This window comes from Hyperoodon ampullatus (assembly GCF_949752795.1).
Source record: "Hyperoodon ampullatus genome assembly, chromosome: 8".
In the NCBI taxonomy this organism is placed as follows: domain Eukaryota; kingdom Metazoa; phylum Chordata; class Mammalia; order Artiodactyla; family Ziphiidae; genus Hyperoodon; species Hyperoodon ampullatus.
In genome coordinates this window covers 111,760,232-111,904,410 of record NC_136921.1, presented here as the reverse complement: position 1 = coordinate 111,904,410, position 144,179 = coordinate 111,760,232, and the positions used below count along the sequence as shown (strand labels likewise).

Sequence of the window (144,179 nt, the reverse complement as noted above, 5' to 3'; positions counted from 1 at the left end):
TCAACTATACTCCAACAAAAATTAAGAAAAAAGAAAAAAAAGAAGAAAAAAAAATGATACATCAATTAACAAGCACCTGCCATGGATGGATTCTGTTCCCAGCCCACTTCTGGGTGCTAGGAGTCATGCAGCTGGACAAGCCATGGCACTGGCTCAAAAGGATGGTACAGTGCATTTTGGAGAGGCACAACTAAGCAGTAGCAAGGAAGAGCATGTGTAATGAGAGGGTTAGTTCCTTCAGAAGGGAAAATCAGCGTGGTGGGATTGGAGGCAGCTGGGGGAAGCTTCACGGAAGACATGGGACTTGAGTGGTATCTATCGCCAGACACGTAAAGGCAGGAGTAGGAAGCCCTCACCTACCCTCAGCTTCTCCAGATTCCATCATCTCCACGTCTACACATACTCACCTGTGTTCATGATTTTCCAGACCAGCTCTGGTTTCACCTAAATTTCATTTCATAATTATGTAATTTATTATCAACCCAAATGTGCCTCAGTTTTCAATATGATTTAAGACATTCAGAAGAAGAAGATGTTTTGGTAGAACAAATGGGACATTTTCTCTGGTTTAGAGAATATGGTTGCAGTCCTCCTCATCTGCATTTACTATCTTTAAAGTCTAGCATCTTACATTTTTACATTTGATAATTTGCAGTGTGATTTCTCAAACATTATTTGGTCATAAAAGCAGACTGTAAGGAAGGTAGACTATGGTTAATATTCCTGGTTTAGAGGTGAGGCGACTGAGATTCAGTGAGGTAAAATGTTAACGTGAACACAGACTCTCTGAGTTCTACCTAGGACTCTTTTTCTCAAATTACTTAGTCATTTTAATTGGTATTTTATCCTACGGTTCTTATTCTCTATTTCCCTGAAGAATACTGTCTAGGTAAAACCAGTCAATAGTACTATTCAAAGTAAGTTTTCTGAAGTCTAGAGGTGTCAATGAAATTTTAGAGTGAAAATAGTTATATTATTAGTTCCAGAGTTGATTTCTGGTCGGCTTTAGTCTATCATGAACTGATCCTTTTTTGTAAATTTCCTTTCAGTTATACTGAATCCTAGTATATATTCCAACTCTAAATTTTCTGATTGTTTCCCATTTCATTGTTTTTACTGAGGCTCCTAAGAAATTGAAAAATCACACATCTCTTTATATATTCATGGCATATGGTGGAATATTTTTATGTTTTTCAAAAAAATTACCAATGCTACTTTCTGCAATGGTCGACATTACAAAAATGTGATGTCTGAAACTTCAAAAAATTAACATTCAGAAAAATGTGCATTTTTAATGTTCCCTATCATGTATGATCTCTGAAGGCATTTTTTTTTCTCTTGTGACAGAGTCATGAAATAGATTTCTTGCTTATTGTTCAAGAGCAGTTGAGGGCCATAATTCACTTCTTTCATATAGAGTCCTAAACTAGGCACTTGTTTGTGTGTGGAGTGAAAGCTAGAGGAAAAATTGAAGACATAGTCAATATTCTTGAAGAATGCACAGTCTAGTTGGGGAGATGGAATGCACCCTTTTGCAAGCGGCATAAGAATCGATAGTCACTACTCTTTTTACTTAGGTAGAACTCATTCAGTCTTTCACATATAATGAGTCAGGTTCTTCCGTGTGACAAAAAGGCATATATAATGTTTTCTTTGACTTCTTGGAGCCTACACTGACTGGGGAGATGTCTCATTCAGTTTACAAATAATTATAAGACAGTGTAAAATGAGTGGCTTAAGAAGAAAAAAGTGCTCAAATGAGGAAGAGAATATTTCTGACATCTCATCATGAAGGTCTTCTTGGAAAACTCAGATTTGGAAAGTATCTTGAAGAATGGATAGGATTTTTGATAAGTGGATTTGGAAATAAGAGTGCTGGCGTATAGAAAACTCTGAGTGAGTGAATGGGCACATGGTAGTTGATCCAGGTAAGCTCTGGGGCCACTGTGGCTGGGACACAAGATGTTTGTGGAGGAGTGGAGGGAAGGAATTACGGATATCAGAACTTCTGCTCCTCAGAGCTTTCTATTACCATTCACGATTTTGCTGCAGTCAAAAAGCCATGACTACATCTGTTGTATGATATATTTTTAAAGGAGATTATTGCCCAGGTAAGCTGACTAGTTTGAAGCTGGGTTGTGAGGGCTTGCTGAGATGACTGGCACGTATTCTTTGTGCTTATTCTAGACTCAAATGATTCTATTCGTTTATCCATCTATTTGAAAAAGCTTTCAATAACCCAGAAACACCTTCCTTTGTGGCCAAATTCAGAAACAAGTTTTACTGTTTACTTTCAGAAGGGTTCCATTGTGATGAAAAACAGGGTGCTGATTACACATTGGGTTTCAAAGACATGTATATAAAGTTTGATGATCTGCATGTGAAGTCTAACTGTTGATACAGCCTTTTAATGCTGGGCAGCATCTGGCTGGTAAGCTCCAGAACAGTTGTTCTGGATGCTTGTAGACATTTGTTCTGTCTGGTCACTGCCCATGCCTGTCAGTTTTTAAATACATGTAATACCTTCCTCAAATACATACACAAGTGAAATACTTTTTACTACTCTGGACCAAAACCATTCATTTAAAAAAATGCTGTGTTGGTGATATGTCATGGTCAGTAATATATCATATTATACTAAATGGGAATAATTTATGTTAAAGTCCTGGTTGCTCTATGGGTAAATGCATTAGAAATTCATCACAGTGAAATCATGCCTGGTACTTGAACAGTGTAAACAGATTTTAAGTTGCTATTAGGATAATGTGACTGAGATAAGGTAACAAATCGAAGTAGCCTGTCCCACATCTATGACCTGTTACATGATGTCTGAGACCCTGGAGCCAGATGGTCTTAGTTCAAATCCTGATTCTGCCATTTGTTAGCCGTGTGACCTTGGGCAAGTTCCTCAACTGCTCTGAAATATGAGTATAACAATGACACATACTTTTTAAAATTGTTCAGATGATTAAATAATTTAATATATGAAGCCCTTAGAGCAGCTTCTGGTACATAGTACGTGCTCAATAAATGTTAGTAAGTATCATATCCTCATGATTTCATTTATTTGGAATACAACGAGGAGTACATTGCCCTAAAATACACCTGCATATAGATGAGGAACAGTGACTGTTTGATTTCCTATGATACTTTTTATAATTACACCATCAATTTTGTTAAACATTTTTATTGGAGTATAATTGCTTTACAGTGGTGTGTTAGTTTCTGCTTTATAACAAAGTAAATCAGTTGTACATATACATACATCCCCATAACTCTTCCTTCTTGTGCCTCCCTCCCTCCCACACTCCCTATCCCACCCTTCTAGCTGGTCACAAAGCACCGAGCTGATCTCCCTGTGCTATGCGACTGCTTCCCATTAGCTATCTACTTTACATTTGGTAGTGTATATATGTCCATATATACACTACCACTCTCTCACTTTGTCCCAGCTTCCCCTTCCCCCTCCCCATGTCCTCAAGTCCGTTCTCTAGTAGGTCTGCATCGTTATTCCTGTCTTGCCCCTGAGTTCTTCATGGCCATTTTTTTTTTAAGATTCCATATGTATGTGTTAGCATACGGTATTTGTTTTTCTCTTTCTGACTTACTTCACTCTGTATGACAGACTCTGGGTCCATCCACCTCACTCCAAATAACTCAATTTCGTTTCTTTTTATGGCTAATATTCCATTGTATATATGTGCCACATCTTCTTTATCCATTCACCTGTCGATGGACACTTAGGTTGCTTCCATGTCCTGGCTATTGTAAATAGAACTGCCATGAACATTGTGGTACATGACTCTTTTTGAATTATGGTTTTCTCAGGGTATATGCCCAGTAGTGGGATCGCTGGGTCATATGGTAGTTCTATTTTTAGTTTTTTAAGGAGCCTCCATACTGTTCTCCATAGTGGCTGTATCAATTTACATTCTCACCAACAGTGTAGGAGGGTTCCCTTTTCTCCACACTCTCTCCAGCATTTATTGTTTGTAGATTTTTTTTTTTTTTTTTCAGTACACGGGCCTCTCACTGTTGTGGCCTCTCCCGTTGTGGAGCACAGGCTCCGGATGCACAGGCTCAGCGGCCATGGCTCACGGGCCCAGCCGCTCCGTGGCATGTGGGATCTTCCTGGACTGGGACACGAAGCCGCGTCCGCTGCATCGGCAGGCAGACCCTCAACCACTGCGCCACCAGGGAAGCCCTGTTTGTAGATTTTTTGATGATGACCATTCTGACCAGTGTGAGATGATATTGCATTGTAGTTTTGATTTGCATTTCTCTAACGATTAATGATATCGAGCATTATTTCACGTGTTTGTTGGCAATCTGTATATCTTTTTTGGAGAAATGTCTGTCTAGGTCTTCTGCCCATTTGTGGATTGGGTTGTTTGTTTTTTTGATATTGAGCTGCATGAGCTGCTTGTAACTTTTGGAGATTAATCCTTTGTCAGTTGCTTCATTTGCAAATATTTTCTCCCATTCTGAGGGTTGTCTTTTCGTCTTATTTATGGTTTCCTTTGCTGTGCAAAAGCTTTGAAGTTTCATTAGGTCCTGTTTGTTTATTTTTGTTTTTATTTCCATTACTCTAGGAGCTGGGTCCAAAAGGATCTTGCTGTGATTTATGTCATAGAGTGTCCTGCCTATGTTTTCCTCTAAGGGTTTGATAGTGTCTGGCCTTACATTTAGGTCTTTAATCCATTTTGAGTTTATTTCTGTGTATGATGTTAGGGAGTGTTCTAATTTCATTCTTTTGCATGTTGCTGTCCAGTTTTCCCAGCACCACTTATTGAAGAGGCTGTCTTTTCTCCATTGCATATTCTTGCCTACTTTATCAAAGATAAGGTGACCATATGTGCGTGGGTTTATCTCTGGGCTTTCTATCCTGTTCCATTGATCTGTATTTCTGTTTTTGTGCCAGTACCATACTGTCTTGATTACTGTAGCTTTGTAGTATAGTCTGAAGTCTGGGAGCCTGATTCCTCCAGCTCTGTTTTTCTTTCTCAAGATTGCTTTGGCTATTCGGGGTCTTTTGTGTTTCTATACAAATTGTGAAATTTTTTGTTCTAGTTCTGTGAAAAATGCCTGTGGTAGTTTGATAGGGGTTGCATTGAATCTGTAGATTACTTTGGGTAGCATAGTCATTTTCACAATGTTCATTCTTCCAATCCAAGAACATGGTATATCTCTCCATCTATTTGTATCATCTTTAATTTCTTTCATCAGTGTCTTAAGAATTTTCTGCATACAGGTCTTTTGTCTCCTTAGGTAGGTTTATTCATAGGTATTTTATTCTTTTTGTTGCAATTGGTAAATGAGAGTGTTTTCTTAATTTCAGTTTCAGATTTTTCATCATTAGTGTATAGGAATGCAAGAGATTTCTGTGCATTAATTTTGTATCCTGCTACTTTGCCAAATTCATTGATTAGCTCTACTAGTTTTCTGGTAGCATCTTTAGGATTCTCTTTGTATAGTATAATGTCATCTGCAAACAGTGACAGCTTTACTTCTTCTTTTCCAATTTGGATTCCTTTTATTTCCTTTTCTTCTCTGATTGCTGTGCCTAAAACTTCCAGAACTATGTTGAATAATAGTGGTGAGAGTGGGCAACCTTGTCTTGTTCCTGATCTTAGTGGAAATGGTTTCAGTTTTTCACCATTGAGGACGATGTGGGTTTGTCATATATGGCCTTTATTATGTTGAGGTAAGTTCCCTCTATGCCTACTTTCTGGATGGGTTTTATCATAAATGGGTGTCGAATTTTGTTGAAAGCTTTCTCTGCATCTATTGAGATGATCATATGGTTTTTCTCCTTCAATTTGTTAATATGGTGTATCATCACATTGATTGATTTGTGTATATTGAAGAATCCTTGCATTCCTGAGATAAACCCCACTTGATCATGGTATATGATCATTTTAATGTATTTAATTTAATCGGATCCTTTAGATCCTATTTCCTAGGTTGCTTTAGATCCGATTCTGTTTGCTAGTATTTTGCTGAGGATTTTTGCATCTATGTTCATCAGTGATATTGGCCCGTAGTTTTCTTTCTTTGTGACATCCTTGTCTGGTTTTGGTATCAGGGTGATGGTGGCCTCGTAGAATGAGTTTGAGAGTGTTCCTCCCTCTACTATATTTTGGAAGAGTTTGAGAAGGATAGGTGTTAGCTCTTTTCTAAATGTTTGTTAGAATTTGCCTGTGAAGGCATCTGGTCCTGGGCTTTTGTTTGTTGGAAGATTTTTAATCACAGTTTCAATTACAGTGTTTGTGATTGGTCTGTTCATATTTTCTTTTTCTTCCTGGTTCAGTCTCAGAACGTTGTGCATTTCTAAGAATTTGTCCATTTCTTCCAGGTTGTCCATTTTATTGGCATAGAGTTGCTTGTAGTAATCTCTCATGATCCTTTGTATTTCTGCAGTGTCAGTTGTTAGTTTTCCTTTTTCATTTCTAATCTGTAAAGGTTTTATTTCTGTCTGTAAAGGTTTTAATTTCTCCATCAAATCTGAATGAGATCCTTGCTGGGTAGAGTAATCTTGGTTGTAGGTTTTTCTCCTTCATCACTTTAATTATGTCCTGCCACTCCCTTCTGGCTTGTAGAGTTTCTGCTGAGAGATCAGCTGTTAACCTTATGGGGATTCCCTTGTATGTTATTTGTTGGTTTTCCCTTGCTGCTTTTAATATTTTTTCTTTGTATTTAATTTTTTATAGTTGGATTAATATGTGTCTTGGTGCATTTCTCCTTGAATTTATCCTGTATGGGACTCTCTGTGCTTCCTGGACTTGATTAACTATTTATTTTCCCATATTAGAGAAGTTTTCAACTGTAATCTCTTTCAATATTTTCTCAGTCCCTTGCTTTTTCTCTTCTTCTTCTGGGACCCCTATAATTCGAATGTTGGTGTGTTTAATATTGTCCCAGTGTTCTCTGAGACTGTCCTCAATTCTTTTCATTCTTTTTTCTTTATTCTGCTTTGCGGTAGTTATTTGCACTATTTTATTTTCCAGGTCACTTATCCGTTTTTCTGCCTCAGTTATTCTGCTATTGATCCCTTCTAGAGGATTTTTAATTTCATTTATTGTGTTGCTCATGATTGTTTTTGCTTTAGTTCTTCCAGGTCCTTTTTAAACGTTTCTTGTATTTTATCCATTCTATTTCCAAAATTTCGGATCATCTTTACTGTCATTTTTCTGATTTCTTTTTCAGGTAGTCTGCCTTTTTCCTCTTCATTTGTTAGGTCTGGTGGGTTTTTATCTTGCTCCTTCATCTGCTGTTTGTTTTTCTGTCTTCTCATTTTGCTTAAGTTACTGTGTTTGGGGTCTCCTTTTTGCAGGCTGCAGGTTCGTAGTTCCCGTTGTTTTTGGTGTCTGTCCCCAGTGGCTAAGGTTGGTTCAGTGGGTTGTGTAGGCTTCCTGGCGGAGGGGACTGGTGCCTGTGTTCTGGTGGATGAGGCTGGATCTTGTCTTTCTGTTGGGCAGGTCCCCATCTGGTGGTGTTTTTTTGGGGTGTCTGTGGACTCATTATGATTCTAGGCAGCCTCTCTGCTAATGGGTGGCGTTGTGTTCCTGTCTTGCTAGTCGTTTGGCATAGGGTGTCCAGCACTGTAGCTTGCTGGTCGTTGAGTGAAGCTGGGTGCTGGTGTTGAGATGGAGATCTCTGGAAGATTTTTGCCATTTGATATTACGTGGAGCTGGGAGGTCTCTTGTGGACCCGTGTCCTGAAGTTGGCTCTCCCACCTCAGAGGCACAGCACTGACTCCTGGCTGGAGCACCAAGAGCCTTTTGGGAGGTCTGAGGTCTTCTGCCAGCGTTCAGTAGGTGTTCTGTAGGAGTTGTTCCACATGTAGATGTATTTCTGATGTATTTGTGGGGAGGAGGGTGATCTCCACGTCTTACTCTTCTGCCATCTTGAAGCTCCTCCTCTGTACTCACTCTTTTTTTCCTTTGTGCTTTGTCTAATTTCACTTGCTCCTAGGGTTCTGCATGCAGAGGCCTCACCCCCTGCACTTTAGATCCGATTTCCTAGTGCAGAATGGCTGTGCCAACACCTCAGCTCGCGGGGCCCGGTGCAGACTCTACATCATCAATTGTATTATTCACAAAGATCTTGATGAGCAGTGTTTGTTTTAGAAGTTATTCTGTGGCAACAGGTGAAGGAGGAGGTTAGCTTTTCCTGAATGTATTAGAGCAAAGCCAACTCTTCTTGGCAGCCAGGTGATAAAAATTCAGTCTTCAGATTACCTTTTGGTACGCTCACAGAATTTAAGCTTTCTCCTGGAAGGATGAGATTCTAGGCAGAGGGAGCTGAATGTGCAAAGATGCTCAAGTGTGGCTGTTGCGGGACGAAGGACTTGCTGTGTAGTTGGAGCATAGACTAAAAGATCCAGAGGAAGGCAGGAGATGGTTTAAAAAGTAAGCAGGGGGCTTCCCTGGTGGCACAGTGGTTGAGAGTCTGCCTCCTGATGCGGGGGACGCGGGTTTGTGCCCCGGTCCGGGAAGACCCCACATGCTGTGGAGCGGCTGGGCCCGTGAGCCATGGCCGCTGAGCCTGCACGTCTGGAGCCTGTGCTCCGCAATGGGAGAGGCCACAACAGTGAGAGGCCCGCGTACCGCAAAAAAAAAAAAAAAAAAAAAAAAAAAAAAGTACGCAGGGTCAGGTTCAAGTGTACCAACATTGCCTATTAATTGAATCCCAACTACGTGCCATGGACTGCATCAGTCAATAAGGTGGTCACAGCCTCTTGTTTTCAAGGAGATTTTGGAACCTGAAGGGCCTTGACTAGCAGGCTGAGCAGTTTGGATTTTATTTTGCAGATTATGGGGAATGGTGAAAGCATGTGAAGTGATGGAATGACATCCTTAGAAAAGTATTTTGAAAGATCACCCTATGGAGGGGCAGGCAAGAGGAGGCTTATTGGCTCGAAGGCCACTGCAAATGTCCACACAAGAGATGGCAAAGGCCTAAACAGCAGTGATGCAAGGATATTTAGAAAGCAGAATTGATGGGATTTGATGATCAATTTTAAGTGGGTGCTAAGTTAGGAGAGGAATGAGATAACTCTCAGGGTTCTACCTTGAACAACTGGTTATACATTGAGCAAACATGAGAAATCAGTGACACATAAATTTTCTAGAAGCCCAGCACAGAGCCTGTTGAAGACTATGTACTCAGTAACACTGGCTCTGGTTAAAAAACCTGCCCAGTGCTTGACTCAGAGTCGATGCTTAATACCTATTTGTTGAGGGAAAATTAGAATTCCATGTTTATTAAATTTCACCAGTTCTAGTTCAACCAGTACAAAACCTAAGCACCATATTCCAATACTTAAGAATGAAACAATGCAGCAGGAAGAGAAATTTAAGACATGATCATTATTCTTGAAAAGTGGACAATCCAGTAGGAGAAACACGATATACCCTTTGGCAAGTGGTATAAGAATCGATGGTCACTACTTGATTCATCTGGGTAGAATTCAATCGGTCTTGCAAAATATAATGAGTAAGGTTCTTCGTGTGACAAAAAGCCATAAATATGCCAAGCACTTATAGGAGTTCAACCTATATTAATTGGATCTCAAATGAAATCTGCTCAATATTGCAACCATTTCATTTTAGACTTTGCTCTGAAGAACAGCGTTTCAGTCTCCTCTTCTTGCTGGACTTGCTAGTTCCCACTACTTTCCTTGCTTGGACCCTAACCGTAATCCTAACACAATTCCTCTACCTGGAATGCTAGCCAATATTTCTGTTTTGCTTTAGAGTTCACAGGATCCTTTCAGCATTGACTAGTTACCTTGCCATTCATTCAATAATTTTCCACCACCAGGTAATATGTCTTCCATTATTCCCTAGATTTTATTCTTCAAATTTTCTTGTTATTGGCTTTTCACATGTTATCTTCTATTCACAAGCAGACAAACCAACCTTCCTTGAAGTCAAGGTCATTCATTATATAAAAGGAACTGATCTGGGGTGTCCAACTCAGGTGAAGTTTTTCTAGAACTTTTTGAATTTTTCTGCAGTGCTACAGTTTGTATTATAAACCTCTATTCTACTAGGTGGCAGAGACTTACTCTCAGTCAACTTGGGGATGCCCATGCGTCTAGAGGAAATCAGGTCTAGAGGAAATCACTGGGTCCTTTTTGGAATTTTCCCACACTAGCATATTCCGAGATGTCCACTGTCCTATTTGGTCCTGAGTCTGTCAAGTCATAAAGGTTGTCGCTGCCTCTTATTTTACACCCTTTAAAACCCCTCAAATCTGGCAGTTGTCCTTGAATGGGACATGAAATTCAAGCTGCTTTCTCTCATCATGCTGGGTCCTAAAAAACTTGGTGAAGCTCTCTAAGCCACACCTGCCCAGATGCAACACCCAGTCACTATGCTCTGGCATCTTGCCCACCTCCTTGAAGTTTAACACAGAGAAGGGGTCACAGACCCTCTCTATCAGGGATCCTCTAAACCTATGTAGGGTTTCTATTAAAACTCCAGCCCTGCACAAGGGTGGTGATCAAGGCAGAACATGGAACTTCCTTTCTCAAGGACCCATAATTGGGTAAAATACATGTTGCTTTGTTTTCACCTCTTTTCTTTCTCTCCTGAAAGAGCCTTTCTGTGGTCTTTGGGGCTCTAAGTCCTTCTCTGATTCATCATGTATCTTGATTTGGGAATCTAATATTTATGTTCTGAGTTCTGTTTGTTTGCATTTAAGGACTTGGCTTTTGAAATTCTAAGGAATCAGCTCCCTTTTCCTTTCTCCATATTCTGTGGCCTTGTCCATTTTCTTAGTTCACAGTGACTCCCTTGGGCAAAGGGAGTCAAATGTACTTGGAAGTAAAGAGTTTTTAAAAAGTTTTGGTTTAATGTATCAAAATAGTATCTTTGCCCAATTATCTTCCTCCTCTTTCTTTCAGGAAACATTGGTCTGGAGTTAGGAGGGATGTAGACAGGATGATGGTTTGGTTGTCACATTCTAAGATCTTTAGCAGGCTGATCTCTTCTGTAAGACCCTCAGCAGTGATTTTCAAATGCAGATGATTTTCAGAGACTCCTTAGGAGATGCTGACTCAGTTTCATGGAATGGAGTTGGAGATTGAGGAATTTTATGTTTTTAAACATCTTCCTAGGTCTAGATCAGTGATTCTCAATCTTTGGCATGTGTCAGAATCGTCTGAAGGGTTTGTGGAAGCAGATTGCTGAGCCCCACTGCCAGGGTTTCTGGTCTAGTACGTGTGGGGTAAAACCTGGGATTTTGCTTTTCCAGTAAGTTCCAAGGGGATGTTGAAGCTGTTGCTGGTTTGGGGACCCCGCTTCCAGAACGGCTGCCCTAAGCGAGTGGTTCTCACACTTTGCTGCATTTTGGAATCATCTGGTTAGCTTTAACAAATCTTAGTGTTGAGACCACACCCCATACCAAATCTGCCAACACCTCTGGCAGTGGGAAAGGTACCAGTAATATTTAAAGCTCCCCAGGCAATTCCAGTGTGCCTCCGGATGACTAGAGAACAGTTCTCTAATCCTTTGATTCTCAAGCTTCAGTGAGTGCTCAGATCACCTGGGTGTTTAGTTAAAACGCAGCTTCTGATTCAGTAGATCTGAGATGGAGCAAAGACTGGGAATTTCTTGAGGTATAATTTACATACAAGAAAATGCACTAATTTTAAGTGAACAGTTTGATGGGTTTTGACAAATGTGTGTGCCTGTGTCGGCACTACTGCCATCAAGGTATAGGATGTTTTCAGCACTCTGACGTGTTTCCCCAGGCCCCTCACAGGCAGCTCCCCGGTCCTGACTCTCAGCCCCAGTACTCACTAAGCTGCTTTCTGTCACTACAGATTAATCTTGCCTGTTCTAGAGTTTCACATAAACGGAATTATACAGCATGTATTCTTTTATGTCTAGCTTCTTTTGCTTGCTCATTAGAGATTCTTCACTTTTAATAAGATCTCAGTTACATAGACCACATTTACTTCTCCAAAGCAAGGCACTTAAGGACTTCGGCAGGAATTTTTGACTCATGGTATTTAGCCCAGAGACTTCAGCATGCTTGGTATTTATTAAGTGGGATGTATTAGCAGTTAACACCAAAACCCTGCACCTCAACATGGCACACGTCGCCCTCGTTTTCACTTTATGCCTCTATATTCGAGTGATAAGATGTTTCTTTTCTCGGCTTTGACAATTTGGGGAATTGCAAAGCTCAGGAGGAGGTCAGATAAGATGCCTGCAACTGCATTTTAGAAAAATGATGTGTAATATCCACGTTATGACATCTACATGAGGTCTTCTTTTAGCTGTGTCCCTGGGTTGTGCCCACTGCTAACTTTAATAAACCCACATGCTTGTACCCATCTTTCATCATGTCACCAAATTTAAAGAATACGGTGTTTGTTTTTATCTGTCTTGTGTCCCTTGTTAGATGAGAGTATATTTTATATTTCTTATTAAATGGCAACAGTTATTTCTGAAGTTTGATAGTTTATAGCTTCACTGCTGTGAGGAAACTGAAGGGGGTTGGTGGGAGAAAAAAGCTTTTTGTTTGATTATGCTCTGGGAACTGATTATGGGCATAAAAAAATAAAACAGTTCATACATTCTCCAGAGCTTATTGTATTATCAGGTAATACACCTGCCTCTCTGATAAATAGGGCTCCATAGAACAGTTAATAAAAGCCCGAGAGTTATTTGGTGCAGAAATACAACAGTATAAAGCTGCTCAAATGCAGTCCATAGCAATCTTTTTCATCTTAAGGAAGGTCTTGAAATTCTAACAGTAATTGAAGGAGTTGCTTTGCTCGCCATCAGAATGGGGGTGGGGGGCAGTCTCCCATTTCACATGAAATCTGTCAGGAAATCTAGTCTCGGGAGTTGGATACTTTTGCAAACAAACAATAACAATGCACCGCAAATTCCACTCATGCATGGCTTTGCGTTTTTACAGAGCTCTTCCATACACATTATCTCTGGATTCTCACAATAACCATGTGTGTTAGGCTGTACAGACACCATCTCTCTTTGGCCCATGGAGATATGCAGCTCAGAGACATCAAAGGACTTACCCAAGCCGCACAGGCCACTGGGAGAAGTTGGCTCTGGGACTCTGTGGCCAGTCACCGTCCCCATAATGTCTGAGAAAAACAAGTTTGTGATAAACCCAAAGATACTATGGTGTTGTGTTTTATAAAATGGTAGCTCACAGAGTGTTTTTTTTTTTAATTTACTTTTTTAATTGAAGTATAGTTGATTTACAATGTTGTGTTAATTTCTGCTGTCAGCAAAGTGATTCAGTTATACATATATAAACATTCTTTTTAAAATATCAGTATTTTCAATCTTCTTTTATTGTCATTTTCCTTTTTTTCTTAAATGGAAGACAGTAAAGCCTGGATAATGATGAACTCTGATTATTGGATTACTAGATTACTGGAATCTTAGTAGCTTAGGCTTACAAGTGGATGACCAAAAAATTTATTGTTCAAACTGGGATACTCCTGAAAGTGAAAGGTGGCACTGTTAATCATTACATTGGGCTGAGACATAAACCAGAACTGTGTACAGCAAACGAGACTGTATGGTTACCCTACCTGGGACTGCCTGTGGAAATTCTGTTGTCTTCACCCACATGAGAGAAAAGTTCTCTTTAATCAAACAAGAAGTATGATTTCTCCAAGAAATACAGAAGAGCGAGCTCCTGAAGGAAGCTTCTTGTTTTTTCCCCACCACTCCCAGAATTGTCAGCTCTCATGCCTATCATGGGTCCTGTGCCTAGACTACTTCTGTTAGCTTCCTGGAGCGCTTGTAACAACGTACCACAAACTAGGTGGCTTAAAGCAACAGAAGGGTACTGTCTCACAGATCTGGAGGCTTGAAGTCCAAAAGTAAGTGGTTGTCTGGGTTCTACTCCATTGGAAGCTTCTAGGGAAGGATCTTATCTTCCCTTGCCTCTTTTCAGTTCCTGGTGGCCCCAGGCACGCCTTGGCTCGTAGGGACAAAACTTCAGTCTCTGCCTCTGTCTTTGTATGATCGTTGCTCTGTGTGTCTCTCTCTTTACATTGTATTCTCCTCTTATTAGGACACCAGTCCATATGGAAGCAGGGCCCACCCTATTAATTGCATCTGCAAAGACCCTATTTCCAAATAGGGTCCCATTCACAGGTACTGGGGGTTTAGGACTTCAACATATCTTTTAGGGGGACACAGTTCAACCTATAACATTATCCTGCTTGAGCAAAAACTTATTTCTCTTTTGCTCTTTTTAGCATAGCTTAGACAGGATAGTATTTCAAAAGGAACTTCTGTGAAATTTAATTGGGAAAATAGCAGCACTATTTCCAAAGAACTGTTTTCAGTAAAAGCAACAAAGAGTTCTTTATGTCAGGATAATCAAATTATCAGGGGTAATGTCAGAGATGCTTGCCACGCTTTTCCCACCTGAGCTTCTGTCTGTTTCGTAGATGAGACCTGTGGGAACAAGCTTGTTTTTCTAAGACTGGAAGCTCTTGTTCTTTGATATATCACCGTGTTCACAGTTAAATCCCAGCTTCCCCAAACTAATCCTTTTTATCTCTTTCAAATAGTCTTTTCCAACCAAGGGTATCCCACTCAGTGCTGTGGGAAGAATCTGTCTAGGTTACCATTCATTGACACACATACGTCCAAAGTGAATGATTTTGCTTTTCCTTACCCAGGTTATAAGCGTGGTTCTTTCTGGAAAATTCTGAGAGGGTATACTCTGGTTTTTTCCTCTTCTTTCCTCTCCAGTCTCCACACAGAAAAGTCTGCATCATAATATTACAGAGCAGTAGGTTCCCTCTTTTCTGATGCAGTTGGGGCTGGTAGTTGTAGTTCAAAAGAGAGAGGTTATAAATATATACATACACACACACAATTTTAAGATAATTATATAAGCAGATGGTAACAATAAAATATAGAATTTTACATTGCTTAGAATAACATAATTTTTATAGTATGCTCCAATATTTTTTTTAAAAATTATGATAACATCATCTCAGGGTGTTCAATGTAAATACTAATTCCTGTGTATCTTTATTTACTGTAGTAATATTTTTTGGCAGTAATATTGATTCCATATCTCTTATTCTTCTCCATCTTCCTCATCTTTAGATTCATTTGTTTCTGTCATGGATAATACAATTTCTGTTATCTGTAATTTCACTTTCCAACATATAATCTCCATTAATTATTTGTTGTCTGTTATTTTTCTTCAGTATGTTACACATCAGGGGACTACTGTAAAATGTCTCCCTGTTAGTGCTGAATAGATGGATATCAGGCCTTTTTTTTTAAGATAAAAGTTGAAACCCATCACTTGCTGTAAAACTTTTAGTTCTGACAATTTTTTGGACACATGGATAATCTTTTGATTATATGGCCATGGATTTCTTGGTTGGAGTTCCATCTCATCATTTTTGGATTTACCATACCCACAATGCATCCTTAATTATTTACAGTTTGGATTATAAAGTGGGTCTGGAGTTAATAGTATTGTACCAACATCAGTTCCTGATTTTGATAATATACTACAGTTATGTGTTATTGTCACCGGGGAGCTGGGTGAAGGATACATGGGAATGCTTTGTACTATTTTTACAACTTATTATGAATCAAATATTTCAATTAAAATTAAGAAAGTGGAATTGGAACTTGAAGGCCTACGTTAAGATATTTGAGCGAATTCTTTTGAATTTGTATATGTTTTACACCAAAACTTTTATAGTTGTCTTACTTACAGCTATTTCAACAATAGTTTTTTGAATCTCACCTTTATTTTATTGAAGAAACTAAGCATTTAACTTAATTTCTGAGGAACAACTATTTTTCCACTTACTAGTGCAAAGTGAAAATTAAAAACTGTAATTATAGTCATAATCAAACAGGCATAAATAAGTTTATAAACAGGTGGAACTCAGTATACAGCCCAATGTGGGGCTGAGTACTTGGATGTTCTTGGTGTGCTATAGCTGGCTGTAGCAATTGAACCACACTTTTTCTAGAGTTAATGTAGAGAAAATTTATACCACAAGCTGATTACATGCAAGACGGTTAATAATGCTTCTACCGTATAACAAGTGCATAATCATTCGATAGCAGCTCTCTCACACCCGTCTCACAGACGAGGAAATTAAGGCCTCAGAAGTTATAGGGGCTGCCTGAAGACATATTGACTTAGAGGCAGCACTGAGCTTAGAACGGATTTTTCCCAGTCTCCGAGTTCATGAATATTCCCATATTGGTATCCTTTTGTGAAGGTCCTGAGTGAACAGTCTGTGGGACTCTAATTGACTAAACTTGATTTGTAGGCTGGGTGACAACAGTGATTTTAGCTTGAGGAAATTTGTAAAATTTTAATTTTTTTGGGCTGAAAGGCATGCTCCTTCTTGTTCTTAAAAACCATATTCAGGTTTGAAAATTTAGACGCTCTCGAAAACTCTTCTCATCCCACTGAAAAAGAATGTTAAGCAGTTTGGAAGTCCTTGGGTCTCCAAATCAGTTATTCTGGTCTCCTTCCACTGAACACGAAAGTTCAGCAGAGATGAATTGCTTCTTGGGAGGTTTTGCTCCCATTTTGTTTTAGTAAGATTTACACTGCTGTCTTCTCCAGGCTGTCAATACTGAGAATTCCCAGGAAGAAAAAAGATGGAGCAGGGAATGGGTGAAATCTTGGGGAAGTGCATGAAAACACAGTAGGACATACTTGTGTTTGAAAAACAAGATTGTGTTTTTCTCTTCTAAAGGAATTTTATAAAAAAACAATAGTTTTATCAAAGAACAAGATATAGAACATCTACCAACAATAGCAGGTATAGATCTTCCTGTGTATTTTTAACATTGCCTTGACCTGTTTGCACAAGAGTAAATGTCATCAAAAAGTGAAACATCCAGCTCGTTATCCAGATGTTCAGAGAATCTAGGTGGAGAACAGAACACTTTTCCAAGTTTTAAACCCTCCTTCTTTCATAAACTACCATGCTACCTTGTAAAATAATTCTAGGGAACTGTAGTTAAAGAAAAATTCAAAGGGCCTCTACAGCAGGACTTGTAAACCTGCTGAGTTTCATTGGGAATCTCTAAGAGGAGACTGCACTATAAAGATTCCCCAATTATATTTGGTCAGAGAACCTTTGGAAATCACTGAATATCTTTGAGGATTGATATCACAGAGAGATTAGTTTAGGACATGTTGATTTTCAAGCAACTTCAAGGGAAATGACTTTCCCCCTTTTGACCTGATTCTTTAAGCCAATGCCTCAAACATACTTGGAGGGACAAATACGTTGGAAATTATTTTCACTATTATTCCTTCAACTTTATTCCCAGGAAAAGTAAGCCGTTATTTCTCACAAGCCCAAAAGCAACTACTATGTTGTAATTTAATTTTTTAAAAATTTATTTATTTTTATTTATTTATTTTTGGCTGTGTTGGGTCTTTGTTGCTGCCTGCGGGCTTTCTCTAGTTACGGTGAGCGGGGGCTACTCTTCGTTGCGGTGCACGGGCTTCTCATTGCAGTGGCTTCTCTTGTTGCAGAGCACGAGCTCTAGGCATGCGGGCTTCAGTAGTTGCAGCACGCGGGCTCAGTAGTTGTGACTCCCGGGCTCTAGAGCGCAGGCTCAGTAGTTGTAGCGCATGGGCTTAGTTGCTCTGCGGCATGTGGGATCTTCCCGGATCAGGGCTCGAACCCGTCTCCCCTGCATTGGCAGGTGGATTCTTAACCACCATGCCACCAGGGAGGCCCACAACCACTACTTTTAGGACTACTTTTTGCATGACTTCTGGTTAATTAGATACTACACTTCATTTGATATGATGATTCATCAGTCTAATATTTCCTTTTTAAAAAGTTACCTCTTAAATGATAATATTTTCTTACTCAGAAACTCACTCCCACCTTGTAACTTATTTTAGAGCTGTGAGTGCACACATATTTGCCAGAGTCTTTTATGAAAATATAACAAAAGTGTGCTCTAGTAGAATTGGGCTGGAATCTGAAAAACCAAAGCCCTTTATAAGGCTGCTGTTGGAGGGTAGTCATGAGATGGAGGGTCTGGTAGGTGTTATTTTATAAAGCTGTGTTGTGGCAGAGTGTGGGTAGAGCTGGAAGTTATGGCTTCACAAGTTCTATAACAGCACCATAGAAAAAGATCATGCCACACTGGCTTTGCACTTGTCTGTTCCTATCATTTTTAAGACTTACCTAATGTAATGTATAGTTGTTGGCATTTCCATTTTTTTACAGTACAGGTGGAAAAATGGGAATAGTGAAATGAGTAAAGAGTTTGGTATATAGCCAACACTCAACAAAGTGTTTAGTACCTGAAAAAAATGAAAATGGTATCAAGAACCAATAGTACACTCTTATAGTCCAGAGGGCCCTTTCTTAAATTGGGGAAGCACATTTTACAAACTGCTGGTTTCACAAGGACAATCTTGACACGCGCTGAGAAAGGTGGTTTTAATTAAAGCTATGCTGCTTCATCATCTGAAATTTGTTTATTGCTTCATGGATCTGATTTTTGAAGAGCAGGGGATGAATAAATTCTTAAATGTGAAACTTGGGTCAGAAGAATTAGAAGGCAAATTAATTTTAAAGTGTAACCAAGAGCATAAACATATTTGCTTCTGTCTGGAACCAACTATAAACTTGGTTTCTGCTTATGAAGAAACAAAGCCTGTTGCTACATAATGCCAACATATCTGCTTGTCTGTCAGCGTGAAACTAGAACGTCTGGATGTCTGGATAAGGATAAAACATTTCTAGCTGACTTAGCCCATACATATGATATGAAGACCGCTGGAACCAAAAGCAGCACTCATTCAATATCACAGGTTGTCTGAATAGCTTTGCAGCAAAGCTTGTCCGATTTGATTCTCTGAGATGTTTAAAACGTCAGAAGTTACTGGGATTTATTAAAGGTGACTGCCTGCTTGTTGTCTATATCTAGACAGTATCTGAGTCCCAAGCAAAATGGTTATACACATAAGTTATATAAAGGAAAACTAAACCTATAGGTTATAACCCTAGAAAATAATGTGCGTGTGTAAAGTAAATGAAGGATAAAGCTCAAGAGGCAGGATCCTTTCTACTAGCAGAGACTGGGTGCAGGCTTTTTACATTGTTCTACCTTGATTTTAGTATCTCTAGTGTTAGAAGAAATATCTCCGAAGTGTCATCTATAATGTGTTGTGCTCTGAAGAGCAGAATTTTTCCTCAGTTTCCAAAGTGCTTAAAAATTCATCGTCAAGACAAGAGATAACAAGTGTGAGGATGTGGAGAAAAGGGAACCCTTGTGCACTGTTGGTGGGAATGTATGTTGGTGCAGATACTGTGAAATTAAAAACAGATCTACCATATGATCCAGCAATCCTACTTATGGATATATATCCAAAGGAAATGAAAACAGGATATTGAAGATATATCTGCACCCCCATGGTCATTGTTCACACTCGCCAAGGTATGAAATAACCTAAGTGTCAACAATGAATGGATAAAGAAGATGTGGTATATATTATTCAGTAATGAGAAGGAAGGAGATCTTGCCACTTACAGCAACATGAGTGGAACTTGAGGGCATTATACTAAGTGAAATAAGCCAGACAGAGAGAGACAAATACTGCAAGGTACCACTTATGTGAGGAATCTAAAAAAAAAAAAAAAAGTCAAACTCATAGAAACAGAGACTAAAAAAGTGGTAAAGTGGTTGCCAGAGGCTGGTGGGTGGGGGAGATAGGGAGGGCTTGGTAAAGGGATACAGACTTTCAGCTATAAGATGAATAAGGTCTGAGGATCTAGTGTATAACATGGTGACTATAGTTGATCACATTGTATTACATAACTGAAATTTGCTAAGAGAATAGAACTTAATATTCTCACCAAAAAAGATAAATATGTGAGGTAATGGATGTGTTAATTGACTAGAATGAGGAGAATCCTTTCACCATCATCACGATGTACACTTTAAATATCTTACCGTTTTATTTGTCAACTATACCTCAATAAAACTGGAAAAAAATAATCCCAAGGGAGATTCTGTTAATGTGTTTTCTTTCCAGCTGTATTGTTAAGTCTCCAAGGGCAAGACTGCTGTCTTAATCAGCTTTGTGTATTCAGTGATAAGCACGCTGTAAGCGCCCAACAAAGATTTGTTGCCTGAATGAATGAATGAATCAATGAATGGCTTGCTGGGTGGGTGGGAGAATGGTCAATCCAGTCTCTGTGATGGCAACTGCTTTCCCCAGTGACCCTGTAGCCTGGTGTTACACCAGGTGGAAGTATGTTCCATGGGACACCTGCATCTGAATCCTTAGGGGACTTTCTAAAAATGCACATTCCACCTGAGACAGAATCTCTGAAGTTGGACCTCAGAATCCTGCATGTGTAGCTTTAGCAGGTTCCCAGGTGATCCTCACACACACTGAGATGGACAACCGTCGGTAGTCATGCAGCTCTGCTTCCCATCTCTGTAAAAATAACATCTTAAGGTCACATAGCTTTCATCAGTGAAACAGCTTGCAGAATCAGCTTTCTGAACGTTGAGTTTGCTGCATTTGCTTGCACCAGATGAGGAGAGAGAGCGATCACACAGCTGCTCTATCCTTTAGCTGGGAGTCACAAGCATGTGAGATCTGTGATTAAATTCTATGGACAAAAATTCCGCCTTCTATTTTAATTTAAAACATTACCATTTTAAAATGAAATAATTGAAAAGCCCCATGTTTTTTAAAAAATTATGTAGTTAACATAACAAATAGATGATCTCTGATACATATCTGTCCCTAATTAGTCTGCTTTTAATCAAAGCAATAAAAATACATGATTTAAAAATTGTTCAGAAGGCCTAAATAAAAAACCCTGTCTTTTCTGTCTCTACACAATGCCATTTTCCAGAGAACATCCCTTTTAGCCATTTCCTCTTTTAGGTCTGATGTTACCTCTATCTGTTGGTTAGGATGTGTTTATCTAGAAGTAATTGAAAACCTGAATAAAGTGGCCTCAACATTTTAGATATTTATTATCTCACATCAAAAAAAGACTGAACATAGATTGTTCTAGATCTCACTCAGCAGTAAAATAATTTAAAAAAACTATTCTGTCTCTCTCTAGTTCCATGGGGTTATATTTAATTCATTATTGTTTCATCATTTTCTTGTTACCTCACGGTCACAAGATGGCTGCTCCTACTCCATTATCATGGATATGTTCCAGGCAGGAGGAAGGACAAAGAATTGTTATGTTGCATCTGAGACTTTTATTAAGAAGCCCATTATTTATTAGGAGCACCCCATTAGACTTCCTCTTCTATGTCACTAGCTAGAACTGAGCCAAATGGTCTCCCCTAGGTGGGACATTCGTTACTTCAAGAGGAGCTTTGTAAAATCTCTTATGCTAGGGGCCCTCATGTGCAGAAAAGGGAGGGTTTTTCTCAGGGTGGTGAAATCTACCCTAGTTACCTAATTTTCCTTTGGCAGTTCATTCACTTTCTTTAGAGAGGAGTTCTCTTGTTCTTTTAATGGTGGTAGGTGTTTCTCATGGGAATATCATGTCAGGTAGGAGGCACAGATAGAGCATTGTGTGTGTGTGTGCGCGCGTGTGCGCGCGCCTGCACCAACAAGGGGATAGATAACGTGCATTGCTGACTAATACAGTGGCCGGTTGGTAGAGTTTGTTAGTGTCTCCTCTTGGGAACTCTTTCTCACTCCTTTTCTCCACTGTCCTTGCAATGGGTTCAAGGACAAATTCAAGACACATTCAGTGTCTGGCGTTTCCATGAGTCTCCCTGGGGCAGATGGGCTCTTTCTCTTGGTTCCAGCCTCTTCCTGCATACTTGGGGCTTCCTAGTTACATTCTCCCCATCCCAAGTTTTTGTTTAGAAATGTGTTAACTTTCCTTGCATGCTGATGGTCTTCCACCCATTGCCTTGGTGTTGGCTTTTCTATCACTTTCATTATACTGCAGTCTAAGAGTAAGGCGATAATGAAAGCTTTTGTACTAGTTTCATTTTGAACCCCGTATTATTTCTGAACTCTTTCTGTGTCTACTTGACCTTCCTTTCTCTCACAGTGACTTATGGTTTTAGGCTTAGAAAAATGTTTTCTGTTCTTTTCTGTAGTCTTGGTTGCCTTGACTTTGTTTTCACCCCAGATAACTTTTTTTTGTTTTCATCTCACCAGAAGCAATGTGCTTACATCACTCCTTCACTAGAAATCCCCTCAGCGATCCTTGTGGCCAACCAGATAAAGTCCATACCACGCAGCTGACCCATGCCCACCACTCCAGTCTCATCTCTGGTATTTCTTAACGCCCACTCCACTCTCAAGACCAACTCACTTACTTGTCTTCCCCCCAAAATGCCTCTGAGCACGTTGAAGGCAGAGGCGAAGTCTTCTCTCTCTGTTAGTCTTCCTGGCTTGAGCCTTGCCATACAGTGTGTGCTTCATAAATGTTCATAGAATACGTTCATGGCTACATTCAAATTTCTTTCCCAACCGGTTACGTCCCTGCTCAAACTCCAGATGCTTCACTCAGTTAAGAGGGTATGCCTCAGTATTTTCTTAACTCTGCCTCTGAGTTCTCTGAAAATACCACCAGTAGAAGCACACAGCAACCTTGCCGTTTGCCTTTATTGCCTCCTGGTGACGTCTCTCCACCACTGCTGTCGTTTTACTGGACTTAACCTTTAAAAAATTTTTTTATTTACTTATTTTTGGCTGCGTTGGGTCTTCTTTGCTGTGCGCAGGCTTTCTCTAGTTGTGGCGAGCGGGGGCTACTCTTCATTGCGGTGCATGGGCTTCTCATTGCGTTGGCTTCTCTTGGCTGCGGAGCACGGGCTCTAGGCGCACGGGCTTCAGTAGTTGTGGCTCTCAGGCTCTAGAGTGCAGGCTCAGTAGTTGTGGCCCACGGGCTTAGTTACTCTGCGGCATGTGGGATCTTCCCAGACCAGGGCTCGAACCCATGTCCCCTGTACTGGCAGGTGGATTCTTAACCACTGCGCCACCAGGGAAGCCCCTGGACTTAACCGTTACAGGAAAAACACAGGGTGACCCCCATCCATCTTTACCTCCTTTATTTAATATACCTACACTGGTCAGATTTGCTCCTTAAAGTACAGAAAGAATAATGAGGTTTTCATGGGTCTCAAAGTCATGGAAATGCTGAGCTCTATGGTACCTTAGAAATTAACCAGAACAAACGTTTCCTCCAGGGATCAGGAGGCTCTGTGTGACCCGAGAGAGGGAAAGTGCTTTTCAGGGGCACATGGTGGGGTCAGTGGTAAAATTAAAATGAACGCCTGGTTCTCCAGGTGCACAATTCAGTGAGTGTTTTTTCTAGTTTGTCTAAGTGCATTCATATGCACACACGCACACATGCACATGAATATAGTATTTTCCAGTTAATGAAATAGAAAATTGAACAAAAGTTTAACTACTTAGTGCTAACATATTGAATTTATAAAGCTCTTTGAAGTTTTGTGTCTTGAGGTGCTCCAACAGGGATTTTTAGTGGGTGCAATATCAGCAATGTTTATGGAGAAAGTCTTCATTATGTGGGACTATCCCAAGCACTGCAGTCCACTAGAATGTCAGTAATGCTCCCTAGATGTTGTGACAGCCTGCAAAGTCCCTGCCTGCATTTCCAAATTCCCTGTATGGAGGCAGTATTGCCCAGCTGAGAACCACTTTGTGGTTTTCAGAGCAAAGGAGGTAGAATGGGGCTGGTTATGCTGATTTGCCATATTTATTTCCAGTCTAGCCCACACTGTGGCCTACTCAGGGATGTTCATGCTTGACCAGGAATCGTCAGTGTGAGGGAGAGGTGAGAGAGGAAATCGAGGAACTGAGGCCCAGGAGGAAGGACAGGGGGAGGGAGAGCTTGTGAGGCCCCCCCAAAATCCTACAATCAAAAAAAAACACTACCTGCAGGAACCTCTCCTGTTACTAAAATTCCCCAAGATCTGAGAAGGCAGGAACATGCCAAACTTGAGTAAGAAACATCTTTAAAAGTGCAAATTGAGTGAACCTTGTTAATGCTAAGTGATAGGAAAGGCAGGGTTATGGCTTCTACGGTGCATGGCTCTGTTCAAGTTTTCCTAATGATTTGTCTCTCCTGTTGGGTTGCTGGGTTAGAAATGCCAATCATTTCCATAGAGGTGGAAACCAAGGCATCCCTCTGGGCAGAAGTGAGGCCATAACTCTCTAAACAGGAGCTGGGTGAGGAGCTGGCGTAAGGCCTGAAAAGTTGTTCTTGCTCAAAGAACCTGGAAACCACAGAAGAAAGTCTGGATTTTGGCCAGGTATAAGATGTCAGCGCGTTTTGGTCCTGTCTGACTTAACTTGAAAGGGAGGGGGAGGCACAGGTGACGGCTTGGTGAGGGTGCCAGGTAGCAGGGGTCACCAGGGTGGGGTCGGGTGGGAGGACATTTTTAGGAAACGTTTTTTTGGCTGTGGCCCGCGGCATGGAACCCGAGCCCCCTGCAGTGGAAGCACGGAGTCCTAACCACTGGACCGCCAGGGAAGTTCCAGGAAACTCTTTTTTTAAAAAACTCCTTCCTTTACTTGACGTACTTCACATTCCTGCAACTTTGTGTCCCTGTCTACCCCATTCCTTTCCTAGGAAAAACATCAAACTCTTTCAAGGTCCGTCTGTTAGACGGAGGTATGTGTGAGTATGTGTTTCTGAAAACACATACTTAAGGGGTTGCTGTGAGAATGAAATAAATAAACATTTGACGTGTTTTTCTCTGTTACTACATAGGCTCTGGACCAGAGAGACAGATTGCTTGGGTTTGAATCCCAGCTCTGCTGTGCCCCTTATTAGTTCTTTTACCCTGGGAAAGTTATTTAAAGTTTTTGTTTGTTTTTCAGTTTTTTCACCTGTAAAATGTGAATAATAATAGTACCATAGGAATGAAGTGAAGGTTAAATAAATATTTATGAGGTATTAACAATATTTATAAGGTCTTAAATTAGATGAATTACTATTTAAAATGTACCTAATAAGCATTATTATTAGTATTTGTTAAATACATACAGTAAGATGAATTAAAGACACCTGCTCTCCATCCACTTTCTTACCTTTCCTTCTTGTTGCAGTTCTTTGAAACCAATATTCCATGTTGGGTTGGGTTTGGTTTGGATGAGACCTGTGGCTGAATATTAGAAGGGTGCTGAAGGGATAGAAAAAACAACAAAATGAAAAACGTTGGGACAGGAGGAAAAGATTGGCCAGTTGTGGCCTTAATTATGCCATATGTCTTGAGTCACCTGAGATGCTAGAAATAAAGTCCTGACACGTGAAGCGTCGAGCTACAGACTTTTAGGTCAGGATGGAAAAGCAGGAGGGAGCATGCATGGCCAGAGGCGAGAGTAGGGCCTGAAGGATGTTGGGTTAGGGGAGAACACTTAGCTGTTTTCTGGAGGTTTGGGGGAGCATGGCCCTCTACTTGTAAGAAATCCTTTACCCAAAGTGCAGGACTCTATCCAGAAGAATCCAGTAGGCATTGGTTCTGATGTTCTTTGCCTCACTGTTGTTAGACTTCCACACATAGAGGAGCCACCCATCCTGTCTGTGAGTTCTGGAGAGGGGCTGACTGGAAATGAACCAGATGGGTCTGGCCTTTAAACTCCCCACCAGGTGCTTTGTAATTGTTTTCTTGTACAGGGAGGGGAGAGAAAGGGCATGCCCTGGGGGTCATCTACGTGGAGACCATTTACTTATGCCATAAGGTAGAGTGGATGTGATTATTTTTGTACTTATATTGTGGAAACAGGTTCAGAGGTGGTGAGTATCTTACCTAAGATAAATGTGAGAGTACGCCCAACTCTATCTGACTCGAAAGTCACATGATTTTTTTAGAGTCAAACTTTTTAACTTTAGAGTAGTTCTAGAATTCCTGAAAAATTGTGAAGACAGTGCAGAGAGTTCCCATATATTCCACACCCAGTTTCCTCTATTTTTAACACTTAGTTTAGTACATTCGTCACAATTAATGAACCAGTATTGATACATTATTATAAAGCCCATATTTATTCAAATATCTTTAGTTTTACTGAATGTGCTTTTTCTGTTCCAGGATCCCATCCAGGATACCACATTTACATTTAGTTGTCACGTCTCCTTAGGTTCTTCTTGGCTGTGACAGTTTCTCAGAATTTCCTTACTTTTGATGATCTTGACAGTTTTGAGGAGTACTGGTCAGGTATTTTGTAAAATGTCCCTCAATTGGGGTTTTTTTGGGATGGTTTCCTCATAATTAGATTGAGATTTTGGGGTTTGGGGGGTCGACCACAGCGGTCAGGTGCCATTCTCATCACCTCGTACCAAGAGGACACGTTGTCAACATGGCTTATGGCTGTCAATGTTAAGCTTGGTCACCTGGCTGAAATAGTGTTTGTCAGGTTTCTTCACTGAACCTTTTTTTGGACACTAACATTAGAAACCAAGAGCTGGACGTTGGACGTGCTCATTGCTGCCGAGGTTGTGTTGTTTCTAGGTCATCACAGAGCAAAGAAATATATGCGTATTTACTAACCTGTTTATAGACACAAATCTATAAATGTTTTTGTGTGTAACTATCTGTATGTGTGTTAAGCTAAATGTGAATTCGTACTAATGTCTCCCACTAATCTATTACCTCGTGGATCATTCTAGCCTTCTTCCCTCGTTTATCTGTAACCTCCTCCACTTTAGCAGGGAGAAACCCGGCCCCCACCAGCCTCCATTCATTCCCTTAATGGTTCACTTCCAGCATACGTGTGGTTTCAGAATTGTTAACCTGCACTTCTGCGGGAAATACATTTATCAACTACAGTATGGTGCTCATGCACAGTTCCTTTTGCCTTCAGTCTTACAGATTCCACTCATTCCCAAAGTTACTTAGGTCAGCACCTTTCCCTCTATCTCTTTCAGTAAAATTGTTTCATACATTTGTAATACAGCTGTATTTTTTTTATCACATCTGCATTCTATCCACAGATTCCCCCAATTCCCTAAATTATTATTTTTTCACTTGAATATACTAAGGTTGGCTCTTTGTACCTTAAAGTTCTATGGGTGTTGATAAGTGTACCGTCATATATCCACAATTACAATATACTGAATAGTTTCAACGCCCTGAGAAACACCCTGTGCTTCACTCACCCAATCCTATCCTCCCCCTCACCTGATACGCCGAATCTCTGGCAACCACTGATCTGTTGATCATTTCTATAGTTTTGCCTTTTTCTAGAATGTCATGTAAGTGAAATCATAGGTAGCCTTTCAGGCTGGCTTTTCCACTTGGCAGTACGCATTTACAATGTGTCCATGTATTTGTGTAGCTTGAGAGCTCAATCTTTCTTATTGCTAAATAGCATTCTTTTGATGGAGGAACCATACATTCATGCATGTTTATCTGTTCACCAACGGAAGGACATCTTGGTTGCTTCCAGTTTTAGGAAGTTTAAAATAAAGCTGCTATAAACATTGATGTGCTGTTTTTTGTGTGGATCCAAGTTTTCAAATCAGTTGGGTAAATACCAAGTAGTGCAAAGGCTGGATTGTATGGTAAGGCTATGTTAGCTTTATAAGAAACTGAGAAACTAGCTTCCAAATTGGCTGTGCCATTTTGCATTTCCACCAGCAGTGAAAGAGCATTCCTGTTGCTCAGCATCCTTGCCAGCCACTGGTATTGCCAGGTGTTGGATTTTAGCCATTCTAGTAACTGTAGGGTGGTATCTCCCTGTTGTTTAAATTTACATTTCCCTAATGACAATTGATATTAAGCATTTTTTCATACGCCGTCTCATGCTTATTTACACACTTGGAGATGGAAAACAGACTCTGTGGCCAGCTGATTGACCTAGATCTAGGATGATTGGTATCTGGACATTAAATTAGCTTCCAAAGATTGCAGCTGGTGATGAGGATATGTTTGAGAAGCTGGCAGCAGGAAGGCATCCGGGCAGGTGAACAGTGATTGGAGCAGTTGCACCATGCTGAGTCCATAGTCAAGAATCAGGTAGGTAAGCAGCAGGTATCCTTTTAGGGCTCTGTTCTGTCTCTTCCTCTCGTACCAGATCCACATTCCACCACCTCCTCCTCCTTTTCCTCTTAACACCTTTATGGAGGTATAATTGCCAGACAGTAAGCGGAAGAAATATGAAATGTGCAATTTGGCAAATATTTATAATATAAATGCATATAAACCAGTGAAACCATTACCATGATCACATAATGAATATATCCACCACTTCTAAAAATTTCCTCATGCTTTTCTATAACATCTTCTTCTTCCCTTTATCTATTCCTCCTCACAGGCAACTACCTATTTACTTTCTGTCTCTATAGATTAGTTTGTATTTGCTAGAGCCTTATACAAATGGAATTATGCAGTGTGTATTCTTTTTTTTTTTTCCTGGCTTCTTTTACTCAGCATCATTATTTTGAGAAAATCAGCCGTGTTTTGCATGTATCAGCAGTTCGTTCCTTTTATTGCTGAATAGTATTCCACTGTATGGGTCATGCCACAATTTGTTTATCCATTTACTTGCTGATGGCTATTTGGGCTGTCTCCAGTTGGGACTCTTCCATATAAAGCTTCATAGAAATGTTCATTTCTATGTAAGTTCATTTGTATGTAAGAAATGTTCATTTGTATGTAAGTCTTTATATGAATATATGCTTTCACTTCTCTCATGTAAATACCTAGAATTGGAATGGCTGAATGATATGTAGGTATGTGTTTAAATTTATAAGAAACTGCCAAATTGTTTTCCGCAGTGCTAGTAACATTTTCATCCCCGCTAGCAGTGTATGAGACTTCCTCATCCTCCACATCCTTGCAAAAGCTTAGAATAATTATCCGCTTTAAATGTTAGTCATTATGATAGATGTACAGTGATATCTCATTGTGGTTTTAATGTTACACATCTTTTCATGTGTTTATTTGCCATCTGTGTATCTTTTTTAAGTGAAATGTCTGTTAAGCAAACCTTTTGCCTAATTTTTAAAATTGGGTTGTTTGCTTTCTTACTAGTGAACTTTGAGAGTTCTTTACACATTCTAAATACAAGTTCTTTATCACAGATGAGGTTTTTTGCTTTTTAAAGTATTTTCTCCCAGTATGTGGCTTTTTTTTTCATTATCTTAACAGTCTTTTGAAGAGAGAAATTTGAACTTCTGATGAAGTCAGATTTAGCCGTTTGTTCTTTTATGGATCATGCTTTGGGTTATGTATTTAAGAACTCTTTGCCTAATGCACAGCCACAGTATTTTCTCCTGTATTTTCTTCTAGAAGTATTATGGTTTTACGTTTTACACTTAGGTACACAACTCATTTCAAGTTAATTTTTGTATATGATGTTAGATATGAAGTGAATTTTTTTATATATAGATATTCAGTTGTTCTAGCGTCATTTGCTGAATAGACTATCTCTTCTCCACTGAATTGCCTTTGTCAAAAATCAGTTGTCCATATTTGTGCAGATCTAATTCTAGACTATTCTGAGCCATTTATCTATCTTTATGCCAGTACAACACTGTTTTCATTTCTAAAGCTTTATAATAAGTCTTGAAATCAGGTAGCCTTAACCCTTCAACTGTGCCCTTTTCTATGCCTCTCTTTCAGCATGGAACTCACTATGTTGCCATCAGTAATTGACACAACTATTTCACCTAGTGAACCAGCAGCCCCTTATAAGCAGGATGCATGACTTACTTGTTTTTTTAAAAATTAATTAATTAATTTTTGGCTGCATTGGGTCTTCGTTGCTGTGCGCGGGCTTTCTCTAGTTACGGTGAGTGGGGGCTACACTTCATTGCGGTGCGCGGGCTTATCACTGAGGTGGCTTCTCTTGTTGCGGAGCACGGGGTCTAGGCGCGCAGGCTTCAGTAGTTGTGGCTCGCGGGCTCTAGAGCACAGGCTCAGTCAGTAGTTGTGGCGCACGGGATTAGTTGCTCCGCAGCATGTGGGATCTTCCCGGACCAAGGCTCGAACCTGTGTCCCCTGCGTTGGCAGGTGGATTCTTAAACCACTGCACCACCAGGGAAGTCCCCTTACTCTTTTTTTAAAACATAAATTAGACCATGTCACTCCCTCACTCAACTTCCCCTTGGCGTCCAGTCACGCTTGCATGGAGGCAGATCAAGGAGAGACTTACTGGCCAAAGAAAGGACTTTACATATTTTACTTTCGATATTTTTCTGTCTCTTTAATTTCCGTCACTACCGCTCCCCAGTCATCCTGGTCTCTTGGCTTCTACTCCACGTGCACGGAGCACATTTTCATCTTGTGGACTTTGCACTCCCCTCCCCGCTGCCTGGAAAGCTCTTCCCCTGAGAGTCACATGACTTGCCCCTTCTTTTCACTGAGGTCTCTGCTCAAATGTACTCGCAGAGCCTGCCAAGGCCTTTGCTGACGACTTTGTCTGGAGTGCCTTTTCCGTCATCTCTATGCATCCACCCTGAGTTGGTTTTCTTCAGTGTGCTCTCCTCAGTCTGACATGATACGTTTTAGTATATATTTATTAGTTTCTTTGAAGTTTATTTCCTTCACTAGAGAGTGAGACCTCTGTGAGAGAAAGACTTTGGTCTGCTTTTTTCCCGGTTGTTTTCTTTTTTCCGTGTTCAGCATTGGGGATGGTGACTGGCACACTGTGGATACTTAAAAAATAAATCTTTGTAACTCATTTCTATCTAAAGTAGCTGGTGGATAGGAAAGTGTGTAGAGGAGAGTGAACATAGCAGGTCAGACTGCTGTTCTTAGAAGGGTTTGCTGCAGCGTTGGCCCTTGGCTGGCATCTGGGAACTTGGATTTCAGGAGAGCTCCCACCACTCCTAGAACGGACCAGAGTGACTCAGGCTGTCTGAACTGTTTGTACAAACAACGTGGTTTATGCTGAACACCTGCCTTCCTTTGGGGAAGGAAAATCGAAATGGTATTGCTAAGAGAGCTTTCTAAAGTGGAGCGAGGGGGCAGTTGAGGAAGGGTGACTTATGCATGTCTCCGCCTGGCTGCAATCTGATCTTTTGACCACTTACTGTCCTAACAAAGGCACTTACTGTCCAGAACGTCTGCCAGAAACTCAAGATACTTATCGAATCCCTACCCTAAAATAACTTGTGACAGCCTATCTAGTTATTTGGACCCTTATCTTAAAATAACTCATGATTCCTTAAGGACAGATATTTCCTGACTCATGTCAGGGTCACTCACAGTTCTTGCCAGGCAACTTTAACAACCTGGTGACTTCTGTCTTTGAAGGCCCCTGACTCCTTCTCTTTCCTGAAACACTCTTTTGGTTTTATCAGAATCTTGTGTCTCCCAAATTGTAATTCTTAAGACCCCAGATAAACTCTTTTCTTATTTGCAGCCTTCTGTTTCATTTTTTTTTTTTTTTTGGTTGACACTGTCTGGGATTTTGATACAAGCTAGTCAGAGAGTGCCTATGTGACCAGCCCCCAGTAAAAGCCCTGGACACTGAGGCTCAAATAATTTTCCTGGTAGAGGACATTTCACATGTGCTGTTGTAATTTGATGCTGAAAGAATTAAGCACATCCTGTATGACTCCACAGGGGGAAGACTCTTGGGAACTTGTGTCTGGTTTCCTCTGGACTTCACCTCATGCACCTTTTCCCTTTGCTGATTTACTTTGTATCCTTTTGCTGTTGTAAATCATAGTCATGAATATGACTATATGCTGAGTACTGTGAGAAGTTCTCCTAGTGAATCGCTGAACCTGGGGAGCCTTAGGGAGTCCCAATGCAGAAAGGTTTTTCTTTTGTTTTTTTTTCTGGTATGCGGGACTCTCACTGTTGTGGCCTCTCCCATTGTGGAGCACAGGCTCCAGATGCACAGGCTCAGAGGCCATGGCTCACGGGCCCAGCCGCTCCGCGGCATGTGGGATCTTCCCGGACCGGGGCACGAACCCGTGTCCCCTGCATCGGCAGGTGGACTCCCAACCACTGCGCCACCAGGGAAGCCCAGAAAGGGTTTTTTTTTAAAATGGAAATTGAACAAATGGTCAACATGAAGGAGGCTTTTCAGCAAGAGACAAGTACCCAGTCCAGTCACGGAGACTAGGGCTCAGGAGCAGCTCTGCCGTCACTGGAAGTTCTCAGGGATGCAGGTGAGACACCAATCTGAGATGATCTAAGACCCTGGAGGAGGCTGGGCGTTTTTAGCAGTAGTCTAGTGAGCTTGGTTGCTGGTTCCAGATCCTATGTTGTTAAGAGGATTAAGAGTTCGTTCATGTAAAATGAGGGGTTCACCTTTCAGGAGCCGTATGTGCTAGCTCTGTGCTAAGCACTAACAAGGGAACTGCAGAGTTGGCTTGGCCAAGCTGCTGAGCCCTGCACTGTGGATTTTGGGTCTCCACGCTCCTTCACAGAGAGGCCACGTTTGCACTGGAGCCTGAAGTGGCTGAGTATCATGTAGGGACTAAGGGTGCCAGCTCTGAGGCCTGGCTAGAGGGGAAGAAGCAGATGTGAGGGCAGCCACTCTTGCGGGGAGCACTCCAGATGAACAGAAGTCTGGGTCTTTCAGGGATCCCATCCATTCTAGGAATCAGTCTAGTGATTCCAGTCTCCTCCACTGGTTCCCAGTTTCAGTTGCCCCTTCCTCACACTGGGCTTCATGACTGGGCTCTTTTTCCTTCTATTGAAATTCAGATGCCACATATGAAATCTTCATATAGACTGATTAGATTTTTAGCATTGCAGGAGGAGTTAGGACTGCAAGATCCTATGTGGTGATGGAACTCAATCTGGGAGGGAACAGCTTCACAGTTAAGTGGCTTGGGGGCAGGGCGTCTTGGTCTCTCCAGAGTTGCTCTGTGTGGTACTCAGTAATGGCTGGTTCTCTGCTTTCTCTTTTTCTGCCCTGAGGACTGAGGAGCCCTTATGTTGAGATGGCAGAGCCATCAGATTCAAGGATTCAGGATCACAAAGTGGCTACACGGAGGCCAGATGCCCTGGAAAAGCTTTCAGTCCTGAAACAGACTTTTGTAGGAGAAAAAACTAAAAAACAAAATTTTGCTGTGAGATTTTGGAGTTTGTTAACCAACAGAGCTTACCCTAGCCTGACTAGAACACCTGTTGGCTCAATCTGTTTTGCTCCCCATTCTGGCACCCCCAATTCACCCCCCCCGCAAGCCATGCTAACTATCCTGTTACCATTCAATTGCCAAATTTTAGCCGTTTTAACCAAGCCTTCCATTAACCCCTTTGTCATAAGGACCTAAAGAAGTGATTTTGTTATGGGGGAAGGTGAGGAGGCCACCTTTTGTTTAATTAGCATGAAAAACTTTCTAAAATCACAAATTATACTCTTCTGGTCCTATGAATGACTGAGTACTTAATTAATTCACAAAGCAGTTGTATTCCTGTGAGTCAGGCAGTCCCCAGGAATGTCAGTGCGCTACAGAAGACAGCTTTCTCTCTCTGTCATTTGCCCACATTATTGAGTCATCATCTCAATAATGAGTTGATGAATTCACATTCTCTGTCCATCATCCATCCAAAGCGGGGTGGTGGGGTGGTGGTGGGGAAGCACCATCACCTCTCTTTTAATGGTTCCTCTCTTTTGATGTCTTCTTTTTTAGCCCACTTTTCAGGCAGCTCCTTTTCATATGCTAACAAGCATAGATTAGCTTTAATAGCCTCTCTCGTTAACTGTCTGACCAGAGTAAAAATATGTCTTGAGACATAGATTCTCCTTCCACACGCCTCTGATAACCTCAAGACACTATGCAGGATCTCTAGGTCTGCGACCAAACCCGAATACAAATTGCTCTTTTTGAGGTTTGTGGCTCTGCTCTTAGAGTAACTATAATCTCAGCATGTCAATTTTGACATTCAGTTAGTAGGCATTGCACATGTTTTATAAGGTAGGGGATTATTAATGGTATGGGAGGGGAGACACAGAAATATCACCCAGTGTCGTTTACATCTCTTCCATCAAAAGGATGGGCAACAATCCATCATAGGAGGTTTAAGTGCCCTCCTGCCAGGGGTGAAAACAGAGACAACAGGAACAGTATTAAACTAGATGACCCCTTAAGGCCCTCTTCACTTTTAGGAGCTGTAAGTGATTTCAGATAATCTCCTTATGTACGAGGAAACCAAGACCCACTGGGGTGATAACAACCCTTGTGGTGAGGTGCGTCCAGATTCTCTGTTTCCTTTAACATTTAGTGACTTGATCACCTACCATGTGCCAGGCTGGGTCTACCATGGTAGCAGACATAGTGTTCCTGACCACATAGGGCTCATGCCTAGGTTTTCATTTATATCTCTCCTTACATCTCCTTACATTTGAAATAGTTTCAAATTTAGAAGTACTTTCATTTCTAGACCATTCTTAACTCTGAGATGCAAGGATGGCCTAATATTTTCTATACCTTGGTATTTTTCCCTTAAAAATAATCACTCCTTTAGTTTAAGCATTTCCTCTCTACCCGGTGTTAGTTATCAATGCAGAATCTCTTGGGAGGGAATATATATAAAATACTTAACCTTTTATTGTTAATTGTTTTTCATATCTTTTTTTTTTTTTTTTTTTTTTGTGGTACGCGGGCCTCTCACTGTTGTGGCCTCTCCCGTTGCGGAGCACAGGCTCCGGACGCGCAGGCTCAGCGGCCATGGCTCACGGGCCCAGCCGCTCTGCGGCATGTGGGATCTTCCTGGACCGGGGCACGAACCCGCGTCCCCTGCATCGGCAGGCAGACTCTCAACCACTGCGCCACCAGGGAGGCCCTCATATCATTTTTATGGATGAGAAAACTGAAGCTCCGAGAGCTTAAGTGACACGTCCATTTTCCAGTAAATAGTGAATTGAAATCCATTGCACATCTGGCTGATTCTAAAGCCCTCACCATCTTCTCTATAAACTGCTGTAATAGTCTAACTCTGCACGTTCTTGGGGAATACTTTCTGGAACATCATACTAAATAGAGAATCTGCTTGTTCCCTTAATTTTTTTTCCAGGGCATTTTCTTTTTTTTTTAGTTAACTTTGGGGAATAGGTGCAGTGAAATGGTAGGGGTATTAACTTCTCTCAAGGTAGAAAAGAATGGTTTCAAGGTGAAAGGTACAGGAGAGTTGGAAGCCTAGGATTCTAAATCTGTAAGAAGGGTGACCAAAGAGGTGAGACTGTTTGTTTGAGAACTACCCACAGTGAGTGAATTCTGAATGGCATGATGTAGGTTGTTGCTATGACACCAAAAAAAATCCATATTCAGTGCAATGGGATCCCCATTTGTGTTCTTAAAAAATTAAAGCAGTTTTATGGATATTAAATGTTTAAGTGACTCCAGCAGCTAGAAAGAAAAATCGTCTTATGAATTAAACAGGCCAGCGCCTGATTGCTTGCATGAAAAGTATTTGAAAAATGTGTTTGCAGAGTTCGGGGCTTGGCAGCTTTTGTTTTGTGGTGTGCAGTGATAGGAGGCAATGGATGAATGAATATATAAATGATTGTAGGCAAACTACAGAATGTAAAAATTGTGAGAGAGAAGGAAATTTCTTCAGTACATTTTTCCTGAGCACTTATCATGAGCTCAGCTCAGGCAGGTCTTCCCGGAGCATGCAGAAGTAGCCTCTGGTATGGGGTCTGGCTTCATCCTTTTTTCATTTATTAGCTAGGATGGCATTTACATATTTGGCTGTGTATCGAATCAACCATGAGATTCTAATGTCTTAACACAGTAGATTTTTAAAAAATCAGGTTTATTGAGAAATAATTTATATGTGGTGAAATTCACCCTTTTTAAGTGTACAGATCAACGGGCTTTGACAAATATTTATAGTTATATAGTCACCATTACAATTAAGATATAGAAAGTTTCTATCACCCTAAAAAGTTCCTTGTGAGCCTTTGGAGTTAGTCCCCTCCCCCGCCCAGAAACTGACAACTACTACTCTGATTTTTGTTCCTATGATTTTGCCTTCTCCAGATTATATCAATATTATATTAATGTTACTATTATATTAATTAATATTATGCTGACAGAATCATACAGCATATAGCTTTTTGTGTCTGCCTTTTTTAACTTAGCATAATGCTTTTTGAGATTCATCCACCTTTGCACGTGTCACTGATACGTTTCTTTTTATAGCCGAGTAGTATTGCATTGTATGGCTATGCCACAATGTATTTGTCCATTTACTAAAGAACATTTGGATTGCTCCTGTTCTTAGCCACTATGAATAAAACTTCTATAAACAATCATGTGCAGATCTTTATGTGGATAATGAAATAAATGTTTATTTATCATTTATGTAAGTGTTCAGTATGGGTTTTCACAATGGACAAACAGCTTTTCTCTCCCCCTGTTTGCTAACCTGGGAATCTAGGCATCTTTCATCTTGTGGCTCCCTAACCACCTAGGGCCTTGAACCTTTTTGTTTCCAGCCATTGGAAAGGAAGGGGACCTGTGTCTACTATTCACGCCCAGAAAGGACGCACCTTAGTCTTGTTTGTATTTTACTGGTAAAAAGTGGACATGTGGCCACCCCAGGACGCAAGGAGCTGGGAATTTAGCCCCATGAACCACTTTATATTATGGACAGGGGTACGTGGATTTTTGGTGGACCCATATCTGTTGGTAACATAATTTATTTGTGCAGCAAATATTTATTGAGAGCCCAAGCACTGAGCTAGGTGTTGGAGATAAAGCAATGACAAAACAAACGAGGAAACAAACCAAAAGCTCAAAACAAAAAAAATTCAGCCCTAGTATCTTGACTTTACAGTCTGGTAAATTTCAGGGGATTATCATGTTTTTATATCCTGAAAACAGTCAGTAGGAATGAAAGTGCCTAATCAGAAAGAGTGGGGTATGGAATAGATATGGGAATTATAAAATGACAGATGAAAGAAAAATCATGGCAAGTGGGTCAGGGAAATCTCCCTGGAGGAGGTAAGATTTCATCTGAGTTCTTAAGGACGTTAGCAATGTAGGTAGGTGGCTGGGGGTAGAGTGGGAATTTCAAAGGAGATAAATGATCCGAGAAAGGGAATAGAAGTAGCCACATGCCTTGGGTATACCTTGCTGGAGGCGGGTAAAGACATTTACCTGAATTCTCTTTGTTAAGATGTCCGTATACTGATCTTTATGCTCCGCTACAAAGATCATTTAAGTTGCTTTCTAAGGAAGTTATGTTTTTTTTTAACATCTTTTTTATTTATTTATTTTTACATCTTTATTGGAGTATAATTGCTTTACAATGGTGTGTTAGTTTCTGCTTTATAACAAAGTGAATCAGTTATACATCTACATATGTTCCCATATCTCTTCCCTCTTGCATCTCCCTCCCTCCCACCCTCCCTATCCCACCCCTCTAGGTGGTCACAAAGCACCGAGCTGATCTCCCTGTGCTATGCGGCTGCTTCCCACTAGCTATCTACCTTACGTTTGGTAATGTATATATGTCCATGCCACTCTCTCACTTTGTCACAGCTTACCCTTCCCCCTCCCCATATCCTCAAGTCCATTCTCTAGTAGGTCTGTGTCTTTATTCCCATCTTACCCCTAGGTTCTTCATGACATTGTTTTTTTCTTAAATTCCATATATATGTGTTGGCATACGGTATTTGTCTTTCTCTTTCTGACTTACTTCACTCTGTATGACAGACTCTAGGTCCATCCACCTCATTACAAATAGCTCAATTTCATTTCTTTTTATGGCTGAGTAATATTCCATTTTTTTTTACATCTTTACTGGAGTATGATTGCTTTACAATGGTGTGTTAGTTTCTGCTTTACAACAAGGTGCATCAGTTATACATACACACATGTTCCCATATCTCCTCCCTCCCACGTCTCCTTCCCTCCCACCCTCCCCACCCTCCCACCCCACCCCTCTAGGTGGTCACAGGGCACTGAGCGATCTCCCTGCGCCATGCAGCTGCCTCCCGCCAGCCGTCCACGTTGCGCTTGGTGGTGTGTACATGCCCATGCCACCCCCTCCCCACATCACAGCCCACCCGTCCCCCTCCCCACATCCCCAAGTCCATTCTCTAGGAGGTCTGTGTCCTTATTCCTGGAAGTTATGTTCAATTTGACTGTCTTAATGGCTGCTGCCCTGTTTTATTGATAGTGTTTGAATGTTTTAAAATGACTGTTTTAAAGTTATTGAATACCCCATGGTGGTAAAATTTTCCATAAATTGAATAAGTAGTTCTATCACTTAGTGGGTGCTTCCTAAATATTAATAGCATTTTTCTAAACAAATTAAGCTAGCAAGAAGAAGGTTGCTTTCTTTCCTTTAACAGAGCAGCTTAGAGAGAACTATTCTGACTACAAATTAAACCAATGACTGTGTAAATCTGGAGATGTATTAGTATGGTTTATCTCATATGTCATTGTGTTATTTAGATGTAGTGCGGGAAATAGAAAGCTCTGATAGGTATTTCAGACAGGACGAGATTTAACACAGGAAATTAGGTGCTTATAAAATTATTCAGATGGTGGTAGCAGCAGCAATGTGGGGTCCACTGCTGTAGCTGTGATCTGGAAGTCAGGAAACTGTTGCTTCTCTTGCAGCCAAAGCTGCCACCCCCATGACACAGCAGGTGACAAAAAGTGGTCCCTAGGGGCTTCCGTGGTGGCGCAGTGGTTGAGAGTCCGCCTGCCGATGCAGGGGACACGGGTTCGTGCCCCGGTCCGGGAAGATCCCACATGCCGCGGAGCAGCTGGGCCCGTGAGCCATGGCCGCTGAGCCTGCGCGTCCGGAGCCTGTGCTCCGCAATGGGAGAGGCCACAACAGTGAGAGGCCCGTGTACCGCAAAAAAAAAAAAAAAAAGTGGTCCCTAGAGTTGAGACAGTACTTGCAGCCTCTGAAGAATGCCTCCACCTTGTTTGCAGGAGTTTATCTTGCTCCTAGAGCATACATTTCGTCCACATTCTTAGATCTAAGGGAGTCTAGAAAATGTAGATTTTAGTCTACTTGTGATTTAGAGTGAACGTAGAAGGGGCTGGGGTAACATTACTAAGCACCAACTGACAAGGCTTAGTCCAATTTTATTTATTTTTCTGGTTCCCTCACTTCTCTGTCTTTCTTTATGTCAGCTAAAGAGAAAATCTTATACGAAAGACCACAGAAAAAGAGATACTGAAGTCATTATTATTATTGTTATTATTATTAATTTTAAATATGACAACTCATATTCCTATCTGATTACATTCCTATAAAAGCCACTATTAAAAGTAATAACGATTCTCAATTTCTCGTGGGACTGTTACATAGCATCAGATATTCTGCTTCCTGGACCCACTGGACTTGTCATGCATTGCCTTGGCTGTGCTACTCACACACATTTGTTGCATCTTCCCCAAGTAGTTTAAAATCAACAATTAATGAGATATAGACATTTTACTGAAGATGTAGTTGTAAGATGGGAAGGAGGATTCATATTACATCCTATTTAATAAGACTGCTTGGTAGATCACTGTGTCTTCCCATCAAAGTTCCTCTTCCCAGCCTGCCTCCCTCCTTCCCTGGGAACCTAGGAATACTCTCTGTTGTGTCAAGAAATGTAGCCAACACCCTCCGCTTACCTATCTCTACCACTCAGCAAAACAAAAGCTGGACAGTTAGCAGAAATGTCACTATCAATTGTTCCTCAAGCATGGTCTTTTGCCAGGAAGGTGGGCAAATAATAGAGGTTTCTTTTTATTGGGTTGCCCAAAAAGTTCGTTTGGTTTTTCCATATCTTACAGAAAAACCCAAACAAACTTTTTGGCCAACCTAATACCTTATACCCTAAGTGGCTTTTCAAAGCACTCATCCAACAAAATAGTATATTATAGCAAAATGCCATCCTAAGAAAATGTGTTTTGTTTCTTTTATTGTAGTTATTATAAGACTTTTTTTCCCCTAGAACAAGGGTCCAATAGTCAACATTTTAGAGAAATTATCATACACTATAATTAATAGTATACTAGAAGTAATAATTTTATGGCATAAGTCTTTTTAAAGTGTACAGTAATTAAACAAAACAATATAAAGCTAATTAAAATATGATTTAACTTATATACTGTGACATATTTGTATTTAAAACTTTTCTGGTTTAAAACACTTTTATGTCTCTGATCCTATTTCAACGCTACAATAATGTTATAAATACACAAGTATTATTATTATTTTTTATTGAGAGGTGTACAACATAATGATTCCATATTTGTATATATTGCAGAATGATCACCATACAGAGTTAAAGATGTTTTTTCCTGCGATGAGAACTTGTAATATTTATTCTCTTAGCAACTTTCGAATATACAATACAGTACTATTAACTATAGTTGCCATGCTGCACAGGTCTTATTTCTTACTAAAATTCTGTGCCTTGGAATAATGAATTCTGAAGCTATAAAAATTGTGGCCGACTTATTTCCTTTGTTCACTATGGGGTATTATGAAGCACATTGCCTCTGTGTATTTCTTCTTTATATATCATATCTGATAGTCCCAACCCTATCCAGTTCCATAAAAATAGTGGAAATAATAAGAATACCCAACTTTGACTGCCTATTTTGTGCCTTTGCTTTATAGATACTACTGGAATCCTCAAAACATTACAAGATACATAATATAGTATATGTACATACGTATGGAGGATTATTCAACTTGTCCCAGAATAGAATTTGTAGATACTGGAAATACCATTCAAACCCAGAGTTTTTGTTCTTTCTTCTCTATCTTATTTCCTATGTCCTATAAGCAGACACACAATGGTTCAATTTAATTTAACAAATAGTTATTGGATATTAATAACGTCTATCTAATTTGTGGGACCCAATTCAAAATGAAAATGCAGGGCCCTTTGTTAAATTGTGAAGAATTTCAAGATCGCTACAGCAGAGCATTAAATCGAGCACAGGGTCCTCCTAAGCACAGGGCACAGCTCAGGTGCCCAAGCTGGCCCCGGGTGCTGGTTTATGTGACAGCCACCGTGCCAGGCTCTGTAGATACAAATAGGAGTAACATACCATTTTCCTGCTTGGGGAGCTATCAGTTGTGAGTGATTTGGGGGGAGTTTCTTCTTTGGAATCACTTATACAGTCTGCATTATATTCTCTTGACTATCCTCAGGGGTGACAGATCTTTTCTTTCTGAGGGATAAGATTTCTCGAAATAGCCAAATTCACATGGCTACGAGCTTTGTCCGTAACTTGAGAGAACAGCCTCAGTAATTAGTAATAAAGCCTTTGGTTCAAAACAAAATGTGATTCTATAAGAAGGAAGCTTGATTTTCTTGAGAGACCCTTGACCTAATAAAAAGGCTCCGAAAATACTGGCCTTGAGGATCTGTGAACCAGGAAGCATTCTTAGATAGGCAGACTGTATTGACAGCAGTGCTGATTTGATCTCTGCTAGTCGGCAATAGAAGTTAAAAATATGATCAGTTTCAACACCTTCAAGTCACGCTTTGTATGCTTCGGAAATTGTTACCCTGGTATTTTCCTTTAAAAAAAAATATCCCCCTTAGCCATATGAGTTGTGATAAACCTAGCTTCACTAGAGACTGGTAATGTTGCAAAGAGACTAGTTCAGGAATGAAGATGAATGCACAGATCTTGTGAAATGATGAAACAGTAGAGTTGGATAGCATCCTTCGAAGTTATCCAGGCTTTGGAAACTGTCTCTCACTAACGACGTCAGGGATCAAATGTGGCACGTTTGGTAACATGCCTTGCAAAGAGGAGCACTAGAGAAATATAAGGAACGATGTAGCCTCTTCTCATTTTATGAAGGACAAAAACGCATCTCTCCAGAGCTGATCATCTGTCTTCTGACTCTTTGCTTCTCAAGGTCAAACTTTTATGGGCTGGGTCCTGCTGGACCACTGCTGGGGTGCTTAGTTATAACCCAGCTGCTGTCTTCTCACCACTCCAGGAGAGGAGCCAGGCCTTTTTATTTTCTGGGTGATGAATGGGACCTGCCTAATCCCTTGGCTTCTCCACTTTCTTCCTCTGAGTTAGAGGCTGGATGACTTACATTATAGATCGGGTTAGCTCTGAACAAGGGGTGTGCTGGGAGAATGAAGTGAAGAATGGCCTCAGTTGTTCTAAGGTTTATTTTCCCAACCAGGCAAGGGAGAACAGTTTCTCTAAATAGGTAGGGACATCATCAGTAACTTGGGCAGCTGTCAGTTTTAGTCAACCGGTGATGCAGGGTCTGTCTTTAAACGATTAGAACCTGAGCCTCCGGTCAGCCAGGGAATCCCAAAATAATCACCATCATTCCAGTTATGAGGTTCTCTCTCTTTCTCTCAATCTCTTTCACGGTTTATACAAGCACTTTGGTTGAAACAGGTTGTGAACCAACAGACCAAGAGCATTCCTCTGTTTACTTTGTGGATGTGTGTGTGTGTGTGTGTGTGTGGCTATGATATTCATAGTCTGGAGGAATGTGCTATTGCTCAATCAGTTAAAAGGAAAGAAAAATATCTCCCTCACCATCTTTTTATTTGTTTCATCATCAATTTTAGTTTTATTCGTTATTGTAAGCTATCAGGAATTCTTGAGGTGAAAATGCAGTGTCAACTAGTTCAACCTTTAATAATTTGAGAATTTTTATTTTTTTTTAAACAGTAAAATCTGGTCTTCAGTAAGTCTTGCCATCAGTTTACAAGTTTCTCCCCAATCTCATATTTGTAAAATTACTCTTCTATAGCTTGAATCAATGCTTCAGACTTTTTTTTTATAAAGCATTTAGTTAAGTACCCCTGGTTTTTAAATTTTTTATCTTTGTCATGAAAGATTCAAATAACACCAACCTGGAAATCTTGGCTTTGAGGATTTGATTTTTAATAGGAAGCAACTGGCTGAATGATCCTCTCCTTTTCCCAAATAAACAGATTTCTTAGGCTATCTAGAGAGTTTTATTTCTCTTTGATTTCCCTTACCAGTTTCTATCTTATCTCACTGGATAATGAAATCCCCATAAATGTAAACGCCTTCTCTCTTGAAGTTGCTGCCATTGAAACCCTGACAGCCTTCTTATCTCTGCCCTGAGCTGCTTCCTCAGCCTATGCCGCCCCATTGAAATGTATCTTTTCTTTCTTTCTGTTATGACCCAACACTGAAGTTACATTGTATAATATTCGGGGATATGATGGTTGTATATATGTATACTAAAATTTTTTTAAATTATTTATTTTTTGGCTGTGTTTGATCTTTGTTGCTGCGTGTAGGCTTTCTCTAGTTGCAGTGAGTGGGCGCTACTCTTCATTGTGGTGCGCGGGCCTCTCATTGTGGCTTCTCTTGTTGCGGAGCATGGGCTCTAAGGCGCGTGGGCTTCAGTATTTGCGGCACGTGGGCTCAGTAGTCGTGGCTCGCGGGCTCTGGAGCACGGGCTCAGTAGTTGTGGCACACGGGCTTAGTTGCTCCATGGCATGTGGGATCTTCCTGGACCAGGGCTCGAACCCATGTCCCCTGCATTGGCAGGTGGATTCTTAACCACTGCACCACCAGGGAAGTCCAGTGGTTGTATAAGTTTAATTTAAACTTGCACATTTTGATAGACTGAGTTAACAGCCTCACTGATAAGGATTTTATATCAATCAACCAATCAATCAAAATATTTACTTAGCTGCTGCTAAGACTGGAGGCTAAGTCACATATTAGGAGCCATGAGGCATGGTCCTTAGTTGCTTTTGAGAAAGGTTTGCATTCTAGTACATGCACCCCTAGAGGCTTGAATTGCCTCCCCAGAATTCCAGGGAGAGGGGACTGTTGGCTTCTTTGCATCACTGTGCTTTGCTTCTGCTGTAGCATCTTCACACAGTGTGACATTTGTGGTTGTTGGTTCCTCTCCCTATACTGTCAACTCCCATTTATCTTTGGATGTTCAGCAACTAGCACAGTGTATAGCACCTTCAGTACTTCCATCTGGATGATTGATGGAGAGAATGCATGTCTGCAAGTTCGCTTTTACCCAGTTCTGAGCTAATACTCACCATGTAGAGTCCTGTTAAATTCTAGTCCAGCATAATCCCTGGCAGAAATTAAATTCATGATTTTGTCTCTTTTTTTTAGATAGAGGTGCCAGAGATTTTCCTGGGCTGCCTTTAGGTGGAATTACTCTATCACACCCATCCTTGCCTCTTTCCCAGCCCAAGGCAAACAAGCTTATGTTTGATGCTTTATTCTCTTTTGGAGAAACTGGGTTTTACTCTTCATAAAAGGGGATGGCCTGCACTATTTTGGATTTCAGGGCCAAAGGGAGTAGTATACGTATCCTGAGAAGGATGGCAAAGGGAAGGCGATTGGAGCTGTGTTCCTTATGATAGCAGATTCCTGAGGCTATCTGGTTTCTAAGTCTGGTTTGAAACCCAGGGTGTTGACGAGGGGACTGTACTGCAGTAACAACATCACACCCCTGCCCATTCTTCAGATGAAGTAGGGGCCTCTGTCTCCCGGTGTTCTGGGGCACAGCTCCCCTGGCCTGTGGTTTGATCCTTCCTAGTGTCTATGCTTTGAAGAAGATGCCTGCTAATCTGGCCACTTCTTCCATGTCTGAGGTTTGGTGCAGACAGGCGTACATCTCCCCAGTTACTAAGCTGTGGGTTCTGCTTTATCAACGGCCTCTTCATTTATTTGAAGGTACTTCTCACCAATTTCGTGATCCATATATAACTTTGGGACTGGCGTTTATACTTCCTATTCTGTGGGTGGGGTGAGGAACAATGGTGAAGTTTGAGCTAGAGTGATGAGTAAGTGGAAACGCCTATTAAAATTGATCACGGGGCTTCCCTGGTGGCGCAGTGGTTGAGAGTCCACCTGCCGATGCGGGGGACACGGGTTCGTGCCCCGGTCCGGGAGGATCCCACATGCCGCGGAGCGGCTGGGCCCGTGAGCCATGGCCGCTGAGCCTGTGCATCCGGAGCCTGTGCTCCGCAATGGGAGAGGCCATAACAGTGAGAGGCCCGTGTACCGCAAAAAAAAAAAAAAAAAAAAAAATTGATCACGTCATTTCAATAGAATTAAAAGAAAGACTTTTTTCTTGCAGCAGAATAAACATTTATGAGCACATAAGCTGCACCAGCTGCCGCATGCTTCTAACAAAGGGAGTTTCTGCCTTTAGCATCCAATACCTTCAGTGTCCATTCTGCAAATGTTTGCTACCCTGTATTTACTCTCCGGCATCTCAGTATTTTCTTCATTTCTTATTCTTTTTATGGTCACATCTACTCATAAGAGTAGGTGTGAAGTTTGTTTCTGTCTGTTGGTTGATGAAACTTTAAACTGAGGAATCTTTTCTAGGAGTGCCTGTATTTTAGCAAGCACAGACCTGTAAACCAAACAATTAGAGCTCAACACATGAACTTTTAAGTGCTGGCTAGTGAAATCTAAGATATTTTGGAGTCATTAGATATTTTGGTGCTCAATTTCCTGAAATGTGGTGAATCATCCACCCCAGCAGAATGATTTGGGATATCACTGGTCAGTGATATTGTTTAAAGCTTTCATTGATGTCAAAGTATATTTTACAGGAGTTGATGTTAAGTATCTCCCATGACACCAACCTTTGTAGTAAAGAATGAGCCTTGAAATGGGTCTTTTGTGAAATGGCAGCCCTAAATCTCACATCGTCTTGAGCACTGAGCCCAGTGGCTGGAACTGAAGCCTGGAGAGGTCCGCAACCTTTCAACCTGGTGTTTACGTTTGAATCCAACTTGACTTCATGAAGTCCATGCTGGTTATGGGGAGGGGGTACTAGGTGGCCCTCCTTCTGGCTAATATTTGGATCTCTCAGGTTAGGGACATTAAAATGTCATGAAGGAAGGCAGGAAGTGTTAGGAGGAGAAATCCTTAGTTTGATGTGTTAATCAACCCCCTTCTGTCTACTGGACCCACCAACAAAGGTCTGCTCCTTGTTACTTTATGGGATGTCTCAAGGAGGAGAGACATTATGGGAGAGACATCCCATTACTGTATGGGCTGTCTCTAGGAGGTTTCAACTGAGCCTGTTGAAGCTTTTCACTGCATTGGTTTAGTCTTTTTCATAGACTCTTGCTGGGGGTTCGGTCTATCCCAGTTGGACCTGAAGTTTCCAGGTGCCCCTTCATGCATGAAAACTTCAATTCCCCACAGCAAACCAGCCCAAGTGCCTGGGCGCTCAGCCCCGAGAGAAACCGGGAGCACTACTTAGCCAAATGAAGACGTCAAACCAGAGGCAGGAAACAGAGGAAGGTAATTGTATTACTTTTCTATTGCTGAGTAGCAGCTTAAATCTATACAACATTATGATCTCAGGTTCCATGTGTCAGGGGTCGAGCATGAGTTAGCTGGGTCCTCTGCTCAGGGTCTCACCAGACTTAAATCAAAGTGCTGGCTGGGGCTGTAATCTGATTTAGCCTCAGGATCAACTTCCAGGGTCACTAGCTGTTAGCAGAATTCAGTCCCTTGTGGCTGCAGGACTCAAGGCTGTTTGCTCCTTCAAGGCCAACAGGCAAATCTCCCTGACTTCAAGGAGGGAAAGGGCTCACTTAATTGGGTTATGCCCACCCAGGATAATCTCCCCCACTTAAAAAAGTCTCCCTTTTTATTAACGCAAAAAATCAAAACTTAATTACATCTGCCCAGTTCCTTTGCTTTATAATGTAATAATCACAGGAGTGATTCCGTCATATTCACGGGTCCTGCCCATACTCAAGGGCAGGGCCTTATGGAGGGCTCGCATGCCAGGAAATAGTGGCTCTCTTGGGGGCCGTCTTAACATTCTGCTTATGAAAATGATGAAAAGGGCATGATCCTGGGAGTCAGACGGTCCTGGGTTCAACTCCTGCCCTTGGTCTTTCCTATCTGCTCAGTAACACTGGTTTTCTGATACCTGACCTATCACATGAGGATAGTCACGCCTACCATGCAGTCTTGTTGTAGAGATCTGAGGCAGTGTGTATAATGATCTAGCACAGCAAGTCCCCCATCAGCAATGTTACTGTGATTTAACTGTTGCAGAAAAGTTTTTGAAAGGCTTTGGAATGTTGAGCAACGTTTGCAAGTCCATGTAAAGACTGAGGATTTACCAAGTAATAACCGGGTAATTTCACATTTATTTTTATGTTTTCGGTTAGTTCAGCCTAAACCACAAAATTCGAACAAAGAAGATGTGAAAAATCTGGCCCAGACATTGCAAACTTTAAGCCTCTGATGATAAGGATAGATAGAAGGAAAATGATTTTCTTATTTTCGTAATAGAGTAATTTTTCTATTTATAGAAATAAAATATGCAAATTATATAATTTGGGAACTACATATAATATAAATACAAAGAAGACAACCAATATTAACAGTTCGTTTGTTTCCTTCCAGTTTTTTCTCCTTGCAAAGTTTATATTATTAGTATCTTTCTATGCATACAATTACAGATCCTTCTTATTCAAAGTACCATTAGATCATAAGCAGGTTTCTTCTCTTTTGACAACTTTTAAATTAAAACCATCATTTAAAATGGCTACACCCTTCAGAAGTTGTATAGATTTAACCTGCAATTTTATATTAGTTTGTGTGGTTATTTGATTAATGTCTCTCCTCCCCAACTGGAATATAAATTCCATAAGAATAGGAACCAAGTGTCTTGTGCATCATTGTTGTATCCCTAGCACCTAACAGTACCTGGCATGTGACAGATAAACAATAAATATTTGTTGAAAGGCTGAAAGAATGAGTAAACGACTATACCTTGTGGATGTGCTATAATTTACTTTGCACTCCATTGTTGTTAAACACTTTTGTTATTATTATAAATGAGTTGCAGTGAGCACTGCACATACATCATTTTCCATGGGTAAAGTGGTTGCTTCTTTCCACAGTTTGGAGTGCAAACTACATGTTCCATTTTCCAAAATGCGATGTACTAGTACCCACCCAGGAATACTATACCATTTCTATAAGTGTCAAAAAATAGGCAAGCATCTATAATATCTTTTTGGTCTAATTTGGGATTTATCTTAAACTTTATTTTTTTATGTTTAAAATTTTAAATTAATATTTAAAATATGTTTCTGATCACATAACAAGACACACTGGACAAAGTTATTTTATGAAAATAATATTCTAAGTAAATAAGAGAAAATAAGAAAAACATTATATAAAAAGATCTTAGAAATAGCATCATTTATAAACAGGAAAATCCATAAACAAAATAAATGTTCAGCAATATGGCAGTAAATTATGGCAAAGTAGAGTAATTATTATGAACACTTCTAATTTACAGTGTCAATATAAAAAACAGGATACAAATTATATGTATAGAATAGTCTTATTTGTGAAATAATACACATAGAAAGTAATAGTTATCTATGGTTGGATTGTATGCTTTTAATTTCCTTTAAAAACTCTTTCTGTAAATCTTAAACTTTGTTCAGTGCATCTGTAATATTTTTGATGAGAGGATCTGATCTCGTTGTGCTCTCTTGGTTTGCTGATTATAACATGGGGCACACTGGCTATTGATTAATAATTGTATTTGACAGGTAAGGCCCAAAGTGGGTATTTTGTGAAGGTGTTCTGTGTTTCCCTGATTACCCCCAAGTGTTTGGATGGCATCTGGGTATAGTTAAAGAGATGTTCTTGCAGTAGACAGAATTCTAAAAATGGGTCCCAAGATTCCATGACTTAATCTCTAGGACCTGTGAACATCATGAGCTATGACTACCATAATTATGTCATGTTTTATGGCACAGCTGACTTTAAGATAGAGAGATTATCTAGATGGACCTGATTTAATCACATGAACCCCTTTAAAAGCGAACGTTTTCTCTAGTTGGTGGCAGAAGGAAACAAGAAGATGCTATCCGTGTCCTCCCTGGTACCCAGAATCTTGTGTAAAGATTCAGCTGTGAGGGTGAGTCTAGAATTATCTCACAGTTGTCTTCCTCTTGTTCCTTTCTTATTTGAGTATTTTAGAAGGACTGATGGGTGAATGTAATTACTGTCAGAATATTAGAATTGTTCTGGCAAATTTGTCCTCAAAATGTGATTCTGACTGGCTGGCTGATGACCTACGGTGTCCACAGAATGACACTCATCCAGGAGACTTCACCAGTGCTCGGAATCTAACTTCCAGCCCCCAACAGGCTTGGAAAGCAGCTTTTGTCTCCATACTAGGAGTGGGAGGGAAGACCAATAACCAGCCTGGTGGAAAATGATGGATGAACTGCATATATAAAGTGTTCATGGGTACAAGGGAAACTTAATTAAAAATGAAAGTGTTGAATTTCAAAGGTAAAGAAAAAATTCTAAACACATCATGGCATCTAAACAATAATAACAATCAACTAACCAACAACTAAGACAGGTATTTATTTAAAAAAAGAAAAGAAAAAGCTGAACGGCCCTCAGAATTTTTTGTAACGTTAGATGCTAGAGGAAAATAAAGCAATGATTACTGAAGTTTTATGGAACAGGTTATGCCCCCAGGTTCTCTCCTTAGCCAGTTGTCATTCATTTGAAAGCAACAAAATATGATACATAGGCATGCAAGAATTTAGGACTATAGTGCTTTGCACATTTTAAAAAAACTAAAAATTTCTTAAGAAGGAAAATAAATGAACTAACAAAATAAATGGAAAAGAACAGCGAAAAAAAAAAGAAGAAAAAAGAAAGTTTAAAAGACAATTTTATAAGTTAGAAAACAGAGTACAGTTTATATTAAATTCCAAAAACTTATTTTGTAAAAAACAATAATATAGACAAAAGATTATATAATCTAATTAGATTTAAAAATATACACAGAATTAGCAATGACAGTATCGGCAAATTAAATCAATTATACAAAAATAATTTGTAAAATTCTAGGCTATTAATTTTCAAAGTTTCATTAAAATACATAATTTTTGACAAATATCCAAAAATTGGTAAATAAGAAGATAGAAGTTATCAATATATCAATATCTCTAAAATAAATCCAAAGATTGTCTGAAGAACTAGCGCTAGGAAAGGTGTCAGGCCTGGATGGTTTCACTAGTGTTTTATGATCCTTCAAGAGATACAGGGTGCTGATATTATTTAAACTTTGTAGAGCACAGGGGAAAAAAAAGACCTTTGCAATAACTTTATTTATTTTTACATGGATAGTATAAGCCTTGTGGCCAAAACTTGAAAGAGATGGTACAGGATAAAAACAAACAAAAAACCCTGAGTAATTTCTCATTTATCCATGAAACAAATATCTTAAATAACATATTAGAAATACAAATCCAGCAGTATATTCACCACGACTAAGTAGAATTTATTCTAGGAAAGTGAGTATGACACAACATTAGGAAATCTGTTAATAGGATTCATGATATTAGTCGGTTAAAAGGGAAACACTATTTTCATAGTTTCCAAATACACATTTTATAAAATTTAATGTTATGATTTAAAAAACAGAATCTTAGTCTTTAGGAATAGATGTGTCCTTCCTTGACATGCAGGGGCTGGGGCTTCGATCTCAAGTGAACAACAGACACACCAAAGACAGTGGATTAGGTGAGGCCGGATGAAATAAAACAATACTTCCTAATGTCATCCTTACTATTTAGCACAGTTTTGGAAATGCTAGTTTATGCACATAGAAGTAAAAATAACAGCAAATGAAAGAAGGATGAAAACTGGAGAGGATGAAGTTATGATTTATAGGAAATATAAAGAGAGAAATGGCTGTCTGAAAAACCTAATACAATCAACTAATACTAGCTTTTGGACATAATAAAAGTTCAAAAGATTTCAATTCTTGTTTTATTATATAACAATCATTAATTAGAAAACAAATTAGAAAGCAAAGCTGATTTATAGGAACATCAAACAAAAAGAACAAATTGTCTGGGGCAAAGCTTAATATGTCCTAAAGGCAAAGTGGAATTCCACAGTGTGGGTGTATCCAACTTTGGGAAAAGAAAGATCAGTTTCACCTCCATTTCTTCCCCTTACTAGTGATGTGACCAGTTACCCAACCTTAATTTCATCATCTTTAAAAATAAGAGAATAATATCTTGTGGGGTTTTTATGAGGGTCAAATGAGACAGTGTATCTGAAAATGTTCAGTAAAATACTGGCATATAGATTATTACTGAGAAAATTCCAAAACTACTGGCACATGATAATAATCCATCCTGGGAAAAGTTAATCATGTGGACAAATATGTATGCATAAAGAGTATGCATAAGTATGTTCTTTGTAGTTTTGTTTTCATAGAGAAATGACTGTATGTCAAAAATAGAGGATCAATGAAATACACTATTATACATCTAAGTTATTAAATATTTACATTCATTTAAAAATATGACATGGTAGTACATTCACCGATAATGGGAAGATTGTCATAATACATGTGGTGAAAGGATGAGCAAATATAGAATTTATGGTCCTATTTTGGCAAAAATTCTATATGTGATCATATGTATTTAACTGCAAAATGAAGACTACAAAGATATACACTAAAATAAAAGTAATTATTCTCTGGATTTTCAGATTTCAAGCCATTGATTTTTTTGTTTTTATTATCTGGGTTTTGCAATAATTCTATAACAAACATTAATTCCTTGTATTAGTAAAAAAAAGTAAGAAACAGATTGTTTGTGGGCCTCTCTTGCACACTGAAATCACTTGTCAAATCCTACAAGCTGACTCTTTCTCTCCTGACAGAGCTTAGGTGAAAACTTATCTCTCAGTCTTTTTTCTGATCTACATTCTTTGGAAAATTAAAACCCACCCCTGTATGATTGATGCATTTCTGTACATATGTCAGTATCTTCAGTCAAGAATTACTCTGACTTGGGAACCATTGTCTCTTTGATGTGATTTGTGCATCTCAGCTCTCATTATTCATTCAATAAATATTGACTGTGCATCTAGATATTCTGCTAGATGCTTGGTATGAGTTGTCAGTTGGGGGTCCTTGAGGAATCCAAGAAATAACCCTGCTTTTTCTTGACTAGGTTTCTGAACCAACTGAGAAATAAGACAAAAGAGAGAGCAGATGGAGAAACAAAAGGTGTTTGCTAACTGATCAGTGGACAGCTCAGCTGAGGGTAGCTGGAGTCTGAAGAACAGACTCCACATCTCACATGGGCAGGAGTGTGGATAGACTTGTTCCCCCCAGTTGAGCTCCATCCATAAAAGGCTCTCTCCAGGTGACTTTTTCTGCCTCTCCTGAAGAAGAGTGAGGAAGGGGGTAGAGAGAAACCAGGTGTATGATGCTACCTTGGTTTTTTTCCTGTGGAAGGAAAAGGCCAGGGGTAGGGACACCCTCCCCAGGAAGGCGGTGGTTGTCTAAAAGAAAGTTGGCTTCTAGCTTCAAAGTCATTCCCCCACTCCTAACCACTGTTCTTTTGGGTATCTTCCTGGGACCGCTGGTGAGCAGTATAGATTTTTTCTCCTGGAAGACTCTGAAAGGAGGCAGAGAGTATATTAATTAAATGAACTTTGAGACCACACTATGCTTAAGGCTAAACATTCATTCCCAGTTCTATTTCCCTTTCCAAATTAAGTCTAGCCATATTTTCCAATATAACCTACCAGAGATACTACAATAAAATTAAATGACAACATTAAGATACTCCCAATAATAAAATGTCAAGAACATAGAAATGCCCCAAATTGAATATAAACACCCTCCCATTATCAAATTCCTGGAGAGAAATTGGTCCAAAAATTAAATTGCTTTGCAAGTTCAAGTGCAAAGGAATTAACGTCAGAAATCAAATTTGCTTGCCCTTGTAAATGAAAAGTCTAATGAAATCAAAGTTCTTCCCCATTTCTTATTTTGCTCATTTTTAGCCAAAGGTCGTCTTTTGGGTAGAACTGAGTTTCATTCAGCAGTTTCACTGGAATGATTATGATTGCTTCAGGAGCTCTGAAGATGAATTAGTCCAATGACAAATCTCTGATGAGCCTCACTTTTAAAAGATTCCAAGTTGCTTGGACACTGATGATTATTAGTACGGGTCTCACCTACACCACATTTACAAAGAAGGCCAATGCCCAGCCCTGACGGTAGTGATTCCAGGCAAAGCTTTGTTTTCAGAACACAGTACTTGATGCTACCCCGTCCATGGCAGAGACTCAGTGGTTACTGAGACGGGCAACTGTAAGTCTCAGTTTCCCTGGGACAGTCCCAGTGTATGTCTCTCTTACCCCAAAGTTATGATCAAGTTGCAGCACTTTCACTCTCAAAATCACTTTGTATAGAAAATAAATTATATGACCATCCTATTCATGAAGGTAAACTAGATTTTAGTTTTATTGGAAAGTCACTCAATTTATGACAGTTTTCTTGAGTCTACCACCTGTAAAAATAATCTCGACTGGGAAAAAATCTTTAAACAGGGTGTAATTTGGGGTAATATGCTCCTGTCATATCCAAGGGGAAGAAATCCACTTACTTATCCTGTATCCTCTCCCATTTTGTTTAGTTAAGAAATTTGCCATGGTGGCGTAGCCAATCACTGGGCCTTACTTGAGGTTCCTTTCTTTCCTTTGAATTTTTCTTTTCACTTTTTTTTAAAGATTTTTTTAAGCCAGATTCATATTTATCACAAAATTGAGAAGAAAGTACATTTCTCTAATGTTTATAAATAATAAATATCTTTTCATGTGCTTTTTTATTATCCATATCTCTTCTTTGGCAAAATATTTGTTCAAATTATTTGACTATTTTTATTGGATTGTTTGTCCCCTTATTATTATTATTATTTTAAACTTATTTATTTGATTTATTTTGGGCTGTGTTGGGTCTTCGTTGCTGTGCACGGGCTTTCTCTAGTTGTGGCGAGCGGGGGCTACTCTTTGTTGCAGTATGTGGGCTTCTCATTGCAGTGGCTTCTCTTGTTGTGGAGCACAGGCTCTAGGCGCATGGGCTCAGTAGTTGTGGTGCATGGGTTCTAGAGTGCAGGCTCAGTAGTTGTGGCCTACGGGCTTAGTGCTCCGCCGCATGTGGGATCTTCCCGGACCAGGAGTTGAACCCATGTTCCCTGCATTGGCAGACGGATTCTTAACCACTGTGCCACGAGGGAAGTCCCTGTCCTCTTATTATTGAATTTTGAGAGTTCTTTATATGTTTTGGATGCAAGTTCTTTTCAGGTATGTACTTTGCAACTATTTTATCCTGGTCTAGAGCTTGGTTTTTTTTTGTTGTTTATTTGTGTTCAGTTTTTTTTTCCATTTTCCTAAGAGAATTATTTGAAGAGGAGGCATTATCAATTTTGGTAAATGTATTTTTTTGTAAGTGTGTGTACTTCATGCTTTTTGTGGCCTAATAAGCCTTTGCCTAACTCAAGGTAACAAATACTTCTATATTTTCTCCTTTTCTTCTCTTTTCTTTTCCTTTCATTTCTCTTTTCTTTTTTGCTTTTGAATGTTCAGTTATTTCAGCACCATTTGTTGATAAACTATTTTTCCTCCATTGATTTACTTTTCACTTTGTCAAAATCAATATATGCGTGAGTCTACTTCTGGGCATAATATTTTGTTACATTGATCTATATGTCTATTCTTATGCCAACACCACACCCTTGTGACTACTGTTGCTTTACAGTAAATATTGAAATCAAATATGTGAATTTTCTAAATGTGTTCATCTCTTTCAAAATAGTTTAGACTCTTCCAGGTCCCTTGTTTTCCTACATAATTTTAGAACCTGCTTGTCATTGTGCCTTTTTGTTCATTTCCCTGCTCCTGTTAGTTGACTCCCTGCTCAATGTTCCAGAAGCTGGAGTTTGAATTCATCTCCTCCAGCAGTGCCAGACAAGGCCTGGTCTTGTGATTTATTGCCTGGAGGAGTGTAACGTGAGCACATGCTGTCCCTAGGTAGGCAGCCCCTCAAGAAGGAGAGAGAGGAGAAGGACTGGTGTGTAAGTCAAATGGAGTCCTAAAGCCAAACCCTAGAATTAGGCGGACGAGGCAGGCCTCCTTCTACAACCAGAGCAGAGAGGAATGCATCTTGTTCCAAAGAGACAGGAGAGAGAAAGGACTCTCAACCACTGCGCCACCAGGGAAGCCCGCCTCAGTCCCTTTTGATGTTAGGTTTTGGCTTCAACTTCTTCCTGAAACATGAGAGGTTTGGTAGAACTCAGATACGGGATAGGAAAAAGATGATAACATTTTGGGAGGTGTTTATTATAGACTGAGAAGTGACAGCCTGTATTTGGTGCTTATTAAGTGCTAGGCACTGAGCTAAAGTTTATTCATTCATTTTGTTTGCTCTCAGTCTTCCGCTGCTAGAGTATAAGCTCCATGAGGGCAGGGATTGTTATCTTTTAAATTTCCTGCTCTATCCCTAGTTCCTAGATCATGGAGTCATTGAAAAGATAGTTGTTGCCTTAGTAAATCTCTCATCTGGTGCAGTGGGTACTTTGATTATTTGGATGTTACACATGAATAAACAGAGGCTTAGACAGGTCATGTAACTTGTCCAAGGCCATAAACTTAGTAAGTAGTACAGCCAAGAATCAAAGTCAGGTCTGACTCCTGAGTCCATGGTTGAAACACTTGTCTACACTGTGTCTCATCTCTCTCAATCCTGTCAATAATAACTCTGTGAAAGAGATACTACCCTTACTTTATAGATGAGGAAAGTGAAGCCCAGAGAGGTCAACTAATATGACTGAGGTCACACAGCGGGGTACCTAGGGAAGGCAGGTCTTGAACTCAGATAATTTTGACTCTAAAGTCCATGCACTTTTCCCTGTACTATGGTGTACTGGTGAGAGGCTTTAAAAATTAGTATAATTATACATTTCAGACTCAAGTTGTGATGATCTTGAGAATAATAAAAACTCACCAGTGGCAGAAAACAGAAGCTAAACACAGTTCAAATCAAAGAAACAGGATCCTCATGATTTATGACTCAGGATCCAGGTTTCCCGGGGGTTCACCTCTTGCCACGTGGTGTCTCAGGTAATAAGGAGGCTGTAAACCCTGCTTGTGTGCTCACCACCCCTCATGGCAGAAATAGACCTTTCCCTTTTCAGTTAGTGCCACTAAAGACAGATTTGTTTGCTGTCCATTTACCATGATGATAAGTCACTGATCCGGGTCCAGCTAAGAAGGCTGTATGTTAACCAGCCAGAGTTGTGAAGGGTGCCATAAAAATGATGAGGGGACTTAGGCAGGCCCTCTCTGTTCCCTGAAGGTACTAAGGAATAATGCTCTGTATTCTGTTTTTGTGCTCTTGTAGGCATGGGAAGATAAATACCAGGTGCTACTCAAATCCACCTGTCCAGATTCCAGCAGACACAGGCTCTTTAGGGAATATGGTGCTTAAGAAGTTAATAATGTTTAGAAATCTCTGGGTCTGTCAGAATAATGAATGTAGCTAATAAACATTCTAATTAGTTAACCTAGAGAAAAATCTTTGCAACTCTAGAGCAGACATTTTCATATTATCCTGAATGTAAACATTGCCTTATCACAGACTGCTGTTTAAATGTTACTCTGTATATTTTCTTGGGTTCAGACACTGTTACTGACTATGCAAAAAGCTGCAGAAAAAGACTTAATAAAAAGTGACGGCAGGCAGCTTTCCCTGCCGGCAGAGATTAAGCGCTTAGCTCTTGGCATTTCAATTACCTGAAACTAATGAAATAAATATTTTACAATATTATTGCCTTTTGGGGGGTAAAGCACTCAAAGAAGGACTATACTTGAAATGGAATTTTGTTCTTTTCTTAATGAAATAATTGAAAATGGATTTACTATCAGAATCTGATCATTAAAAAAAATAAAGATAACCAGAACTAGCATCAGCGTGAAGAGATCAAGACATAATTTCTTATATGCATGGCCTTCGTCACTGTCATTTTGCCTCCAGCATAACTTTAAAATAATGCCCTCTAACGATATCCATAAAACCCTTTTAGCTGAGCTCAGATGGTTTTATGATGGCATAAATTTATTAGGGTAATTTTTTTTAAGCATGAGGCTAGTCAAGAATTTCCAGCTTCAGAGAATATTACATTTTGGGTGTCATGGGTTTGAGGTGCGATTAAGTTTACTCTTTGACTTCGCTCTCAGTGATCCTGGTTTTGTCTTTTGTCTTCCTTGTCCCCTGGCTTATTGAAGGCATGAAACACAAAAAAGCAACAGCTGCCTGGAAAATGTGCTTTCTTAATGAAATGATACTTCTTTATTACCTAGTGCAGAGTCTTCCATGCAAAGATAATAATGGATTTTCCCCACTAATGTGAAAGATAGGGCCCAAAGATAAATCACATACTGCTAATTTCAGTGTTTGATGTCTTTGGAGATGGGGAAATGGTCTATTTTCCCTTTAGGTATGTCATCATTTTTACTAAAGTCAATAAAAATAATGTCAAATCTGAATCTGCAGATGGCTGGCATATTCCATAATGTCATCATATCCCATGAGGCCCATTAGTTTATAACTGTTGTTTATAGAATTTTTATCATAGTGTGTGTGTGTCTAGGAAAATTTTATGATGGAACTAAAAATTCAAAAATACCTATCATCTTTTAACAGATCTCTTTCCCTATTCTATTGACTTGCCTTATGCACATGACATTCTCAAGGGACATCTAGACAGTCATGGATTTTGTATATTTTTATAGTTGTTATATTAGTGATAACAGTAAATGATTTGTTTATTTACATTGTGTCTATATGTGGCAAAATAAGGCTCTTGATATTTTATCCATTTTTTAAATTGAGGATTTACATATACTGGCCAGTATGCATGGAATGAGAATTATCTTTGAAACTAATTATCTAAAAAAGATTATTTGAGCACTTAGGAAAAAATACTTGAAGAAAGAACTCACTGGAAAATCTGAGCAAAAAATTCTTGCCAGAGGATTGATTAAATTTTACCAAATATTATATAGTAAAATTATTATGCAATTTTTGTTCTACAGATTGAAAACAAATGATCCAAATGCAGCCCAGGTAGATTAGGGAATCTCCTAAAGTCAGTACCAGAATCCAGAATTTAATAACCCAGAAATATAATCCCTTCAACATGTCTGTTGAATTTGCTTCCTAAATCTGTCCTCTTCTCTGCAACTCAACGTCTGTCAATCTAACCCCACCTGCCATTTTCTGTCTTCTAAGTCACTGCCAGAAATGATCTCAGTTGTTGCTCTTCTAGAATCATTTCTCAACTCAACAGCCAGAGTGATCAATTAAAGATGTAAACCGAATCCTTTAATTCCCCTGCTCGGACTCTCCAGTGGCCTCCCACCCCTTAGCATCCTACAAGGTCCCCTGGTCTGGCTCCTGCGATCCTACCACCTCATCCCATAGCACTCTCCACCTCATTGTCTCCAACCATTCTGGCCACCTTGTTCCCTTTACCTGGAATGTTCCTCCTGCAGCCCTTGGAAGATCGTGCTCTCTCACTTCTCTGTGTCCTCAGTTCGAGTCCCATCTTCTGTCAGGGGTCTTCCCTAACATACACTGTCTTAGCACATTTCTTTGTAGAACTTTTCAACATCCAATATTTTATTTACGAATTTATTTATTGTCATACTTCTCCTACTACAGGTCACCTTGCAAAAACAAGTACCTTACCTGTCTTATTCACTATTCTATCCCCAGTTCCTAGAACAGCGCCTGGCCCCCTGTTGGTTCTCAATGCATATTTATTGAATGAATGAAGGAAGGAAGGAAGGAAGGAAGGACCCTAAAGTTTCTCCTAGAAACTGGGAAAATTTTTTCCTCTACCTGAGTACAGTGCAAACCCATTCCTAACTCGTATCAATTGAGTATACTCTCCTTCCCTAACATGTTGATCTGAATGCTTAACTGGGAAACATTTTTATCCACTTTGGAGTGGCTAACTACAAAATTAAAAAGAATGAAGTGAAAACGTTTGTGATATTTAGGATGGATAACATTTGTTTGTTTTTAGTGGCATGATGAAATAAGAATCCTTCTAAATGTTCTAGATATCCCCTGGTAGCAATTATCCTGTGAACAGGGTACCCCTGATGTGTTTTGATTTCAAAGCTTCACACTGAACTTCATGATCACTCATTTGATTCAGGATTTATTATCCCACATTATTTGGCAGATTGATAGGATCAAAATTGTGTCCAAGATTCAGTCCCAGCACCACATAAGAGGTAGCCCCACCTCGGGTGCAGCTTTATCCTAGGTGTAGATATACCTCTCCTAATTTATTACATTTTTCTTGTTCATATTTATAACCTAGGAATTTAGGCAGTGGGATATCCATTTGTTCTTCCTTTCATTTTTCAAGATCAAGACCATCTTCCTAGGACCTCTTTCCTACTCTTTGCTTAAGGCTCAAGATAACCCCATTCCTCCATTTATTGCCAAAAACACCCCTCATATGTGTTTCCAAAATTGGGGAAGTTGGGAGCTTTTACAACTGATGCTTCTTATTCATTACTGAGCATGTGAGTCAGAGTGTCCTAGAAATTGAGTGTCTGCATTCTTAGAAGTTCTAGGAGCTCTGTATATAAGGCAGAAGCACAGATTCTCTGTGAAGAATGTAAATGACCTTACACAAGAAGTTCTAGGAAAGAACTTCCTAGAACTATATTGATGAGGCATCTGAGAAAAAAGATGATGTTCTCCAAATAAGATTTTATTTTACGCCTATGGAAAATTTCAAGGTAGTGTTAAAATTATGGAAGAGTTTTGGTGAGAATTGCCTGATGGGTCTCATTGCGTAGATGGGCTTACACCAATTGTGTTTATTGACATCTACACATATTCTCTGACTCCTTCCCAAATTCAATGAATAAGAAATTCTCTATTTCTGGATGGCTTTGTTTACGTGAACATCTGGACCTGTGATTTCACTTGGGTGTTCTCTATATCAATTCATGTCAACAGTCTTCTACTTTCCTAGGTTCATATCATACCTCTGAGTCTCATAGGACTTGTTAAAATTTCTTGAATATTTACAAAGGATTCATTGATATTAAAATATATTTAAACTATCAGTAATCAAATTATGTGCTTGTGGAAGAGTAATGAACTGACAGATACGTGAAACAAAATATAGATTCCATAAAATGTTCCAAGTATATTTGGGAATTTAGCATTTTAAGTGAGAGGAGAAAAAATGGACTATTCAAAAATTAATAATTCAATAAATGTTGTTAAAATAAGTGGCTAAACATCAAAAAAGCTGAGGCCTTAAAATAATTCTAGATGAATAAGTAGCTTAAATGTAAAAATTACATCATACGCATACTGGATTAAAATATAGATGTTTTGGTTATTTTGAGGCTGAAGAAGAACTTTTAAAGTATAAAACATCCCAGCTAGAAACCATAAAAGAGAAGGGTGATAGATTTGATCCCTTATTTCACATGGAAAAAATGTCATGAAACAAAGTTTAAAGAATGAAAAAGTGGGGAAACTATTTCCGATGTAGACCATGATCAATATTGCTACAATATTTTTTTAAATTCCTATAAAATATTGAGAAAAAAATTTCTGTCCCCATAGAAATAATTTGCAAACGACATAAACATAATAGGATAAAGAAAAATGGCTAAGAAACAAGGAAATTATGTTCAACATTTCAGATACTCTAATAAAACGACATCTCCCCCCTCCCCACTTATTAGATTTGCATACAAAAAAGATTGGTAACACAACATGTAATAGAGCATAGGAAGATGGACACTCTCATACACTGTTGGTAGAGTACAAATTAGTACAAGATTTCTTAAGGGCTATTTGGCAGAAGACACCGAAGAGAGAAAATTTTGATCCTTTTTGATCCAGCAACTCCACTTCTAGGAAATTGTTTTAAAGAAATAATAAGACAAAAAAGAAAGAAAAGAAAATAATAAGCTAAATGTCAGAAGGTAGATGTTTAATAATGATTATTATTGAATGATCATTAATGAGTGAATGCTGCTTGTAACATTGACGAAGTAAGATTCAAGTTCAGTGTCCTTTAATGAGGAAACAGTTACATAAAGTATGGCTCATATATTTATTTTACAACAGTACGCAGCCATTATTAAGGGTGTCAGTCTACATTAATTAACACAGCATGACAGTCACAACATAAAATTGAATGAAAACGTTGGCTGTTCAGTGGCCTGTACAATATGCTACCATTTATTTAAAAGTGTGCACATAACATATATGCGATGGATATGACCCATTTTATGAGCTTGTGGTTCAAAATAAGGTGTTATATCTCCTATTAAATTCTCAAATTAAAAAGCCCAAGTCTCCAGTTTGCCCCTAAACTAAAATGCCCTTTTCTCTTCTTAGGGCTCCCTCTCCCATGATGGTCTTAGCAAGCTACCAAGTTTCTTTTTCACACTCACAGGGTCAATTCAGACTACTTTCAGCTCACAGTAGGAGCCGGATCTCAGCTGTGTTTCCTTGAAGCTGGAGAGCGCCTCAGATACCACTAAACACTGGTTCCTTTCGTCAGGGTCATCTGTTACCAAGCCAAAACTGGAGGTTGCAGCTTTTTTTTTTTTTTTTTTTTCCTGAGTGGCTGACACTTTCAGATCCAGCTGGAGCACATTATAATTCCCATCAAGTCTGACACGACCAAGTCTGACCCTCTAGTTCTGGTCACTGCTCTTGGCCCCAGACCAGACTCCTTCAAGAAAGCAAATGTATCTTGCTGATGAGTGAGGGAAGAATGTTCCCACTGTCTCAACTCTGAACACCTCCTCAACCTGGACCTTCTCAGCCACTCAGGAGCAAGCCAGGTTTGGTGGGTTTCTTTTTTTAATTAATTAATTGATCGATTGATTAATTAATTTATTTTTGGCTGCTTTGATTCTTTGTTGCTGCGGGCTTCCTCTAATTGCAGGGGCTACTCTTCGTTGCGGTGCACGGGCTTCTCATTGCGGTGGCTTCTCATTGTGGAGCACGGGCTCTAGGTGCGCAGGCTCAGTAGTTGTGGCTCCTGGGTTCTAGAGCGCAGGCTCAGTAGTTGTGGCACACGGGCTTAGTTGCTCCGTGGCATGTGGGATCTTCCCGGACCAGGGCTCGAACCCGTGTCCCCTGCATTGGCAGGTGGATCCTTAACCACTGCCAGGAAAGCCCTGGTGAGTTTCAGTGTCCACCAATCACAAGCCCTATTTCCTTAGTGCCTGGAAATTCCCACTGAGGGTTTGTTTTTTCTATCCATATAAGGATTTCTTTATAGTGGTCTTGTTGGTCTTACTGGATCAAACCAATAGGTTTCCACATTTTTCAATCTTAATGAAAAGGGTTGAGCTTTGAAACTTCCCCTCCAGAAAGTTCCATTTATAGCATTTTTTTTTCACACATCTCAGCAATATTCAGACTCTGGCTACCATTAGTACATTTGGCAAAGAAAAAAATTTAATTAAATATTTTCTTGATACCTATTCCCTTCAATGGGAAACGGGATTGCTGGAGACAGTGAGAGAGAAAAGGAATTATTTATGGATGCATTTTCCCCCAAATTTCTACTGTATTATTTCTAGATGATAAGATTTCAGGTGATTTGTTTGTAGTATTTTTTTTTCTACATTTTAGTTTTAAAAATGAGCATGTGTAACATTTAAAAAATATAAAGAAACTTTATTTATTTTTGGAAAGTATGCAGTTTCTCAGAGCTCTTTATGCAATTTTTTGCTACAAGAGCACAGACAGTAATTCAATGTTTCTAGGCCACAGGTAATCCATGTGTAAAATGGAAGGGTATGATTACTTATCTGTAGCTCAAAAAATATTTTCCTCTTTCCCTAAGGGAAATAATTCACAACAGTATCAATATGGCAGGGATATATTTTGAAACGCTCACTTTACAGAGGAAGTGGCCGAGTTCTAGAGAAGGTAAGCAGATTCCTAAAGGTAACACAGGTCATCAGGGGAGAGCTTAACCACACTCCAAGTCTTTTGACTCTTCTCTTGAGTGATACTGCATTCCACCCCTCTCTGTGCCTGTGTTTGTTTTTCACTTTAAAAATAAGAAGTTTGTAAGATAGTCTTTAAGGTCTATCTCTGCTTTAAAATTCAATGACCTTTGAAAAAATTCATGACTCAGCATACACATGAGACAACTTGGAATATGTTGGCATCACTAACTGTATTGAGTTAAATCATCACATTTAACCTGAGCTACTTCAGAATAAGTTCTTTTATTTACCAGTTGTGGAGACTTATTTCCTTTTTTTGTCTAGTTAAAAGGCACTGGAAAAAATGAGGCCAGTCCTCACTGTTCAAGGGAGCTCTTGTCTCCCTGCGCTGTTTGTAAGACTGAGGATGGTTGTAGGTTTTCTCATTGCTGTCACTTAGGATGCACTTGTACAGCATATTTTACCTAGATGGCTTCAACAAACTCTTGAACCCTCTCAGCAGTCATTAGCTCATTCTGCTCTTTTGCTTACCTTGTCCTTTTCCACCCTCATTACCTGAGACCACGTTCATCTGAGATGGCTTGATTTGTCTGGTGTGAAACAACTGAGATGTGTCTGGAACACTCTTTCTCTGTTTCACTCATATGCTCTCCAGGACCTTCCTTTCATGATGCTTTGTTGAGGGCATTCTTTTGGTCTGTAAATTTCATCAAAAATCATTCAAACTCTGTTTTGGCTCCATAGTAGATTTCTCATGCATATCATTATATCATAATATTAAAACATATCATCCAAACTTTTCCCCCCCAAAAAAAAAGCTCTTAAAAATCATCCCAGTAGCATTAGGATTGGAACCCAGAAGGCAGGCCTCAGGAGGAACCACGTGGCCTGGATGGGGTTGGTGGCCCTAACGGATTTCAGATGTAGTGAAATCTGGATCCGAATCCTGTGTCCTCCCTTCCTCCAGCACTCTCTCCACCCTTTCTCCCTTAAATGATTTATTAACTTAAAAATGTTTACATTATATGAGAGTAATTAGAATAAATGTGACATCCCCCTACAAATGTCCTCCACATTTCCCCTCCTCTCTTTAGTTGTAGCCACAAACATTTTTGATGCCTCTTATTAAATATTTTTCTATTTATCTCATATATATATATACATATATAGATAGATATAGAGAGATGGATGTAAACTCATAGTGTTTCCTTTTTGCATTAAAGTGGGTTGTGATATCTGTATAATTCTGTGACTTGTTTTTTTCATTTAATAAGTCCTGGATATATTTTTGGGTGAGTAGGTCTGGATTTACTTATTCTTTTGAATCTATCCATTATATGAGTGTACCATAATATATCTAACTATTATCCTAATAATGGATATTATTATTATTAATTATTAAAATGGATCTTCAGTCTTTCAATTTTCTTTATAAAAATAATACTACAATAATGTCCTTTAAGCACACATGCAAGTATTTCCTTATAACTGTGCTGGTTCAGGTTTATATACTTCATCATATTGGCTTAGCCGTGGTTTCTGTTGGATGCTGCTGGGTGACCTTCCAGTTAGCTTGGTGTTGACTGTATTCTTATAGGCCCCAGAGGGAAGCCTTGATCAATGCCAAACGGAAGATATTATGGAGCTGGTGGATAAATTATGTTCCTTCCTTCCCCTGATGGGCTGTTGCCAGATGTAGTGTTTAAATGAACCCTCTCAGGGGATATGCTATGTGACTGAACGACCAGGTGTGCTTTCTGCTAGGCCGTGCAGTGGCCAGATTCGTAATTCACCATTTTGTATTTGCTTTCCCTCCTTCTTCATCTCATTTTCTTTTTTCTCTATTGTAGCTTCCTTGGGATTGTATCCCTAATGAAACATTAAAAGTATATTTTGCCTCAGACTTTGTTTTCTAGAAAATTTGGGCTTAGAAAAAGGTATATTCTGAAAAAAAATAATTATTAGGTCAAAGGATATGTGGGCTTGTGCTCATTTCATTATACCATCCTACTTTTTAATCAGACATATAGTTATAAATATATGGTATTTTTGTTCTCATTACTTATTAATTGCTAATATTTACGTCATAAGAAGAGCTATGTTGTTCTATATGAATTTATACTATATATTGTAAAGTAATTTAATGTTCCTTTCTGAGCATTCAATGGTGGTAAAGAACCTCTCTGAGTGTATTCAGTATATTCAGGTATAACGTTACATGAAATCCTTTAAGTGATGAGTTCCAGTGCTTTAATTTTGTAGCTAACTAAAACAAAGCCTGAATTAGTTCTTTATTTTTCTCTGAATTACACTATAAAACAGTTACTGCTCTCCACAGAAGCCATCTTTCTGAAGATATGAAGTAGCTCAAAAGAGCATCATTAGGACACCCTATATTACAATTTTTTTTATGTTGGCAAGGTAGTTGGTAGCATAAACTTTCATAACTTCATGATGCAGAGAGAACTTGATTAGCCTTTTGTCCAAGTTTTAACACACTGTGCAGAGGGTAGAAGGAACTAAAGGACATTTTCATCTTATTCAGTGTTCCAGGGTGAAGTGGGAGTCGGCAAGGGGAGAAATGGTTAGACTCTGAGATAAATAAAATCTGTCAAAACCTGGGCAACCGAAGCTAATCTCTGGCTTGTCAGCTCTCCATCGCGTTCTTAGTGCCATTACCAGCAGTCATAATCCTAACCCACATTTGTAGCTTCTGGTCTAGCAGTCCCTCTATGAATATTTTCTCAAATGTGTATATATTATGCAGAACACTTCATTTTCTGTGAGAATGTTGGGAAGAGCAGATAACCTTAACTTATGGATCTGGATCTAGAGTGTGATGTACTGGGTCAGGCATACACTCATACACTCATCCCCTCCTGTTTGCCATCCATACGGAGATAGATTCATACAGAGAATGTTTATTGCACTGCTAATGCAGGCCCATTTTATGTTTTTTCATCCATTACTCTGTGGATGTTTTTCTGAGTTGGCCTCACTTTCAGAACCCTGAAACGTAGCTGGACAGAGGGCAGAAGGAAGAGCCTGGATTCTCGGGAAAGTCTCCAAGGGAGATTTATTTAGATCAGGAGAGTAGGTATTAAATTAGGTGGATATATGGGAATTATGTTGGCTTTGCATATTTGCTTAATCCAGAAAATGGGTGTGGTGCTTTAGTGAACCCCTGAAAAGCATACACGCAGTCAACCGTGAGTGCGGGGTCTCAACACAGATGTAGGAGGAAGGGGAATTTTTAATGGAGTCGAAATATGTCAGCAATGCTTATAGCTGCCGGCAAGCCACATACACCTGTGTTGGCTTAGAAGGAGGTCTGCATGGATTTGTAAAATGGAAACCTCATTTGAATTCTAACTAGATTAAAGACATTGATGAGCCCAGCCCAGTCTATCCTATAATTGGGAAAACTGGGGCTCTCTTCAGTAGTTATCTACCGAAGAACACTTCTTTGCAGTGCTTTATTGATGAAAAAGCAACATTTATCTAACTGCTGTCATCCTGGAAACCATGTCTTGAATTCAGAGACTTGCCACTCCTCAAATTGCAGCTTCCTGCTGGTGACTTAGCAAGCCAGGTCAGAGAGGAAAAAAGAGAAAACTAAAAGTGCAAACTGCACCCTTTCCACGATTCAGCCTTTTTTCTGACCACTTCTTGTTTCAGAAATAAAGACTTTATAGTAAAATCTTCAGAAAATGTCTTCATTTTTCTCAAAATAATTCATACACATGGTTACAGAAAATAGAATGAAAGGTCTTATAATGGTGAAAATAACAATGGTGTCCGTGAATTATTCTGGAATAATTATATATGATGCATAACTTGAATGTATGTATTTTCAGCATCCAGGTTTAGGAAATGTGATAAATTAAAGATGACTGCTAATTGTTCGACACTTATGTAGTGGTCTATGTCTGTATGTCTTTCCTTTAAATCTGGGTGGACTCTTTTACTACTGTGAACAATTGAATCTTGTAGAAATGATTCTGTGCCACTTGTAGGGCCCAGGTCTTAAGAGACTATCAACTTCTATTATACTTCCTGTCTTTTAGAATACTTACTCTTGGAACCCAGTACCCATGCTGTGAAAAAACTCAATTACCCCAGTGCAGAAGTCCATGTAGAAAAGAACTAAGACCCTCAACTGGTGGTCTGAGCTTCCAGGCAACAGCCAGCACTAACTTGCAGTCGTGTGAGTGAGCCATCTCTGAAGTGGAGGCTTCACCTCCACATGAACTGCCCCAGCTAATGCCATGTGAAGGAAAAGCATTGCCCAGCCAAACCTTGGCCAAATTCCTGATCCACAGAATTGTGAGATATAATAAAAGAGTGGCTGATTAAAGCCACTGCATTTGGGGGTAATTTGTTTTGCAGCAAAAGATAGCCAGAACAGAAATTTTGGCATAGGGAAAGAATAGAGATCTTGATTAAGAGATCTGGTTTCTAATTTGGCTCCAACATTTAATAGCTACGTGACTTTGGGGACAGCTATTAGCCCTTCTCAGCCTTAGTTTCCTTATCTGTAAAATTGCAATAATAGGGCTTCCCTGGTGGTGCAGTGGTTGAGAGTCCGCCTGCCGATGCAGGGGACGCGGGTTCGTGCCCCGGTCCGGGAAGATCCCACATGCCGCAGAGTGGCTGGGCCCGTGAGCCATGGCCGCTGAGCCTGCGTGTCCGGAGCCTGTGCTCCGCAACAGGAGAGGCCACAACGGTGAGAGGCCCGCGTACCGCAAAAAAAAAAAAAAAAAAAAAAAAAAAAAAGTTTATATATCTTTCATCAAGTAATTCCATTTTATGACTCTATTCTAAGGAAATATTCCTAAATACTGGCCATAATATATCTATTCATGAAATAAAATGCTTGTATAGTACTCTGATCTCTGCACAGTACTTAAAGAATCTAAGTCTTTTGAAGTTCATCACTGTGTTATATAGACACATCAACCGACTGCAACATCAGCAGTGGTTGAAACTCTCCTCAAGGTAACACCATCCCCAAAATATTAATTTAGAAAACATCAGCAACTATTACGATAAATACATGTAGTATGATTCAGTATGGAAGTGGAACTTTTAAGAAGTGCCTTTCATTCAACAAATATTTATTGAATACCAACAAAATGGTAGACTCTGGGTAAGGTCCTAGGAGAACAGAGATGAAACCACAGCCTGTACTCTTTCCTAGAGAGTCTCGTGAGGGTTCATCTTGGCCGGAGTCAGCCCTGCTTCTCACACATTCCATACATGTCTTTACCTCGATGGCTTCATTGTCACAGTCTTTCTGCTCACAACAGTCTCCTCTTGTTACCAGGCAAAGCATTTTGCATGACTCGATTTGAGTTCTGCCTCCTGCAAGCAGTCTTCCCTGGATCTGTGCTACACACTTTCTAGCTCCACTGTATCCCCCTGGTGCTAGCTTCTTGCAGCGTTCACGGTCTACTCATCTCTGGCTGTTCTGTATAGTTAGTTTTCCTTTTAAGTGGCTAGGTACTATTTCACAACTTGGTTAAAAATTCTTTATTAATCTCAAACATAACATTTCTTCTGTATACCTAATATATAGAATATGAGATACCTGGGTATCTTGTTAAAATACATATTCTGATTCAGTAGGTTTGGCGTGAAATCCTGGATTCTTCATAGATTCCAAGAGGTACGGAGAAAAAAAAAATCATTCCAAGTGAAAATGTGCCAGTTGGGTTAAACATGTTGCTTCTAGTTGCTCACAATATAAAGCTGCCTAGAAGACAATGCGTCATAGATGCCAGGCTCTCAGGTGATGTCCTTGCTGCTTGGACCTCAGACCACACTTGGAGTAGCAATAGCAAGGTTGTTGAGGACAGGTACCACCGTATTCCTCTGTTTCTCCAGCACCTTGGACAGTGCCTTGGACCCAGCAAAGGTGTTCAATAAATGTTTACGATGGTGAGAAACAAAGAAAGAATACAGACCTTGGGACAATACTGATCTTAGGTTACAGTATCACTTCCACCACTTAATGCTCTGAACGATCATGGGCATTTAGTTATTTATAAAACAACCTTGCAGGGTTTCTATGATGTCAGAATTGAATTAGGTATTTTAAAGCACTTGGCATAGTAGTAGTATAGAGCAAGAGACTGACAAATAAATGATATTTCCTCTTAATGATGATGAAGGACAATTTTACTTTTCTTCAGTGGTATTGTTCTTGGTTTTTGTTTTTGTTTTTTTTTTTTTAGAAGATGTTGGGGTAGGAGTTTATTAATTAATTAATTTATTTTTTGCTGTGTTGGGTCTTTGATTCTGTGCGAGGGCTTTCTCTAGTTGTGGCAAGCGGGGTCCACTCTTCATCGCGGTGCGCGGGCCTCTCACTGTCGCGGCTTCTCTTGTTACAGAGCACAGGCTCCAGACGCGCAGGCTCAGTAGTTGTGGCTCACGGGCCTAGTTGCTCCGCAGCATGTGGGATCCTCCCAGACCAGGGCTCGAACCCGTGTCCCCTGCACTGGCAGGCAGATTCTCAACCACTGCACCACCAGGGAAGCCCTGTTCTTGGTTTTATACAGAAGGAAGTAAAGGGAAAGAAGGTACAGATAAAAATTTTGGCTTGATTTTTAAAGATTATTGCATCTCTATTTTATTAGTTTTAACATATGTTCCAAGAGGTACAGAGAAAAAAATCATGACAAGTGAAAATGTGCCAGGTGGGTTACCATATGTTGCTTCTAGTTGCTCACAATATAAAGTTGCCTAGAAGACAATCAAAGCTAATCAGTAGTACTAAAGGAGAAAACAACGTTACTGTCATCTTCCTACTACCCTGGTTCATACCCAGCCTGTTTGGCAGAGATAGTGTCTAGGTGTTCTCCAGATGAAGCCCTGGCAAAGGCCCTCAGTAGGATGACTCAGAGGGTGGATGTGAAGAGGGTTGGCATGAAGCGTTCGGTGCTCACCTAATTGTATTGGAAAAGGAATTGCATGTTGAAGAAAGCCCCATGCTGTACTGCCTGAATCACCTCCCCTCATCCAGTGGCAGAAAAAGTAGTTAAAATATCCCCCAGATTCAGACAGTTTGTATTTCAATTGAGACAGTAAGTAGTCTTTCTTGCATGAATTGTATTTCAGGGCAGGAAAATAATTAGTGAGGGGAAGTTTTTTTTGTTGTTGTTTGTTTTTTTTAAATCATAGCTTAAAAATGAGAAGAAGTGATAGAAATAGAAAACCACATTTACAACCTTAATGGATCTAGATGATGGTCATCAGTAGTTGCTGAAACGGTTAGATAACAAACATTATATGTGAAACTTAATAATAGATGGATCAGGCTGACATGACCTGAATCCACTAATTAATCTTTCCATCACTAAAGGAGGGGCAAACAGGACCTATTTTTCTTTTGATGCAAGGTAATGGGAAGTGTACGGCAATGTTATAAAGTATTGTTGACAAAAGAAATAACCTATAACGGATCAGGCCTCTAGATCTAACTCCCAGTTTACAGAAAAATACAGGGGATGGAGGTCATTTAATCAGCCAAATCCAGTTATTCTGTAAGACAAATAATTTAGTTCTTTCAAATAATAAATAGCACAAAAAGGAAAATTGTTGTATATTAAGAGAGACTTATAATACACATAATCTGAATGCAATGTGTGGATCTTGTTTGGATTCTTATTCAGACAAATCAACTTTAAAAGTATTTTTAAATATTCAGGGAACATTGAACTTGAAGTAGATATTAAAGTATTATAAGGAATTATTGTTAATCATATGATAATGCTATTGCAGTCATGTTTTAAAAAGTTCTTACCTGTTGAAATGCCTACTTCAGTATCTCTTGATAAAAGAAGTCCATCTTTACCAGAAGGAGGAAACAGTGACATTCAAATTTAGAGAAGTAAAATATTTCACTGGTTAAATTAGCAAAAAATTCAAAGTATTTATGTTGTCAAATGTAGCAAAAGTGAGAGTAAATAAAAACTCTTATGCATTTAGTAGAAGTTTAAAGAGTAGAACATTTTGTGCAGCGTCTTGGCAATATTTACCAAAGTTCATGTTGCATGTCCTCTATTTTACGAATTTGGGGAATTTCCAGAATTCCTCTTGTAGCTCTGTGAATCAGGAGAGCTGGATGGAAGCTCTACCTCCTGCTATGGATCTGGCTGGGCTTGGTTCCTCATTTAGATTCAGGCTCAGGTCTGTCCCATGTTTTAAATTTTTGTTATCAATAAACAATTTTTAATTTTTTAGAAATAGTACTGAGAGTTCCCATATAGCACTGTCCTCACGGTTCCTCCTATTTTTAATAACATATTAGTAGAGTATATTTGTTATAATTAATGAACCAATACTGACACACTGTTATTAGCTGAAGTCTATAATTTATTCAGATTTCCTTAGTTTTTACCTAGTGTCCGTTCTCTGTTCCAGGATCCTGCCTGGGGTACTATATTATATTTAGTTGTCATGTCTCTTTAGGCTCCTCTTGGCTGTGACAGTTACTTAGACCTTGTTTGCAATGACCTTGACAGTTTTGAGGAGTGCTGATCAGGTATAATATAGGGTGCCTTTGTATTGAAAATTTTCTGGTGTGTTTCTTATGGTTAGCTTGAGGTTATGGCTTTTGGGGAAGAAGTTCAGAGGAATAAAGTACCACTTTCATTGTTGCTTAAATTGTTTCAGCTTTGGCTGTTGTGCCCCGTTAATGTACTCCCGTGTGTGTGTGTGTGTGTGTGTGTGTGTGTGTGTGTGTGTGGTTTTCTTTGATCACTTTCTTACTTTCTGGGCTGCAAGATGCTCCAGGAGTCATCTTGTATATTCCCTGCCCTAGTCCTAGGACCAGCCATTTCTCCAATAAGCCCTGGTTCCTTATTGGAAAATGATTTTAGAAACCAAGATTTGGGTGGTAAGTGTTGCTCATTTCTACTGTGGTGTTATTTCTTCTAGGCCTTCTTAGCTGACAGAGCAAAAATATATGTGTGCATACTAACCTATATTTATCCATATATCTGTAAATATTTCTTTATGTAATAAACTATACCTGTATTAAGTTAAACATGAGTTCTTACTGAGGTCTCCAACTCTAATCCATTACCACATGGATCATTCTAGCTAGTTACCCTTGCTGGTGTGTAACCTCCCATTCCAACAGTAAGAAACAGTAAGAAACCAGGGTCTCATCATCCACCATCTATTTACTTAGTTTTTCATTTTTAGTAGACATGTATATCAGTGTTAGAATTATTAATCCCTATCTCACGGGAAAGAGTTTTATCAACTTATAAAACTGTATAGTGCCTATATACAGTTCCTGTTGCCATTCTTACAGATTCTACTCATTTCCAAAGTCACTTAGGTTAGTACACTTCCCCTAACCCTCTTCACTGAAGTTGTTTCATATTCTTTTATTTATTTATTTATTTATTTATTTTTGTGGTACATGGGCCTCTCACTGCTGTGACCTCTTCTCTTGTGGAGCACAGGCTCCGGACACGCAGGCTCAGTGGCCATGGCTCACGGGTCCAGCTGCTCCGTGGCATGTGGGATCCTCCCGGACCGGGGCACGAACCCGTGTCCCCTGCATCAGCAGGTGGACTCTCAACCACTGCGCCACCAGGGAAGCCCTCATATATTTTTAATACAATTAGATTCCCTTACCATAGTCTGCATTGTTCTTGGCATCTCCTAAGGTCCTATATGATTTTTTAAAATTTGCATATATTAAGGTTCATTCTTTGTGCTGTAAAGTTCTTTGGGTTTTGATAAATGCATAATGTAATGTACCACCATTACAGTACTATACAAAATAATTTTACCACAGGTAAAATACCCTGTGCTTCACCTATTCATCCCTGCTTTCCTCTCTGTAGCATCAATTGAACTTTTTACTCTCTCTCTAGTTTTGCCCTTTCCAGAATGTCATATGATTGGAACGCTATAGTATATAACCTTTTTTGGACTGGCTTCCTTTACTTAGCAATATGCATTTAAGTTTCCTCTATGTCTTTGTAGCCTGAAATGTTGTTTCTTTATATCACTGAATAGTATTTCATTGTATGATATACTACAGTTTATTTATACATTCACCTATTAAAGAACGTCTTGGTTATTTCCAGTTTTTGGTGAAAGAATAAAACCACTATAAAATTTTGTATTCAGGGTTTTGTGTAGACATGTATTCAGCTCATCTGAATAAACAACTAGGAGCACAATTGCTGGATTGTATGGTAAAGCTGGGTTTATAAGAAACTGCCAAACTTCCATCCAAAGTGGCTTTAGCATTTTGTATTTCTACCTGCAATTAATTATATTCCTAATGCTCTGTATCCTTGCCAACATTTGGTATTGTTTGTTTTTTGAATCATAGCTATTTTAATAGGTGTATAGAGGTATCAATTGTTATTTTAATTTTCAGTTTCCTAATGACGAATGATATTAAAATTTTTTTTTGGTGTTTATTTGCCATCTGTGTATCTCTCTGAGGTATTTGTTCAGTTCTTTTGCTCCTTTTAAAATTGGTTTATTTTCTTATTATTGAGTGTTAAGAGTTCTTTGTGTATTCTGAATACAAGCCCTTTATCAGATAAGTGTTTTGAATTTTTTGTCATCCAGTCTGTGACTTATCTTTTCAGTCTCTAAGCACCCATTTTATTTTTACTTCTGGGGCTACAGAATAGGGATGATTAGCTGTTATTCTTCTAATAGCAGTGGCAGAGCCTAGAGGAAAGACACTCAACCTCACGATCTTATTAGAATACCCTAATTATGTCAAGTTTGGTAACATTGCATTGAGCAAAGAAAGTCACATGGTCAAATCCTGCATTAATGAAATAAGGTAGAATATATGGTTGGGGGATGGGGAAGAATGAATAATCTTAATAATATAATCAGTCCCATCATCCATGAAACTACAGTGGCTTTCTACTACTTTATTCTGTGTCTTATTTAATGTTGAACATTTCTTCAATCTTTCTGAAAGATCCTAATGTGAGAAAGCAACCAATTCTGTATTTCTTTCTTTTGCATAATTTTAATTCCCAGACATTGTTCACGTTGATCAGTGTTACATAAATAAGAGCTCACCTAACAAATATCTCTTTGAGTGCAATTCTGTGAAAATAGCTGGTTTCTCTCCATTACCTTGTCAAAGTTTACATGTAGTTCTGTTCTATAATAACTTTCACAGTCGTCTAACAATTTTATAATGGATTGATTGCTTATTACCAGTTTTTTTAAAAAGTCATGGCTTCTCCAGTCATTCTGTATATCAAAATTATTTCATAAAGTGTCTTAGTTCTTCTATGTTTGAAAATGATATCTGCTTTTTCCTACTTGAGAAACAACTTAGTTGGATGTATCTTTTTGGGTCATATTGTCTTGCCCTGATAATTGTAGCAGTTGCTTCACCATTGTTATTATTGTTGTGGTTATTGTTTATATTATTTTTACGTTGTACTTTAAAAATTAAAACGTCACAGAAAATCAAAGTTTTTGACTATTTTCCCAATCTCAGTACATTATTCGAAGGCAACAATGCTATCAGCTTTGTGTGTTATCATTCAAGACCACTTTATATGTCTTTAGTTACAGATATATAAATATATATTCCATTTCTTTTAGCACTGAACATCACTATGGAAAACTCAGAAAAATTTAACTCCTGAGCAGAACTGATTTTTTGCCTAGATTCACCCCGACCCCATCCCTCCCTTAGAAATCCTTATTTAATCTTTGAAGTTTGGTAATGTCTTTAAAAGTATATATCTCACTGTTATTTATTCTATGTCATTTTCCTGGAACATATTGCGCACACATGTGCACACACACGTGCACACACACGGTGGAGGAAAATTGTTCCAAGACATAGAAGAAGAAAAAATTTCTGAAAGAAAATATAAATTCAAATTCATTTCTAGTTTGGAAAAAATGTCTCTTTTACTGTATTTATTTTTCTTTTTGGTATAATGTATTTATTCATTGTTGGAGTATAATTGCTTTACAATGTTGTGTTAGTTTCTGCTTACAATGAAGTAAATCAGCTATATGTATACCTATATCCCCTCCCTCTTGGACCTCTTTTACTGTACTTTTTACTGTACCTCTTTTACTGTATCTTTGAATGTTTTTTCTTCCTCTGTTCTGATTTTACTTCAAGAAGACCTATTATATGTAGATTGGATCTCCTTGTGTTCTGCATATATCACTCTCCCCCTAATTATTATAAATTATTTTTCCAATTTTATTTTTCTCACTTCAGATGTCTAAAGCTTGTCCCTGATATCCCTGGATGTTTTGAGCAGAGTCTGATCTACTTTTTACTGTGTATAACTTGTTTTCATTTCCCTGATAGTTTTATTATATTTTCCATTTCTGAGATGTCAGTTTAGTATTAATTTTATATTTCTTTTTATATTTTAATTTCTTTTTATATTATTATAATTCACATATATTTCTTTTTAAATTTGTTTATCTTTTATATACAGTCTGATTTCAAAGAAGTTATGCTTTCTAAAATTTATTTATTTATTTTAAAAAGTGGTTACTTTTTAAAAAAATATTAATTAATTAATTTATTTTGCTGTGTTGCATCTTCGTTTCTGTGCGAGGGCTTTCTCTAGTTGTGGCAAGCGGGGGCCACTCTTCATCGCGGTGCACGGGCCTCTGACTATCGCGGCCTCTCTTGTTGCGGAGCACAGGCTCCAGATGCGCAGGCTCAGTAGTTGTGGCTCACAGGCCTAGTTGCTCCGCGGCATGTGGGATCCTTCCAGACCAGGGCTCGAACCCGTGTCCCCTGAATTAGCAGGCAGATTCTCAACCACTGTGCCACCAGGGAAGCCCTCTAAAATTTATTTGATATCATAGTTTTTTAAGTGTTCTCCTTCCTTCCTCCTGGTATAATCCTGAAGAGTAGTCTTTATCTGCTTGTTGTTTGTTGTACTATATTCCTTCTTTTTATGTTTTTGTCTATACTGTATCCTAATTGATTGTAAATTATATTTGTGTAGGCTTTTGGGACTAGCTGTTTTCTACACTATATATGACAAGGGGCTAGGGGAGTGAATCAGCAGAGAGGGCAGGTTAAATTCACGTATAGTTTTTCCAAATACCGTCTCATCGACTCTGTTACTTATTTTGCCGCAAGAGTATATCTGCTCTTCACTCTCAGAGTGTCGCTGGCACCCCTCTGAGGAAGGAGGCAATCTCTGTGCCAAGCAGCTTAGTCCTGTATGCCACAAGTCCCTCTCTCCTTATTGTCTTAAGTGTTTAATTTTCTCCAGCTGACTGTTAGAGGCAGCTGCAAAGCAGAAAACCTAGCCAGTCACACCAGAAGGTGACTTTGAGAAGATAGCGTGCGGACTGGTTTCCTCATTGACCCCTACTCCCAACCCGCAGAGGAGCAAGAATTCAGTGTTGTATCAATAGCCTCTCAAACCCTTGAGCTTGCTGTCCTAAACTTTGGGGTCTTTAAGACCTTGCTACATAATACAGAAAACTTTCTGTCTTGTTAGAACATGAAGGTACATGTTATGTCTCTGTGTATTTCATTCATTTGATAAAAATAACATATTATGGGTTGTGAATATTTTATAACTTCAGTGAAGATGGGATTCAGTCCCCACTCCCCCTTCTCTCTCTCATTGTGTTGTTTTTGCTTAATGGTAGACATATCTTTATTTCACTATTTTTAACCAGATGTCTCCCTATTTAAGTTTTATTAAACATGCGGTTTTCTAACTTTTAGGAGTTAAAAAAATTCTACATAAGAAAGTTGGAAAAAATGTTAAACCGCAGAAATAAGTAAATAAATAAAGTAACCCATTACCCACTACCTAGAAATATAATAGTGCTTATCGGATAACTTTTAATATTTTAGAGGCCCCATAAGCTATAAAAAAGCCCTGTAGATGGGAAGAATGTTTAATTTGGTTTAACCAAATATCTCAGTGTTCACCTGATACAACAAAAACACAAAATACAGTTTTGAAAGTGATTAGTTCATTAATAAATCAAGAAATATTGGTCTAAGTCTATTAGTGATGTGAAAATTGCTAACAACAACAGAAAAACCAAGCAGCTAACAAAGATAAAAGTGGTTGTCTCAGGTATAAGGATAGGAGGAATGGGGAGAGGTCAGGCAGGAGATTTGTTTTTTATCCTAAGCTTTTCTGTATTATTTGATTTTTGTGACCATGTAAGTCAATTACTTGGATGAGATAAAAATCATTCATTAAAAATAAAGATTCAAAATAAATTAGATGTTAGTGAAAATAGGTATTTTTTTTACATTCTGCTAAATGCTTCTCTTATCACAGACTTTAGTTTTAAATATTAAATTAAGGTATATAGTAGAGATTAAATATGGAATAATGCTCAGATCTCTATTTTGATTATGCATTTTTTTTTTAAGATTTTGTTTTGTTTTGTTTTGTTTTGTTTTTGCGGCACACGGGCCTCTCACTGTTGTGGCCTCTCCCGTTGCGGAGCACAGGCTCCGGATGCGCAGGCTCAGCGACCATGGTTCACGGGCCCAGCCGCTCCGCGGCATGTGGGATCTTCCTGGACCTGGGCACGAACCCGCGTCCCCTGCATAGGCAGGCGGACTCTCAACCACTGCACCACCAGGGAAGCCCTAAAGATTTTTTTTTGATGTGGACCATTTGTAAAGTCTTTATTGAATTTGTTACCATATTGCATCTGTTTTATGTTTTGGTTTTTTGGCCACAAGGCATGTGGGATCTTAGCTCCCCGACCAGGGGTCAGGCCTGCAGCCCCTGCATTGGAAGGTGAAGTCTTAACCACTGGACCATCAGGGAAATCCCGGTTATGCATTTTAACATCTGAATTTCTTGGCACCTGTTGATGCACTGTCCCTTATTTCCCTAATTCTTTCTGATTCCCTATGTTCTAGATCACATGCCTTAGATCTTATGTCTTTGGTTATAGTAGCTTAATTATATACATCTATTATTAAGGTCATATACATTTCATTTCTGTTTCTCATAGAGTCTGTTTGGGGAGCATGAAAAGCATCCTTTATACCTGGCCTGTGTCCCTGTCTCTGGATTTCTAACAGTAGGTTTTTCTGGGTCTTCGACCACTTCTCCCAACAGCCCATAGTCAAGCCCTTCCCTTGCCATATTCTTTGTCACCCAGGTGGAGGACTCCTGACTTTTTTTTTTTTTTTTTTTGCCACACTGAGCGGCATGCTGGATCTTAGTTCTCCGACCAGGGATCGAACCTGCGCCCCCTGCAGTGCAAGTGCGTAGCCTTAACCACTGAACCGCCAGAGAAGTCCTGAGGACTCCTGACTGTGTAAAGAAAATAAAGCAGAGACAAATGATACACTTTCCAGGTCCAAGTTTTGAGCCTCCTGGGACCAAATTTTCTCTATCTACACATACAGGATGTCAAATTGGGTAATTAGTGAGGTTCATGAGGAATGCAAAATGCTCAGAGTCTATGAAAAGGTGGAAACAATGTCATTGATGTCATCCGCTCTGAATTACCCAAACTGTGATGTCAGATTATTTAAGGCCTCCCGTTCCACCTCTCATTGACTAATACGTGTGGGGAGTCACATGGATTTACTCCTACGGAATGCTTGAGATGAGAGGGAAAAGTGGACGTGGGTGTTATTTTATTTTATTTTTTTTTTGCGGTACGCGGGCCTCTCTCACTGTTGTGGTCTCTCCCATTGCGGAGCACAGGCTCCGGACGCGCAGGCTCAACGGCCATGGCTCACGGGCCCAGCTACTCCGCAGCATGTGGGATCTTCCCGGACTGGGGCACGAACCCATGTCCCCTGCATTGGCAGGCGGACTCTCAACCACTGCGCCACCGGGGAAGCCCTACATGGGTGTTATTGAAGAGGAAAAATGCAGAAGTAAGATAGTGTGACTACTATCGATTTCAGAAATCTAAAGATGTGAGAGTACTTGGATATTGCTGGAGTTTGAGAAATAAATGAGAGGTTTATCCCACAAGTCCAATTGCTTTAAACATCCGGAGAGACTCCAAGATTCCTCAGGGGTGGGGGGCGTGGAATAACAAAGCCACTTGCTTGACTTCCCCTTCATTTCAGGAATATCATAAGTAGAGCAAGGCGTGAATAATAAGGAGCTGTGCAAGGTCATATCCATCATCAGAGCAGGAGAAATGTAATCTCCCAGCCCCTGCAAAAACCTGTAGCAGTAGGCTGAGGCATCACAGGATAGCTTTAGATGACTCTTTTACTCCTTTGATCAGTACACTCAGTTCAAAGGGTTCCAAAAGCAAAATAAAACAAAACAGTAAAGAAAACTCTTGGCATTTGTGTTACATTTGCTTTGCACTCTTCACTATCCTGTCTGATCTTCTTACACATCAGCTGAGGTGAGCACAGAAAGGATGATTACCCCCATTTAGTAGATGGGGGTAACTGAGGCACAGATGGCTTGCATGGCTTGCCTAAAGCCAGGCAGCAGTCTTTCACAGGGGTCGGATTAGAGCCCGAGTTTCCTGATACTTTGGCATTTTCTCCTGCCTGCTTACATTGCTGCTTTGCCAATTCATTCACACAGGTGGCTCAAAGGAGGAGGTATATATCAAGTACCTGGAGTGGAGCTTAGTGGAGAATAGGTGCTGTGTAAATGGTGGCTCCTCCTTTAGTTTGAGCCACTCCTTTCCAGGCACCACCCCCTGGAATGCAGGCCCTTATAGGATGTGATTTTTTTTAATGATCCCTGCGGCGAGACAGAATTTTTTAGAATGGACTTACTACGTACTCTGTTTGGGAAAATGAAGGCTATGGAGTCGGCAAAATTTTGCAGCTGAAGCTAGCAAAACTACCCCATTCTTATTTTTCTAGCCTTTTCCTCTTATGTTTCCTGTCTTCCTACTTCACTAATGTTCTCCTCAAATATATTCAAACAAGTTATGACTATTAGCATTAACATTAGCAAAATGTAAGTTTTGTCTTCCTAAGTAAATGAGAGAACTCCAGCCAGCATTTGCATTACTTGAACCTTGTTGTTTATTATTTTTCAGTCACCTTCCAGTCATGCATTCTCTCCATGTATGCCAGAGATTTGTTTTATTTTCATTTTTTTCCTCAGTTATTTTATGTTGGCTTTGAGGCTCCAGAGCTGTAAGACTATTGCATGATCAGTTTTGTTCCTCTGTTGCAATGGAATTTTCATGAAATTAATTATGCTGTTTCCTTCTCAGTAATGTCCTCTGATGAATATTTTATTTTGCCCAATTGCTGTGTGGTCGGCCTTGCTTGATATTTTGTGGGACCTTTTCAAATAAGAAGATGCTCCTGAGACTTTTCACAGCCTCTGCTGCAGCAGAGCAGAGCTCCGTGCCTTAATAGGAAATCCAGAGATCAGCCAAAGGAGCTCTTCCCTCTAAGAGCACAGAAAATGCCTAATAGCGGGGCCCACAGGGTGAGAACAAGATTCACCTGAACTCCCAACGTCCGCATGTTAGAAATCATCATGGCATCAGCAGAGAGAAGGGAAATAAATGCATCCCATCATGGAGTGTGTTACTAGACCAATCCAGTTCCATGACCTTGACTACTCAGAACTGCAAGGGCTTCCTATTTATTTTGCTATGAGCACAGAGTTGGCTCTATATATAGTGAATATTATTCACTATAAAACCTCCTTAAGGGGGCTTCCCTGGTGGCGCAGTGGTTAAGAAGCCACCTGCCAATGCAGGGGACATGGGTTCGAGCCCTGGTCCGGGAAGATCCCACATGCTGCGGAACAACTTGGCCCGTGAGCCACAACTACTGAGCCTGCGCGTCTGGAGCCCGTGCTCCGCAACAAGAGAGGCCACGATAGTGAGAGGCCTGTGCACCGCGATGAAGAGTGGCCCCCGCTCGCCGCAACTAGAAGAATCCCTCACGCAGAAACGAAGACCCAACACAGCCCAAAAAAAGAAAAAAAAGAAAAAACAACCTTCCTCTGGCAACTCCAAGGGCTGTGTAGTTGAGTGTTTTTCTGAGGTGGGCATAAATTCAGCAACAAGAAAGACCCTATCGGAAGAGTGACTGGAGCAGGTGCCATGCAGAAGAAAGGAAAAAACATAAATGGAGCAGCTGCTCATTGCCAGACACTGCGTGGTGTTTTAAAAGTATCTCATTTAGGGCTTCCCTGGTGGCGCAGTGGTTGAGAATCCGCCTGCCGATGCAGGGGACACGGGTTCGTTCGTGGCCCGGTCCGGGAAGATCCCACATGCTGTGGAGCGGCTGGGCCCGTGAGCCATGGCCGCTGAGCCTGTGCGTCCGGAGCCTGTGCTCCGCAACGGGAGAGGCCACAGCAGTGAGAGGCCCGCGTACCGCGGGAAAAAAAAAAAAAAGGTATCTCATTTAATTGTCAAAATTACCTCGCTATCAGGTTATGAACCCCGTTATAAATATGCGACCTCTGGTGCTCGGAGAGGTTAAGTAACTTGTCTAAGGAGCCCAGTGGCTGGCATTTAAATATTTGCTGATTCAATAATGAATGAATGAATGTTATGCCTCCAGTGCAGGGAATTGATAAAGGGAGCGCCTCTTATCTCTATTTTATAGGAATAAATATTCCCTGTGGCAGAAGGAAGACTTAGCAAATGACATGGGAGCTTATTAAATGAAGTTTTTGGCATGAAATGCTGGCAGGAAGAGAAGGGGGCTGTGTCCCTGTTGTCCCAGTTGTGGGCTCTGTCATCTCATCTACAAAATTGGGACTGCACGGCTCTGCCTGCCTTCCTTCCCACCCCTACCCTGCTTTACCAATGAGCCTTTGGGAGGCTCTCAACTGAGATACTTAAGGTGATGTAATTATACATAATTCTGTATCTGGCCAAGAACTGGGGACAGGAGTCAAGGTCCTAAATGTTTTCTGCCTTTTGGGGCACCTGGAGGTAAGGGAAGTTAAAGAATTGGGAACTTCATAGTTGGACGATAAACGTGGGTTTCATAGTTAAATGGCATGGGTTGTGCCTGGCCATCCTGTTTGGAAGCCCTCATTTCCTTTTCAGGCCCTGTTTCTACTGAACCTTGTGGTTTTCCGAATTGTGCTGAGAGCAAATCCCACACCCCCTTTGAAATGATTTGATTTCTGTACTCAAAGCGGGTCTGGAGGGCAAACTGCTGAAAAAGCTTCTTTCCCCTTGAATTAAATGCTCCTGGGCAGGGGAAAACAGACTGTGAGATTGTTGTGCCTGGTTGAAAGCAGGTTATCTCCAGTATCCACATCAAAGCCTTCAGTGCCCATGGTGACATTAATAATAAATCTTGAGTTTCTTTCAGATTTTCAACTAAGCAATGTTGCTTTTCCTGTGATTAGGTCAGTTCCAATGTGTTTGGTGCTAGCATTTCAGACATCTTCTGCCAAAATGAATGAGAAATAATTAGCAGCATGCGATGCTTTTGCTTTGCTCACCAGAAGCAGTCTTTTAGCCTAACAGAATAGTTTTCAAGTGAATCTTGGTTATGAAAACCTTTCCTTTCTGAGGATTACTAACCAATCCAGGTAAGTGCTAGGGTGGTCTTGAGTTCTTTTCTTTGATATTGATGGACCCATATTAGGTGGAACTGGGTGACAGCAGGGGCAGCAGTAATAACTTTGGAGACAGGTGTTTACTAGACTTATCGTGGTGATCATTTCACAATGTATGTAAATGTCAAATCACTATTTAGTACACCTGAAACTCACATAATATTGTGTGTCAACTATATATCAATGAAAAAAATTATAGTTTTTCTTGTATTTTCCTTTCGTAGCACTTAAGACTAAGGCTGGGGCTTCCCTGGTGGCGCAGTGGTTAAGAGTCCGCCTGCCGATGCAGGGGACACGGGTTCGGGCCCCGGTCCAGGAAGATCCCACATGCTGCGGAGCAGCTGGCCGCTGAGCCTGCGCTTCCGGAGCCTGTGCTCCGCAATGGGAGAGGCCACAGCAGTGAGAGGCTCGCGTACCGCAAAAAAAAAAAAAAGACTAAGGCTGTTTGTTAGTGTGTATTTTATATATGTCATAATTTAAAAAATATATATCTTCCTTCCCACTGATTTATCAACTCAGTTAAGTAGGGACCAAGTCTGTTTTATCCACCAGTATATCCTTAGCACCTAACAGAGTACCTGACACATAAGAGGTACTCTGAATATTTAGAGAATGAATAAAAACCTGGCTTCTTGTGCCATCTGTCAAGTTGACTTACTCCTGTTTTTAAACCACTGTATAGGATGCCTGGTTTCAGGCCTCACATCAGTGGGCACAGCCTTGTCTGGTCCTTGTAATTGACTAGCTTCACCATGTTGGCCTTGGTAGGCATGCTGCCTGTACCAGCCCTGTTTTTTCTTTTTGTATAATGCAAAACAGATTTATTTGTGAGGTGAAAAGGAAAGCACACTTCTGTCAAATGGAGAAGATCAAGATTCTTAAGTAGCTGGCTTTGGGACCTGCTGGGTGGGAAGACTTGCTGTGTTGCCTTCAGATGTTCTCTCTTTACCTGATGTTTTAGATGCTTCCGCAGCCTTTTCAGGCTCTCCTTCGCTCTTGGCCGCCTTTTCTAAGTCCTTCTGATAGTTAAGCTGGTATTCCAGATAGCTTATGTTCCTGGTCTGTTCATCCAGGAACTTTTTCATGAAGCGTAGGAGATTGGTTTCTTTATTCTTAGAAGCCGAGGTCTTCAGTTCTCGCAGCAGCGTGTTCAACACTTTCTCCAACTGCAGATCCAAGCCAAATCCTTGGAACGTGACCTCATACCACTTGCTCAGAATCTGATTCCTGGTTGTTCCCACCCTTCTGGCAGTGTTTTGAGCCCTTGCTCAAAGCCTGTTTAAATGGAACGCTTCAAAATCCTTATATTTTTAAAGGTGTAGCATCTTTTTTTCTTCTAAACTATTTATTTATTTATTTATTTATTTATTTAGGGCTGCGTTTGGTCTTCGCTGCTGCACGCAGGCTTTCTCTAGTTGCGGTGAGGGGGAGCTACTCTTCATTGTGGTGCTGGGGCTTCTCATTGCGGTGGCCTCTCTTGTTGTGGTGCATGGGCTCTAGGGCATGTGGGCTCAGTAGTTGTGGCTCGTGGGCTCTAGAGCGCAGGCTCAGTAGTTGTGGCACACGGGCTTAGTTGCTCTGCGGCGTGTGGGATCTTCCCAGACCAGGGCTCTAACCTGTGTCCCCTGCATTGGCAGGTGGATTCTCAACCACTGTGTCAGGGAAGCCCAAGCTGTAGCATCTTGATAGACCCCTCTGAGGAAGACTAGTAACTCTATAGCACCATGAAAGTCAGCCCAAGCCTCACTGAACTTCTTGTCTGGGCTTATATGAAGAGGAAGTCCGAGTAGAAATATTTATAAATTAATCTGCATTGAAAATATAATGGTTGTTGCAAGTTAGAGGGAGTCAGGCTTTTCGGATTCCCCAGTCATAAAACTTAAGAATATAAATGATACACCTTGGGAATAAAAGTATTGATAGAAGTGTGATGCGTATGCCAATTATGCGTGCATTTAACATCCCTCTTACACCTGCTCCTGCGAGGAGTCAAAGAAATCCTTTTTTCATAGAGCTCTCATTCCAAATTTTGTGAAAATTTGAATTGTCTTACCCTTGACTCTCCACACTTCTCACTTGATTCTGACCCTCTACAAGAGCCTGACTCCATTTATTCCTGAAGTATCTTGCAAATACCACAGTATGTTTAGTACCGACAACACCAAGTTTACCGATTTTGTTGCAAAGATTCATCATTATCTTAACTCATCATGAGGTAAAGGGCAATGACACAGAACATTCAAGAATTCTACTTCAATACCCTTTTCATTTTTTTAAACAAAACGATCCTCAACCTCTCATTAATAAATGTTATGTGCCTGTTAGAAAAAAGCTTCCTGGCCCTAATTTATCTGATGGCATTTTCTATCACAGTAAACAAAATACTAGCGAAAGGTTGAGCCTGCTTCTGTCTTTCCCTTTGCCAATTTACAAAATAAACATTTACTGATTTGGTCATTAGAGTTTAAACTATTGAACTGAAGACAGATGTTCCTTGAACAAAGATTGAAAAGAGGAGACAGATCAGAAATTCTCACAAGGCCAGAACTTAAAACATTGATGATTACAGCTTCTCTTATCTGTCACCAGAGCCTTTAGGGTGAAAATATGGCTCTGGATTTTCTGGAGATGCGTATAGTGTACACCAGCCTATGGACGTTGGAAAGCCTTTTTCCTCTGTGTTCTTCCAGTGAATTGAAAAGAAAATAATTTCTGAATTTAGCCTTATAAACTGAACTTTGCCCAACAAGTATATTGAACTGATGCATAATTGAATGCCCAAGTCCCTGTTCATTTTTGGGATTTAGCAAGCATTGCTTTGAAAACAAACCAAGTCAGTCAATGTCAGCACCACCCCAAAAAATATTACAATGAAACTAAATTCTTCTTTTTTAAAAAATTTGCGTGGAGGGACTTCCCTGGTGGTGCAGTGGTTAAGAATCCACCTGCCAATGCAAGGGACACGGGTTCAATCCCTGGTCTGAGAAGATCCCACATGCTGTGGAGCAACTAAGCCCATGTGCTGCAACTACTGAGCCTGCGCTCTAGGGCCCGCGTGCTGCAGCTACTGAGCTCGTGTGCTGCAACTACTGAAGCCCGCACACCCAGAACCCGTGCTCTGCAACGAGAAGCCCATGCACTGCAACGAAGAGTAGCCCCCGCTCGCCACAGCTAGAGGAAGCCCTCGTGCAGCAACGAAGACCCAACGCAGGCAAAAAAAAAAAAAAAAAAAAATTTGCATGGGAAAAGGAAATGTGATTATTCGGAGGAATAAATCAGTGCAGGGAATGGGAATTTTTAAAACGTAATCAATCTCTGAAGGTATTGAGAATCTAAGTGAAAGTATAGGGTGAGTGGGTGGCAGGTTTCTTCAGGTCTGAGAGTCCTCCTAAGAACCGGGTTTGATTGGAAAGGTTGCACACAGTGTGACTGAAGACTTTGTGCCTTACCCTCACTGGCTCCAAAAAGAAACAAATAAATTAAAAAAATCCAATATCAGTGCAACATAAAAATTCTCTTGGTGCCTAAAATTCCGCCATGAAGATTCATTGCTTTGGGAAAGCCAAGTTTCTTGGTAGTCATCTTGGTTTAAACTGTCTTCCCTAAAAAAGCCACAAACAGAATATGCAGAGGTTGTTGAGAACAGGGGAAATGAGAAAGGGAGATACATGTAGAGCTGTGTCAGCCCTGTTTAGGATAGGAAGGGTGGGAAGGAGCAAGGAAGGACCATGTTAGTGAGGAACACATTCCTGAGGGCTGAGCTGGAGGATGAGGACGCACCCATCACAAGGCAACCTCCTTCCTGGTTGAATCAAAACCGAGGACGACTCTCCGGGTGGGGCAGAAATTTCCTTTGTGAGATAGCACTTTCCCTTGAAGCCAAGGAGTTCTTAGGGACATTTTCTGGCCATATATCTAACACCTCCAAAGCACTCTAAGAGGCACAGTGGGAAGAGAGTGGGGCAGTTAGATAACAGATCGCAAAAGCGTCCATGCCTACATATAGCATTGTCTGAACTAGACACACACACAGAGAAAGGGCAATTTGGAAAGCAGAGGTACATCCCAGGAGCTAAGACAGAAGGGGAAGTTCTAATGAGTTCTTCCCTTCTTCCTGATCTTCCTCCTTTTACTTCTGTGAATATTTACAGAAAATTACAATCCTGCTCTGTATTTTGGGAGAGAATATAAATCTGCTGCCTCCCACCATGTCACAGCCGCCATTTGCCACTGCCAACCACCTATGGATTTCCTATGAGCAGGGTTCATTCATTGTGCAAATTAGATAATTGAAACAATCTATCTGCTTCAGGCTGCTGGCTTCAGGGATGACACTTGCCTGTTGCCATGACAAGTAATTTTCAGAGTGAAATTTTAGGTACAATAACTCACTGAACAATGAGCTGTTGCCCTGTTCTGTTTATCAGGAAGACAAGGCCTTTTTTAAGGATAAAATTCTTTATTTATTTATATTTATTGGCTACTGGAGATGAAAAAGCAATCTCTTGCCAATTAGTATTCTAGCCAGCCCCTTTTCTTCTGCTTTATGATCATCTCCCTTGCTGCAAAGGAAGATATGATGAAAGAGTACAATTCTGTTGATGGTGGTCCTCTGGGATTCCTCAGTCATGCCTTCTAGATGGTGGGATATTGATTATGGTGCAGACCTTGAAGTGATGAAATCAGAGGAGCTAGGAAATCCATAGCTTGTGTTGCTTTACAAATATGCGTGTGGCATCTTCACCCAGGGATTAATTATACTTCTATATATTCTAATCAGAAAGAAAAGTCTTTTTAAATTTTTTTATTGAGTGTAGTTGATTTACAATGTTGTGTTACTCTCTGCTGTACAGCAAAGTGATTCTGTTCTACATATATATATATATATACATTCTTTTAAAATTTTCTTCTGCATTGTGGTTTATCATAGGATACTGAATATGGTTCTCTGTGCTATACAGTAGGACCTTGTTGTCTATGCATTCTATATATAAAAGCTTATATCTGCTCACCCCAACCTCCCAGTCCATCCCTCCCCCAACCCCCTCCCCCCTGGCAAGCACAAGTCTCTTCTCTATGTCCGTGATTCTGTTTCTGTTTCGCAGATAGGTTCATGTGTGTCATATTTTAGACTCCACATATAAGTGATATCATATGGTATTTGTATTTGTTTCAGAAAGAAAAGTCTTAGAAGGAGGGTAACATAGGCTTGGAACATTTTTCTCTGTGTTTTATAGGATGAAAAGCAGTCAGCAAAGTCAGAGAGGCCAGGAGAGGACATGAGCTCTGTGAACGCTGGGACCCCAGCGGCTTTTGATCTCTGCCTTGTCCCCTTAGCCTGGAAGGGCTCAAGCCCCATCGGGTGCACTTGATGGATATTTTCCGAACAAACGAGTGAAGGAATGAATTGCTTTCTCCCACTTCACTTCAGACACATTGCATTCCAGTGTCCTCCCCCTGTCCCTTCTCATCAAAACCTGCTCTTACAAACCTGTCTCCATTTAAGCACAAGTCCCTACGACCTGCTCCATGAAAAGAGGTCTGTATGTCCACATACGTCTGGGAAATTATGCATGCATTCTATTCTTGGTGATTGAAAATGCCCATGGGAATACTAGAGGCACTTTCTCCTGCAGCTAAGAAATCAAAATAACTTTGCCTCACTCAAATTTTCCTAAACTTTATTCATTTATTTAATTTCATTTGGTAGATATTAATCGAACATTTGCTATGTGCCAGGAAATGGTGTAGACATAGGAAGTGACCAATCAGATAAAAGTCCCTGTCCTATGGAATTTACGTTCTGGTGGGGAAGACAGAGAGTGCACAAATAAATAAACTAGTTAGCTGATCAGATGGTGGTATGTGACGTGCGATGAAGAAAAATAAAAAGGCAGGAGCGCTAGGGAGGACTGTGACAGGGAGTCACAGTTTTAAGTTGAGTGGTTACCATTGAGGAGGGGTTTGAGCAAAGACCTGAAAGAGGTGAGGAATGAGTCACTGTGGGGAAAGGTATCCCAAGCAGAGGAAGCAGCAAGTGCAAAGGTCCTGAGAATGCCTGCATGTCTGGACTGTGTGAGGAAACCAAGACGGCCAGGGCTGCTGGATGACTCTAGGATGGGAAGAGCAGTAAGAGGGAAGGTCATGGAGGTGAGAGGGGTAGGGATGGGGGTCAGGTTATGGAGATCCTATCTAACCGCAGAAGTGCTTCACTGGTAATGCTGAGAAGTGTTGCCTTTGCTCAGAACCCTCCTTGGTCTCCGCACACACAAGTAAAAAACACACACACACAATGTTAAGACAAAGCAAAAACGAGGCCGGTTTCCTCGTGAGTAAAATGGGGAAAATAATATTGCCTTCCTTTCAAAGATTTTTTTTTTTTTTTTTTTTTTGCATTACGGGGGCTTCTCACTGCTGTGGCCTCTCCCGTTGCGGAACACAGGCTCTGGACGCGCAGGCCCAGCAGCCATGGCTCACGGGCCTAGCTGCTCCGCGGCACGTGGGATCTTCCCAGACCGGGGCACGAACCCGTGTCCCCTGCATCGGCAGGCAGACTCTCAACCACTGCGCCACCAGGGAAGCCCCAAAGATTTTTTTAATAATAAATAAATTTTATAGAGTTGTGGGCATTTAGTTAATGCTCAGTAAATGTTAGCTCTTTGCTTTTTTTCCTCTTTCTCACTCCATCGCCCAGAAAACGTGTTGTCTGCCCACGCTACTATCATGCTGCTATAGCAATGACAACAGCAAGCAGTAAGCATGAAGTGCAGACTCAAAGGCTAGGACAGCAAGCGTTGAAGGTGGACAGATAAAAACAAACACCTTGGTGGATATAATGCCGTAGATTCCACTGATGAAAAAGATGAGAGAAACTAAAAGATCCCACACCAGAGGATCAAGAAAGCAGACAGAAAAAAAAAAAAAAAAAAAGAAAGCAGACAGGGCAACAGGGATCAGGATTCTGGGCTGTAAATGTGGACGTCAGCTGCAAACAGTGAGGAAGGCACCTTGTACCCACCAGGGAGGTTTCTTGAAAGAGTGAACATTCGATGTTTTGGGGGGGGGTATGTGGGAGGATGAGTGGGCCTTTTGGAAAGCCCATGTTGAAGACTAGTAGACCCCATGGGTTGAAAACGTGGGGATATTTAGGTTCTGACAAAAGATTGGCAAATCACTGCTTGAGAGTTTCGGTTTCCCTATATCATAACCAACACATGATATTATCATACTTGGTTAATCTAATGGATATGGAAATATCTTTCATTGATATTTTACTTTATATTTCCCCAATTATACTGTCATTGAGCTTCTGGTCATATGTTTGTTGGAAATTAGGGTTAAATTCATTTAATTCATTGATATTTATTGAGATTACTTATATTCATATAATATTTTCATTTATTTCACTGTTGCCCTATTAATGGTTATGGGTATTGTTGCCAGGTTTCGGTATTACAAGCAATGTTTTAATGAATAATCACCTACCCATGTCATCTTGTACATATTTAGGTTTCTTTGTTGGATAAATTCCCACAAATAAAATCACTGAATCAAAAGTGTATGTATTTATAATAATTAGTAGGAAATATACTTAATTTTAATCATTTAGTCATTGTATAATACAGGAACATATTATAATCTTTAAAAAGATCAAAATGGTAAATTGTAAAAAGTAAGTCTTCAATCAGCTTTTCCCCTCTAGCCCCCCAGTTCCTTTTCCTGGGGGCTAATACTGCTACCAGCTTATAAAGAATCCTTCAGGACTTCCCTTTGGCAGCTGTTCCGTACTCTACCCTTAGAGGCTCTATTTCCCTGCGACTTTAGAGTCTCAGGCCATTTGAGGCCATTTGAGGCGAAATGGTTCCAGGCGAGAGAGGATCAGGCAGTGGCAATGGAGGGGTCGCAGTCACGTCAGGCTGCCCGTAGGGAAAAAGCCTGGGGGCCGTCTCGGTCGCTGGGCCCTGCGCTTTCTTCCTTTGCCGGGCCCTGCCTACCGCGAAGATGAGTTCGGCCTGGGTCACCACTTTGGAGAAGGAGCATCTCTGGATGTATCTGCAGGCGCTCGGCTTCGAGCTGGGCTCAGCGACCGTAGCCTGTGGAAAGATGGTGCCGCACACGCACCTCGGAGTGAACATGTCTGACGAGTTGAACCGGAAAGCCTTTCAAATAGTTTCTTATTTTTTATTTCAAACGCTTGACCAGTCTCTCAGTGAAGAAGTTTTCAAACTTTGTTGGCCTCCATTTGACCAAAAAAGTGATACTGAATTCTGAAAACATTGCTGTGAGTGGTTAAAAAAGATTTCTGCTGAACGTGGAAGTAGCTTTCCTCAAGTTGTGGGTTCACTATTTCTTTCTCCTGGTGGTCCTAAGTTTATTCATCCGATGTATCACTTTGCAAGATTTGTTGCAATAAAATATATAAGAACCCATTCTAAAAATTCTTCTGTACATTTTCCAGAGACATTTAATGTAAAGCCACAAGATTTGCACAAGTGCATTGCCAGATGCCATGTAGCACGTAACAGATTTTTACAAATTTTGCAGAGAGAAGATTGTGTTACCTGAAAATGCCAGGAAAATGCACAGTTGTCAGTTAAACAAGCACGAAATTTGAGATCAGAATGTATAGGACAAATTTTAAAAATGGAACCCTATGATGACCAAAGTAATATACAAGAGAAAATTCAAAAGGTTTGGTCTTTGTGGGCTTCAGTGAATGAAACATTCATGTTTTTGGAAAAAGAGAGAAGTTGTTAGTTCAGTCCTTAGCCTTGTCAACCAATATACTTTAGATGGAACTAATGTTGCTATCAATATTCCAAGGCTCTTACCTGGCAAAATTGAGAAACAAATGTGTCAGTTGCACATAGGAAATGTTTATGAGGCTGGAAAATTGAATCTCTTAACAGTTATTCAGTTATTAAATGAAGTCTTGAAAGTAATGAAATATGAACATTGTCAGGCTGACCAAGCAAGACTGACAATAGACCTTCATTTCCTTGAAAAAGAGACCAAATTTCAGAGAGAACGATTGTCAGATCTGAAGCATATGAGGTATAAAATAAAAGAAGATCTCACAACTGTAAGACATTCTATTGTTGAAAAACAAGAAGAATGGCATAAAATTCGGAAAGAATTTCTCGGCCTGTCTCCTTTTGGTCTAATTAGAGGTTGGACTCCAGCTGTGGATCTTTTACCACCTGTGTCTCCCCTTTCGTTTGATCCTGCCTCAGAAGAAGCAGACGTGAAGAGTATTCTTTTGCAATACGCTGCTTCACTTCAGATACACCTAAGCAACATACCCAGGAAAATGATTGCAGGAAGGGCAAGTGATATCCTGGAAACTAAATGTGATCTAGCCAAGGGCCCTGCTTTTTCCTTGTGGCAGCTCATTTCACCATCAGACAGAAACAGTGTTAACACTACTTGAAAAGGACAGGAAGTTGACATCTCCTAGAGAGAAAAATGAAACAGTGTCTAAGAAAACACCAGAATTTGAAGTGGAAGACTCTTCATCATCAAATGTTGCAAAGAGTAGTGCATTTGGAGGGTCTCTGCCAGCTAAAAAAGGGATCCATTCCAAAAAGAGCAAGATCATCTGGGAGAAGAGGTTGCAAGGGCAGTTTTATCTGCTTCACCACAACCTTCTAAAGGAAAAGAAGTCATGTTAGAGGAACTAATTGACTCTCTAGTTTCTAACCTGTTCTTAACAAGGAATCAAGTTCCCTGGACTCCAGAAAACTTGGTAAGTGATGTTAGGAGCTCATGGAGAAAAGCTGCTAAAATAGAAGAAAACAGAAGTACAGAACCAATTCAAATGGATACCGAACATAGAGAAGTATTGCCAGAATCCTTACCTGTGGTGCATAATCAAAAAGGGTTTAACATGGCCAGTTTTTTCTCAGCAACCACTGTGTCCGATTCTAGCCATTCTCATTTGCCTGAAGAGAAAGTTGTTTCAGATTGCCTTAAGTGTGTGCTTCAGAAACCTGTGGTGACCAGTTACATAGGTGAGCCAACAACACAAAATCTGTCAGATTTGTTAAGTAAGGATATGATTTGTAAGCAAGATTTCGAACGTACAGCTTTACAGAACAAGCTTCTAGAAACTAGCCAAATAGAGACATTCTCCCCTGCTGTAGGCAAAAGGAGAGATGTGATAGGTAGCTGTGAAGAAGAGTATATTAAAATATCAGACCACTCGAAAGCTTTGTACAGAGATCTTTCCATGCATAAAAGTATGTTATGCAACTCTTTTCAGGTATCAAGTGGAATTAGTTCCAGTTTTAAAGATAGTGATTTTGGCATATTACATGAAACTCTTCCAGAAGAAGTTGGTCACTTACGTCTTAATAGCTCCAGTAGTACAGAGGCCAATTTTAAACTGGAAGCAAATAGTCCTATGCACAGTGGTATTTTCCCAGAAGGTGTTGTGGAAGGAAGACAGACTACTCCAGAATCAGACTTTAATTTACAGGCTACTTGCAGTGGATATGAGGCTCTGAAGAAATCTCTGTCCAAGCAAAGGGAAGAAATTTGCCTCTCTAATCCTGAAACACTTGAAAGACAAACCTGAATTGAGCCTTACTTCCCAATACATGCAAATTGATATGCTTAACTTTTGGGGCACTCATGATTTGCACACTGACTATACAAAACCATCTTCACGCGTGTCCCTTGGTGAAAGAAAACGGTCTCTTTCACCACTAATTAGGTTTTCTCCAGTGGAACAGAGATTGAGAACCACAATACCATGTAGTCTTGGAGAACTCCTACCTCATTTAACAGTCAGTTTTGCTGAAGAAGAAATCTTGACTAAGAGCCTTGATGTAAAAGAATCTCCATCTGACTTGAAAGATGAAGCAGTAGCCCAGTCAATTTAACTATGATGAACTTAAGTTGAAGCAATGTCACAGGATAAAAACTGATTTGTCATTTAAATACACATTGGAAGTGTAACTGTTTTTCAAGGTCTAAAAAAGTCCTAAATAATGCTTTTTAGCCTTCTCTGCTGATTTTAGGTAAGGAGAGTATGTTTGGATTTTCTCTCTTTGTATGGATATGGGGTTGAAATGTGAAGTATTTCGAAAGCAAACAAGTTACAAGAAGCCATTTTGGTTTCTTGCATAATCTTGTAAACATGAAGTAAATGGCAAAGTATTAGGTTCACTAATTCATTATGTTCTAATTTCAGTTAATTAACAAAAGGATGAGTAGTTTTTGATGTGTTTTATTAAGTGGTTAACTTAATAGCCATTGGATATACTGATCTTTCTTTTTAGGGAAATAAACAACTTTTATTGTTTCTTTTTAGAACAGTCTGGTACTAAACAAAAAAAGTGAGGAAAGTAATGCTTTGGGGTGTATAATCAAAATGACAAAGTTTAAGTTTGGGAAAGCTCTAAAGAGGCTTAATGATTATTCAGGTAGGTTGATCCTGAAAAATGATATTTGATGAATAAAGTGCATGTGATGATAGTGAAGACTGGAGCAGAATGAATTTAGAAAAAAGGAAAAAGGTGGAAGATGACTAGATACTTTTGAGGGATACTAACTATAAATCCATTCAGTGGGTTGTATAGCAGTTTTATATTTAGTCTAATTTAGACTTTGAGAATTTAACTCTAGTTTTTTATTTTAACAGAAAAAATGTAAATTAAAAAATGAGTCTGTGTTTGGTTTTTTTTGGAGGGGCACTGTTTTGGGGGAAGGGAGCTAATTTTTTTTTTTTTATAATTTTTTATTGGAGTATAGTTGCTTTGCAATGTTGTGTTGGTTTCTGCTGCATGGTGAAGTGAATGCGCATACACACATCCCCTCCCTCTTGGACCTCCCTCCCTCCCCCCGCCATCCCACCCAACTGGGCCATCACGGAGCTCCGAGCTGAGCTCCCTGTGCTATACAGCAGGTTAAGGGAGCTAATTTTGATTGTTACTTTCCTCCTCAAAAACCATCAGTTCCCCACTGCCTACAGAACAGCTTCAAATTAACTTGAGAAAATTGGATTTGGGGTTAAATAACTTGTTCAGTGTTCCACAGCTAAGTCAGTGGTGAAGCTAGGATTTGACCCTATTTTCCTTCCTTAATATACCAACAAGACCTCCTAGAAGTAACTAAAAGGCCGGGGTGTAGGATATGGCTGCAGGAGTGGGCCTTCTGGACTCTAACTGGGAGTCAGATGTGAGGCCTCTTGTACAGTGTCCTGCCTCATGTAGGCAGACACCCTGGCCAAGAAACAGGCTTGTCTTTAGCATCCAAGTGAATACATGCTATTGCCCACTGCGAACCAGGAGGCTAAGCACACACCGGAAGGCTGATAGCACCTACAACACCCCTGTGTCTAGCCCCAGCTCCTAACCATCACAACCTTGTCCAGTTTGCCAAGAAGCTGGCAAGAAGAGGAGAGAACTTGAAGGGAGGAGTTCTGGAAGTGGATGGGCTTAACAGTTCATCTTTCTTCAGTCATTTTGGCTTACTTTCTCTGTGTTGCTTGTTTGATCCAGGTTTGAAGGCCAGTCTTTTTTTGTGGGAAAAGCACATATAACTACCTTATTTGCAGCGGAAAAGAAAGAGGAAGAGAAAAGCTTCTCCTAAGGTGCCATATTCTTTTATTAGTTAATAGAACAAATAGGGACTCTGTAAGTCTACTGGGAAACTATCCTCTAGTCTTAAGAAACCCAGTATCAGTAAATCCAAAATTAACATCTAAAGGAGAAGGTATTGCTGTCATACTAGCATCTACAAAGTGCCAGGGCTATTCCTGGATACTTAATAATACATATTATATCACTTAATTCTCATACCTCTGTAAGATAGTGATATTGTACCTATTTTACAGGTAATGATACCAAAGCTAGCAAGCTTAAATGACTTGTCTAAGATGGACTCGAGGAATTACCTGGGATACCTCTTAAAAAAACATGTATTCTGTAGGTCTAAAATGAGGATTAGAAATCTGCATTTTACATAGCTTCCCTGGTAATTCTTAGGCCCAGTAAAAAGCTTGAGAGCCACTGCTAGGGGATACAGATTCACATTTAGCCCTGGGGTATCTTAAAGAAGCTAGGTACACTATTACATACATACTGCTTTAGAGATCTTAGCCCTCTGATAAGGAAGCTGAAGTTCACCAATAAGTGTGGGCCCTGAATTACTGAGAATCAAAAGATCAGAATATCTCTGGGTATTAATGGATTTACAAAAACCACATTGTTGTTAAGTGAGTCATACCTGTGATAGGCTGAGAGTTTTTGGCATTCTTCCCTGTCCTTTGTATGCCCATAGTACAAACAAAAGTATATTAAATCTGTCACTTTCTCCTAAACCATTTTGATTATGACCTACTGCCTTCAGTCTCTTCCTTATCCAATATTGCCTGCATACCTGCCTTTTGACCTTAAGGGACTGCTTTGATCATATCACTTCTTGGTTTAAAATTCCATTAGTGGTTCATTGGTAATTCCACAATAGAGTTCAAATTTAAAGGCATATAAGGTCTCCTCCACAGATTCCTCTTTTCCCCCTTCCGCTATGCCCTTCCATTTTTTTCTGCCGGAAATGCTTTGGTGAGCATGCGTCTTTAAAAATCTTAATTCACAGTTCCGAAGCTGGAATGTCCTGCCTTCATCTCCCAGCTTTTCACAGTTATAGTTGTCCGTTAGGGCTCAGAACAAATGTCACTTTCACCTTGAAGTCTTAATCTCTTATCCATGGGCCTCTCCCTTCTCTGAAATCTCCTATGGTTTATGTTAACTTTTATTCACTTAGTATTTTTCATTTATTGCTTTTGTTGTATTTTTTCATGGTTGTATGTAATTCCTCCATTTGTATTGATTAAATACATACAGACATACATACTTACGTAGATGTGCGTGTGGGGTGTGTCCACGCCTACATATACTCCAAGGGCCATAGATCATCCTTAGCAGATATTGAAGATATTTCTTTGCCTTCTGTGTGATGGAGTTAAAGTAAGGGTAGAGAGAGAGGGCTACTTTATTGCTAAGAGTACTTTTTCTCATTACATTCACAGCAGAATGTACCTTGTTTTATTCACTATTCATAAGACGAAGGTGTGTAAACTGACTTCTCTATCAGTTTGAAACTTTAGATAATGCCTCTATGTCCTAATTGTTTTAAATGTTTAAAAAGGACAAGCATATAATATTGCTTAACATGAAAAATGTTATCAAGTGGGATAAAGACTATTTGTTGTTAAAGAAAATCAATTTGAGGGAATTTAATTGAAAACAAAAATATAAGTATTTTGAAACCATTCTTTACCATGTGTTTCTTAACCATGATCTATGGAGTCAATTTTATTTAATTCTTGAGGCCTGTATAAAAGGAAACACTGTTTTTTCCCTACCCTGAGTATACTAAAATTAAAGTAGATATGTTTAAGGACACTTTCCTCAATGTAAAGAAAGTATTTGCTAAAGTGAAATTCTCTTTCACATTAAGTTGCAGATACATAGTTGATATACCTTTCGCCTTATGCACTGTGAATGTTAAATCCACATCCTGAATTTAAAATATTTGTGAGTCCTCTATGGGACTATTTGTAAATGTTTTGCATACTAGTCTTGAATAAACATTCAGTATCAAAAGAAAAAAAGAATCCTTCAGAAATATTCCATGTATATATAAGGTACTGTGTACATAGGAGAATTCCTTTTATTTAAGCAGATTTGTGCTTTATTCTGCATTTTAGTTTATAGGATGGAGATAGCTCTTGCCAGGACATTGATTAAAACAGAGAAAACAGGCTTTGATGTAAGCATTCTGATGGGAACATATTTCTTTATTGTCTTGTCATTTAGTCTTAGCCATACACTGTCACCGTGATGGATGCCACCAATAAAAGTGATTGTTCTCTTAATTTTAGTATGCTTAACACTTCACTCTGGAGGAAAAGCTGGCTGTAAATATGGGGCCCTGCGCTGTTCCTGGCCACAAATTTTGGAACTTGCTTCAATCTGGACTCATTACTCTCTGCGTTTGGTGCATAGCAGTTATACTGGGAACCCTCTTCACCATCATCCTGGTGGTTCTCTGCTTCTCTTTTGTATTGTTATCTCTTGTTTCTTATGTCCCATAAAGTATTCTGTCCTAGTTTACTTCTTCATTTTGGGAGAAAAAAAAATCTCCTCATAGCTTTCTATGAAAGAAACTTTTGGGAGGTTAATAGCTTGAGAACTGATTGATTTGAAAATATTTTCAGTGTATTCTTATTCTTGATTGGTAGTCTGCCTGGGTATTGAATTCTATGTTGGAAATTGTTTTTCTTCAGAACTGTGAAGGCATAGATGCAGGTTTCAGTGTTGCTTTTCAGAAATCTGAAGGCTCTTTTTCTTCTAAGTGGGGTAGTTAAATATCTTCTACTATCTCCAAATGGTAATGAGAAAACAGCTCTTTTGAGTTGCTGCCTAGGTGTTTTACATGTATGTATGACAATCCTGCTCACGCCCAGAGTCTGGACATTTAGGAAGGACCTGAGCTTAGGATTCCTATCACAAGCTCTGCCATTGCTTTTCCCAGGGCATCTTTTAAAATAGCCACTTACAGTTGAGCCGATGAAAAACTAGTGACCTCTGTCCCAACCACCTTATAAATAATAGGGGCTTGGTACCCTGCCATCTCCTGCTTGCTTGTGACCTGGGATGGAGGATTGCCCTTCCCCCAGCTCATTGCGTTCCCCCCCCTCCTCTTTGTGGGATCTGTAAGTAATAAATCTTTGACTTTATGTCCTTTGTGTGAATGTTCTGGGTCTTTAATCAAAACAACCCCTGAGTTTTCACTTTTCCGAGGTGGGAGCTGGGATGCTGAGGGGGAGCTACCTGCTGGCCCATGGGTGGGTGGGTGCGTTGTGCCTCCTCATTCAGCAGGTCATAATCTGAATATTCTTAATTTAATACACCATCAACTGGTACTCCAACACACCAGGGAGGTGAATTTTTACAATATTATGCCTTCTGTATTATTAGGCATTTTGTTGGATGCTTGTAGGACTTTTCAACCTGGAAACTGTCCTTTAGTTTTTTAGAAGTTTTCTTAAACTAGTTTATTCATGATTCTTCCTGTCCTTTTCCTCTCTTTTCTCTTCCAGGAACTCTTTTAATTTCAATTTGTTTTTCTGGGTTGGACCTTCAGTTTTTTTATCTTTACTTTCTCATTTTCATCTCTTTTGTTTATGTTCTACTTCCTGGAGATTTCTTCAAGCGTATATTTTATCTTTTTTCTGAAACTCTTGATTCCTAGCTTGCTTTTAATTTATGAGTTGTTTTAATTTGTTCTCTGAATTTTCTTTCTTAGAATATCCTGTTCTTGCTTCATGGATGGAATATTTTCTATTACTAGTTCACTGATATTAAAAAAAATCATTTTAATCTTCTTATGTCAACAACTTTCTTCTCCCTGTGTTAGTTCCTTTATATTTTTTGCTCGATTGTGTCCTTGACCTTGGACTTCCCAGCCTCCAGAGCTGTGAGAAATCAATTTCTGCTGTTAAACCATCTAGTCTATAATATTTTGTTGAAGCAGACCAAGCTGACTAATACGGAGAGTGTAAACTGGAACTTCCTCGATGTGTCAGTCTTTTGGGAGAAGCAGAAATTGGGTAAAGTCTAGAGCATAAGATACTGTTGAGAAAAGAAAGCTAAAATGTGGTTGAAGTAGGAGGTTATGGATAGTCTATGGGAAGCATGAAGACCCTTGGTATCTTTCAGGTCATGGAAAAGAGCAATAAGACTCATTGAAGGTAAAGCTCACTTGCCTAAGCATTTGATTTGTTAGCATTCCTAAGCCCAAGGAATGCTCAAAACATTTAGAAAACTGAGGGAGATGGGATGTGTTCTGCTGTGAATGAACACGTACCAGAGAAGATTCCATTGCCATTTTTAAGAGAGAGTGGATAAATTTAAAATGGGACCATTTGATGTAAGACTTATGCTGGGTAATGAATGGTTCAGCACGTAATCTCACAGCTCCTTGTGGCATATTTTTAAGTACTGTACTTGCAGATGACCTTTTACAGAGGTAAATTACCTGTAAGGGGCTATAGTGCTACATTTTAATAATGCTTCAGGGACATTAGGAGGAAAGTAACAGGTATTATTTGGTGATAGGGTCCCATTGTTAACCTTCAGGCTGCTGCTGAGCAGCAAATCCAGCTTCAGCAAGAGATGTCTCTTCTGAGGCTTTAATAATTGATCCAAACTGGCAGAGCTTATACGCAGTAAGTTAAGGGGGGAAAGTAGAAAAAACAAGGAAGGAGAGGAAAAATGCTTAGAGTAAGAAAATCTAAGTGGTTCACTTGGGAAAAAAATATCGATAAATGGTTCACTCTTATGGAGAAGAGGCAGTCTTTGAACTAGAGTATAAGGGAATCCTAGTTTTTACCTGAGTTGGTCCATTTCCAGTCTTCTCTATGATGCATCCTGAAGGTAAGTTTTTCTGGGAATTTCCTATTTAGTTTATCTTATATAACTGCTAAGTTAAAATAACAACCTCATAATACTAGGGAAAGACCCTTCAAATGGCTTGTTTTTCTACATACAGAAAGAAGTGAAAACACTTTGATCTGGTAATCAAGACTATTTATACTTATAATGTGGACTTTCCAACCTGACACTTTCCTTCCCCCACTCATTACTTTCAGGGTATCCTGCTTAGAGCAGATTGATGTCCTTTCTGCCTGCTAATGTATTATGCTTATTCATAATTTCCTGCTTTTGTTGTGATATTCTTCCCTTCCTTTTGAATTACTACAGTCCAGAGGTCAGCACATTTTTTCTGTAAAGGATCAGATAGTAAATATTTTCAGTTTTGTGAGCCATATGTTCTCTGTTGCAACTACTTAATTCAATTCTGCTGTTGTTGAATGAAAGCAACCATAGATAACATGCAAACAAATGGGTGTGGAGGGAGGGACCAAGAAGGTGATACAGGAGGCTCCTGAACTTCCCTCCTTTCATGGATGCATTGAATGTACAGCTACCCATGAAGCAATTCCTTCTGAAGGAAATCCAGAAATGAGATGAATGTCTCCTGTACATGTGGAGAGTAAGAAAATATCCACATCAAGACAGGTAAGAAAGGCTGAGAACAATCCCACCCCAGCACAACACCATACAATCAAGAGGGAACTGCTAAATCCCAGCTTCTCCCTGAAGAGTGAAGTGTTTGGGCCACACATATAGTGCTGATAACCTTTAAGGCTGACATCTGAGGGATGGGCCCCTTGCTCTGAAAGCTAATGGAGCCTGCATCCACAAGACCCACAAGACTATAGCATATAAAGAAGTAGTTCTTAATGGGGACCTGAACAGCCCTTGTGGCTATCCCCCAGGGCTCAGTGCAAAGAGAGAAGGCAAAAATGCCTATTTTCCACTCTTTCCCTGAAAGGAGCCTGAATACATAGTTTCCAAGAAAAACAAGTCTGAATTGAACAACCTAATTTTATACCTCGAGAAACTAGAAAAGGAACAAACTAAACTCAAATTTAGCGGGAGAAAAAAATAACTAAAGATCAGATCAGAAAAAGATGAAGTAGAAACTAAAAAGACAATAAAACTAAGAGCTGTTTTTTTTTTAAGGTAAACAAAAGTGTCAAACCTTTAGCTAGACTAAGAAAAAAAGAGAAAGGACTCAAATAAATAAAATCAGAAATGAATGAGGAGACATTAGAACTGCTAACACTGAAATATTAAGAATTATAAGAAACTACCGGGAACAATTATAAACCAACAAATTAGATAGCCTAGAATAAATGGATAAATTCCTAGAAACATACAATCTACCAAGACCAAATCATGAAGAAATAGGAAACTTGCACAAACCAATTACTTTTAGGGAGATTGAATCAATAATCAAAAACTACCCAACAAAGAAAATTTCAGAACAAGATGGATTTAATGCTGAATTCTACCAAACATTTAACGAATTAATACTAATTTTTCTCAAAGTCTTCCAAAGAAACAGAAGAGGAGGGAATACTTCCAAATTCATTTTATGAGACCAGCATTACCCTGATACAAAAATCAGGCAAGGACACCACAAGAAAAGAATACTATAGGCCAGTATCCCGGATGCAAAAGTCCTCAACAAAATATTAGCAGACATAGATGCTAAACATAGATGCGAAAGTCCTCAACACAAGATTAGCAAAACAAATTTAAAAGTACATTAAAGGACTGTTACAGTACACTATGATCAAATGGGATTTATTCCAGGGATGTGACATAAGGATTGTTCAGCATCCACAGATCAATATGAGATATACCACATTAACAAAATGAAGGGTAAAAATCATGTGATCATCTCAATAGATGGAGAAAAAGCATTTGACAAAAGTCAACATCTTTTAGTGATAAAACCTCTAAACAAACTAAGTATAAAAGGAATGTGCCTCAACATAATAAAGGCCATATCTGACAAACATATAGCTAATATCATACTCAGTAGTGAAAGGAGAAATCTTTTCCTCTAAGATCAGAAACAAGACAAAGATGCTCATTCTCACCACTTTCATTCAACATAGTACTGGAAGTCCTAGCCAGAGCAATTAGGCAGGGAAAAGAAATAACATGCATCTAAATCAGAAAGGAAGAAGTAAAATTATCTCTGTTTAGAGATGACATTGTATTATATATATTTAGAAGCCCTAAAGACTCCAATAAAAAATGTATTAGAAGTAATAAACAATTTCAGTAAAACTGCAGGTTATAGAATCATTATATAAAAATCAGTTGCATCTCTATATACTACCAATGAACTATTGGAAAGAGAAAGACAAATTCTGCATGGTATCACCTATATGTGGAATCTAAAAAAAACCCAAAAAAACAAAAAAACGTCAAACACAGAGAAGCAGAGAGAAGATGGTGGTTTCCAGGGGCTGAGAGGTGGGAGAAACAGGAAGACACTGGTAAATGGGTATAAGCTTTCAGTTATAAGATGAATAAAGTCTGAGAATCTAATATATAGCATGGTTACTATAGTCAATAATATTGTGTTGTATAACTGAAATTTGATAAGAGTTGAATTTAAGTGTTGTTTTTTTAAAAGTATAAATATGTTTGGTGATGGACATGTTAATTAACTCATGGTGGACATATTTTCACGATGCATATGTATATCAAATCATGATGTTGCACACTTTAAATATTTTACAGTTTTGTCAATTATATCTCAGTTGAGCTAAAAGAAAACCCCCAGATCTCAAATGTGTGTGGCCAGATTTGGCCCTCTGGTTGTAGTTTACCTACTGCTGCTCCAGCATCCTGAATCCTACTGTGAAAGAAGCCAGTCAAAAAAGACAGTATATTGTATGACTTCATTTATATGAAAGGTCCAGAACTGGCAGATCTGTAGATATATAAATTAGATTAGTGGCTGTGATGAACCCAAGCCCCATGTTCTCTATAAGACCATCCTCAATGCATTTCCCTTTCAATCTCCAAAGGTGCCAAGATCTTCACTTCATTGTCTTTATGGTTTCTGGTCAGTGTTAGCTTGGCTAGAGTATGCTTCTCCCACCCTTTTCAGGGTTTTTTCTCTCTCAGTTTCCCAGTCTCATGTCAGAAGCTGAGCCAGAACTGGAAATGACATGGGTTTTTTGTTTGTTTGGTTTGGTTATTTATTTGTTTGTTTCTTATGTCAAGCTGAATCAAATCAAAGGAAATCTAAGAGCTACAATCACTGCCCCACGTCCACTATTCTTAATTCTCAACATTCTTTTTTCAGTTACATCACACACTGATAGACAAAGAAATAGTGTCATAGGGGTTCCCCAGGGTGACCCAGAGATCAAGTCAGGGATGGAGGTGGAGAAAAGTTCAGATAGAAAAATTCTCTCTTCCTTCATCCTCTTTCAGCTAAACAAAAAACAGCAACAAAATAAACATGAAATACACAAGAAACTCCTTACCAAATCTAATTTTAAAATAATACTTTTTTCCTCTGCTTTCCTCTGTCACCCGAGAGCTACAGTGCTTGAATTAATGGTTTATTATTGACCAAGAGTGATGATCATGGTTGCATTTAGCCAAACCTGGATTCTTTGTGATTCTGGGATTCTGATGTAATATTTAGGCTTGTATTTCTCTGCCTTGGTCCTCATATTCTTATGTAATATCCTGAGTATTTGGACTCAGGAAGTGGCAAATGTTATGTTTGCTGTGTGAGACATTTGAAGTGAGTGGTTACAGCTCGGGAAATCTTACCTATATGTTTTTCCATTTAGAAAGTTCTCAAAGTATTCTATGAGAACTTACAGGGAAAAAAAAAAAAAAATCAAGGCATACACACCCATGAAATTTAAAAACATAAAGTATAAACATATGAAAGTCAGAATGATTCGTTCATCACTTAGCTGTTAGATAAAACATGAATGTGAAATTAGCAAATTAAATTAGATTGATATCTCGTCTGGTGAGTAACGTAGTATTAATAGCTCAGTCAGGTCCATTATTTATTTATTTATTCATTTATTACGAATTTATTTATTTATTTATTTGGGGCTGCATTGGGTCTTCGTTGCTGCACACCGGCTTTCTCTAGTTGCAGCGATGGGGGGTTACTCTCCGTTGTGGTGCACGGGCTTCTCATTGCGGTGGCTTCTCTTGTTGCAGAGCACGGGCTCTAGGTGTGCAGGCTTCAATAGTTGTGGCACGCGGGCTTCAGTAGTTGTGGCGCACGGGCTTAGTTGCTCCACGGCATGTGGGGTCTTCCTGGACCAGGGCTCAAACCCGTGTCCCCTGCATTGGCAGGCAGATTCTTAACCACTGTGCCACCAGAGAAGCTCCCATTAATTATTTTTACACCCCATATGACTAGATCTTGTTTATAAGGCAGCCTCTGAGGGAAGGAAGTGTGGAGCAATCCGTTACCAACAGGCAAAGATTCTGTGACTTTTTTAAGCACCAGATGGAGTCTTTGAGCCACATTAACACCTGATCAGGAGAGTGTTAGGTCATAATTAAAGTCACTGAAACAGGGTATGCTCTATAAGACGGACAGCCTGTTATAATGATAGAACAAGACATCAAAATCCCTCATCTGACTTCTTCCTCGGTGTTTTCTATCAAAACTTCCACCTGCTTCCTCACTTTTACCATTATTCAGAAAAATGACTATAGTGTGACCTGAGGTAAAGCCTTTTGAATTTTCATTAAAAGAAAAAAATCACTGTATTGTCAGTAATACCTCTCTCACTTTTCCTTACTTAAAAAGGGTCTGAATAATTTGGTAGACATGGACTTATTATGTCATATTGGGATTTCAGTATTAAATTGTACCACATTGCAGCCATATGGAATTGCCATTTTTTCAGAAAGAATAAAATTCCAGTAATTTCACTGAACCCAACTCAGTAATGAGAACAGTTATTCACTGATTTTTGTTTTCTGTGTCAGATACTCTGCTGTGTAAAATCTATATCTTCTTATTAATCCTCATAATAATCATATGAGTAGTGCTAGTAGATCTTCATCAGTTCCTCCCCGCTCCCACTTCTACCAAAGCCACATCGAATAGACCTTGAGAAGCTAATGAGTTTTCAAGACCAATCCCCTATCTCACTCCAGACTCTGCACTTCCTACCAGGTGGCCCCTCCTAAACTCTTTTTTATAGAAACTTTTGCAATCATACTCTTGATATAGGCATTGTCATCATTATACACTTTTTAAAAACTATTTTTTAAAACTGAGGTATAGTTAATTTACAATGTTGTGTTAATTTCAGGTGTACAGCAAGGTGATTCAGTTATACACACACACACACACACACACACACTTCTTTTTCAGATTCTTTTCCATTATAGGCTATTACACAATATTGAACATAGCTCCCTGTGCTACACAATAGGCCTTTGCTGTTCATCTGTTTTATATACAGTAGTGTGTGTATATGTTAATTCCAAAATTCTAATTTATCCCTTCCCCTGTTTCCCCTTTGGTAATGATAAGTTTCTTTTCTTTGTCTGTGAGTCTACTTCTGTAAATAAGTTCATTTACATCAGTTTTTAGATTCCACATATAAGTGTTAAGATATTTGTCTTTCTCAGTCTGACTTCACTTAATATAATAATCTCTAGGTCCATCCATGTTGCTGCAAATGGCATTATTTCACTCTTTTATGGCTGAGTAGTATTCCATTGTATATGGGTACCACATCTTCTTTATCCATTCATCTGTTGATGGACACTTAGGTTGCTTCCATGTTGGCATTGTTATCACCATACACTCTTGACACACAGAGAAATGGAAGCTCAGGGATTTGAGGAAGGAAGAGGCTTAGAACGTAACTAAGGCAGGATTTAAATCTGTGTCTTCTTGACTCAAAATGTTGAGCTCCTTCACTGATCTCATTTTATCTATGTTTTATGACTCAGTTGCCCAGTGTAAAGCACTGTGAAGGTGATTTAACCCATTCAGACCAAATTGAATTTACCTTTTAAAAATTTACCTTTTATGCAGTTTTTACACAATCTCCCAATTCATCCCACCCTCCTCCTTATATACACTGCTATGTATAAAACAGGTAACTAATGAGAACCTACTGTGTAGCACAGGGAACTCTATTCAATGCTTTGTAGTGACCTAAATGGGAAGGAAATCCAAAAAAGAGGGGATATATGTATATATATGGCTGATTCACTTTGCTGTACAGCAGAAACTAACACAACGTTGTAAAACAACTATACTCCAATAAAATTTTTTTTTAAAGTTTATCTTTTTGGGGCTTCCCTGGTGGCTCAGTGGTTAAGAATCCTCCTGCCAATGCAGGGGACATGGGTTCGAGCCCCGGTCTGGAAGATCCCATATGCCGCAGAGCAATGAAGCCCATGCGCCACAACTACTGAGCCTGCAAGCCACAACTACAGAAGCCCGCATGCCTAGAGCCTATGCTCCGCAACAAGAGAAGCCCACACACAGAAACAAAGACCCAACGCAGCCAAAAATAAATAAAATAAATTTTAAAAAATTTACCTTTTTCTTAGAGCCAGTCGAGGTAGATAGAGGTGGTTGCTTTGTCCTTGTCTCCATGTGATGTCAAAAACAGAGGACCTCAGAAACTACCGGAACAAATGGTTCTAAATGTTACTGTATTTCTTTGTCACTGGGGTAACTTCCTACAAGTGAAGTATTCTGGGTTCCTTCCCTAGAGATTCCCAATCCAAGTCTGGGATAAGTCCAAAAAAGTCCACTTTTCAGTAAGTTTCACCAGGTGATGCTGGTGGGAAACTTCAGGAAAAAACTTGGACAAATGTTAATCTAGTCCAACTGCCTTATTTTATTTATAGATGAAGAAAGGGGAGTCACTCCAGAGCTGTGAAGCTGCTAAACTTGCTTCTTTGCTAGTAGCATCAGTGCCAGAACTAGAACTTGGGTCATTGGATCAAGTAGTATGATTTTAAAACTTTAGTCACAGACCCCAAATATGAATGTATACACTAAGCATTACTGTAGATTAAATAAATGACATGTCTCACATATGCAGTATTTATCAATATGCACATGAATGCATTTTAGCCCAGTAAATTAATTTAAAGTTCTGCTGAATTCAGTGTACTGTTTTTATTATATATGTTTTTGCCATCATCACTCTGCAGAGTTTCTTTTAGGTGTTCACTAAGGGTCCTCACAGCCTGAGCATCCTGGGGGCCATGGTCTGGGACTCTTTTATTAGCTCTGCTCTGGCTGAGCTTAGCAGCTCTGGCTGCTGCTGCATCCTTTATAGTGGTCAAAAGTAGATGCTATAATTAGGCTTCCACTTGCCAGCTTGCTTAGATCAGCTGGGGACATTAAAAATCAGCCAAGGCCTGAAAGCAATCAAAGTGAAATTGGATGAAACTTCTAACGATATCTTCAAACAGAACATTTCCCAGAAGTCACCACTTGCAGACTAGCCAGGTTTGGAAACCCCAACTTTAGCTATTTAGAATGAACAAGTACATCATGTCCTCTACAGAAATGGACCTGAAACAAGCCTGATCCTTGGACCTCTTAAGAGATGCTGTGCATTTGAAGAAGGTCTTGGATTTGCCCAGTCAAGTGCACACCGGGGTGGGTTTGTAGCTATTCCTTGCATGTGTCGAATAGGCAGACTGAACGAGAGTCTCCAGATGAAGAAAATGGGAAGATGAATATGGGGACTGAACAGGAGAGTATAAAGAATCCCCTCCCCTGTCACCCCACCAACCCCATGAGAGCGGTAGTTGTGAGCTCCTTGTACTTGGTGAAATGTTCACATCACGTGTGGTTCGGAACCTGCACCTTACAGGAGACTTGCAACCCTGGGGCTCTTGTCCTCTCATCTGGGAGCATGCTGTGTTGTTCTCTGTCAACTATCTCCATCAGTTCACTTGTGCTAGTTTATAAAGACGATTTGCATCTTTAACTGTGCCTGTTGGTGTCTTCTCATCAGTCACGTCCCACAGTCCTGTTGTGACAGCCATGCACCCATATTTCTCAGGCCATACCAGGAATAAAAGGAAGGGAATAGCAAGAAAACATAATAGCAATAATGATGGTCATTTGGACGTGTCATCTCTGTCTATTTCTGCAAGTCTGTAAATCTAAGGCGAGGTCTTAAGATGCCCGCTGGTGTCCTGCAGACGTCTTTTCTAAAGCCAGTTCTTCAATCTCCAAATGTGTTTAATCTCCATTTCCTTGTCCTCTGTCTTCTTAATGCCCACTTTCTTTATCAGCATTTGTTTTGTTAGTCTATTTGATGGGCATCTATTGTTTAGGCTTTTAAGACTTTCTAGAAAGCCCTACCCCCTTCAGTTTGGCCTGAATGGGTTGGGTCACCTTCATAATGCTTTGTGTCAGGCAACCGAGTCACAAAACATAAAGCTACTGTGATGTGGGTGAAGCAACTAAGCATGCGACTTGACTGGGGTTTAAATCTTGCCCCAGTTATGCTCCAACTCTCTTCCTTCCTCACATCCCTGAGTCTCCCTTTCACCATCTGCCAAGTCGAAGAATGGCATGCCCCTCTGCCAATGCCTGTCCACAGAGGTGTAGCTCATAGGACTTCCTTGTTCTACCTCGTGTCTGTCTTCCCTGCTTCCTTGGTTAATCGTGCTCAGTTGCTCAGCAAGGTAGGGCTCCCCCATGCCCTGATATCCTCAAATTCCCTTTCAACCAGGATTTCAGCAGAGCATGAGAAGTTTTGAGGTGCGGTTGCAATTAGAAAAAAAAAATTACGGGTGCTAATGGAATTGACGTAGACGAGATTTCATGCAAAAAAACCTGCCTTTTTTCAATTCCTATGTGTTAGATTTCCAGGCAAATCAGTTATTTCTTAGGGAATGAAAATTTTGGTAGGACTTCAGAAATGACAGATTTCCAGGTGAAAATTGCCTGAAGGCCTGAACTAACCACTCACCATGAACCACACTCCAAAACTCTTAATTCTGAAATATCATGTTACATACTTTTCAAAACTCTGTCTCTGGTGCTTAGTACTTGGGCCACTTCTGACCACCCATGTGGAGAAATAAAATATATTTTTAAAAAAATGCGGATCATCTTCTTTTCCTCAACCTTGTTTTTAAGTACCATATCTCCCTCTGATGCTCTGTGCTTATTCTAGGACATTTTCCAAACCTTTTGGTATTTCCTGGCCCTGACTCTTCACTGTCCTTATGTGACTGTCTACCTACAACTAATAAAAAAATCTAATTCATATTAAAGTATATTGAGAACAGATGACTTACCCAGGTATCAGGGGATTATTATCAAATCAAATCAAACCAAATAGGTAAACTTAAAACAAATTCAGGTCTAATAGTCTTGGAGGGATTATAATGTATGGTTTTGATTTTAAGTGCCCTGAAAAGGTTATTAGAAGCATTAATGACCATTTTTCCAATATTGGGCAACCGTGTGATTGCTTGATTTTGTTGCATGTATCCTAGATAGACCCTTTAAAAAGCAAAGCCATGTACTGACAAAGTGGATCAGGCTGTTTGCAAGTATGAAAATAAAGAAACAATTATGTAGCTGGAAATATACCAAGTAAAGAACCTATTTCTGAGAGATGGGTAAGAATTTTTGAGACCAAGATTCTTTGAAAAACAAAATTATGCTAGGGAGGAGAGATGTCACATCCTCTTGAATTTTTGGACTCAGATATAAATTGACTGATCTAAATATAGGAAAAGTTGGTTTGTAAATTGAAAATGCATTAGGACCATTTGCTCCCATTCCCACAGGACTGCACTGTTTGGGAGAGATGTGTCTGAGGCCATATTTTGTTTGGTTTGAAAGGACCTTGAAGGCTGAAGGACAGAGTTGGTTCTGCTTTTATTATTGTAATGCCAACATATTTTTATTCAGTGCGAGCCTGGTGATTCCTAGTCAGAGGGGAAATGTACTTGTTTAATGAAAGATTTCCTGGATGAAGGAAGGAACACATGGTAGCCTCAGGTTTTCTGTCATATTGGAAATAAATGTAAAAATATGTGTTTGCCTTTCTAGGATGCTGCATTGACTTTAGGTGTTCAGATGCAGTTTAGAGAAGACCCTCCAAATGTCAGTGGACTTCAAGAAGGCATCACATCTTAATGTGGGGTAACACCAGCAGTCGGGGGCGAAAAATAGGTGGGTTTATAAAACAGCCAAACTGGATGACTGTGACCCTGAAGGTTGCTTTGCCTTTATTGTGGTTTAAGGAGTGCACTCTGATCTGAGCTAATGACACATTCTAGTCCTATGAACCTGAAAATATCATTTGATTTCCTCAGAAGATGAATTAAAGCTTCCTAACAGGAAGCTGAAAATGAAAACTATTTTCAAGTTTCTCATAAATCAGGAAACAAGCTATGTGCTCAGGACCAATTATTCTATTTAATTCTCACAACCACCTTGCCAGCTCCATGTTATTATCCTCATTTTACTGATGAGCCTGGAGGTCAGAGTAGCCTTCTCCAAGTCACAGAGTGAAGAAGCAGGTGAGAAGACCCTTAGCTGCTTCCTACCCCTGCCTAACAGGGCATAGAAGTAAGTCAAACTTCCAGGCTCAGTCAGGGCCAAGTGGTCCCAACAGGACTGCCGAGCGCCTTGGCTTTCCCCTCCCAAACAAGCACACTGGACTTTTTTGGGCAAACAGGCCTTGTACCCGGGGCTCAGGGATGAGTCCTTGGTGTCTGCATGTCCCAAGCACATGGCTTCCCTGAGTGGCCCACGCCACAGGACAGAGCTTCTAATGGGGTCCCTCCCTTTGAGTTATGTTCATTAACCTCGCCTAGTGCTCTAGTCACAGTTTATGGACTCTTGATGGAGTCCTGGTTCCCCGTGTGGCTCTTTCCCAGTCTATTCTCCATGCTGTCCTAGGGTCATCATTCTGCTTGTTCCTAAGTACCCCAAGTTCCCACTGAATTGCTAATAATATCTAAAGCCCTTGCCCAAGAACTTCTAACATCTGAAAGTTGAATTTCCCATGGAAAATCTCAGTCATCCCTTCTACCATGCATGAAAATCTCTAGGAACGAATTCCCTTTGGAAAGTAAGACCATTTGTGTTTGAGCACTCTCATCTTTGGAAACTGCTTCCTTATCTAGAGCCCAAATATGTGGAGCTACCTATAGCTTTCACCCTTGTCCTCGTTCTCAAAGAAGTTAACTGATGTTTTTCAAAGGCTCCTAGCAAGTAGGCGACAGAGTTCACCACCATTCCTCAGGCGGCAAATGAGAAGGGTTTGGAACTGAATCAAGTTCCCAGGCTTCGATTGACATTCATTCATTCATTCAAAATACACTTTTTGTGTTCCTGCTAGGTGGCAGGCACAGTTGTAATTGCTTGGTATACATCAGTGGATGGAAACCATGAGGAATAAGTCTAATCCCTATTCCATAGGAAAAACCTTTAAATATTTGAGGTCAGTTGTCTTTTTACCATTGAGCCATCTCCAGGCTTACAGGCTAAATCTATCCAGTTCTTTCTGTATATGATATGATGTCATCATCTTTTATGCAGAGCCTCATTAGAAATGAGGGCCAAAAGAAAATGGGCCACATTCCTTTCCTCTTCATCACACCCCAATGTCTAACAAAGAGTAACACTCAATAAGTAGTTGCCAAGAAAATAATATGACTGCATCTTGCTTATTTCTGGAACTCTTCTAATTTGGGCTGGAACTTGATCTGAATCTCTTTCAGCTAGAATTTATAAATTGACTCCCTGAATAATGATAGAAATCCTTTGACAGTGTGGGATAAGATTGATCACAAGGTGTTGTTTTAAGGAAACTACACACATTCAAAGTGTAAGTGGACTATTCATGTCAAAAGGTAGGCATCGAAATAAAGAATAAGCTTACAGCCAGAGATCCTAGAACCAGTGAAAATGAGGACCACAGCACATCAGAAGAAGGTTGTGGATATTTGGAACTTTAGGTTTACTTGTCCAGGTAAAGAACTTCCCAGAAGAGCAAACCCCATTATAAAGGATTTTATTATTATCAGCAGGGTATCTTGAACTGTAGCTCTCACCAGCAGAACCCACCATTTCTGCATGAATGTATTTTAAATAAATATTTCTGTCTTTTCCTTTGAACTCCTAGCATTTAGTGCTAACGACCATTATTTAACTTACTCTTGTACTCTGGCATCTCTTAAAGTACTGTACTGTTACGTGTTTGGTGTTATTTTACTTTTTCTTCTTTTGCATGTATTCTTTGTCTCTTTAACCAGAGTAAAGTTACTTTTTGAAAACAGTGCAATGTTTTTCACTTCTTTCTGGGTCTCACAAAGTCTACAAGACATTGTTATATTAGTCAGGCTGGACCAAAATGCTGTAACAAATAGATCCACAGACATATAATGGCTTAAATGCAATGTAACTTCTATCTTACTCATTTAAGCAAGTTGGGTGTTCTTGTTTATAAACATGTGAATTCAGGGCTAGTAACTTTCACTATCTATTTCCTCCCTCCCCAGAACTTTGCTGCCGCCTTCAAGTTTGCAGAAGCTCAAAGAGCTTAGCTGAGCCACATCCCATTCTTAAAACATGGCTCACAAATACAAACATAATTTCCAGTCAGTGTTATTGGAGATGTGAGGCATATGGCCATATCAGAGGCATAGGTGACTGGGGGATGTAGTCCTTTCCTGAGCAGCCACTTTCCAGACACAAGTCTGTACTCTAGAAGGCAAAAATGGATTTTGATGGGCAACTAGCTGTCTCTGCTAAGCACAAAGTGGGTTTAACAAATATTTGTTGATGTATTTATATCAGCAGTAAAGATGAATCGCATTTATTTCTCCTTGGAACAGTGCTATGAAATGCTTCTTAGAATTTTAGAAAATTCTGCAGTAGTGTGCGCTAGATTATGCATTTCTTCAACAGGGATTTGAAAGATTGCTGATGTTTATCTAAGGAGATGTGAAGCAATTTAATATTATTAATTGCTAACAAATGGATAGGATTTACACGAATTGTCAAAGCTTAAAGCTCCAAATAATCATTCGTCACACAGGAAAATTTATTGTGCCATTATGCTTATTTCTATCAGGGTTCCTATAGTGCAATCGCTGTTCGCTATTAAATTTTTATTGCACATTTAATTTATCTTTCCCTCTAGTGGGGAAATGTATTAGAGAATTCATTCGACACTCGTATCATCTCCCCTTCTCTTTTTCTCACTCTGCTCCCACCGAAATAGATAGGAGTATATTTGTATCTTGGTATTAATTATACAAAAGCTGAGGAGAACGATGCTTGCTGCTGCCTGAAGGGAATTATCCAGCCAGAATTAGCTTTATGGAAAACCAAGTGGACTTCCATTATAAACATCCATTTTCAGTGGTTTATAAAGAGTTCTGGAGAAAAATCCATTTATAAGTTAAAGCTTGCTTTTCATCGATTAAGATAGAAAGTAATTTTGGTTTCCAAATATTAAAGGCAGATGGCTTGTTAAAGGTTGAGGTTGAGGGGCTATTTTGTTTATAAAGTGCTGTATTGAAAATGAGGTTTTATGTTCCTGAAGGTATAACTTTTACGTGCAAAGGTTAGAAATCTCATTCCCTGCCCCTTTTCCTGCTTCTAGAGTTATATATAGTTGAATCAAGAGGAAAACAATGAAACAGCACACAAAAACCACCTTTTTTTCATCACCAATGCTTTTTTCTTAACAGGGCCCGATTCAGTGGAAACACCCTATGCTTTGGTCAGTGGAATCACTCTCTTGACTTTCGGAAAGATTTCTAGCTCTTGGGCCTCATTCACTAAGACAGAAGTCAGCTTGGATTATTGATTAATCTGAAGCCTTGGTCTCTCACAGGATTTGATACATGCTGCAACTATTTTTCACACATTGAACAGCTACCAAAGTTTTATTTGTGTTCTGGGTAAGAGGCTGGACATGACAAAATATCAGTGATCCCATTTCTGGAGCCTAAGTGAGGTTATATATTTTTTCCTTTGAGTTAATACAACTATAAGGCCTGCTGAACTCCGAAGAGAATGTGTAGCTGTCTTCCCTCTGGCAGGAAGAATCTCTGAATCCTCCGAAGACGGGTGGTTACGACTTTGATATGCCTTCATTCCCACCCCACTGAGAACACCTTTTCCCTTGAGCACACTGACTGCATTTAATCTACGTACGTATTTGCCAATGACTATATTTGTCTATTTCCTTATAGACATTGGCATTAATGCCCTGGAGAACAGTGTAATTAGTGCTTCAGAAGAAATGGCATTTAGATCTGACATTTAGAGGGTTTTGATACTGGACAGTAGCTTGAGGCTTAATAGTTTTTGAGTAACTTCTCCATCTTTCCCTTACTACCTGAATGGAACAGCCAGTCGAGAAAGACTGAGCCACCCCCAAAGCTGAGCTGCTTTCCCCGTTTACCTCCTGAGGGCAGGGTTCTGGAACCTCATAAATTATGTTCAGCCTGACACACCATCCAGCGGGACTTCCACTTTGGCCAGGACGTCCTCTTGCAACCCTACTCTCTAGGGTCTTCCTGTCAGCCTCAGAGCCACCTGGAACAAACTCTTCTTTTTCTGATAATTACTGATCATCATTAGGTACAGTGCCAGGGCTTGGCATCACTGACCTGAAGGGGCATGCTTCTCCGAGTGCTAACCAGCATACGATGCTTAGTAGCTATTCTATACATGTTGTGTCTGTGTTGCTTAACACTTTGACTGATCTGTTCCATAGGCTTAGGAGACCCACCTGACAACCCTTTCCCTTGAACTGACTGTCTAGCTCCCTCCTGCAAGATCCCACCAGACACACGTGCACACATACCTACTCACCCTAAACTGATCTTGACACTGTTAACTGGTTATAAGGGACTGAAGCCTACTCAGACTGGTCCAAGATGAAGGAGGTGATTGTTTTAAGAGCAGAAGAGGCTACAGAGGTTGAGGAAGTGGCAAGGCAGTAATTGAGACTGCTCCTTCCATCTTTCATGGACTCCTGGGACCTCCCACCTCAGACTTTTTCCATATATTTGCTTCATTTTCTTTGTTTTTCTCTGCAGAACAACTTCCTCTCAAGCTCCCCTTTTCTGCTTCCAAATTAATTTACTTGTAAGTATCTTGGTTTGCATGGTCCTTACTGGAGCTCTGACTCTCCAGGAATATTTGGTTGCATCACACACCATCAACTGTCTTCAGTCTTCAAGTGCTTTTGTTCAAATTCTCAAGTTCAGACAGTGCCAGTAATCTGTGGTCTCCCAACTGGCAGTCTTCTGTAGTCAGCCAAAGGTAGTTGAAATTCTGAAACCTCATTTTGTCGTTTAGTAGGACTAGGTGATTTGCTTTATGTTATAATTTTAAACCATCAATAGTTTCATTATTTGAGGATTTATTAATGAACATATAACAAGAACTACAGAGAAGCAGGAAAGGTTTTGCCACATATTTTAAGGTAGAATGAAATAAAGGAGGATTTTTTTTTTCCTGTTTCTCATGTTCTGAAAAATTTCCTGGCTAGAATCTAATTTATATTCTGAATTTAAGTGAGCAGTACAGTTTGTATAATAGAAAACCACTTTTTCCTCCTTTACTAAAGAAACGTCGAATAAATGTTTAAGAATATTGGTTTGAAAGACTATTGAATGATAAATCTGCCCTGGGTACCTGTATCTTTCAGGCAGGCTGTGGTTTGCATCTGGCACTCAGAGCTAGTTCTAACCCCACATTATCTCTAAAAATTGTGTTTAGGAATTGGCCAAGTTTCTGGTATAAGGGAATTTAACCCTGGTTGCCCTGAACTGCTGGCTGAGCCTCTCCCTGGGTCAACGAGAGCCTTGGGTGGAAGAGAAATTACCAAGAAGAGGTGAGAGGCTAAAGCACACCAGCCTTCATCTCTGCCAGGATGACAACTGCCGCCCTGCTACAGTCACAAGGGTATATGGAGCCCTGGACTGAGCAGAGGCTGCTCCTTTGCCAGGCTGTTCTACTTTTTAGTTTGATTTCCTCCCAGCATGTCACCTCCCTGTCGAGCCATGGGATGTCTTTCTGATTTGGTTTGGCAGCATTCCTCTAAAGGACATGTTTAATGGCCTGGCCATGGTTACTTGCGTAGTCTTGTTTTGCTTTTTAGTAGCTGCTGACCTTTGTTAACACTGGGATGCCTTGTGTCTGCTAAAGGCTTGCTCCTGTCTGGAGCCCAGATTCTCCTCCCAGATGTTCTATGTCTGCAGTCGCTGCCGCTGTGCTTTCGGAGGCGTTCTAGTTCAGGTCCACTGACTGCTGTCAGAATGAATGCATGTGGCCGAGAGGGGAAGGTGGCAGCAGCTCCAGGCGAGCTGTCTCCTCTGCTGACTCATTGCTGCCCCACGGGGTCCGACGTCTCTGCTCACCAGGGCGGCGAATCTCCAGGTGGGGTAGTCTCAGTGTACTAGTGATGCATTGCATTATTGGGAAATTCCTGGCTGAGGCTGCTGTCAAGTGCGCTGAGAGCTACTGTCACTGAGGAGGGAGAGTGAGCAAAGGGCTCACCTTAGAAGCCACACACTTTTGTTTTTCCAGATCTGGTGTCACTTGCTATTTTTTTTTTTTTTTTTTTTTTTTTTTTTTGTTGCTGTACGTGGGCCTCTCCTGTTGTGGCGTCTCCCGTTGCGGAGCACAGGCTCCGGACGCGCAGGCTCAGCGGCCATGGCCCACGGGCCCAGCCGCTCCGCGGCACGTGGGATCCTCCCAGACCGGGGCACGAACGCACGTCCCCTGCATCGGCAGGCGGACTCCCAACCACCGCGCCACCAGGGAAGCCCGTCACTTGCTATTAGTGTCAATGGAACATGGCCATGGACCTTTGCTTCTCCTGACTTTGCTGATTCTGTCGTGGGCTACCCACGCTCTTCTCCAGGTGACAGTTCAGACTTGCAGTCTTGATGCTCTCTTCGATTCCTCTTCCCCACAGACTTAACGCCCACAGGCTCTCTCATTTCCTCTGGCACTGCATTACTTTCTGGACAACATTCTCTCCCTAGCCAAGGCCCTCTTCATCTCACCCAGCAAGGACTGAAAAACAACAGTGGGCAGCCAGTAAGAGGAGATTTCTATGTGAAAAGCAGATCTCCACACTTAAGTCAGAGGTGACTCTGAAATAAGGCTTTTTCCCTGAGGGAAGGCAGGTCAAGGCATCGTCACTTTTACTATTTCTTTCTCTGATGATTTGTGTGGCGGTTCCCGAGGCACTGCTGCCAGGTACGGAAGTTCTTATCGCTTGTAACTCACCCCAGACTTGAAGCATTTTAGATTAGAAGTTTGTACAGAAAAAGAAAAACAAAACCGACCACAGAAAAGGGATCATTGGAATGCACATTCCAGCCACCCTACAAGGTTCCTTTTGTCTCATCTCCATGAAACCACCTACTGCTCTAGCTTCCCACACTGACACTTTCTTCTCTGATATCCACAGATCCTACCACTGTACTATATGAGACATGTGGCTTAAATTATTACATAGCTATAGGTGGATTTCTAGGTCTTTAGGTCTTTAAACACTGCAAGCCTTTTTTTTTTTTCCTCTCTAAATTGGGGTGTAATGGCTTTGAGGGCAGAGGCCATATCTTATCTGGAACAACCTGAGAATGGGATGGATTAAGTCTTGAGCAGTTTTTCCCAGATTTGTTTACAAACTCTAGAGCAAAGCATGAGAAAAAGCATATTATTGTAGTATTATTGATGTTGTTATGAAAAGCATTATTGACTTATTTATGCTTCCAAATCATTTTAGAAAGTGATTTGAGAAACCCTTATCTCTATCTTTCTATCTTCATGCCTACAAGAGGATGATTTTTTTTTAAAAGGTGAGGAAATGACAGCAAAGGGAAAATGAATCAGAAAAATAAGAATAATAGAAAGTTTGATAATACATAATGAATATCATAAGACAGTATTCCACTGCTGGAGATGAGCCTCAACTTTGGTTGTAAATTTACCAGCAACCAAAACAAAAAGGAAACACAATCTGTTGCAAACATTATGATGCCCATAAAATGAAAACTTCAGCAAATGCAGGAAATGCCTGCTATTTCTGGTTCTGAGATCCCAGTGACCTACAACTCATGATTCCCGAGAAGGGCCACTGATGCTATTTTATTGCCAACATTTTGTCATTGCCAAATTTTCAAAAATAGGCAAGTTTCTTAGCATCCCCCCAGCACGTGCTAGTGACATGTAGTTTAATAGGCATTGTTCCATGTGCTTCAAAACAGTGCTTCATAAAAAACAAACAAACAAAAAACAGTGCTTCATGAAGTAGTATTTTTCTTGCTGAAACCAATAGTACAAAAATTTTATGTGGTTTATATATCAATAAACATTGGTAATCAACCCAGTGGAGGGCAGGTTTGACAAACTATCACTAAAGTTATGGGTGAATACTTGAGTAGAAAGTCATAAAATCTCCCCCAAGAGGAAGCCTGAATATTCATGTAAATGTTTAGATAGGAAAACTATCTAATTTGAAATAACTGCCAAGAAATTGTAATATAAAGTTTCATGACCATGTGTTCCATACTAGCAAATAAAAAAAAAAAAAAAAGAGGGTGGCAAATCTTCTCCATCACTGCAGATCTAAAATCATCTTGAGCAAAAGAATAAAGAGTAGAAAATGTCAGTTAATGGTTTTCCATGAACCCGCACTTTCAGGAAATTGGATTGGTAGTTTTGTTCATTTTGTGTTTTATAGTATCTCAGCAGGGGCAGTACTGGGTGGTCTAATAAACTTTCAGAATGTGGAGAGCTGGGGAGAAAAAAGCATAACATGGAGAATATTTACTGAATATTTACTGGTGGGCAAAGGGAAATAAGGTATTTGCTAAAGAAAAGGGGGATAAGGCTGATGACAGGAGAGAAGGAAGGAGCAGAAAAGAAGGAAGAGAATTGGGCAAGGAGAAAGAGAGGGAATGGGATGGACACAGAGAGGGATAGAGAGAGAGAAAATGGGGAAGAAAAAAGACATTCTAAATAAACCTTAAACAGTGGTCAGCAACTTGACTTTCCTGCAGAAAGCTGTCAAGAATAAAGTTTCCTCTTCAGAGAACAGGAGGTGAAGAGAAATCAAAGGGATTTTCCTTCCCTCTCCCCATCCTTCTTCTTTCTGCCTTGTAGCTTTTCTCATGCCCCACTGCTACAGTGGCACATTGCAGGTGGGGACAGTCCTTCCAGAGGGAGAGCAAGTGACAAGAGTTTGTGTTCCGGAGCACTGGAGACAGGGCCCAGGGGGGCTGGGTTACCCAATGCCTTGCAAGCACTGATAAAGAGTTTGGATTTTGTTTCATAGTACATGGCACCATTGCAGGGTTTTACATAGGTGAACAGTGGGATCAGATTTTCGTTTTAGAACTATTCCTTTGGCAGCATTATGGAGCATTGACTGGAGAGGACAGTTGCCTTAATTCTGTCTCCAAATACTTTGTGATGAGCCCTCTGATTCCTGGTATTTCATGCCACCCTGAAGTGGTAAGCATTCTTGCTCTGTCCACTGTTTCTCCAAGAAGGGCCTTCTAAAGGTCAAAAGTACACTGAAGAACGACATGCCAGGCTATGTTTGTTTTTTTTTTTCCCCCGGTACGCAGGCCTCTCACTGTTGTGGCCTCTCCCGTTGCGGAGCACAGGCTCCGGACGCGCAGGCTCAGCGGCCATGGCTCACGGGCCCAGCCGCTCCGCGGCATGTGGGATCTTCCCGGACCGGGGCACGAACCCGTGTCCCCTGCATCGGCAGGCGGACCCTCAACTACTGCGCCACCAGGGAAGCCCCAGGCTATGTTTTGTGAAGCATCATTTCAAGTCGGCCCACCATATCTGAAGCTTCCGCGTCCCAGGTTGAATTGGTTGGTTGAATCCGGGGGTGTGGACCCTGCGGATATGGGAGGGGAGTGGGGGTGACTGTACTATGCCATTTTATGTGAGGGGCTTGAGCATCCGCAGATTTGGGTATTGGAGGTGGATGGGGGTCCTGGAACCAATCCCCGAGGGACGACCATACCATGAGTCGTTTTCATCTCAAAAACTTTTTTAAGTTCCTCATTCCTAATAGGAGAAGGCTTCCTCATTAGCCCTGTCTGTGGACTCCTCACTCTGATGTCACCTGTACCCACGGTACTTCAAGTCCATCTTTCTCTAAATTCTCTTCTCTAGTGAAATTAGTCTACTTATTCCCCAAATAGGCCTGTAATATTGATGCTGTTTTCTCTTCTTGGGCTGCTTTCTCCACTTTTCTCTTCTGAGCCAAGAAATACCCAGACTTTAAATCCATATCAAATGTTTTCATCGCCAAGGAGGCAAAATAAATTAGAAATAGCCTGGTCTCTAAAAGCAAATGTATCTGGATTTCATGCTAGCTTTGGTGTTTGTAGACTGACAGTACAATATCCCAACCAGAATGTGGATATTGATACAGTTGAAATACACAAGGCTTCTATCACCACGAGGATCTCCTGTTACTGCTTTACAGGCTACATTCACTTCCTTCTCTCGCCAGTTCCTCCTTGACTCCTGGTAATCAATAACCTGTATTTCTGTAATTTTGTGGTTTTAAGAATGTTATTTAAATAGAATTATTTAGTGTGTAACTTTTGGGATTAGATTTTTTTCACTCAGCATAATTCTCTAGAGATTCTTCCAGATTGTTGCATGTATCAATAGTTCATTCATCTTTACTGCTGAGTTAGGTATTCCATGGTATAAATGTAACACAGTCTGGTTAACTTTGCGCCCATTGAAGGACATTTGAATTGTTTCCAGTTTTGGCTATTACAGGTACAGCTGCTATGAATATTTGTGTACAGGTTTTTGCATGAACATAGGTCTTCATGGCTCTGGGATAAATACCCAAGAGTGCAATTGCTGGATCGTATGGTAGTTGTTTGGTTTTGTTGTTGTTGTTTTAAGAAACTGCCAAACTCATTTTCATAGTGACTGTATCATTTTTCATTTTTACCAACAATGTATGAGTGATTTCATGTCTACATATCCTCCCGAGCATTTAGTGTTGTCACTATTTTTTATTTTAGGCGTTCTGATAGGTATATAGTGAGGTCTCACTGTGGTTTTAATTTGCATTTGGTGGATGGCTAATGGTGTTGAACATCTGATGTGCTTATTTTCCATCTGTATATCCTCTATGGCGAGATGTATCTTCATGTCTTTTGGTCTTTTGCCCATTATCTAATTGGATTGTTTGCTTTTTTGGTTGAGTTTTGAGAGTTCATTTTACGTATTCTAGTCCTTTATCAGATACGTGGTTTACAGATATTTTCTCCCATTCTGTAACTTGTTTTTTTATCCTCTTAACGGGGTCTTTCCCAGAGCAAAAGTGTCTTTTAAAAAAATTTTGATGAAGTTCCAATTTATCAATTCTTCCTTTTATCAATTGTGATTTTGGTATCAAGTCTAAGAACTAGCTCTAGATCCTGAAGCTCCTGAGAAGTTCTCTTATGTTTTCTTAAAAAGTTTTTTTTTTAGTTTTGCATTTTATATTGGTCTATGATACACTTTGAATTATTATTATTATTATTTTTTAAAGAAGATGTTGGGGGTAGGAGTTTATTAATTAATTAATTTATTTTTGCTGTGTTGGGTCTTCGTTTCTGTGCGAGGGCTTTCTCTAGTTGTGGCAAGCGGGGGCCACTCTTCATCGCGGTGCGCAGGCCTCTCACTATCGCGGCCTCTCTTGTTGCGGAGCACAGGCTCCAGACGCGCAGGCTCAGTAGTTGTGGCTCACAGGCCTAGTTGCTCCGCGGCATGTGGGATCTTCCCAGACCAGGGCTTGAACCCATGTCCCCTGCATTGGCAGGTGGATTCTCAACCCCTGCGCCACCAGGGAAGCCCTTGAATTAGTTTTTATTTAAGATGTGACACTTAAGGTGAGGTGTTTTTTTGCTTTGATGTCCGATTGTTCCAGCACCATTTGTTGAAAAGGCTATCCTTCATTAAATTACTTTTGTATGTTTGTCAAGAATCAGTTGGGCATCAGTTGGGCATATCTGTGTGAGTCACTTTCTGAGTTCTCTATTCTGTTTCATTGATCTATGTGTCTATTCCTCCACCAATACCACGTAGTCTTGTTTACTAGAACTGTATAAGTATTGAAATCAAGTAGACTGATTATTACCAGTTTATTCCTATTTGTCATATTTGTTTTAGCTATTCTAGTTCCTTTACCATTCCATATAAATTGTAAAATAATCTTGTCCATATCTATAAAAATCTTGTAATATTTTGATTGGAATTACAGTAAACCTATATGCCAGTTTGGGGAGAATTGATGTCTTTATTAAATCTTCTAATCCATAACCATGATTCTCTGTTTATTTATGTATTTTTAAAATTTTTTCATTAGCAGTATATGGTTTTTAATCTGCAGGTCATACATGTTTTATAGATTTACATCTAAATCATTATATTTTGAATGATTATAAATGGTATTGTCCTTTAAATTTTGTTTTCCACATGTTAATTATTACTGTATAGAAATGCTCTTGATTCTTGTGTGTTGATCTTGTATCCTGTGACCTTGCTGAACTTAACTTATTCATTCCAGGAGGATTTTTGGGAAAGATTCATTGGGGTTTTCTAGGTAAGCAATGTCATCTTCAAATAGACACCATTTTACTTCTTCATTTCCAATCTGTAAGCGTTTTATTTCTTTCCTGGCTTTATTGCCCCAGCTAGAACTTGCAGTACTATGTTGAATAAGAGTGATGAGAACAGATATCCGTGCCTTGTTCCTGTTCTAAGGGGAAGTAATTCAGTCTTTCACCATTGTGCACAATGTTAGTTATAGGTTTTCTGTAGATTCCTCTGTAGCTGAGGAGGTTCTCTATTTCTTTTTTTTTTTTCTTTCTTCTTTTTTTTTTATCAATGGGTGTTTCAGATTAAATACATGTAGGAGTTGCTTTAGAGGAAAGTGTCTTTCTTCCTGGGAGAGTTCCAAGAAAGTTACTAGGGTTTGAGATTTGGAAGGTAAAGAGAAGTGAGACGTGGCTTGACAACAGTGGACTTGAAGGTCAATACATAGAATGTTGAAATTGGCATCCCTCATTCATGCCTGGTGTTCAGAGTTGAAGTAACTCTGACATTTCCCATTTTCTGGAAATCCTTCTCCAGTGGTCAAATGACCTGCATCCTTCCCTCTCACTAAGAAGCTATTTCTGTTGACCCATGGTGTGTGCAGAATGCTAGTCTACCTGTTTCCTCATTTGTGAGCACAAATCAGAGATGGAAGACAATTGAAGAAAACTTAAAGCCTGAAGGGAAAAGGGGGACAGGACTTTTGAAGATCCTATAAATCAGCTAAATTCTTTTCTTTCACAGAGTGGAATTTAACAAATAATATCAAATATTGAAGAATCAAGCAATAAAAGAATAAGAATTTACATTGAAAATATATAGACTAAAAATGAGAAAAACAAAACTGAAATAATTAAAAATTATTGCTCTTAGGTTTTGAGATCTGGGTGAGTTGGGGTGATGAGATGTTCATTTTGATTAAAAACCCTTTTGTTGTAACCTGAAACTATTATAATATCATAAGTCAACTATATATCCTTCAATAAAAGAAAAACACTATGTATTATTGATGCCAGCAACTACAAGTACATATTATGGCATTAAAAGAGCTGTGCCCATCAGTTTGTTGCTTATATATTTGAAGGTAATATAACTGTATTACTTAAAAACATTCCTTCTGACTTTGAATTTTTTTTAAAAATGCATATTTTGGGGCTTCCCTGGTGGCGCAGTGGTTGGGAGTCTGCCTGCCGATGCAGGGGATGCGGGTTCGTGCCCCGGCCCGGGAAGATCCCACATACCACGGAGCGGCTGGGCCCGTGAGCCATGGCCGCTGAGCCTGCGCATCCGGAGCCTGTGCTCCGCAACGGGAGAGGCCACAACAGTGAGAGGCTGGCGTACTGCAAAAAAAAAAAAAAAAAAAAAAAAAAGCATATTTTGGACAAAAACTAAATATTTAATCTGCAAAACAAATTTATAAACAAAAAGATGCCAGAAGAAAACATACTTCCACTTCTGTTTCTCTAATTTTTAAAGTTTGAAGCTAAATCATTCTTTGTAAGAGGAGCATCTAACAAAATAACTGGCACATAATAGATGCTCAGAGAGCATTTGTTGAATGAATGAAGTTGTTAGCTAGTTATTTAAAAAGTTCTAAACTTTTCTGCTCTCATTTGCATATTTCTTAGTTTTTGTTTAAATAATTTAGAATTTTAGATCTGGATTACCATTGTTACCGAGTCTAAGCTGGTACTGCTCACCACACAGGAGGTCAATAATCAAGAGACGAGTTTTTGGGGCAAGGAATAGCGACTTTATTTGAAAAGCTAGCAAACCAAGAAGATAGTGGGCTCGTGCCCCCAAAGAACCATCTTGCCTGAGTTAGAATTCAGGCTCCTTTTATACTAAAAGGGGAGGAGTAAAGTCAAACACTTCCTAGTTCCCATCAGCCTCCAGAGGGGATGTGTTAATTTCTTCCTGCCTGCAGTCATTCACAGGTGGGCCTGGTCTGGATGTTTCCTATGTTTTAGCTTAATGTTCATTACCTGGGAAGCAGGATTCCCAGAGATGGGCCATTATGTATAATTTAAGCTTATAGGCAACATCCTTTTAGTGATTAACTTGTAATAGAATACAAAATGTTCTTCCCTATTAGACTATTTGTATTTTTATTATTCTGTTTTATTTATATCTTGTAAACTCAGCGATTAACTCATTTTAGTGAACATATTCTTTTAAAACAATAATAAAAAAAAGAACTCCTTCATTCTTGTGTGTTTAATTTTGAATAACTTTTCCATTGGTTGGTCTACATCTTTCAATAATTGTCTCAGAAAGGATACTTGGCTATTAGATTTTTTATACCCTTATATATCTAAAAATAAAAAAAAACCTGTGGCCTTTCCATACAAATGGCAATTTGAATATTTTTGGTTAGCAACGTTTAACCTAATACTCTACACTATCTTTTATTTTCATGTTGTGTAAAGGCAGTCTGCGTTCAGCTAGAATATGTTTTTTTTTTGTGGTTTACCTGTTGATTCTTGGATATATGTAGGATTCTTTCTCTAGATATGAAATTTAAAACTTTTATCAGGAAGTCTGTTTTCATTAAATTTTCCAGATTCTTTGTGACCACCTTTTGATTTGCCAAAATGAGGTAGAACAGATCCCAGATTGATATCACCAGCTGTTCATCTGCTCAGTTTGGAAGTGCCTTGTTTTTCCTCTTAAGAGAAAGAGTATTTTTGAATAAGTGAAAGCGGCTTTCGAATGTACTAAGGGTTGTAAAGAATTATCATGTCAATGAAGGATATAAACGACATAGCTATATTGTATTACCGTGGCTTCTCAACAGGATAACTTTTCCTTTAGTTAACTACCCATAGGAGAAGCCAATATATACGGAATGGCTGTGATTTCTAGTCCATGAAATGTATTCAAGGTGTGCCAAGGAATGTGATAACATGTCAGTAAGTGAAAAAGAAAAAAAAAACCTTGTGTACAGTTTCACAGGACTGTGCCTAGTTGAATACTCTATTTTTAGTCTGAAGGTCCCTGGTAGCCTTGGTACTTATGGAGTATCTTTCTGCCTCTCAGTGAGTCAAAAATAAATTCAACAAAGGCAGAGACAATACCCACTAATTGTCTGCAGCCCACATAGTGGGATACATTGAGGGTGCTCAATTAATTTTGACTGACAGATGTGCTAATCATTCACTTGGATAGGTAGTCATGAAGAGTGTCCCAGCTTGAACCTAAGCTGCATTTACCTATAATTCAGGCACGTTTTGAAATGTTATATGGATAGATACGTTGAGCCTCCTGGGCCTTTTACTGTGAAGTTCATAGGACTTTGCTACTCACAGTGTGGTTTGGGGACAAGCAATATCGAGGTCACCTGGGAGCATGTTAGCAATGTAGAATCACAGGTCCCCTCATGTTCTACTGGATCAGAAACTACACATTATGTTTTGACAAATGCTGTTCCTGGCATTTTCTAAAAACAAATACATCCCAAAGAAAGAACTGAAGTATGCACAGATTGTTTCCCAAACTCTGGACACTCTCTGGCTCTGTTCTTATGGGTTGGATTTGATGAGCCTGATCATTTTAACTGGGGGAAGCTAAAATCAGTGTGAGCTTTGAGTTCAGCAGTCTCCTGCAGCTCCCGAGCTCTTGGCAGTGCTAGGATACCCATAATATTGGCATTGGTGGACATGCTGGCATCTGTGCTGGGCATCATCTGCATAGCTGCTGCTCTTGGCTTTGCAGCAGCAAGAAGCTTCAACCCAGCGAGTTAGAGCAGGAGAGAGGAAAAGTACTGTCGGCTTCCTTTTGCCAAGAAGGCTAGCTTTTGGAGCACAATCTCACTTTCTACCTCACAGAGAAAATGAAGCCATCAGATGGCTGGCCTGTCATTTACAAAATTGCTTTCATCTTCATCCATTCTTTCCTTTTCTGTTCTGATTTCATGACTTTTTGCTTTCTTAAGGATCACATGCTATTATTCTTCCCCTCGTCTCCTGTATCTTTAATTCCTCTTGAAATACTGTTCCCTTTTAATTAACATTTAAATCTGTATTTATCTTAAAATAGTTCCTTTGACTCCATCTTCTGCACTCTTTGGCTCTCTTTCTCCTTTTTAAAAAATTAAATGCTTTTATTATTTTGAAGTGGGCATAGGAATATTTTTATCCTCTTAATGTTATTTATTTGTTTTATTTATGTTTTTTCCCAGCTTTTTGAGGTATAATTGCCACATAACATTGTGTAAATTTAAGGTGTACGATGTAATGATTCGATATATTTCTTCTTTTTAAAGATTCCCTTCCTAAAAAGTTGTTGCAACCATTACTTTTATTTCTTTATCTTTCATTTATTTTATGGTCACTGATTTTTAAAGCTGTGATATAGACCATAAATGTAGAAAAATTACATAGTAGTCTATGTATGAATGACTAATATAGTTTAATTTTTCCTGTTTTTCTGTTTTAGAAGAATAGAATCATGTTGTGGATATATATGTGTGGATATATATGTGTGTGTGTGTATATATATATATATATATATACACACACACACATATATGTCTTAATTCTTTTTTTTTTTTTTTTTTTTTTTTTGCGGTACGCGGGCCTCTCACTGTTGTGGCCTCTCCCGTTGCGGAGCACAGGCTCCGGACGCTCAGGCTCAGCGGCCATGGCTCACGGGCCCAGCCGCTCTGCGGCATGTGGGATCTTCCCGGACCGGGGCACGAACCCGTGTCCCCTGCATCGGCAGGCGGACTCTCAACCACTGTGCCACCAGGGAAGCCCTGTCTTAATTCTTTTACTCAATATTTTGTTTGTAAGATTCATCCATAATGTTGGGTGCAACTGTAGTTCATTTTCACTACTGTATAGTGTTCTATTTTTTTGAATATACTGCAATTCACTTATCCATTCTTCTCTAAATTGACATTTGACCTGTTTCTAGTTTAGAGCTATTATACATAATGTTTCTATTAACATGTCTGTACAAGTATCCTGGCACACACATGAAGAGTTTCTATGGGATATATTCATGTGAATGGAAATTACTGGGTCATAGGTCACATGTCTTTAATTTACTAAATAATGCCAAATGTTTTCCATTCCATCAGCTACATTTAGTGTGTTCCTGTTCTCAATATCCTCACCAACACTTGATAGTGTCAGACTTTTTACCCTTTGCCAAGTTAGTGTGTGTGTAATGCTATTTCATTATAGTTTTAATTTTTATTTTCATGAGTATGCACGAAACTATGCTTTTCATGTATGTTGGCTATTTGGACTTCTTTTATATAAGTGACTATTCAACCCATTTGCCCATTAAAAAAATAGGATGGTCTATTTCTTATTAATTTATAGAAATTATTTTTTTAAGTCATTTTCTGCTACAAATACCTTTTACCAATCTGAACTTGTATTATTATTATCATTGTGAACTTATGTTTTTAATTTTAATGCAGTTGAAAGTGTCAGTGTTTTTGTTTATGCACAGTACTATTTATGTCTTGTTTAAGAAACTATTTTTAACCAGAACTTCTGAAGAATTACCTTTAAAAAAATCTTTATGATTTTGCTTTTTACATTTAAATCTTTAATCTACGTGAACCTGATGATTATGTATGAAGTGAGAAAAGGGTCCAATTTAATTTCCTTCTGTATGAATATCCAGTTGTCTAAGAACTATTCCTTGTAATGTCTGTCATTTTCCCACTTATTTACAATACCATCTCTGTCATATATCAAGTATATATTATGAATAAGTCTATTTCTCTGCCCTTTATTACATTTATCTATTGTTACTATAGTTTAAAAATAATTCTATTATACAGTAGAGGAAGCCCATCTAACTTATTTTTCTTCTTTAAAAGTGTCTTGGTTATCCTTGGCCCCTTTGCATGTCAATATATTTTAGAATATACTTTTCACACTTTGTAAAATCAATCTGACTAGGATATTGTACGGCACTGCATTAAATCTGTAAATCAGTTTGAATATAATTGACTTTCTAATGGTGTTTCACCCCATTAAAATAATCTCTCTCTCCATTTATTCAATACATCTTAACAAAATTTATATATATATGCCAAATACTTATATATAATATTTAATAAAGTTAACATATACTAAATATTTATATATATAATATACATTATATACATATATTAAAGGCACTACACATATATTTTAGCCTTTTTAGATTTGATACTATTGTTAATGGCATCTTTAAAATTTTATTTTCTAGTGGTTTGTTCTGATATTCTGAATATTGTTTTCATAAACTGATTTTGTATTCAGCAACGTTGTTATAATCACATATTGTTTTAAATAATTCATCTGTAGATTATTTTTGATATTATACATATGCAATCATATCATTTGTGTGTAGACACCACTTTTATCGTTCTTTTCAAATTCTTATACACTTAAAAAATTGAAGTATAATTGAAAAACTTGTAAGATATTTAAAGTATACAATGTGATGGTTTGGTATACATATACATTGTGAAAGGATTCTCACCATTGAGTTAATTCACACCTGTCACCTTACATATTTACCCCCGCCTTTTTTTTTGGTGAGAGCACTGAAGTTCCACTCTTAGAAAGTTTCGGTTATGCAATACAGTATTATCAACTATAGTCACTACATTATACAGTAAGTCCTCAGACCTTATTTATCTAATAACTGAAAGTTAGTAGCCTCTTATCATCCTCTCCCTGGTTTCCTCAACCCCATTCCCAACCCCTGGCAACCATCATTCTAATCTCTGTTTCTATAGGTTCATTATTTTTTAGACTCACATAAAAGTAATATTATGCAGTATTTGTTTTTGTCTGTCTGGATTATCTCACTTAGCATAATGACCTCCACGTTCATTCATAATATTGAATGTGGTAAGACTTCCTTCCTCTTTAAAGCTGAATAATATTCCATTGTATAATACCACATTTTAAAATCTGTTCATCCATCAATGGATATTTAGGGTGTTTCTATACCTTGGCTGTTCTGTATAATACTGCTGTAAATAGTGGAGTACAGATACCTCTTTGATAATAATGATTTAGTTTCCTTTGGATATATACAGAAGTAGGATTGCTGGATCATAATGTAGCTCTATTTTAAATTTCTTGAGGAACCTCCATAGTGTTTTCCATAGTGCTGTACCAGCTTACATTCCCACCAACAATATATGAGGGTTCCCTTTCCTCCACATCCTTGCCAGCATAGTTGAGGATGTGCTAAAACCCTTCAGTGTCCCAAAGGGGAGGATTGCAGTCAGCACCTAGATGCAGGCTAATTAGAAGCTGAGCCCTGAGGCAATAGCTGGGAAAGTATGCCATCAAACCCCTTTCAGGGAGAAAGTGAGAGATGGGCACTTTTGCTCCCTCCCTCTGTACTGAGCCTGAGGGTATAGCTACAGGGGTTGGGAGTGCTTCTGCACCAGTAAAATCTGCTTCTTTGCTCTATTCTTGTGGGACTTTTGAATGTTTAAACCTCGTTGATTATCAGAACTAGGTGATTTGGGGGCCTTTCGGTCTGGTGGCAGCCATAAAAGTTGGGGTGCTAGATGTGTAGACAAGCTTCTCCCAAGGAGATGCTGGCCACTTGGTTTTATTATTGGAGCTAATAGGAAGGAGAAGGTGGCAGGAGGGCCCACTGGCTTTTTCGGGCTCCCAGACCATCACAGGACTAATTAAAAGCTGGACCTTCAGGCAGCAGCTGGTCAAGTATGTAGTCAAACCTCTTCCAGGGAAAGACTGGATGATGGACATTTTTGTCTGGTTCCCTCTGTGCTGAGAACTGGGGTAGAGTAGCTGGGAGTGCTCTCATTCCCTTTAACAGCTGCTGCTTTGTTTGCTATGGTCCTGTGTGACTTGTAAATGTAAGCCCTGTTGGCTTTCAGAGCTAGGTGATTTGGGAGCCTCCACCGGGTAGTAGCTTTAAAAGTTGGGGCACTAGATGTGTGGTCCAAACCCTTGGTTTCTCAGGGAAAAGCTGGGAGTTTGGGGTCCCCTCCTGACTCTGGCACTGTGCTGGGGGCAGGATTTATGGTGAGAGTGTGTCAGTCTTTCCTTCTCATTTTGCTGTGGGTATTTCTCCATCATCTATCTAATCCATGAGTAGGATTCACTCATCGAGTTTCTGGATTCAGGAGGAATTGCCCCACATTAGCTGTATATTCAGTATGTCCCTGGAAGGAGGCAATTCAGGAGCTTCCTGTGTCATCATCTTGGTCTGGAAAGCATCAGTTCTTAAACAGTTTATTTCTTTTTTTATCTTACTCATTGGATTAGATCTCCAATATGATGACAAATTAAAGGGTGATAGTGGGAAGGAATCCTTGTTTTATTTCTGGTGTTAAAGGGAAAGGTTTTAAATCTGATGTTTTGCTAAAGATTTTTAAAGCTTTTTTTTATTATATATTTTTATTTGGATATAGGAAGTTCTTTTCCAAATGGATTTCCAAAATTTTTCCTTTTTTTAAATGAATATGTGTTAAATTTTACTGAGCCTTCTTTCATAAACCACTGAAATAATTGTATGTTTGGTAATCTGTTACTATGGTGAGAAAATTAATTTTCTGGTGTTAAAAACAAAAATTTGCATTATACATCAGGGTTTTTTGATAGATTGATGAGTTTTCTTTATTAACATTTAAGATATTTGCATAAATGTTAATTAGTAAAAGTTATCTGCAACTTTTCTTCTTACTTACACTGTTCTTGTGCTTTCATTTCCAGTCTATGCTGGCCCCATAAAATGAGTTGAGAAGTGTTCCCTCGTTTTCTATATTTTTTCATTCCTCTTTTATAGTTACTATGTAACATTTAAATTATTTTTTAAAAATTGGTAGATTTTCATGGTGAATTTTTTATTTGGGCTTTGATTTTTTGTGGGAAATTTTAAAAATTACTGATTTATTCGCTTTAATGGCTGTAGGGCTGTTGAAATTTTCAAATCCTTCTCTTTTTTTTTTTTTTGCGGTACACGGGCTTCTCACTGTTGTGGCCTCTCCTGTTGCGGGGCACAGGCTCCGGACGTGCAGGCTCAACGGCCATGGCTCACGGGTCCAGCCGCTCCGCGGCATGTGGGATCTTCCCGGACCAGGGCACGAACCCGTGTCCCCTGCATCGGCAGGCAGACTCTCAACCACTGCGCCACCAGGGAAGCCCTCAAATCCTTCTTGATTTTGTTTGGATAAGTTATCTTTTTCTTGAACTGTGTACAGTTGTAATTTAAAAAATATTTGCATAAAGGTGATTTAATATCCTCTTATTATCCATTTAATGTCTCTAGCATCTTGGGTGATGTTTCTTCTCCATTCTTTGTATTGGCCAATTGTGCTTTTTCTCTAATTTTTTCTCTAAGTTTTACTGGTGTTTTTAAATTTTTTATCAATCTTTTAGAAAGACTGTTGATCATCTCTATAGAATGCTTGCTTTCATCAATAATTTCTAGTCATATTTTTATTATTTTCTTCTATAACTTTCATCGGTTTAGTGTGCTATACTTTTTCTCATTTTTTTGTGATGGTATCACAGATTGGATTCTCTTGACTCATACACTGAGATGAAGTTTGTAGTGTGAGATGGGAAGAAGCAGAATTAAAGCGGAAAGTGAAGCCAGACTGTGATGCAGACTCTATAAGACTGAGCCAACTAGATGGGGAGCTCTGGAGCAAATATTGACCATCAGAGTATAGTCTCTGAGTATAGCATTGGGTTGGGTTTTCAACATTGGGCTGGGCTGTTAAACCCCTTCACCCAGTTCTTAGATGTGGGCATGGCCTTAGGGTAGGTAGGTGGCTCTCTGCAGCTGAGGCAGACCCTGCAGGAGCTGACAAATAAAGATTGTCTGCTAACTGTATTACCCACAGCCGGGCAGCAAGTCCTTTTCTGAAGAAGGATCTGGGTCAGATGGTTGCGTGTTAATTTTCACACATTATTATATTCTAATACATGCATTAAGTCGGTACATTTCCTTCCAATTTCTGCATTATCTGTATCCCGCAAATTTTGCAATGCATTGTATTTTTTTGTTACTATTCAGTGAAAGCACATTTAAATTCTTTTTCATTATGATTTCTTCTTTGACATATTGGTATATGAGGTATTTAATTTCCAAAGTATATAGTGTTTTTGCTAGTTATTTTTTGTTATTGATCTCTAATTTAATTACAACATGGTTGTAAATATAATCTGTATGATTTCATTCCTCTAAACTTTGTTGAGACTTGCTTTATGTCCCAGTATTGGTCATTTTTGTAAATGATGTTCTTAAAAAGAAACTGTATTCTGTAGTTGTTAGGTGCTCCATACTTGAGAGTCTCTAAGAACCATCAAAGAGCCTATCTGTCTATCTGCTAGTGACTACTATAGATTCCTTCCTTTAGTATCCTTTAAAATTCAAGTATCCTTTGGAGTATTGAGTCACCGAAACCTTTGGTTTGGGTATGAGAATGAGCTAAATTACCGAGGGAATGGGGTTTATGGTCAAGCAAGTAGAAGGTGGAACCTATTTCACGTGGTTCTCACAAGAGGGAAGATCTGTATGGATCTCTGTGGAGGACGGAGAAAACAAATGCCTGAATGAAAGAAGAAAGGGAGTTTCCAGGATACAAAAAAGAAGAATATAAAATAGGGGGGGAGATAGGAGTGCTTGGAGGGCAAACTCTGCTTATAGTCTACCCAACTTTCTCCTTTCTGGAAAACTCCATGTTCTTCACCTGTGTAACAGTTATGACTTTTATTTGGCAATGGTCTTGCTAAAATAGGGTTTCCAATTTGGAACACCCTTCTTCAAAGAGTATGGGGAGAGTATCCAGAAAATAGCTAAAGGATCAAAGTATCTAAGGCACCTTGTTCATCCCCATTTGAATAATAACATCACTTGTTGGATGGATTTTCCTCCCATTGTTTTCCCTGTGCTTTCATTCTACTTGTATCCTTGCATCCCTCCGTCAATTCAGCCAACCCCGGGAGGGAAGGGCAAAGCAGACAAAGAAAAAGGGAATACTCCTGGCTTTAGGAAACCTGGGAGGACTTGAGGTAAAGGCAAAATATTGGTGAGAAAGGGGCTTCGAGAGGAGTAAGACTCTTCCCACATAGAGAGAAGATTTCTCAGACTGGGGAGAGGGTAGGAGCGGGAGAGATGCTGAGAGCAGAGTTCGGTGGGTCCCAGAGAGAGGCCTTTGCGTATCGTTCTTCTGGCAGGAACTTAGAGGGGGACAAAACCCTGCCAGTTGGAGAGGTTCTGTTTGTCTTTAGACAACACTACCCCAGTAAGGGCAGGACAGGAATAAAGACGCAGACATAGAAAATGGACTTGAGGACACGGGGAAGGGAAAGGATCAGCTGACACGAAGTGAGACAGTAGCATGGACATAGATACACTACCAAATGTAAAATAGATAGCTAGTGGGAAGCAGCCGCATAGCACAGGGAGATCAGCTCGGTGCTCTGTGACCACCTAGAGGGGTGGGGTAGGGAGGGTGGGAGGGAGACGCAAGAGGGAGGAGATATGGGGATATATGTATAGTATAGCTGATTCACTTTGTTATACAGCAGAAACTAACACACCATTGTAAAGCAATTATACTCCAATAAAGATGTAAAAAAAAGACATTTACATGAAAGTTTAATTTTACATGCATGATTTCACTTAATCCCCACAATAATCCTGATAGAAGTGTATTATACTCATCTCATAAATAGGAAACTGAGAGTCAAAGAACTTAAAGAGCCTGCTGAGTTTTGAACTCAGAGATGTCTGATACTGTATTTCATACTCTTTAATTACTATGTACCTGTCTCTTTTTAACCAGCTTCACTTTCTTTTATACCCAGTTCTGATCACCTGATCCCACAATGTAGTTAGCACTAGATTCGTAAGTGTTTTCTCTGAGTCATACGGCTATTGGAGAGATAAGTGATGGCAGAATTGCTTATTCTTTAATGTAAAGTTTGAAAGTTATCAGTTAACCATTTATCAAATGTCTGTTTTGCATAAAGCATTATGTTATGGGTCCAAGATTATGTTATGAGTTTAAGAAATCAAAGATAAGGGAAACACAGTCTCTTATTCCAAAGGGAAGTTAATCCAGCAGTAGGGTTGAGGAGAGAGATATGTGTACACACACAGCTGAGTCATGACAGAGATGTGGAATCATGTCCTTTTCCTATAAAAAAAAACTTCTTCCTGGTCATTGCTGAACTAGATCTCCAGTCATGACCGAAAGGGTAGACAATCCATTGAATTTTGTAGTGGCTCTGAGTTGAATGAGCTCTTCAGCCATGCAATTGTATAAATGAATAATATGTATTAATTTCCTTTTTCCTTTCAGGCTTGGCCCTGTGTGCCTGTAGTCTGAAGTTTTGAACCATTTACCTGTATGCTTTTCCAGGGCACCAGTGGGTGAGTCCTTCTTTTTCTTTCTTTCTTTCTTTTTTTTTTTTTGAGTATTTCTTTTTCTTTGTACTCGTATACAATACTTAGTCACAACCTCATTGCACACTAGTGTACTCCTAGCCAAATTCATTGCCAAGTGAGAAAGTCTGAGTAGTTCAGAGCAGTGCTGCCCTAATGCTCAAAATTGGCTATGTGAAGACTGGGAGACTCTTTGATATGAAAAGGTCATTGAAGTTTGTAAACAGGTGTATGTCCCATCACATTAAGAATTTTCTGCAAGTCATCTCTAAGTTCAGTATCATTTTCTCAATTTCAACTCTGAACGCACCCCCCTCATTCACTGAGGAAGAGAGATATTATGCCAGTATCCCTGGTGGAATATTGGAGTGTTGGGGCTGAGATTTCAGTGTGACAAAGTAAAATATTGAAGAGATTTCTTTCTCTTAAATAAGCAGTTTTTTTTCCCCAGGATTGTGCCTCTCTGGATGCTTCCATGAATCTGGTACAGTCACAGTATTCTGGAACAGCCTCTCTCCTGTGAGAGCCGTTACATCAATGGCCAGTGTGTCATGCCAACTCTGCTCTACCTTTTCCCCTTGGAGTGGTTTTCCTTTTGTCATCCATTTTTGCTTTTCTTCTGCACCAGAAATCACATACATGGAGGAGCCAAGGAGAGCCTAGTAGGCTGTTAATGCAGAGCCTTAAAGAAGTAAACTTTAAGGGTGTGGGTGTGGAATTAGTCACCTTTAGGACTGCCCGAAGAGAGGGCTGGTGTCAGGGTGTGCACATTTTAAAGTTATGTCACAGAAGTGCAATTGATTGTAGAGAATTTTATTGGAGTGTGAGTAGAGGCAAGGGTAATATAGGGGCCTACTTTAAATGTATTATCATAATTGGAAAATTGATTCTAGAATATGGTGAATGAATGGAAGTTCAAATGCAGAGTCTGAAGTAGGTAATCATATTTTGTAATAGTTTCTTAAAACCATAGTCCAAGTTTCCAGGAAAAAGCTCTGACATTTCAGGGCAGCGCATCAGAGGGAAGAACAGGACTTCACTGTTACACACTCATTTAACCATTTTTGAAGAGCAAGGCAGGGCTTTCAGGAATCTTGAGTTAGGGACACAGAGCTTAAACTCAGAGCACTTCCAGGCTCTCCAATTTCTTCTCTCTTGTTGCATGATTGTTCTTCATTGAATGTTTTATAAACTCACATTATCTCAGCTTGGTTAAGGACAGCAGTCTTTAATCCTGGCAGAACAGATAAGGACTATTAAACCCTGGGCCTGCTCTCTGAGACAGATTATGGGGGCCACCTTACTGACCATCATACTAATGTTATGGATTCTGCTGACACTCGTGTTCAGAGTGTGTTAGGAAATCCAACGTAACCTTCATGCCCCTCTCAGATCTGTGTTTCTTTAATTCTGAATAAGATCATCAGCTTGATTCCTTCAGGGGCGGATTTGAGATCTGGCTCTGTGGGGTGAAGAAGGGTGGGTGCAGACCTGTGATGATTTCCTTGATTCTTCAATTAGAGATAACTATTCCTTTCTCTGCGATCCTGCAGTGCTTTATTTGTTTCGTTTTCTGTGCTTGCCCTTATCACAGCCTGATACGTATTATGTGTACTTGTTGGAGAGTACATCAGCTGTCTTCACCAACCCAGCGCTGCTTACTCAATTCTAATTTCAGCACTGTTTCTTTTGGAAATTCCCCTCCCTACTCCATGCCGTTTCGGTAGGGCTACCAATTACAATGCCACATTTCCTCCATCACAGGATTGGGTATAAGGTCCAGGCTTGACCAATCAGACTACACCATTATCTTGGTCACGGCGATTGGCTCACAGATGAAATAACAATCTTAGAGCGGCCAATCAGAGCTCTTCCCTGAAATTTTTTTGTAAATAGACACTCGGAGATAGTCATTCTTTCCCCTTGGAGTGTAAACTGTAGGAATTGGACTGCAAAGCTAATTAGGTTATGTCCCCTAACTTAAGAAAGGGTCTAAGGGAAATAAAACCTGAGTGCAACTTTAAGCCAAACGAGAGATAGAAAAATGAGACTCAGAATTATTATGCTATTTGAAAACCTGGATGCAGTCTTTTCTGAGGCTAGCTTCTCTTTATTCTTACAATCCTATTTGCTAATATAATTCTTTATTTTAAGCTTAAACTAGAATATAAGTTCCATGAGTGAGGGCAGGGGGTTTTATTTTTATTTTGTTTCTCTGTTATAATTCTAAATGCCTAGCATAGTGCCCGTCGCATAGTAGGAACTCAACTAATATTGTTTAATGAATATTTGAACAGAATGAAGCAGACAAAACACAGTATGAATATCTTTCCAACTATGTCATGGGATTCTTGAGAAAAACCCAGGGAGCAATTACCATAGAGTTGTGCGAATTGAGGCTAGTTTATAGGGCTGTGGTGTAAATTTGCTGTCGTTCTGTAAGTCTTTTATTTTTAAACATAACACACAAGAAAAATGCATAAAGCATAAATAAACAATGTAATGGGATGAATTATAAAGTGAAACCTGTGAACCACCACACAGGTCAAGAAATAAAACATAGCCAGCATTCCAGAAGCTCCCCAAATGTTCACTCTGAAATATCTTAAACTCTCTCTACCTGCTAGAGGTAACTGCTATGCTGATTTTTATGATAATCATTTTCTTGCTTTGCTTTATCATTTTAGCACCAGTATATGCATCCCTTAACGTGCTGTTTAGTTAGTATTTTGTGAACTTAATATAAATAAACAATATATTATAATGTCCTATAGTTTTCATTCCTATGTTTACATGATTTATCCAAGTTGATGCACATTATTTTAGTTTATTTTCATGTTTATATTTTATAAATATAGCATATTCTTCTACTGAAATAAATTTTCCTAGGTTTTGGCTATAAAATCTATGCTGCTATTAAAGTTATTGTACATGTATCTTGGTGCCTATGTATCCATGGTTTCTATGGTATATTTACCACCTAGGAGTGGAATTGCTGAATCACAGTGTATGCCTGTTTTTAGTTTTAGCAGACAATACCTTACATTGTCACCAAATACTAGGCTTTCTCAGATTTTTTTATTTTAGCCAATTTGACACATATATTTTTAGTTCTCTGTAGTTTTCATTTATATTTCCCTGGTTACTGAAGAAGTAGATTTTATTTTATCACCCATTTAGATTAAAGCTTTATCAACCATTTGGACTTGCTCTTTTGTAAAATACCCAGTTAAGACTTCAGCCTACTGTTTTTATTGATTTGTCTAACTTTTTCCTATCAATTTGTAGTTCTTTGTGTAATCTGGATACGTCCTTTCATCGTAGTACAGTTAAAAACATTTCACATTCTGTGGCTTGTACTTTTCACTTTATTTATGATATGTTTTAATAAGTAGACGTTTTAAATTTTAGGATTGTCAAGTATATTGATAATTTTCCTTTTGGGGCCTTTTATGACTTTTTCTCCAAAGTAACACACTAGCATTTTTCCCATGTTGATAGAAGCAGTCTCTAAGTATAACCCACAGTTAAGGGGAGAGGAATTAGTCTTCACCTTTTCAAAGGAGGAATCTCAAAGAATTTTTACACACCTTTTAAAATCATTACATGTGCCAAAATCATGTGAAAGTTTTTAGAGGAAATGGAGTAGAATACATTTAAAGGAAGAAAGGCTCAAGTTGAGAGAAAGAAATCATAGATGTTGGAGAGAGGAGAGATCAGAATACGCATTTTTTTTTTAAATTTATTTGTGACTGTATTGGGTCTTCATTTCTGTGCGAGGGCTTTCTCTGGTTGCGGCAAGTGGGGGCCAGTCTTCATTGCGTTGCGCGGGCCTCTCTCTATCGCGGCCTCTCTTGTTGTGGAGCACAGGCTCCAGACGTTCAGGCTCAGTAATTGTGGCTCACAGGCCTGGTTGCTCCACGGCATGTGGGATCTTCCCAGACCAGGGCTCGAACCCGTGTCCCCTGCATTGGCAGGCAGATTCTCAACCACTGCACCACCAGGGAAGCCCAGAATACGCATGTTTTATCTTTCATAGATGTTATCTTTCCCTTTAGTGCCCCAGATCTTTGAGGGCAGTGGCTGTGTCTAGCAGAGGTGGCCACACACTTGGTGTTTAGTAAGGACTTACTTGTTGGCTGATATGTTGTCATAAATGACTCTCCAGTTCCTGATCAAATTTCTATGGTAGTGGTAGTTCTTCCAGGTGATCTGGTAAGTTCAAAACATTGATTGACCTGAACTAAATACTGAACGTAGGGTCAGATCTTAACCAATATGCTAACTAAAAGAAATTAATTTCAGGTCAAATCTGACTATAGTCAGGATGATTGGAAGCCCCTATTGCTCTGCCTTTAGCCATTTACTGTCCTCCAAGATTTCTCTCCTATTTCTTCCTTTGAAACTCCGTCATCTTATTTTCCTGTTCTCATTCAATTTGTCATATTTGGGGAGATCCGTCCAATTTATCCTTGATGGAGATAGATTTACTCTTTTTTTTTTTTTTTGCGGTACGCGGGCCTCTCACTCTTGTGGCCTCTCCCGTTGCGGAGCACAGGCTCCAGACACGCAGGCTCAGCGGCCATGGCTCACGGGCCCAGCCGCTCCGCGGCATGTGGGATCCTCCCAGACTGGGGCACGAACCCGTGTCTCCTGCATCGGCAGGAGAACTCTCAACCACTGCGCCACCAGGGAAGCCCTACTCTTAGTAGCTTAATAGAAAATGATGATATCTAGTTTTTTTCTCATTTTAAAAGTATATTTTAAAGACATAAAGCTTTAATCTAAAATAATGACTTTCCTATGAGCACAGTAACATAGTGTCCATTTATTCGTACACTCGCTAATGTCCAGAGAGTTAGAAGAAATGCCGTTAAAAGACATGAGCTATTGTATTTATGGGCAAGGGTCAGCCATCTAACTGTATTCTGCTCTGCCTGCTATACTCATTTGCCCTTGAATTTATCCAGACCCCAAACAGCAACATATGTGGCTTTGCACTTATGTTTTCGTGCAGTCTGTGATTTTTCTTCTCATCCCAATTAGCCACAGCTCCAATCAGTTTAATCCATCTCTGACAGCAAGCCATATTTTCCTACCTTGTTGATGAGCATGTCATGTGGAACAGAGTCAGAAGCCTCCCGAAGTCAAAATATATTATGTCTATCCCTTCCTCCCTGCATACAAGGTCTGCCACTCTGTCAGATGAGGCAACTGAATTGGTCTAGCATGATTTGTTGGTCACAAAGTCATGCTAGTTATTACCCATCATTCTGAGATCTTCCATGTGCTTGCAAATTGATTAGGCATCTTGATCTTGTGGTTAATGTGCTTTTTGTCATTGTTTAGAGCTGGGGACACGCCAATGCAATCTTGGGCTACTGTGAGCATGCATTTACTATCTGTTCTCTATTCCTTAAAGATAAGGAGCTCATTTGCTTTTACGACTCAGAAATTCTCAAAAAGAAAAGTCAGTGCTTCCAAGGACTCCTGGGATAGTTTATTAGTAGCCAAGCTTTGGTTTCAAGAATTAAAAGAAATTAGGTTTTCTATCCTCATCGATGGGAAAGGCATATATTTATTGAGTCTCTGCTATGTGAAAGACGCTGTACTGCTAGGTTGTGTGAGAAGTACAATGATATTTAAGATGGTCTCAAATCTTGTATTGTCTATAGAAAACATGAACACGTTGAAAAGTAATTGACAACGACATTTTGTGTGGAGAATAGAGAAAAGAAAGACCATAAAACTTTTTAGTAGGTTGTATGTTACAAATTATCAGATTTTCTTTATGCCTGATTGTCCTGCTAAATTATTTTAAATAATAACCCAGAAATATTATTTGTATATTTCTGTTTTAATTGACTGCCTCCTGAATTTTTAATTATTTCCCTACATCCTCACAGTTTTTAGTGGCAGCGAGATTGATTTCTTTATATTCTCCTTTTGTCATTACATATGTTTCCTATTTTTTCTTTATCTATCTTTCTGCCTTTCTACCACTTTTCTCTCTATCAACTTCATTTTTGTGCCCAGTTATGGGCTTGTAGGTATGTTCTTCCAAGAAAAGGGAATTTTTCCAAGATTGTTGATCGTAGGTCTCTTGGGAACTCACACTGTACTGTTCCAGTAAAGGCTTGGTAATACCAATTATCACCATCAACAAAATATAAAAATATAGCTCTTTACATTTGTAAAAATGTAACACTTTATGAAAAAACAACCTAAATGATTGGCCAGAAAATCCAGTGACCACTTTTGTTTTTTATAAATTTATTTTAAAATACAATGTAGACATGGAGTATTAAGTTAAAAATGCCACAGGATAGACCAGAACATTTTTCATTATACCCAACTCTTATCAGCCAAAATTTATCAACTTTAAGGAAATATCTTCTTGTTTTTTTTCTAAACATCTTTATTGCAGTATAATTGCTTTACAAAGGTGTGTTAGTTTCTGCTTTATATTCACTTTGTTATAAAGGAAATATCTTCTATATCACTTACAGATAGGACCTCTGCCATTAAAAGTTATCCTATCTTGACAGTTGCAGGAAAAGGTATCTGATGACATTAGGTAATTGTTGTTAATTCTGTTAGTTGTGAGAATACTATTACATATAGTTAGGTAGGGAATTATTAGTTTTTGGAGAAAGATGTTGATCTCCTTAGAGATGAAGTATAGTGATATATGTAAATTACTTTGAAATGTTTTGGCAAAATATAATGTATGCATATATACATGTGTACAATTATAGATGCATTTATATATAATATATGAAGTCTCAAATCTTAGGTGCAGAGCAGCTTTTTGTAAGTGTTTTCCCTGGCATTTTCTTACCACTGCATTATTTCATGGCTTCATTACACCAAAATCTCCTTTAGGTCTTCGCTTATATGTCATTGACTTGCCTCCCGCTCTGGGCTCTAATGAATTCTTCCAGTGAATTAAAGGGGAATCTCAGTTGCATATCATAATGTCCCATTAATACTTTAAGCCTCACATTGTTCTTTAGTCTAACTCCTTTCTCTACAGCCAGTGAAATGTAAAATGAAGCAAGAGGGGAACTCCTGGGTTTGAATCGAAAACTGCAATCCATTCATCCTCCTCTGCTTTCCGCTTCTCTCTTCCCTTAAAATACACATGAGATGTGATAATAAATATTTGGTAAACAAACCAGTGGGAAAAAAATCAATAGATGGATGCTTCCAAGAGACAGGTGGTCCTCAAGACAGGTTTATTAAATTTGTCATGTAGCTACTTAAAAATCTGCCAAAGCCCCTCCTTGCTAGAGACATCTTAGAGGCTTTCTTGAAAAGGCTTATGTTTTCTCCAAACATAAAAGGATAGAACATTTCAAAAGAGAGTTATATTGTGATGCAGCTTGGCTCTTTTCTTGGCATAAATAACATTTCCTGGAAGGTAAAGGGTTAAAGTAGATATAGTAACATTACAATTTTATTTCAGTAGAGCAAAATCAATTAGTCTGATGCATGCTGTTGAAATCCAAGTAAATGCTAGCATGATATAATTGCATAAAAATGTCCATGCAAAAAGAATGCAGATCAATAATTGACTTTCTCTCATTTAAATTTTTTATTCTCTGTCAGTCAGTATACAGACTAGAGGGAGTGAAGACTTTTTAAAACTCCTTTCTTATTTGAAGTGTGCGATGGCTGGATAAAAGCAAGCTTCTTCCAAACATAGTTCTCTTATCATTTAAAATCTGTGAATGTGAGGCGCACAGATGCCCAACTTTTGGAATAAATTAAAAACAACAACTGTGAAAAAAGAGCGGGAGAGACCTTCAAGATGGCGGAGGAGCAAGACGTGGAGATCACCTCCCTCCCCACAAATACATCAGAAATACATATACATGTGGAACAACTCCTACAGAACACAGCCCCACCCATTAGCAGAGAGGCTGCCTAAAATCATAATAAGTTCACAGACACCCCAAAACACACCACCAGGTGCGGTCCTGCCCACCAGAAAGACAAGATCCAGCCTCAACCACCAGAGCACTGGTGGAGAAACCAGTCCCCTCCACCAGGAAGCCTACACAAGCCACTGAATATCAAAGATATCAATTACAGGAAAAAATCTGTAAAAAATACAAGCACAGGGAGGCGAAACAATACACTACTTAATCGCATACAGGATAAATCCAAGAAGAAACACGCCAAGACACATATTAATCAAACTATCAAAAATTAAATACAAAGAAAAAATATTAAAAGCAGCAGAGAAAAAAACCAAATAACACACAAGGGAATCCCCATAAGGTTAACAGCTGATCTTTCAGCAGAAACTGTGCAAGCCAGAAGGGAGTGTCAGGACATATTTAAAGTGATGTAAGGGAAAATCCTACAACCAAGATTACTCTACCCAGCAAGAATCTCATTCAGATTTGATGGAGAAATTAAAACCTTTACAGACAAGCAAAAGATAAGAGAATTCAGCACCACCAAACCAGCTTTACAACAAATGCTAAAGGAACTTCTCTAGAGAGGAAACACAAGAGAAGGAAAAGATCTAAAATAAAAAACCCAAAACAATAAAGAAAATGTTAATAGTAACATACATATCAATAACTACCTTAAATGTAAATGGATTAAATGCTCCAACCAAAAGACATAGACTGGGCTTCCCTGGTGGCGCAGTGGTTGAGAGTCCGCCTGCCGATGCAGGGGACACGGGTTCGTGCCCCGGTCCGGGAGGATCCCACATTCCGCGGAGCAGCTAGGCCTGTGAGCCATGGCTGCGTGTCCAGAGCCTGTGCTCCGCAACGGGAGAGGCCACAACAGTGAGAGGCCTGCATACCGCAAAAAAAAAAAAAAAAAAAAGTCACAAAGAAAGAAAACTACAGGCCAATATTGCTGATGAACATAGATGCCAAAATCCTCAAGAAAATACTAGCAAAGAGAATCCAACACCACTTTAAAAGGATCATACACCATGATTAAGTGGGGTTTATCCCAGGAATTCAAGGATTCTTCAATATACACAAATCAATCAATGTGATACACCATATTAACAAATGGAAGGATTAAAATCATATGATCATCTCAATAGATGCAGAAAAAGCTTTCAACAAAATTCAACACCCATTTATGATAAAAACCCTCCAGAAGGTAGGCATAGAGGGAACTTACCTCAACATAATAAAGGCCATATATGACAAAACCAAGCAGCTCATGCAACTCAATAACAAAAAAAGAAACAACCCAATCCAAAAATGGGAAGAAGACCTAAATAGACATTTCTCCAAAGAAGATGTACAGATTGCCAACAAACACATGAAAGAATGCTCCACATCACTAATCATTAGAGAAATGCAAATTAAAACTACAATGAGGTATCACCTCACACCAGTCAGACTGGCCATCGTCAAAAAAATTTACAAACAATAAATGCTGGAGAGGGTGTG

The 144,179-nt window shown here is 39.5% G+C and overlaps 1 pseudogene across 1 annotated transcript; it reads left to right on the top strand.

Moving 5' to 3' along the window:
- The first annotated feature begins 90,303 nt into the window (after positions 1-90,303).
- Positions 90,304-93,185, top strand: LOC307057550 (HAUS augmin-like complex subunit 6; annotated as a pseudogene). The gene has a single exon. The product of its transcript is annotated as an HAUS augmin-like complex subunit 6 (transcript).
- Positions 93,186-144,179: the final 50,994 nt, after the last annotated feature.